Raw genomic sequence first — 101,659 nt, forward strand, 5'->3', positions numbered from 1 at the left:
CAGGTCTATGTCTCTGCAGTCAGGATTAAACTCTAGGGCTCCTGAGACGTAAATCATAAAGTAGTCCCAGAGCTCGGGGAGTTTCTTGGAGGAGAGAATCATGAGGGAAACTTTAAGGGATGTTTGAGAGAGGCTGTTATCCTGAGAGGGGGACAACCAGCAGTGTTATATCACCTCAGCTCAGCTCACCTCACCTCAGCTCAGCTCAGCTCAGCTTGCCTTTAAGCACTCCTGGCTCCCCGAGCCTCAACAGTCTACTCAGCACCTACATGTAGCTGACTGTCTCCTCCCCTCAGGGACACAACACAAGCACAAAATGAACTCGCCCTCTCCAAACTCCTTCAAAAACTGTCATCCTGTTTCCTCCAAAGTGATTAGCTGCTGCTTAGTAGATGCTAAATGCACAACCTAGTTGGCTGTGAACGTTGTGCCAGCCTGTAATCCCAGGTGAGATTTCAATTGTGACAAAAGATGAAGAATTCAGTTAGCATTGCATATATTGCATCATTTTTCCAAAGAAATTTAAGAATATTGCTGAATCAAATGCTTTCATTGTGCTTTTTAAATAAGTACAACAACATAACTGCACATATGATGTAGGCCAGTGTTAATTATATACCTTATGATTTCACACTTAGCAGATATTGTCTTCGTTTTGTTCGGACTATTTCTACTTTCACTTCTAAATATTTACAGCTGTTTATCTTGCAGTGAAAAATCAAACAGAAATTCAAACTTAAGCCAAGACTCCATCAACAAAACTCCAAAAAGAATAAAAGAATAATTTGAAATACGGGAAGTTTTAAAACAAAAAGTAAAGCTCCACATCGTCATCCAACACTTGAGATCATGTGGAATATAAATGGTACAAGTCAGGCATTTCCCCACCTCAGTAAACCTGACTTTGCGCAGTACTAATTCAATGCTTTTGCAGCTCTGGATAATCCTCATAATAAGACCGTGTGTCCAAACCTGTCGGAGGAACCTGCTGATTTGGCCTGAAACAGCTGTTTGGAGCAGGTTTGTGTTGCCTGTCTCTCCCGCGCGCCGGGCTGAATTTGTCCACGTACCAGTAAATGAGGGACAGTCCGTCGAAACGCTCGAGCTCTCTCCCCCGCTGCTTCAGCAGAGACATATTATCCAAACGGTGCAGGTGTTGAGCTCCTCGCTGCTGCCGGTCAAAGTTTCAGAGCGGAAACCGAAGCGGGCCCGTTTCCAAGCGCGCATCACTCCGCCCGCTCTTCCGCTGGCCGCGCGCTGAGAACCGCGCGCTGAGAACCGCGCGCTGGCGCTGACGACGCGGATGTGTCAGCACTCATTCCTTCAAACCAACGACACGGACACTGCTCTCCGGTAACGGCGCGCTCTCTCGACCTGATTCTAATCTCACCGACACGTGGGGCTTTTTTTTTCTCCTGCTGACTGACCTGAACGCATCTGTTTGACAAATTCAAATGTGTCTCCGCACTTGTGACAGACAGACAGCCTCCCCGGTCTGTCCAGCAGGACCCCGGTCTGAGACACGACTCCTGGATCAGGGATGCGGCATTCAATGTCCAATTAAGAAAAACGGAAGAAAAACGGTATCCACGGGCAGTGGACAGTATACTCCACCTGCTTGTGAGAATTCACAGCACTCACCTCTTTTAAAGGTATGACGCCACTGACGGACATTTTGTCTAGTTTACTCGCGGTTCCCTTATTTTCAAATAATTGCAGTGTTTTTACACAACAGGTCAGAAATACCTTTCTTGGAATAACAATTTATAGTTTCATGGCTTTAGTTAAAATATCCTAGAATTACATCCATTTCTCCTTTACTGTATGTCAATTTGTAAATAGCTGCTATTCATTTGAACATTTTCAGGAAATCATGCAGCCAGAACTGTTGGATCAAAGCTGCAGCTGCCATCTGGAATCAGCTGGAGTCAGCTGGAATCATCAGCTGGAGTCAGCTGGACAGGTCGAGGAGGGAACCAACTAGTCAACATGCATTCAAATGTAAACGGAAATCTGGGCACACAATACGTGTTCAGCAGATTACAAGAAATGTTTTTTCTCTTGCTTGTGTCCACGGATGCTTAGACATAAGTAGTGATACTGGGGGAATTGTCCTTTTGAAATTAATAAAGTAAGAAATTACAGGACACAAGCTGTCTTTCACAGGACACCTGGAGGTTATATAACCAATATATATTGGAGCACTGCTGGCGAACAAATTAATGATGGCACAAAACCCATTCAAGTGAAGTGACAATGAGCAAAACACGTTTGACTATACGGGGAGTTTTGAGTGACCCTATGTGGAAATCTATTTTTAGGAGTTAATTTATATATGAATATATTTTGTATGTGTTGCACACTCATAAAAACCCAATAAAACTCCTTACATAGCCACTGGTGGTGCAGCTCCTTGGTCTTGTTTTCTTCCACTGTACCTAGATTGAAGTATCAGCAGGAATGATAATTATCTTATTGGTACCTCATTCAACACACAACAAAACACTCAAATTCACAAAATAAAATCTATAATGCACTTCACTTCCCAGATATCACGTGTTAATCAAGTTTTAAAAAGTGCTTTCATGTTCTTTTGTAGACATGCATGGTCACCCATCCAGCTTTTGCATTTATTCCAAACAACTGAATTGAGTGGCATTTTTCACCCATTCTCTCCAATAGCAGCAGAATTTGTAATATCAGGTGGTTCGAGGTAACTGTTGTCCCGGTAGATCGGGTCATGTAAAAGCAGTGAGCTCAAAAGCATGTCAGCATGAGATTACACAATAGAAAATGGAATCCTAGAACACTACAATTCCCAAGGTTGTTGGAAGTTATAAAAAAAACTGCAAAGAAACCAGAATGTGCAACCTTGTGCTAATAACTGCCTGGGAGATGATTGACATATATTTTCTATGTGTAAAAATGCAAGCTCAATTAATTAAAGACACAAATACTTGCTAAAGTACTACCTATACATTATAACAATAAATTTTATTAATATTAACATAATTTTGTTAATATAGCCATAAAGACCAAATATCATTGTGCCTTTTTGCTTATGTAATATATATAGTTTTTTTTTCCTACAGGGTCTCATAGCCTATGTTTTTTTTATGGTTGTAAAGTTTTGTCTGTTTGTTCCAGAGGAAGAGCAGCTTTATGGTAGTTTTCTACCATGAGAGCTGCTGCCCACAGGGTCCTCTGAGGACAACGTCACGAACACAACTGATCCCTGCTGTCGACCTCTTACAACCCCACTCACATTTAAACTGAGACTCACTACTGTTCATGTTAAAGTGACAGCTTCCGCTGCAGACATAGTTGGGTTTTTTGGTTTGTTTTTTCTGTTCATCTGCTATCTGAATGGAGGCATCTGGTCAGGTGATAGTGTTTTATAACTAGTGTTTCTGGCCCTGTGCCCAGAGGATTATTCAGAATATTTTTTGATATACTTTGGCCCTGACATTTAGCACTACGTTCCACATTAACACTTAACATTTCTTAAAATACGGATTCACAGGTTATCTTTAAAACAAGGTCTTGATTTCCATTCCAATCTTGTCATCAGATATCATACTACAAGGACCATGGTTACAAAACAAACGCAGCTAGACTATACATCTTATTGTTTCTTTGCAGTGTCTGATCTGGAACTTTGTACTCTTTTGTACTCTCCAAATCTTGTCAACATTGCTTTATTTTGTTTTGACAAAATTCCAAAATCTTAATTTTAAAACCCATAAATCACCATGGTGACACAGGTGTCACAAACTCTTTGGCTGTTGTGGTAAGTTTCTTATGCAACCCTTGACTTTAACTCATGAAATCTCTAAGTGACATCTATTTAACATCCTGTGACGTGTTTGTCACAATAAGAAAAATGATAATTAACAACTCAATAATTATGGGTGATTCAATTATATCGAATTTATATATTTGCAGTTTTTCAATTCCCAGCATATTTAAAGAAAATGTAAACATAATTTTTTTTTATAAAATTTGTTTTATTTTATTAAATTACTTTACAATATTGCATCTTAATACTGAAATTGCACCCCATCTTAAGCTAAAATACCCTTCTTGGTAAATAAAACAAACACATTTTTACTATCCTATGTTGGTCCTATTTTAACATCATTATATTTTTTGCAGTATGAATAACAAGAGCTGATATGTTGTTCAGGATGTACGGGAGATCATTAATGGAGAAGACAGTGAATTTGAAAGATGTGAAGGTAGCTTGAGTGACCCTGATTACACTCTCAGCAACAAAGGCACGGAGAGTGATGAGGACAGTAGGTGTGGTGATTTAAGGCTTTTTCCATCGGCTCAGTCTGCGACGCGTTCTGTCTCCCAGAGTGAATCACCATCATTAAAGTCAATGCATTATATAGAATATAGTCAATGCTTTAAATAGGCTATAATCAATGCCTTATATGGGATATAGTCAATGCTTTATATAGGCTTTAGTCAATGCTTTATATAGGCTATAGTCAATGCTTTATATAGGCTATAGTCAATGCTTTATATAGGATATAGTCAATGCTTTATATAGGATATAGTCAATGCTTTATATAGGATATAGTCAATGCTTTATATAGGCTTTAGTCAATGCTTTATATAGGATATAGTCAATGCTTTATATAGGATATAGTCAATGCTTTATATAGGCTATAGTCAATGCTTTATATAGATATAGTCAATGCTTTATATAGGATATAGTCTATGTTTTATATAGGCTTTAGTCAATGCTTTATATAGGCTTTAGTCAATGCTTTATATAGGATATAGTCAATGCTTTATATAGGATATAGTCAATGCTTTATATAGGATATAGTCTATGTTTTATATAGGCTTTAGTCAATGCTTTATATAGATATAGTCAATGCTTTATATAGGCTTTAGTCAATGCTTTATATAGGCTTTAGTCAATGCTTTATATAGGCTTTAGTCAATGCTTTATATAGGATATAGTCAATGCTTCATATCCCTCTGGTTGCGTCACATTGCTCCACATAAGATAAGCAGTGAGTCCAGCAAGCTGAACAGACCAGACGGGCCGGGCAGGAAGTCAGTCAAGAAAATCTAATAAAATCCCTATTAATTTTCAAAATAAAACACTTTGTGGAAACTTCCAGTCGTAAAACACATCACTACATCACCGTCTACCCCAGCGATCTTTCAAATTGGATAAGAAATGCGTTCTCCCCCCTCTACAAACACGGTATGTGAAATAGTTTTGTAACAGATAGGAGCATTAATGTTTTTAATGACTAAAACACAGCAGGCTGTATTAGCTTTGTCTGTAGGCTGCAAAACAAAGGAAAAGAAATTACAACAATAACCACAAAACGTACAATGAAGCAACTGTTTAAGAACCTTTACCCACGATAGAAGCACATAAATTAAGGAAACATGACCAGATCAGAGGGTAAGATAAAACGGGAAACGCTGCGCTTCCAACACGCTTCCAGTTGGATATGAAGCCGCGCAATGGACAGAACAAAGTCACGGTGCAGACGCGATGTGACGGACCCGTGTTCAGTGGAATATGCAGCTCAGACAGTCGGGAATCAAGGGATTTAGATAAAGTAACCAAACAGAAACCTGGTATTTCAGAAGGTTCATAACTGCAGAAATACTTGAGTCACTAAAGGAACAAGCAAATTAATACAGTGTCCAAAAATCTGAATGTCACAGAAATGTTAACACCACCAGAAGTGGAAATGCCAACTGTCCTTTACCTGTGCATGGGTCTTTGCCAAATGCCGGGAAATCGTACATACTGGGAAAACGACAGGATGTCACATGATAACTGACAACATGTCACGCAACTGTTCTCAGACCCTTCTGGTATCTCTACAATTCACTGACAACACCAATTTGTCAAACCAGCAAGTAGAGGATAAGTGTTGGAAGATCCGTCCATCCTGGCTTGATACAGTATGTTTTACAAACGATGCCTATATGAGGAGCACAACTCTACTGATGATTATTGCCAGTAAGACAATATGTGAAAGCCTCCATCCTTTGGGATTGAAAATTTGGGGCCACTGCTCTTTCTCAGAAATCCTTTGGGATGTTTTGGTCTGTGAAGGTGGAACTGTAAAAAAAACTCACTCCACATGAGAGGTCAAGCTGTGTGAAACTCTCCCACCAAACTGAATCACAAAAGTATTTGCAGAATGTTTTCTTTTTTTTCTTCACAAACCAGAGAAAGCATTTGTGGAGGTCCACAGGCCACACATTGTGAAGTAGTAAATCATTCTGCAGTGACTGTAAACTACTTGGTGTCCAAAAGCCAAAAGGCTTGCCCAACTCTTAACTCCACATCTTCACCACCTCCACACAGGCAAGTTAGTGTTGGCGTTCCAGATGATGATGTCTTTGCTTCACTTAAGAAAGATCCATCCATCCATTATCTATACCCACTTTCTCCTGAACAGGGTCACGGGGGGCAGAGCCTATCCCAGCCACACATTGGGCGAAAGCAGGAAACACCCTGGACAGGTCACCGGTCCATCACAGGGCCAACACACGGAGACAGACAGAAACATTCACACGCATTCACATCATGTGACATTCACAACATTCACAACTATGGGTAATTTTAAAATCACCAATCAAACTGAAATGAACACCGGCCTTAAGCATCTGGAGGCCCATTTCAACAGCAAGCATTGGGTCCTATTGTGAGCTTGATATTTTTACATTGAGCTGATCATGAGTGCACAACCAGCAGCAGGTAGATGTCCACAATGAAGCAACGAAGGTGATTACATTTTCAGGATAAATTTTCATCCATTATCTATACCCACTTTATCCTGAACATGGTGATGGGAAGGCTGGAGCATATCCCAGCTGTCTTTGGGCGAAGGCAGGAAACACCCTGGACTGTTGTCCAGTCGCCGGTCCATCACAGGGCAGACATAGAAAGAGACATGCAAGCTCACATTCACACCTACAGGCAATTTAGAATCACCAATTAACCTGACATGATTTTGGATGGTGGGAAGAAGCCAGAGTGCACGAAGAGAACCTCCGCAGGCACGGGGACAACATGCAAACTCCACAAAGAGAGGGCCCCGCCCCGGGTTCAGACTCCGCCCCGGGTTCAGACTCCGCCCCGGGTTCAGACTCCGCCCCGGGTTCGGACCCCTCCCGGGTTCAGACTCTGCCCCGGGTTCGGAACTCAGAAATTAAACATTATTAAAACACAAACAACGTTTTATTCTTCCCACAGGAAGGAAAACAACCAGCTACAATCACAGGCTACAATATAATTTTAATCCAAACGAGCCCTCATCAGAGCTGAACAGATAACACTTAAAGATAACACTGCTTCCACTTTCATATACAGTCTGTGTTAAACGATTCTGCTGCAGAATAACAAAACTATGATTGGTCCCAGTGCATATATTTTTCTTGGACTCCTCCCCTCACATTTCCAAAGCAACCAAGTTAAATAGATGTTTGTGATTGGTAGAAATTATGTTTTTGATAAAACATGCCATGTTGGACACCTAACCAATAATGTTATAACTTTAGGACATGTGGAAATGTAAATAAAAGTGAGTGTTACCACACAACATATATGTAACATTACAGATGTTTGATACCAAGAGGCAGTTTAAAAAAAAAAAAAAAAAAAAAATTGTTGATGTTTGATGTTTTACAGCGTATATCCCCCACAATTTTCTTTTCAGAAAAAATGGGTCTGGGTTATCCTGTATGTGATACTGTACATACTGTATGTAATACTGTATAACGCTGTATGTCTCATGGTCCATTCACAATTTCCATCATGTCAACATGAGGTAAACACTGTTTGAACTCTGCATGGTTACATTTAAATAAACAGTCTGACTGGGTTGAGTTAAAGTCTGTCTCTTGTATGTCTCTCATTGGATTGTTCACAATCCTTCAGTTACCTTAATCCCACAAAGGAGCTCTTATGTATAGCAAACTTCGGGCCAAGCACGTGCCCTGCAGATATAATTGGGGTCAGGGATCTTACATGGAGCCCAAAACCAGCTAATCCGGTCAGGTCCAAGAGGGCACTCCTTCAAACCTCCTTAGCCTTTCACTATAACTATTAACCCAAAAACTATGGCAGACATTGCCTTACGCACACCTCACCTGTATTACAGGTTTTAATGGACACGATCCCTGTATTTCTGAGTGCTTTTCCCTTTGTGTTTTCCCCACCTTCCCTGTTGGTGTGTGTGTGTGTGTGTGTAGGAACATTGCAGCTCATTAGGCTCCACCTGCTGCTCATTATCTCGGGCAACTGACACAGTTGATCTTCGTTCCACCAATCAAGCCTGGCAGTACATCTACCGCTGGTCGAGCCCTCCAGCTTCGACAGATTGTTCTGTCTCTCTCAGAGGTGGTTACTGACCGAAAGCTGCAAGTTAGCTCTCGGTGAACTCTCCGCGCCTGACTAATCCCTTGTACCTGTGTCCAGATCCTGTCACTCAACCACCTGTGGACACTCTTGTCTTCAGTAATCCGGCCTGCAGCGTCCATGAAGTTACTTGCTGTACCAACCTTGTTCTGACCTGTTACCTGCCAACTTACCCAGCACTCCCCCTGCCGTTCCAGTTCACCTGGCCGCTCACACAGCACCAACCCACCGCCTGCCTGGTGAACTGCTCCCTCATCAGCTGCTTCAGTCAGTCTTTCGACCAGGCAGCCGAGTGTCCACAGCGCCAGAAACCAGTCAACTCCTCTACTCACCTGGCTGCCGCGCCTCGCTGCCATCACCTCCACTCGCCTCCAGGTCCAACCACCTGCCTGCCCACCTGACTACTCCCCCGCCTCTCGACTGCAACCAACACCTTCATCACTCCTTTCAACATTGTTCAATAAATCTCAACTTCCCTCCCTTGTCCGTGAGCTGCATTTGGGTTCCTTTGGCCTCTTCTCTTTCCAGTATCCATCATATATTACAGATGAACACTGCCATCTATTACCTGGTCAATGCACTTTTTTATCTAAGCTGATGTCGTTGCTGTTTTTATAACTTTTGAATTACCTTCTTAAAATAATGTGGTTGTGGTGATATTGTGTATGCAGCCTCTCGGTCCGCCTTAAAGCTCTCTGTCTCTCTGTCTTACAGTGAATTCCTCTCTCACCATTGCAACTTTAATGAACTTTTAGGACCGTCCGTCTTTATTGACAGAGGGGAAATGCTCTCTGGTTTTATAAATAAAAGAAAATGACTTCGAGTGTCAGTACACAGGATATTTTTGACCCTATTTTTTACCTGTTTATTTTTTTGTTTATATTTTATTTATATTTTTGACCTGCTGAGGTTAAAAATATCAGGAAAGTCCAGAAGAGGTTGCTGGTGACTCGTACCAGTGCACCTGTGAACCCTGTGTGAAAACCCTATTTCATGTCCCAGTTTTGGTCTCCACCCTGTTTTGTCTTGTATCATCCTATTCACTCACCAGGTGTCCTCAGACTTCCTTTCAGCTCCCAGTCACCTGTCTACCACACCCACCTCACCTGTTCCTCATCAGACCCTGTACCTGCCTTCCACACCCTCTTCCCACCTCTGCTGTCTGCTTAAGGTTTTTCTGCCTGTTTTCCTCGTCACATCTTTTACCGTTTTATGCCTTCATCTGTGCCTTGGTCTCTACTGGCCTGTCAGCTTCTGTTAGTTTTGACCTTTTTTTTTCATACTTAAAACAAAAATGTTGGTATCTGCCTCACTCATAGACTGAATATAGAAGTGTTCGTAGCTTCCGGCTCTGACAAATGAGGCCAATGTGGAAGTGCCTTAAGCTGCAATACCAGCGAGTGCCACTAGAGGTCGGCTCCAAAAAGCCTCCGGCTCCATAGACTCCCATTCAACTTCTCTCATCAAATCCAAAGTGAATAAAATGTGTCCATCAGTTCTCTCGGTGTTGTTAGCTAAAGTCACTCCTTCTTATTAGTTTTCTGGAGGTCCATCTGAAAATAATCCCTCATTCATTAGAAAAGAAGATTCAAGAAGACCTGTTTTTGGGGGCGTGTCTGTTTGATTGACAGGCCTGTGATGCAGTCAGGTTACAGCTATCGGTGGGCGGGACGTCTTATCGTCAAGTTTCTAATCAGATCAGTCAGATCCACTGCTGGCTCCTCCCCCAGCTTGTCCAAATATGGTCACTTCCTGCTCCAAACCACTCCAAACTAGCAAGATGGTGACGGACAGAATCTGAACTGGAGGATTCATAACGTTCACAAACCACTTGGCCTCTTCCTGTCTCTACTTGGGTCCCCTTCTCTGCTGTCTCTTGGTACAAACCATGACACATATTTGTTCAAACTAAACAGTAAATGTGCAACATGTCTGAATTATGGAAACTGAAAATGCTGTAACATCTGTGTATTTTTTATTCTTATTTAGTAACCCCTATCTCATTATCTTTCACCATTACTGACAGCAGTAAAAGCAAGAGTGCATGTGTTTTTCTGTTTCCATAGTAGGCTCACCTTAAAGAGCATCAGGTCTGTAGACGGTGAATCCTGGTGTTGTGGCAAACCAAACTGATCCTACATTTGTTTTATTGTTGTTGTGGCCACAATGGATCCACGGCAGTGTTACACTGTAAGAGGTTATTTAGGAGTGGAGTGAGTGATGTTACTTCTGAGTTGAAGCTACATTTGTGATCGCATATTTACTGCACTATATAGTGACACTTTAAAAGTGCATTTTAAGATTTCAGAGATATTTCAGGACTACAGGTTTGGTTAAGGCATCCTGAGGTTCATGATATTCTTGTGCTACCATTACATTTATTGAATTTCATGATCACTGAATGTCAAAACGTTGGAGATCTTCGATTGAGTTCATCAACATCATGCTCAGCTGCAACATATTCTCAATAGGCTTAAAGTAAAGGGGCGTGTTTCTGAGTTCTGCACAGGCAGTCTGCAGCTGGCAGTATAGTACCCTCTGCTGGACAGTAACAGAACTGAGCAGCAAGTCTTATTGCTCCACTTCTGCTAATGATCCCCAGCAGGCACCTGACCACATGGACTCCACTTCTTCAAATAATAATAAGCACTTCTCAAAGATGTGTTTTAAATCTATGTAGTTTGAATGTACTTATAATGTAATTACCTCAGCCCAAAGACGATGAAATAATCACACAATATATTATATTATTTTTTTACTGCTATTTTATTGCTTTTCTATTATTCTATTATTATCTTATTGCTTCTGTATGCTGCTGTAGCGACAAAATTTCCCCTCGGGGATTAATAAAGTAACTACCTAACCTAACAATATGAAAGCATGCATGTGAGATTGAATGGTCAAGTGTGCAGGAAAATCAAATCCTGCATTAGAAGGATTAGTTGTGAATCACAAAATATTTTTCCTTTGAAAAAAGAAAGTGATGATTCAGAGAAAGTGATCATCATTACTTAAGTTATTTCTCAGTGAAGTGAACAATTTCAGTTGCAGTGAAAAACTTAAATCTGTATAGAAGAATAGAAATAGAAAAGCTAAACACACAAGATACATTTGAACACATTACAATGGTAAGAATATTTGACAGCAGGTGTGCGGTTCTGATGATAGAATAATTAGAATCAAATGTTGGAGCTCCTAACCCTAACCCTAACCCTAACCTTAACCCTAACCCTTTGTGGATACCTGTGCTTAGCTAACCTGAGCTGGGTTAGCCACATTTACTTGAAAAGTCACAGCATTCAGCCGTGTAACTTTATAGCTCCGCCCTGCTGTTGCCGTCCATTCATTGATTGCATTGACAGTGTTGTTCTCTCGGATAAGTAAAAAATATAAATAGATAAAGAAATGCTGAAATTGGTTGCCAAATGTGCTCAGGTGGCTCTCAGGATACCTGGGCAACCCGCCTAGTAAGTCTATGTGTGGGAAACACTTCATATTGTTCGAACCTTCCAGGCGCTACTCCGATCACGGCCTATTGGTAGTTTACGAGCCACAGATTGGGGCCCCTGATCTATTCAAACAACAAGGGACAGAGCACCGCAGCATATAGAAAAGATGAGAGCGCAGTGGAGGCCAGTAACCCGTATTGTCAGCGAGTTGTACATCACGACCACAGACTTGATATGAAAAGGTAACAACCAGCTTTGGAATCTGTCTAATCACAAGTAAGAAGTCTTCTTATCCCGTCAGTAATCTGACGTGTTATTTTCTGTGAAACGATGGTGTTGTGTTAGTTGTGTTTTGTGGAATGTTGTGTTTGATGGTGGCCCGGTTACCCCGGTTACCCCGGTTACCCCGGTTACCCCAGTTACCCTGTTACCCCTTCATACGGATGCACGGGAAATCTAATTAAAACTTAACAAAAAGTCCAGATCTAGAAAGCAGGTTCACACAAGCAGGTATATGCACACACACACACACACACACACACACACACACACACACTGCTCATATGAGATACCCGTCTAAGATATGGCTCTCTCACATTGTCAACTTTCAGGTGTAAAGTGATGAAACAGAGTGCAACTGAAGCAATATTATTTCTATAACTTAATAGAAGACCTGTGAGTGACAGGTGGCTAGTTTGAGTTTAAAGTAAATGCTGCATTTGAGCAAGACACTCATGTACGGGTCCTCAGGTCTACTCAAAGAGTTTGAAGTAACCAAGACTCTATAATACCACGTTTTACAAGGAACATATACACTAATTAAAGAATGATTTAAATTTGTAACAAGACCAGGCCAGAGCAGACCAGACCTGACCAGGCCAGACCAGACCAGACCTGACCTGACCTGACCAGACCAGACCAGACCAGACCAGACCAGACCAGACCCAGACCTGAACCAGACCAGACCAGACCTGACCAGACCTGACCTGACCAGACCAGACCAGACCAGACCTGACCTGACCTGACCTGACCAGACCTGACCTGACCAGACCAGACCAGACCAGACCAGACCAGACCAGACCAGACCTGAACCAGACCAGACCAGACCTGACCTGACCAGACCAGACCAGACCAGACCAGACCAGACCTGAACCAGACCAGACCAGACCTGACCTGACCAGACCTGACCAGGCCAGACCAGACCAGACCAGACCTGACCTGACCTGACCTGACCTGACCTGACCTGACCTGACCTGACCAGACCTGACCTGACCAGACCAGACCAGACCAGACCCAGACCTGAACCAGACCAGACCAGACCAGACCAGACCAGACCAGACCAGACCCAACAAGATGCACCTGAGGTAAAAAGACATCTTTAGTAAAGGATCATGTGCACATCATAACCAGCAGGGTGTAGACTGCAACAGCATGCATGCGTGAAAATAGAAATAAAAGTAATATCTGAAAAACTTGAACTTTGTGTTTGCAAAACCTTCATGGAAGATTTTTCCTCTGCCACAACAAAATGCTGATGTTATTCTGACCCTTTAACTGTGTCTACGTTTAAACTATACTGAAAAATAGCCTACCAGTGTTATAACAGCATCAATTTCTCTGGGACTCCGTCATCTTAATCTGTCAACAGTCACAACATCAAGACTCATCCACAGACACACTCTAAACTAACTTACCCGACCACAGACACACACTCTAAACTACCTTACCCGACCACAGACACACTCTTAACTAACTTACCCGATCACAGACACACTCTGAACTAACTTACCCGACCACAGACACACTCTTAACTAACTTACCCGATCACAGACACACTCTTAACTAACTTACCCGACCACAGACACACACTCTAAACTACCTTACCCGACCACAGACACACTCTTAACTAATTTACCCGACCACAGACACACACTCTTAACTACCTTACCCGACCACAGACACACTCTGAACTAACTTACCCGATCACAGACACACTCTTAACTAACTTACCCGACCACAGACACACACTCTGAACTAACTTACCCGACCACAGACACACTCTGAACTAACTTACCCGACCACAGACACACACTCTAAACTACCTTACCCGACCACAGACACACACTCTAAACTACCTTACCCGACCACAGACACACTCTTAACTAATTTACCCGACCACAGACACACACTCTTAACTACCTTACCCGACCACAGACACACTCTGAACTAACTTACCCGATCACAGACACACTCTTAACTAACTTACCCGACCACAGACACACACTCTGAACTAACTTACCCGACCACAGACACACTCTGAACTAACTTACCCGACCACAGACACACACTCTAAACTACCTTACCCGACCACAGACACACACTCTAAACTAACTTACCCGATCACAGACACACTCTTAACTAACTTACCCGATCACAGACACACTCTTAACTAACTTACCCGACCACAGACACACTCTGAACTAACTTACCCGATCACAGACACACTCTGAACTAACTTACCCGATCACAGACACACTCTTAACTAACTTACCCGATCACAGACACACTCTTAACTAACTTACCCGACCACAGACACACACTCTAAACTACCTTACCCGACCACAGACACACTCTTAACTAACTTACCCGATCACAGACACACTCTTAACTAACTTACCCGACCACAGACACACACTCTGAACTAACTTACCCGATCACAGACACACACTCTGAACTAACTTACCGACCACAGACACACTCTTAACTAACTTACCGACCACAGACACACTCTGAACTAACTTACCGACCACAGACACACTCTTAACTAACTTACCCGACCACAGACACACTCTTAACTAACTTACCCGATCACAGACACACTCTTAACTAACTTACCCGACCACAGACACACACTCTAAACTACCTTACCCGACCACAGACACACTCTTAACTAACTTACCCGATCACAGACACACTCTGAACTAACTTACCCGACCACAGACACACTCTTAACTAACTTACCCGATCACAGACACACTCTTAACTAACTTACCCGACCACAGACACACACTCTAAACTACCTTACCCGACCACAGACACACACTCTGAACTAACTTACCCGACCACAGACACACTCTGAACTAACTTACCCGACCACAGACACACTCTTAACTAACTTACCGACCACAGACACACTCTTAACTAACTTACCGACCACAGACACACTCTGAACTAACTTACCGACCACAGACACACACTCTGAACTAACTTACCGACCACAGACACACTCTTAACTAACTTACCCGACCACAGACACACACTCTAAACTACCTTACCCGACCACAGACACACTCTTAACTAACTTACCCGATCACAGACACACTCTTAACTAACTTACCCGACCACAGACACACACTCTGAACTAACTTACCCGATCACAGACACACACTCTGAACTAACTTACCGACCACAGACACACTCTGAACTAACTTACCGACCACAGACACACTCTTAACTAACTTACCGACCACAGACACACTCTGAACTAACTTACCGACCACAGACACACTCTTTGAAGTGACCTTAAAAACATGGAGAGGAAACTCAAATCTCCAGCTCTTCAGGTGACCTCACCTGCAGAACAGATGATGTCAGAACAAAGGAACATGCATTCATTATGATGTGAACACACTCAGACACACACTCTCTCTCCCTGTCTCTCTCTTTCTCTCCCCTCCTGTCTCCCCCTCTCTCTCTCTCTCTCTCTCTTTCTCTCCTCTCTCTCTCTCTCTCTCTCTTTCTCTCCTCTCTCTCTCTCTCGCTCTCTGTCTTTCTCTCACCCCCCCCCCTCTCTCTCTCTGTCTTTCTCTCACCCCCCCCCTCTCTCTCTCTCTGTCTTTCTCTCACCCCTTTCTCTCCCTCTCTCTGTCTCTGTGTCTTTTACAGGTGGACATGATGGACACTACTTTCTGAGTTAAGTAGCTGATGTGGTTGATGAAGGTATAAACGTTCATGCTCAATAGCACCCACACTGATTTGGTATTGATATATTGATATATGTCACTGACTTAATAAGGTCATGTACCTGCGTCCAGCACACCTGCAGGTTTTTCAGGAGTGAACATGAGCTCTGCAGATGAGCCATGAAACATAATACCACAAAACAAGCATCTCAAACACGCCGCTGATGTGTGGCACCACCCCGGGAAACAATGCGTCCAAAGGTCCCGGCTGTCATACTTGTCATTCCAGCACTGAACCAACCTTCTCTGGGTAATGAGACTCTGGTGACAACCAGACACACCTTAAAGCCACCCAGGTCACACCTCCCCGGGGAATGTGGACAGCAGGCCAAACAAAGGCGGGATGTTTCCTCCTTTCAATACCTGCACACAGTCATCTGCATAGTTTCACTGCAACACAAACACCTGTCCGTTGGTTTAGCTCGTCACTCACCTGCAGTGCTAAGGATGCAAACGCTGCCTCATAAAAACATTCATTCAATTCATTCACTTTTCTTTCAATGTAGTTTCACACACAGGTATTTAAGTGAGATGCCACACTGTCTAAGCTGATATATGTCAATGACTTAATAAGGTAGAGACAGAACAGTCTGTCTTGCTTGTATAAAGCTGATGTCAGCCCTTTTCTTTCTGTTCCTGGATGACAAAGACCGATCATGTTCTGGAGGAAAGAAGCTGACAGCGCTGCCGTTAGTCTGCAGGACTCCTCCCGCGGTACTACTGTTTCTACTGCTTGTACATTTCCTCCACTTCTACCTCCTCAGTACCTTCTACGATGCTTCTTCTTACACACGTTTATACTTCTACAGAGTTTCTTTAGCTACTGCTACATGTAGTTTATAGAGTGCTTCCACTTCCTCTACAAATTCTGCGATACATCCACTGCTTCTTGACCTTCGACTGCTACTATACTGCACACCTACTCTAACTAAGCTCTACATTCCTACATGTTAGTGTCACTTTGACTTGAGTACCATGCATCAAGGTGTGCAACATGTTGTGCTTTAGTTCACTGGTCTGTATCTTCTTCACGGTTCAGGTTTACATACATGAATAAATGTCGAGGAAATGCAATTAGAAACTTTCAGTTGTTCTTTTCCCTCTCGTTTGACTGGGAGGAAAGAGCTGAAGGACAGGGTGGAGAGACTGTCTGGACGGCATCATCATGGGGAATAGCTCCCCCTCCCCACAGAGTAGGGTGTAACCCTACTCTCACTGCTGACATGAGTGTCATCATTCAGGCCACATTACAACCGTCTGGCATGCAGCAGCAGAGTCAATGTACACATGCTGAACTGGGCCTGAGGTTTCGTACTTCTCCGTTTTGTCTCATTAGCCCAGACAGCGTATCAGCCCCTCCTGGATCATGGCTGGGCTCACAGTAGAAATGCTGTGGGACCAGTTCAGCAGGTGAACCAGACATTCCAGCTGTGGTACAGTACCTGGATCGGGCTCTGGACTACACCCTGCTGGAATTCTTTACCTGTCAGCAGAGAGGCGGACCACCTCGACTTCATTACCATTCTCTAAATAGCCATGAGATATTTACCAAAACATGGATAAAACCCATCATACTGCATTTACAGTCCAGTTAAGATATACTGAAGAATTAAAGGGGCACTCCTACAATTTTGAAAATAAATATGGGTTTATTTGTTGTCAGTGTCTGAAATCAGTTGTACTGTTTTATTTTTGTTTTTAGTTTTAGTTTTTTTGGGGGGGTAGGGGAGGTTGTGGCTGAAGTGTAGTTATTTAGTGTATATACTGTATGTATATATATATATAATATTTATAAATGGGCCTTTTAAATGTATATATATATATATATACATCTAAAAGGCCCATTTATAAATACAAACATTTATAAACATCTAAAAGTCACATTTTCTCTTCATCAAAAACACTGATTAACTACAATCCTTATTTAATGTTCCTCTCCACGATTTAATTCAGTCACTGAAAAGTCTACTCTGTTTCTCGTAATTACATATGTAGAAGTTTTTTCCAAGAAATGTGTTATGGAAAGCATCACACCCCAAGTTGATGGGATTGCTTCCTTAGATATGTGACATATGAAACCCTGCATGTATGAATCCATATTTTTATGCCTCCATGCAAGTAACAGCTGTATAGTCGGAGTCCCTGGACTCTATCTTGCTCAAGGGCAGGTGTCCTTGCCAGTTTCAGACTATCTCGGTTGTTAGTTTTCCATCCAGCACCCACATTATTTAAATAGCAAATGTTCTTCCCCCCATCTGAGTGCCCTTGAGTGTGTTGGTCTTAAGATACAAGTTGGATGAACAAAGAATGAGGATAGCATTCACACCAACAGAGTGAATCACAGATGAACCTTGGACACACTGTGAAGGGTCGTGGTTGGCGGAGGCCTTCAGTCAGAGGAACACTACAGTAAGAACCGCACATGGACAAATCAGCAAGGTTCAAAGCTTGATTTTCATTGGAGGGAGTCCTTAAGTTTAATTTGAACATTTTAGATAACTGCCTCAAATAATCCAAAATACAATCATTATTATTCACACTTTTCCACAGCACATCATTGATTTTCAGCCTTGAGCTGAAATGTTTTTTTTAGAACGTTGTTGATGTTGTTTATGCTGACCTGGAAATGAATGAAAAAATAGACTTATAAAAAATAATGATGCTTTCCTGATAGAAATTCTGAGAAAATCTTCAGTGTTTTTTTGGGTTAATACACCTGTCAGAGTCCAAGTTTAAAATAATTTTATCATTAAAGTGAGGATACAGTGTGAGTTCATCTAGGTTGTATCATGTATGAAATTCAGAGCTGGTTCTCCCATGTACATTTCACCTTAGTCAATATGAAAAGATTTATTTTAGTTTAATGAATTAAAGGGTATTCAAAAAATTCTGGTCCCTCATCAAAACATATAAATGAATGACAGGTATGTTTTTTTTTCTTTTGCCCTTCATCTTATTAGGGCCCGAGCACCGAAGGTGTGAAGCCCTGTTGTTTTTCGTAAAAATGTTCTTCTTATTATTCTTACGAAAAATGATTTTCCTTTTTGGAATCTTCATCATATTCAAAAACTCATGAAAGTGGAAACACATTTGTCTCCCAGCGAAAAATTTAGTATTCTAGTGGAGTCGCGAGTGGGCGTGGCCAAACGTCTCGAGAGCGCCCCCTACAGAGATGCCCCGGCGGCCACATTTACCTAAATTCACCAAATCCGGTGGACACGTGTATCACACCTGGACGCACAAAAAAGTTACATTGCACCGTTACGTCAACTCGACAGGAAGTCCACCATTTTGAATTTAGTCACCATTTTGGGCGACTCTGACACGTTGTAGTTTGTCGAACTCCTCCGAGGGATTTTGTCGGACCGACTTGAATTTAGGTTCTCTGGATAGAAAACATGTTTGGGATTAAAAGTTATCAAAATAATTTGTTTTCATCGATGTGTGTGCCCGTGAGAGGCGACCATTTTGAGCGTCTCGCCATGAAACTAGGAGTTGCTTTAAATCTTATGTACATGGACCGACCTTCTCCAAACATCACAGGTATGATAACAGCCCCGCCCTGAAGACCCCTGTGGGGTAATATTCACTCATGGTCATAGCGCCCCCTGGTGGCCACTGGAAATGACACTTTTCATACTTTCACATTCTACGTCGAGCTGGTTGATCCCATGAACCTAAAGTCGGGTCACAATAACCTAAACATGTAGTTGATGATATATTGAGACATTCGTTCGACTTTGTCAATGGGCGTCGCCGTGACGATGCAACAAAGTTGGATGTCTCGCCGTGACACAGGAAGTTGATGTTTAAGGTCAAAGGATGCTTGAAACCTCACGAAACATGTCACATACATCCGGCGTGGTGAGACGATACATCTGATGTGTTTTGTGAGTGGGCGTGGCCAAACGGCTCACCAGCGCCCCCTAAACTGCAGCCCTTGCACTTAGTTTCACCTACATTCACCAAATTTGTTGGACATGTGTATCACACCGAGATGTACTCTCTTGGCACCATGAATTTGTTTTCGTCGATCGGTGTGACCATGTTGTGGTGGCCATTTTGAGCGTCTCGCCATGAACCTACAACTGACTTTTATGTACATATTCCAATCTTCCTCAAACATTGCATCTTTGATAGCAGTCCCGCCCTGAAGACACCTGATAGTCATATTCCGTCATAGTCGTAGTGCCCCCTGCATGTAAACCCATAAATTAAAACTGCAAGCAGTGATATACAGGCCCTTGCATGCTGCGCGTCGCCTCCCCGAAGCCAGCTCCCCAACGTGCAGCGCGCGAGGGACCGCATATCACTGCTTGCAGTTTTAATTTATGGGTTTACATTTATACTGGTGTAAATATTTGAAGAAGTCCTGATGAAGTGGACACGCTAATGAAATAAAGTCACCACTCAGTGTTTCCATCCTCCAACAAATACAGTTTCTGTTGCATTGTGAGCTGCAGGTGTGTTTGGACGGAGGGTTCGGCAAGTTGTTAATGTTTAAGCAGAGAACAAGTCGTACCTTCATTGGTTTGTAAGATCATTGACTCTCACCGTTTTATCAGTAGAGGAATGCAGTGGTGGTGGGGATAGTGGAGGAGATGCACCAATGCACAATATTACTTTTAACTTCTGATGAAACAACATGAGATAACAGCCTGGTGAGACCTTTACACAGGAAACTTCATTGATCCCATCTCTTTCTGTTTGTTTCAAATCGGATATGTTCGCTCTTTGAACTGCCTTCAAGATGTATTTTGGAATGTTTTATTTTTCTAGATAAATGCTCAACTCTCTTATTACAGAATTATAACCACATCCATGAACGAGACAATTCATTTTTACCTGCACTTAGTAGATGTTATTGTGCTTCAGGTGAACAGGAGTCAAATCCGTTGATTCGTTCCTCTGCCTGCTTTTCCAGTCATCTCATCTGTCTTAATCACATTCATACTCAAACCCAGTCATCATGCCATACCATGTGGTAGGACTAGCTGTTGTTTAACAAAAATTGTGCACGGTAATGGCGAGGATCAAAACCAAACAGCGCACCGGTGTTATGTCCTTGTTAATTAGTGTTTCCAGAACATTAACCAGAACCAAACCTTTTCCGAACCCTGACCACCGAGGAGGCCTCATACACAACACACCACTGCAATGGAAGGGACACAAAAGACTTTAACACAAGACCGGCACTCACAGAATAATAAATAACAACTTATTCTGGGCAAAAAAACATAAAAGTTTCATCATCAGTGAAATCAAAACATGAGGAAATGACTGTTTAAATAGATTAGTCAGGAGAAAATTACTGGTCCGTGAGGTGGGCGGTCTATGAGGTGGGCAGTCGGGGAGGTGGGAAGTCTATGAGGTGGGCAGTCTGTGAGGTGGGCAGTCTGTGAGGTGGGCGGTCTATGAGGTGGGCGGTCTGTGAGGTGGGCAGTCAGTGAGGTGGGCAGTCCATAAGGTGGGCAGTCAGTGAGGTGGGCGGTCTGTGAGGTGGGCAGTCAGTGAGGTGGGCGGTCTATGAGGTGGGCGGTCTATGAGGTGGGCAGTCAGTGAGGTGGGCAGTCAGTGAGGTGGGCGGTCCATAAGGTGGGCAGTCGGTGAGGTGGGCGGTCTATGAGGTGGGTAGTCAGTGAGGTGGGCAGTCAGTGAGGTGGGCGGTCCATGAGGTGGGCGGTCCATGAGGTGGGCGGTCTGTGAGGTGGGCGGTCCATGAGGTGGGCAGTCTGTGAGGTGGGCAGTCTGTGAGGTGGGCAGTCTGTGAGGTGGGCAGTCAGTGAGGTGGGCGGTCCATGAGGTGGGCAGTCTGTGAGGTGGGCAGTCTGTGAGGTGGGCAGTCAGTGAGGTGGGCGGTCCATAAGGTGGGCAGTCGGTGAGGTGGGCGGTCTATGAGGTGGGTAGTCAGTGAGGTGGGCAGTCAGTGAGGTGGGCGGTCCATGAGGTGGGCGGTCTGTGAGGTGGGCAGTCAGTGAGGTGGGCGGTCCATGAGGTGGGCGGTCCGTGAGGTGGGCAGTCAGTGAGGTGGGCGGTCCATGAGGTGGGCAGTCTGTGAGGTGGGCGGTCTGTGAGGTGGGCTGTCAGTGAGGTGGGCGGTCTGTGAGGTGGGCAGTCTGTGAGGTGGGCAGTCAGTGAGGTGGGCTGTCAGTGAGGTGGGCGGTCCATGAGGTGGGCAGTCTGTGAGGTGGGCGGTCTGTGAGGTGGGCAGTCTGTGAGGTGGGCAGTCAGTGAGGTGGGCGGTCCATGAGGTGGGCGGTCCGTGAGGTGGGCAGTCAGTGAGGTGGGCGGTCCATGAGGTGGGCAGTCAGTGAGGTGGGCAGTCAGTGAGGTGGGCGGTCCATGAGGTGGGCAGTCTGTGAGGTGGGCGGTCCATGAGGTGGGCAGTCTGTGAGGTGGGCAGTCTGTGAGGTGGGCGGTCTGTGAGGTGGGCAGTCTGTGAGGTGGGCAGTCAGTGAGGTGGGCGGTCCATAAGGTGGGCAGTCGGTGAGGTGGGCGGTCTATGAGGTGGGTAGTCAGTGAGGTGGGCAGTCAGTGAGGTGGGCGGTCCATGAGGTGGGCGGTCCATGAGGTGGGCGGTCTGTGAGGTGGGCAGTCAGTGAGGTGGGCGGTCTGTGAGGTGGGCAGTCTGTGAGGTGGGCGGTCTGTGAGGTGGGCGGTCCATAAGGTGGGCAGTCAGTGAGGTGGGCGGTCTGTGAGGTGGGCAGTCTGTGAGGTGGGCGGTCCTTCCAGCCTAATATCTATATCTAATATCAGATATCTGATAATAGATATTAGGCTGGACCGTAGAGGCACCTGCAATACAACGAGCTGGCAGTGTGGAGATGGAGGATCTGAGAATGTGTAGCGGTCTTGATTATTGTGATGAGGAGCAGCTGGTGGCTCCATCATGGAGTTCAGCACATCTGAACACAATCACACAACCAGAGATAGAGGAGGGGGGGGGGCATGTGGTAAACATGTTATACATATGATCACATGTGTCCTATGTGGAAAACATTGGACACATGTTTTTCTGTAAAGTTGCACACTAAAGCAGAAAAAACAAAACAAAAAATTTCTGTATTTATGTTTAGTTTTTGGCGCAATGTTTTTCACAAAATGAGTTAAGAATTCATTAAAGTATCTGGATTAAAATCATTTAATAAACCAAAGAGATGAGCTGTAATTTAAACACAAATGAGATATTGAAATAGTAAAGCCACACCACACAAGTCCTTACTTTCTAGTTCACCTGGAAATCCTGTGAAGAGAATAGTATCACTGTCACACACAGACACACACACACACACACAGACACACACACACACACACACACACACACACACACACACACACACACACACACACACTTTATGAAACTATACACCACCACAAACAAGACAAATATTAAGGAATTCTAAAGAAAACAATGTGCAGAAATTTTTTTTTTTTTTTTTAAAGAATTGTATGTGAACTCACTGAACATTATTTATTTATGGCACTCAAATGCAAAACAATGTAAAACAGGGTGTGACGACATAGTAAAGATTGTTTGGAAAAAAACTGCTTTTCATTGTGGAGTATCTGTACAGTCAGTGTGCTGCAGTGGAACAGATTACATGGTGAACCAGTTGGAAAGAATACAATATTTAATACAGATCATCTACGTGCTTATCACATGAACACTCCTTTAGTGTTGCGTGTGCGCGTGCGTGGGTGGGTGAGTTGCTTTGTAGCCAGGGGGTGTGGCAACCAGAAGTACACTGGCTGAACCAGTCAGACTCGACTGTGTGTGTGTGTGTGTGTGTGTGTGTGTGTGTGTGAGGGGGGTGTGGCCGCGTCCTCGGCCGGCTGACAGGTACCAGGGTGGGTGTTGCAGGTGATGAGTCTCGTGCTGCTGGTAGGCTGCAGGTCTGTGGGAGGGGAAGGTCTGATGTTGAGAAGGACGTGTGAACGTATGTGACACACGTCACACACCGGGAGCAGCGCAGGAGCACACAGCCGAGGTTCACCTGTCCTGCTGGGACTGTAAAGTTGTCGGAAGCCGCTGACAGGTGACCTGTCACCATGTTCAAGAGAAAGAGCAAGTCCACCGTCATCACGCAGCAGAAAGCAACACCGTAAGTTGGACACTTTGTTTTATCCGAGCTGAGACGGAACCTTTCCAACCAGACTTCATTCTAAAAATGTCCTCTTTAACGTGACCTTGTCTTCCCACTAATTTAAACCCTGTAATCTTTCTTCATGTCGTGTCTAATATTATCAGCGCAGTAGCACTTCATCTTGTTCTCTTATCATTAGTTCTGTGTAAAAGGCTTGAAGGTGGATTCAACACTTTCTGAATTAAACGTCATTCACAAAACACCTCAAGTTTTATGTCAACCATGTTGTTTTTAGTGTGCACATGAAGTAATGTCTCATGTAGTCATAATGTAGTTGTTGTTTTTTAACGCAGTTTGGTGCGTGTTCAGCCCAGAGAACGAGGCGTACCTTATCGTGGACTAATAGGTTGAATTAATGTCTTTTCTCCTGCATGGTTTAATATCGTAGTAATCTAGGTGAAGTATTACTGGGATGTGAATAAATGTAAAAACTTCAGATAAATGACAGAAAGTTGTACATTCAGATTGTATAATGTGTTCTTTAACTCAGTAGAGGGTGTGGCTGATAAGCTGTGGAGTAAAGTTGTAGGAACTGGTTTGATAAGTATTCTGCTGTCCTCCTTAGAGAGACAATGTGCTTGCAGCCTCTCCCACAATATATGTGCACCAAGCCCACACCGGAGTTATTTCCCCGGGTTCAGGCGTACCTCCATCACATTTTCTGCCCTTGAAATGCTAAAATGAGGCGGAAGTGAGTTTATTAGATAATGAATGCTCATTTTCATTTCAACAGTGTCCTGCCTTCACTCGACTCCCTGCTGAGGAGATAATGCTGTCTATCAATCAGCAGGTTTCAGGGGCCTCAAAAGTAACCCCCCCTTCAGCTAAAGATCAACTCAGGTGTTTTTCAGACTGTAATCCTTCAGCGTCAGGAGGACTCCACCCTCTGCCACACCTGCCATAAAGAAACAAGGAATGTTTTACCTTCCTCTGTGGAACTAATAGTCTTTGAGCTGCCCTCTGCAGTGGCGCCACTTTATTAAAATCGCTTTGGTAAAGAATTTAATAACAATGCACTGATTTCTCTGGATTTCTGTAGTTTTTGTTGGTTTCTATGTGGATGCCATAGTACAAATAATTTGCAACAAAGACACACAAAATGACTACAAACAATGCAATGCTCTTATGTAGCATTTTAAATGTCCATTGTTTCACAAACAGTCGGTATGTGGGCTGCAGAGCTGCAGAGGCAGATCGGTGCTCGGGGCTCCGTGACAGCAGCAGCCCTCCACACCCTCTATGACGGACTGCTGGAGCGTTCTGGTTCTAATTTGACCCGTTCCCAGTGGAAACATGTGAGCTGTGTTTCTCAAACGAATGCTCCGGTGCCAGTTCCCTCCCAAACCTTCCCCACCTCGGACCCCACTGGATCAGAGCCAGACAGCCTCCCTGAATCTAGTGACATGTTTGCAGCACGTAACACAAAGTACAGCAGGTAGAATTATTGTGTTTGGTTGCTTCAACTGGGATTTCAAATTCAAAGACAAGTGGTTCATTAGGAAACATGAGGTTCTTCCCTCTGGGACACTCACTGGGACCCCTGATGACCGAAACAGGGTCGCTTTACATCTGCTCTGAATTTTGCAACAAAAACATCTCTGGTTTAAAGAAATCTCATTTTCCTACACAAGTTCTATTCAAGTTTTTATAGTGCTGTTATTCATTCAAAACCATACAGTCCCACTAACTGGGTTTATGTGTGCATTTAACGACCAGTTTTGACCTCAAGCATTGATCCTTGTTGGACGATCCAGATTCTCTCAGATCTGTTGGTTTGGAGGCTTCAGTGAGAAAATAGAAGGGAACAAGGGTTGTCGTCCTCAGCTTGTGTTGTAATGTGACAGAAATGCTCCTCGGGCTGTTTTTCATTCGGATGGGTCTCGACAGACACGGTAGCGGTTGCTTCTTCAGAATTCAACAGAATAAACCAGTTTAAACTTGTTCTCCAATGGTTTCATATGAAAATCAGTCCCTGGATTTAAACTGACAGTCCTTGTCCGGTGTGCATGCGGCAGGCGTTATGTAACCTCTGTGCATACAGTGTGTGTGTGTGTGTGTATGTGTGTGTGTGTGTGTGTGTGTGAGAGAGGAAATGGGTGGTGGATTTGAATTGACAGATTCTCTTTGCTTTGTGCCTTTCACTGACATGCACACACACACACACACACACACACACACACACACACACACACACACACACACACACACACACACACACATATGCACACAACAAAATGGCATTTGGAAGTGCATGGTTGTAATAGCTTGTGTTGTAGGTCAGCTGTCACTCAATGTCCTGATGATTCTTGGTAGACATTTCAACACAAAAAATCTGCAGTGTTAAATGGAAATGATATTAAAAAAAAAATAAAAAAAAAAAAAATTCTACATGAACGAGTTACGTCACTGAGCATTCAAACAGGTACTCTGTTTACATGTATAGGTACTCTGATAATAATACATTCACCAATATGTTTATTTTAATGTTATTTAATGTCATGTTAACTTTAACAATGTTAAGAATTGTGAACCAGTATTAAGAAGGAAATTTACTCAGTAAAAATAAACTTGTCAGCACTCTGGACAAACTGTGTAATAGAGACATTTCCTTTTCTTAATGACCTCAAACAGACTTTATGTTTTGTATTTGTGACTTTGCATTTTCTTGTTTCTGATCAGCTGACATGCAACAGCATGTTTCTGTGATCAACTAAAACCAGCCAGTAAAATCAGCAATGCTAATACTGTCAGTGAGGCTCTCGTGCTAAACTGTTGTCGAGGTTAGCAGCTAAAAGAAAACATGGAAACAATCATTAAAGTGAGTCGTAGCTGGTTATCACAGGGATTGGACTGGTGTGTGTGTGTGTGCTGGATTGCATGAAGCACAAACCTGCTGTGCCAGTTTCTGTTGCTTTACGGACTAATGTCATCTCTGTAATGAATCTATTTGTCCTGATGTACCAGTAAGTTGTACATTTAGCTCACAGAGTACAACATTCACAGTGACAATATTGAAGCTGTCTGCGTCCCAACAAATTCATGTTTAGAGTTATATAATGTTATATTCTAATGAGTTATGCTTATTTTCAGTCTGTCAGACCCATTTCTGGCACTGCTTTGTATTATGATTCAAAGGAAACAAGCTGTGACTCATCTGTACGGTATGAGATTCCCTGAAGAAATAAAATGTGAAATCGATGCAGTGAGATTATGGCCTCATAAAGTCATTAATGGCTATAAAGCTGTCTGTTTATTATGAACAGCTGATGTATTAGAACAGTAAATTGGGCAGCGTGGTTCCAACTCAGTTTGTTGTGAGTCATTTGGAATTAAAACACACCTATTATGCTGTAGCTCAGATAAATCATACAGATCAGTAAAACACACGAGCAGCAACATCTAAGAGTTGCAGAGTATTCTGTGTCTCCCATTTTGAATTGTCTAACTACTTATGTAACTGTTGATATTCATGGTCCTCAGAGGATGAGTCCTGATATCTTTACAGACCACGGGACGTCTAGTGCCGCTAACAGGTTGAACTTTCCACCAAAGAAACTATGAAAACGTACTCAGCAGGTTCCCAATGAGCTGACTGAACACATTCGTGTTCCCCAGAGGAGGAACATCTCCAAATTCCTTCACAAATGTAATTCAGCACCAAAATGTCAAACTGCACGCAAAATACCTCTTAATGTAACTGGCTGACGTTGCAAAGGGAATGAAACCTTTTCATTTGAAGGACTACAATTTGAAAGGACTCCAAGTCTTTAGCACCACCCTGAGGTTGCACTTGGAAGAAAAATGTGTCGCTCCATGAATAACAGTAAGAATGACAAAATTGTCACTATTGTTCAGGAAACGGGAACCTTTTGAGGAACTTAGTTCCCCGTCCTGCGTTTCCAGCTGAGAAACCAGAGTCTGAATAAAGTTCCTGGGAGATACTTTTACCCCCAAAAAGTCCCTATTTGGGTGGAGCAGTACTGTCTGGAGGTACAGAAACCTTTGGGGGTGGGACTTGCAGCGCTGAAGGGTTGATATGGAAGTGTTGCGTTGGTTTTGAATTCAACATCTGCTGCTCAGTCTCCCGGAGCATTTAAAAACATGTTTTATACAAGATAAAAACCAATATAAGCAGTAAGATCACTTGTAGTCTGACGGTTTCATTATGTTCTCAGATTTAATCCATCAACACAAATGTAATAACAAGGATTCAGTCAGGAGTCCATTTTTGACTGGATCGAATATTTTATCTGCCATTTTGATGCACTGATTTAGCCCTTGAGAAAATGCTGTGTCCCACATGACCAAGTGTCTCCCTGTTTGTCCTCCAGTGCTCCCTCCACAGAGCTGAGCGCTCTGATCGAGAAGCTGCAGAAGAATGCTGATAAAGTGGAGAAGAACATCTACGACGTTGAGCAGAATCTCAACAAGGTACATTTTGATCATTTCTTTTAAGAGATGCATTCATACGGACCATTTAATCTACTATCACTAGTTTTTCCAAATGGAAAAAATAAATTGCAAAATTTTGCACTTGAATTCAGAAGAAGTTAAAGGCCAACCATATTCATCTATATTATACAGAATGCTATAAATTCTTCTCTGAAGTAGTTTGTCTGAAGCAGGCTGAACAGACTTTACTGTTGTAAACACTTAAAGGAGTAATTTACGGCTGTTTACTCTCCTCCTTCCATCTCAGTCAGTAAAATCTTGTAAATCTAAGTCTTGGACTACCAGAACATAATTTGATGAAACTAGTGTACTAATGACATTTAATGTCATGTGCATGTGTCAGAATTTGTATTTAGTATATTAAAAAGAGAACAGACACTGCAGTTTCTAATTTTATTTTAAAGGCTCCTGTGATTTATAAGTTGGTCTTTTTCTGAACCTTCAACAAACAGGTTTGAAAAAAGAAAATACATCAATGCAGAACATGAGAAGTCCTTTTGGTCCCCAGTATGGGTCACTATTCAAAACCACTGGATTCTTCACTTCTGTTAGTGTGACCGAGCCGGACCGATCCGCCCTGCTGATCCAGAGTCTGTCAGCTCAGCCTTCCTGTCTGTTTGTAACACAGGCGTTGCTGTTTGTCATCTGGAAGCACACGATGTTGTAAATCTCATGTATTAGCTTAATCCTTTTAGTGCCTGTTTATTTACTTGATAAATAATAGAAAGTACAGCAACTTTCTCTGTTTTTGTGTGCAGACTTATTGACACAGATTTGACCTCTCAGGCTTCTTTAACCCTCCAGCTGTTTTCAGTTTCCGTTGTCTGTAATGAATGTATGAATGTGAGGAGTGTTTTCTGCATTAGTATTTGTACTGCGTACAGAATACAGTCCACAATTATTGGACAAGAAATCCACATACTGTATATACATGTGTTAATGTATGCCACGAGAAGCTCCTCGCTTCCTTTGTGCGTTTCAATGTGGGACAATATTTCTATATTAGTATCGTCTAGTATTCACACTGACTCTAGTTATCCTGTGAGGATTTTTGTAATGATCATATTCTCCTAAAAAGATCCAGCTGACCATTAATCAACAGTTTAACTGTTAACTCTGTAATCAAAGCCATGACAATTTAAAGCTAATTTAACATACTGTAGAAAAGAAAAGAAGGAAAACGGCCACGTCAGACTTCATCTGGTTTGTTTGTTGTGCTGCTTTTTGTGTACTTGGACTTGAAATAAAAGCCAGCAGAGTTTGTCTGACTGACTTTGTTGCGTCCACCATGTTTCTGCTGCAGGATGTGAGTAAGATCAATGAGGGGAAGCAGCCGCTGTATCAGGATGACACCAACAAGAGAATCCTCAACTCTCTGGAGCTGCTCATTGGCCTGGACGATGACGCCGTCAACGCCAAGCGCCTCCAGCATCCACAGGCTGAGATGATCGAGCAGGAGTGAGTCCTTCTCAGCTCCAAGGCTTTGTCTCACTCTAACAAGGCCGTGTGATGAAAAGAAACCAACTGAACTACACTATCCATAAGCAATAAGGACCGAGAGAACCAGGCCTTTATTTATAACAGGCTTGTATTAAAAGACAAAGCTTCATTTATGATTTCTTTGTTAATGTCAGTTAATGTCAATTCATAATTGTCCTCCATTTTCCCTTTTGTCTTAAATTCCATTTAGTATATAATTTCCATTTCCAGCACTCACTCCACCATTGCAACCACTGTATCATGTCAGGATCTCCTGACACATCTCCTCTCTTCTCAGTTTATCTTCTCTAACTGAATACTACTTTTCAAAATTCCTTTTACATTGCAGTTTATAGTAGTTCATACTCTTAATGAAACTCTTCACTTCCTGTGCAGATTTTTCACATTAAAAGTTGGTAACTCAGCAGTTGTAGGTAAATGTAGAATGTAAAAAGTCGGCTCAAGAATGCCAGCATCACTGGAAAATAAAATGTGGAATTCAAATAATGAGTTAAATAATGTCTGGGTTTGCTAATAAATTCCTGGTTAAATAAAAAACAAAACACTTGAATTACTTAAACACATAATACTCTTGATCAGTGTTAACAAAGCACCTTTTGCACTTAACACTTATTGGGATACAGGTTTTATTTGAGAATGTTAAAAAACAAATTCATTCTATTAAATTACACAGAATCTGCATTACCTCGTCAAGTTGAATTTAATTTACATTACTCGTTATTGTTACTAACCCCTTTCTGTGTTTTCTTGTGTACTCAGCATGAGGCAGCTGCGTGAACGAGTGATGAAGCTGAGAGAAGACCATGACCGGATCTACCACCTGATCCGCACTGAGGGGAAGCCCAGCATCAACTGGGGCATCATGATGGATGAGAAACTGGTAAGAAACATACCTGCACACTCCCACAGGGGGCAGCAGACCTCACATTAATAATATAATTAGTCAGCGCATTTCCCTCATTAGTTGCTGATACTGCTTGATGTGTAATTTGGTATTACATAATGCAGAGAAGGATTGAGGCAAATTTGAAATATCCCTTGACTCCTTTTAAATTAGTCATTTGTACCCTTTCCTTGTGTTCCTTATATGTTTTATAGATACATTTTTTTTTTTTTTTGCAAACTTGATGCACATGATCCTACACCCACAGTCTCAACGAGCAGTTAAAAGTAGTGTTGCTCAAAGTCATTTACAAAAGCCAGATCCATCTCAGGTCCAAAGTCAGTAGCAAAGAATCACAAAGTAAGTGAGAAAGAAACAATATGATCACTGTCAGTATTGATAAAGGATTCCACAACCAACCTAAATGCTCCTGTAGCATACATTTTGTTACTGCTTAATGCATTGAGAAAATGAATAGGATAATATCTGTAGCACTGGGGTCCATCACACGTTAAACCTTCCTGTTCCACATGTGGTCATATTGTTCACAGTCCACACCACCGACTTTAGTCTGATCACGAGCACGACTTCTCTCAGCAGCCGTCGGTCAGTCTTACGACCGAGGAGAGGAAAACGACAAATAATGAGGAAGTCTGGATTCTGTTTATGTCTGTTCAGAACGCACAATTTGTTCGTGACTAAATGATGAATTTGTATTCAGGTACCTCTCGAATAGCTGTGAAACATTTAGCAGCTAAAGAGACCGTCCTTTTTCTCAGGGTCTTCTAGAGACCAAAACAAAGCTAAAAGGACAGTGAACCTTTATTGGAATGTTATTGGAATCTTTAACTGCAGCCTTAATGAATTAATAAAGTTAAGCTACAGAAGATAAACAACTAAATACGTTTTAAGAGGCAGGGAACGATCAGAAAAGTTGGTGTGAAAGTCGAAACGGAGCACTGTGTTCATATCTATTGACATAATGATGATGAAAAATTATGTGAAAAGTCTGAGGCAGCTTCCAACAATTCACTGCAAAGGGATGACTTATGTAGACTATTGCATAATGTAGACAGCCCTCAGATGATGTCATACATGATGTATGACATGTTACATTCCAACATATACCGCTTGGCCATTTCAACGACATCATAGACAAAGTTCCTTTCAGTAGTAGCAGGACAGAGTCCAGATTGTCGACATTTGTTGGAGTGGACTCGTTTGGTCTTCTTTCCCAGGACAACCTGAACAACAAGGGCTTCGGCCAGGACCTGCCGTCGGTGGAGAACGAGGTGGAGGAACACAACATCTTCCACAGCGAGGTGGAGGCTCTGGCTCCACACATCTCCACCAGCGGGGACAAGGTAGGAACAGAAACTGAATGATGTCAGGATTTAACCATTTTAAAAATTAATAGTAGCCAGAAATGAATCATTAGTAATCAAGAAATTGTGGCAGTTTACTGTAAATTGCTTAAATAAATGAGTTGAAATGTAATTACACAGTTTAATTATCTATTAGTTGCAAAAATCTTAACGTGACCCTAGATTGTGCAGCTGCATGTAAAAATCCTGTTTTTGTCAAATGTTTGTCAGGTTCTCCCTCAATGTTTTCTTTGTTTCTGTAGGAATACGTCACTAGTCTTCAGATGAAATACAACAAACTGCTGGTAATAAAGCTCAGCCCATCTTGTGTATTTTATATGTTAAACCTTGTATATCTGTGTGTCAGTGTATGTCGCTCTAATCAGCATCAGTGGTGATTGTAGGCGGAGAACTCCTCAGGAGGAGCTGAAAAATGATATGATAACAATTCTATGTTGGAGCTTTAATGTGACACTATTCAAGTTAAATTCATTTTATTCTGCTGCTTTACACAGTAAACGTTATCAGATTAACATGAACTATTAAGTGTTAAGTATTTACATAAAAACCTACTCTTCTCAGATTAAGGTTGTCATCTTAGTATTAAATTAGTCTGATATTAATAAATCATAAATCTATTGGTCGTAGCTCTTAAGTTTGTCCTTCCCTGGACCAGGCCAGCTCCAGCGCTCGTCAGCGCCACCTGCTGAGCCTGCGGGACTACATGCAGCGCTGCACCAATGAGCTGTACTGGATGGACCAGCAGGCGGAGGAGAGGATCAACTACGACTGGAGCGACACCAACCTGGACTACCCAGCTCGCCAGAGGCAGTATGAGGTAGCGTATAGACACACAGGGAATATGAGCATCGGTACATACAAGGGTCCATGATGAAACTGTGAATCAATACAACTCGTCTCCCCCCAACAGAACTTCATCAGTAAATGTCTGGAGTCCAAGGAGGCCACCATCACCAAGTTGAACGATGATGGAGAAAACCTGATTGCCGCCGAGCATCCTGGGAAGAATGTCATTGAGGTACAGGCTCATCCGTCCAGTCCGCTAAGATCAATGTTAAATGTCATTTCTGCAAGTTTACCTGGGCTTCCATATTTGGCCCTTTGGGGTTCCACAAGGATCCGTCCTGGAGCCGCCCCATGAACTCCTCGTGGACTCATCATTCATTGTTCCTTTCATACTTCAAAGTAGCATCTTAAGGATCAGGCGGTGGATGGCTGGTGGGCCACCTCAAGCTCAATAAATCACATGTTTGAGGTTTTCATTGTTGACTACCAAGATTTTGTGATCTCAGAAAAACAGTTTGTTGGTTAGACCCACTTTCCTCCAGCAGCAGACAGCTGATCCGGAGGAAGGCCATCTACAAAGTTGTCGTCACCTCTTGTTGTCATTTCTCAGTGTTTGTCAGTCTTCCTCGAAAGGTTTTTAAAACTTACTGTTTGTTTGACGGCACTCAAAAGGCCTCTCAGACTCTCTTCACCTCTGACCTCAAGCTTATCAGTTTATTATCTCTGTGCTCCAAGGTGTGAAAGCTGTGGGTCTTTCTCAAGGTCATGGAAGGTGTGTCAGGTGGAGAGATGTCAGGGAAAACCCTGTAAGGAAAAGGGGAAAGTGTTTGACAGAAAACAACCGAATGCTGGTTACTGTAAATTAATTTAGCTGATTTAACCCACTTATCAACACAGTCAGCTGTTGGAGCAGCGGACGTGACACAGTTTATTGAGCCAACTGATTCTTAGAGTTAAATTTGAACACCACAGACATCATTAACATATTTTGAGATTTAGTGTAACATTTTCTAAGAACATAATTATCTCCCATGTTGCAAGTAAATGTCCATAAATCTGCCTAGAAACTCCAGAACTTGTCTGACAATATTTAAAGCATTGTCCGCTGTCGTGGGTAAAGCCTCTACCAGAATCTGCTTTATCAGCCAAACATGTGACTGCAGACAAGAGGTCTGACTGTGTTTTTGGTTTCTCTCAAAGAATTTAAACACTAATACAGCCAACAAATACAACAAAGCTTAAAAAAAAGTCACGCCAAATCCGCTTTCTTAATAATCCTGAAAACCCTTTATTGAATTCCTTTAAAGTCTTCACTAAATACAGTTGTATATTATATGAGTGCAAACAGACATGGATGTAAACTGACACTTGAATTGTTGGTGGAGGGAAATGTGTTGTTTTAAATCTGCTTTGGGTAGAAAATTATTTAATTCGCTTTGAGGAAATCAAACGTCCACACATATTGTTGTCAGGCTCATACGGAGGCAGTTCACGCCGACTGGAAGGAATACCTGAACCTGCTGATCTGTGAGGAGAACCACCTGAAACACATGGACGAGTACAATAAGGTGAGCTGCAGTCACAGGTGATCTTCAAACACCCAGAGACACGGTTAAACAGCTGGAATGAGAGTTGGTTGTTGGTAGATTGCAAACCTGCAAATGACGCGGTGTTATTTGATACTCGTTAACCTTTAATATGCATCTGACATTTCAGATCTAAGGCTCACGTCTGATTACTGCCTAGTTTTGGTTGATTTTTTTCTCATGTCCAACCTGCCAGATAGCACGCGTGTACATTAGTTGGTAATGATTGATTGCATGATCACTGCTCTGTGACCTCAACAAGACAATTGTAGGCCAATAGAGATTCACAGTGTGTGTATGTGTATGTGTGTGTGTGTGTGTGTGTGTGTGTGTGTGTGTGTGTGTGTGTGTGTGTGTGTGTGTGTAGTACCAGAAGGAGGCGCGGGACACTCAGGACCTGCTGAAGCGTCTGGACACAGAGGTCAACCAGAAGTACAACCCAGAGTTCAAAGATGTGTATCAGATGGAGGGTCTCATCCAGGAGATGGATGTGAGCATTTTTTTTTTTTAATGAGCCCAATGACAAGTGACAGTACTAAAGACTATTTCCACAGTAGTGAAAATCTGCTTGTGTGTGTAGGACCAAACGAAGGCCATGGACAACTTCGATGAAAGAGTGAAGGCTCTTCAGAAACGCAGCCTCCAGGTTCTGCCTCTGAAGTACCGGAGGGAAACGCCCCAGAAGCTGCTGCCCGTTGAAGCTCTGTGTGAATTTGACTCAGATGAGGTTTGTTCAGTTTCTTTGAAAGTTAATATCAATATCTTTGGATGGTAGCCGCCATTTCTTTGTTTTTGTTACCTATTTTCAAATGTGATGGAATTCCAAGTATTGAAAGAAGCCTATAAAAAACAGCCTACGACAGAATATTGACATTATGAAACACTAACAGTCTGTTGCACCAACGAAGATTGACTTGAACTAATTTAGTTAACCAAATACACAACGAGTCATCGTACCCTTGTAAACCTGGTTTTATTGACTTTAACCAGAATCACAGCTCCATGTTCAGATGATTAGATCTACCGAGTATATCGCAGGTTAATCATTCATTTTTTAATTGATCTAATATTGAACAGTTTGGGGGTCCATATACTGTACGATAACCAGTTAAATGTGATTAATTAGAATGAAATTGCATTGTGATTAGGCATTGTAAACCTCACATTACAAATTACAAAAATTAATTTACCAATTAATCGGTTAATAATTCAGTCTCCTTATCGTACCCTAAATGCTAAATGAATACCTCAATTCTCAAATGAAGTTACAACAGTTATGTTGAAAAAAGATTTACTTACACATGCAGCCCCGATTAATCTCACAAACCATGTTTTTAATGCAAGAAAATGAAGGCAGATCCAAATTCTGCCGAGAGCTGTGTGGCCACATAATGGCTGGACAATCGGTCTTTTTAAATAAACTCTGAGACTGTGATTATTTTCGATTTAACTGTATTTGTGATGTAGTAACAGAAGATATATTGTAATGTGTGGATGTGTGCAGGGTCAGATTTTGCGTGGGGAGCGGTACACTCTGCTCCGGAACAATGGCAGCAAATGGGACGTGAAGGACGCCGCTGGCCGTAAACTCACCGCCCCGGCCGTCTGCTTCATGATCCCCCCCACCGACCCGGAGGCTGTGGCCATCTCTGACAAGTAATGTGTTTAAAAAGGACTTTTTAAAAAGAAGTCTGGCGTTTTATTCCAGTGCAGCCGGTAAAAGTCATCTGTATCGTGTGCTTGCAGCCTGGCCAGCCAGCAAAAATCCATCAAACAGAAGATGGCAGGCAGCAAAGGAGCTCTGCTGAAGCGCTTCGATGAGCTGAAGAAGGAGAGCGGGACTGGCACAGCTACAGGTACATGACACATCTCATCATGCATCCATTCATGAGCAACTTCATTTAGCTGATAACCTGAGGATATTTTACAAAAAGAGCAGAGTTCCTGGCCCCGCCCACCAGGCCACAGGGCTCTGTGGAGACCTTGTACCTTTGACGTTTTCATTAGCTGCATATTTTCTGAGGAAATGATGAGGACCTCAAGGTACGTCTGTATTACAGAGGCCTGGATATTTAATAGATATGTAATAAATCTGTATTTAAATTTGAATGAATTTATGTTTAATCACATTACTAAAAATGAATCTACCTAAACTAATAATCATGTTCCTAATACACTATCATTCAGTTATGACAGATTTGCATGAAAATAATGTGCCATGAAGCAGAACTGAGTGTCGCACAAAGACTTCAGATGAAGCCTTGTGTCTAGTAGGACATGTTAAAACCTGTAAACTGTCACTCTGAGCCCCTGAAGCCAGATGATGAAGGTCATCATGCCGTGTGTGATTGTGTGTGACCTCAGACAAGCAGGAGCAGCAGTGCCGCCAGCTGATGGCTGGTCTGGACAAGGTTGTGAGTGACCTGGACAAACAGGAGAAATCCATTAATGCTCGAGTGCGCCCACCGCTGGAGCAGAACAGGCCACTGCAGGACAGCGCCGACCGCTTGCAGGACACGAGGGTAACAATCCTCACTTCATTCTGGTGTTTCATTTAAATGCTACTTCTCACGTCCTCATATCACTCGTTTAGCTCAGAGAGAGTATTTATCCCGTGTACAACTCACCAACCCCGACATTCCTCCGCAGGACATCGCTGCAGCTGTCAGTAGGATTGAACCAGAGAAGTCCTCCAAAGCGCAGGAAGCAAAGAGCTTCTTGCTCTCCAAACCAAACTGTGCCAGCGCACCTCAGCTTCACAGCAAGATGGACGAGGCCAACAAGAAGTACACCAAGGTTGAGCAGCTTCTCCAGTGCTCTCAGGAGAAGTATGGGACCTCATATTTCATCAGTGTTTCTTTCTCAGTATCATCTGTGTCCCTCAAGTTCTTCTGTTTCTAAACTGTTTTACATCCTGTTTGAACGTGTTTAAATCAAACCTGTCATTGAATGTGTTGAATGATATGCATTTGTTCTCATCTTATAACTGCTCTGTTTTAGACTGAAGAATTCCAACCAGTTGGAGACGTCTCTTCAAAACGGGAAGACTTTACTGTCCTCCTACGAGAACAAGCTGGCCAGAGAGGAGGTTGCTCCAGCCGACATCTCCTCACTGGAGAAAACACAGCGGGAGCTTGCTGTAAGATGCCTCTTATGTTCTTTGGCTCATGTTAGATGTTTAACCCTCTCTGACAAAAAAAAAAAAAAAGACACACTGGAAAATGGAACAACAACGACACACTATGAAGTTTTTCATCACTATTAGTGCTGTGGAGCAACGTTTTGATCAGCAGGTGTCCAGTCTGGGATCGACCCACCGTCCTGCTGATGGCTTTGTGCTATTACACTGATTAGCATTTAGTGGTGGTTGTGATGGCAATGTGTCAAGTTAGAAAATGAAGAACGTTGTCTTGAAACATGGCTTGAAAAAAAGCTGCTTTTTAAATGTTATAAGTGGAAAACGAGAAGTATGTAAGAAAATTCATTATCCATTTTTTTGAGACAATGAATATAAACTTTTTTAACAACTTGACTAAACTACTTCTTATTGAAACAGAAATAATGACTTCACGGTTTACAAACATCAATACATATATCTCACTGGTAAGCAGCTACACCAACTTGTAGTGTATTATTAAACCTTTCTATTGCTTAATTAACCTGCAGCCAAAGCAGCCAACTGCCCTGGGGATCCTGCTGATGGTCTAGTTAGCCTTTTACTGTGATATAATTTAGTCTTAACAACTTTATCATTGAGCATCCTGATAGTCAGATAGACGGCACTACCGATTTACTAAAGAGGCAAATGTTCTTTAAAACAATCATGAAAAAAAACTTTTTTTTGTTGTTGGTAATTGTTGAGCTCTCGTGGTTAAAATTTTTACATAAATTTGTGCTTATTCATTTACCACACATTCACCATCACAGAAATGGATCAGTTTGCCCCATGGCCACCTAAAGAGTACATCCATCCATGTTCCTTACTTACACAAATAAAAACATACTGATTTCATCACCAAACACACAATATAACATCAATGGAATAATTGTATGAAACGATGACAGACAGACAAAAAGAAAGAGCGACTTCACACACTGTCAAATAGTTTTCTTTGACTTGTCTGTAATATTCTTTCCTGTAGCCCATATTACTGTGTACTCAGTTTGTCTCCTTTGGTACTGCGGCAGGATATTGGATCAGATCTGAGGTCCCAGAGGTCAGTGATTGCTGACACACAGCAGAACCTGCGCTTGGCCAAGAACAGTTGTGAAAACATGGCCACCCAATTCCAGGAGCACTGTCCTGACATTGAGAGGCAGGAAGCTGACGTCCAGAAACTCAACAAGCGCTTCAACAACCTCAACAGGCAGATTGACAGCAGGTGAGATGGTCAGGACGGGAAGGGAAGTTACTGGGCAGATAGTGGAAGAGAAATGTAACTTTACACCACAAAAGCACATACCATATAAACTAGCAAATAAGATCTCCATGATGATTTTTTATTTATTTATTATTGCTGTGTGTGTGTGTGTTGCAGGGCTCAAAGCTTGCAGAGAGGAAAGATGGCATATAACAATTACCGCAATGATTATGACAATCTGAACAGCTGGTTGTCTCGTGTCCCAAACTACGAGCCCCGAGAAACCGATGACACGAGACAAGTGGACGCCAAGCTGAAGAGTCAGAGGGTAAGAGAGATGAGCACGAGGATGATTCATACTGGGCATACTTCCCAATGGACAAGCATTTTCTGTCCGTGGATTTGAGCAACTCTATCCATTTTTTTTTTTAAATACATGCCACAAAGTTACAGTCCTAGTATTTAGAAAAATCAAAGCAAAGGTCGTGCTTCGATCACACTTCAGCACAGAATGACCATGCGGTGGTAAAGATAGAGGAAATACGACAGATCGGAGAATACTGTCTAAAACTAAAACTGTTTTTACAGAGCCTGCTCTCTGATATTGCAAGAAAAGAGTCTGACTTGAACAACGTCTCCAAAAATGCCCAGCTTTACCAACAAGCTGTTAAAGTAAGATATTTTACAATTTTCAATTTACAAAAGTTCAATCAGATAAAGATTCAGTCATGGATAACTGCCTCTTCTTTGTAGGACTATGAGAGTGAAACTGAGAAGTTCAGATCCATCCTTGACCTTGAGGATGGGCTTGTGCCTCAGACATACAAGAGGAGCCGCCTGGAATCACCTGCACTGACAGTCAAGGCAGAGGTGAGGCACAAACATCACTAAGTACAACAAAGACACAAAACCTGTTCCTGTCTGCTTCATTCATGTCTTCCATAAAACCTCCAAACGTTCAAGTATGTTACTCCCTAACTAACGTGTTCCGAACACATAACTGGGATTGCTCTTTCTCAGCATAGATTAGAGACTGCAGTCACCAACGAACATTTAAAGGGCCACTCCAGTTATTTACTATTACACTTCCCTATAATGCTGGGGGCTTGTGAGAGGCACATGCAAAAAATAATAACCAAAATGAAAGCAGTATATGCTGATTAGTGGATGAATCATGCCCAAAAAAACAGATCCTACATTTCCTATAATGCAACTTGATAACATCTTTTATGAGACACACGTTTTTGAAACTGCATACCAAGTTATACATTTTAGTAGTAATTTTGGGGGTTGTAAAGGATTGTGGGATAAATGAGATTTCACAAGAAGCAACAAGATTGGAAACAAAATGAATCTTTTTTTTTTTTACCCTACTTTTGTCTAATCTGTGCTTGTTTTTATGATATACCAGTTCCTTCCCTTATCTTAATGCATCGAAAAACCATTGAAGTGAAACAATTCAAGAAGGGAACATTACTTTTTGGTTTAGCAACATATACAGTGCACAAGACAAGACAGCTTTGCCAAAAAGGTTGGGCCCCATTGCACTAACTTAAGGATTTACTATATGCATTACACATTACATGTTATTTCGATATTTTCAGGAAGCTGCTATTGAGGCGAAGTTTACTGAGGTGAATGCTGTAAACAAGCAAAGGCTGCAGAATCTCGAGTTTGCCCAAAGTCTTCTCAACCAGGTGAAACATTTTCACATAATAATGATAACAATTACATTAACATTAAAACAACAGTAATGATAATGATGATTTCTTTTTACCCCCGTAGCAACCAGAGATCCCTATGACTCAGGCTACAAATGTCAAGTCAGTCCATGCTGCTGCCCCGGGAGAAGAGCCATGGAGAATCAGGAAGCAGCTGGAAGATGAGATCCAGAGGAGGGAGCAGCTGCAAAAAGAAATTGAGACCATTCAGACTGACATTTATGTCCTTGAAGGACAGAAGCCTCAGGACACCATTGTCAAGAAGGAGCTGATTAAAAAGGTCCCAGACCCCCAGCTGGATGAGGAAGTCCACAAGGTCCAGCAGAAACTGTCAGAGGAGCGCCGCTCTACCCACGTTCTGGAGAATGACCTTGAGGGACTCAGGTTTAAGCTGCGTGGCCTTGATACAGAGGTGAAAGAAGGGGCTCAGCAGTACACAGTGAAGGAGGTCCTGCGTATAGAGAGAGACCGTGGTCAGGAGGAGGAGGTGCGCAAGCTTCGAGAGGAATTGGAAGAGCTACGAAGGCAGAAGTTGATGAAAGACAGCGAGCTGATTCAGATACAAAAGCAGGTGACCCTCCTGGCTGAGGAGAAGAACAAGGAACAGGAGGTGATCACAGAAGAGGAGATCATCAAAGTCCAGAATGACCCCCAACTTGAATCGGAGTACCGGTTGCTCTTTGACAGGAAACAGAAGGAAATAGATGGCAGGACGCAACTGGAGGATGAACTGCATTTTCTTCAGGAGAAGCTCCGAAGGCTGGAGAAGGAGAAATCAATGGCAGAGGAGAAGATTTCCATCAAGGAGGTGCTTAAAGTAGAGAAAGATGCTGTCTTTGAAAGAGAGGTAGAAAACCTCAGGAGGCAGTATGACGACGAGAAAAACAAACGGAGATCATCACAGCGGGAAAGAGCCGACCTCCAGAGGAAAATCACAAGCCTGGAAGAGGAGAAGTCCAGGGTTGTTATTCAGGAGAAAGTGCGGGAGATTGTCCGCCCAGACCCCAAGGCTGAGAATGAGGTGGCCAATCTTCGCCTTGAACTTGTAGAGCAACAGAGGCGCTATAAAGATGCAGATTTCCAGCTTAGATCTCTGCAGGATGAGCTGACCATGCTGAGGAACAGAGGGCCTCAAGTGGAGATCAAAGAAATCATCAAAGAAGTCATCAAATACAAGACGGATCCACAGACGGAAAGAGAGCTGGAGAGACTTCGCAATGAAATTGTAGATAAAACCCACCAGACCGAGAAATCTGAGATGGAAATCCGTCAGCTTCGTGATGAAATTAACAGATGGAAGGACACCAAACCCCAAGTGCAGACTAAAGAGGTGGTCAATGAAGTGATGCAGTATAGAGAAGATCCAAAGACTAAGGAAGAGATCGAGACTCTGAAAAGGAAGCTGTCGGACGAACAGAAGAAACGCCTTGACCTCGAGAGAGAACGGTCAGCTCAAGAGGAGAAGATCAGAATAAGGAAGATGGATCTGTCTCAGGTCCGTGAGAAGATTGTTCAGAAAGAAGTGGTCAAGATGGAAGAAGATCCTCTCCTCAGGTCTGAGTGTGACACCTTCTCACAGAACATCAATAATGAGCAAAAACAAAAGGAGAGCCTGAAAACTGAGCTCTACCAACTGCAGAGACAGAAGGCTGACCTGGATCTGCAACTGGAAGAACTGGAGCACGAACGCAGGGCGAGGCGTGATGCAGAATTGGAGATCCAAAGACTTCGGGTCAGACTTAATGAGCTGGAGATCCGTGACAAAGAGAACCGTGAGAAGGTGACCGTCAAACAGAAGGTAGTCCTGCAGCAGGATCCCCAACAGGAGAAGGAACATTCCATCCTCAGACTGCAGCTCGATGAAGAGAGGCACAAGCGCACCCTGCTGGAGAAAGAGTTGAATGCCCTCATCCAGCAGCAGCTCACTCTGGAGAAGATTGACGTGAAGGAAAGAGTGGTCCGCACTGAGAAAGTCCAAGTTGAGAGGGACCCAGAGGCTGAGATTGAGATTGAGAAACTCAGGAGAACTCTGGAAGAGGAGAAAAGAAGAAGGCGAGAACTTGACCAAGAGCTGTCCACCCTCACGTCCAGGTTCTCTGATATGGAGTTCTCCAACACCAAGTCATCTAAAGAACTGGACTATATCCGTGATGAAAGCAGCCGTCTGCAGCTAGAAAACCAAAGGCTGCAGAATGAGATCCGCAAGTTTCGATCTGAGATTGAGATCACCAGCAAAGAGACTCGATTTATCACTGAGTCTGCGCCAAGGGAGGATGGAAAGAACCTGGAGTTGAGGCTGGATTCACTCCAGAGGGAACTGGCAGAGCTCAGGGGCATAACAATACACAAGGATGATGAGATTGAGAAGCTCCAAAAGAACCTGGCGGCAGTGAGAATGAAGAGGGAACAGAGGGAGAGCCATCTCCGCAGGTCCATCGTGGTCATTGACCCAGATACAGGCAAAGAGATGCGCCCAGAGGAGGCTTACAAGCTGGGGCTGATCGACTGGAAGATGTTCGTCAACCTGCAGAGTCAGGAGTGCGACTGGGAGGAGATCACGGTCAAAGGCCCCACGGGAGAATCCTCTGTTCTTCATGACAGAAAATCAGGGAAAAAGTTCTCCATCGATGATGCACTGCGTCTTGGGCACATCACAAATCACCATCTTCAGCAGTACTTAAATAAAGAAATCTCCATCCAGGAGTTTGGTGTCATGGTGTCGGGCAAAAACAAGTGAACAATCTAACTTTCTGACAAAGCCCACTTGGTGCTGATGGTGTGATTCTAAAAGATTTCAACTCTGTCTTAAAGTCTCCAAACTTTTCATTGTTCTTCTTTTCTCACTTTCACACTATGGTGACTGGGTATTATTTTATATACTTTTTCCATAATTGCTAAATGCACTATGTATTTATTTGCTTCTGCACATACAGTTTTGTACTATTGGCATGAATATTTGGATGGATATCACTATTTTGATAGCCAACTGCATAACACGTGATGCCGTAGAAAAAGTTTGCTCAGTTGAGATTTAATCACGAACACTAGGTACAAGGGTTGAGAAGATACTTTTTTTTTTTTTTTTTAGATATTGTTGTTGAAATTCACAAGTGTACTTGTTTCATTTATTCATGGTCTGTTCCCCGGGTTATCTGATGTGTGCTCTGCAAGCTTCAATAAACGTCAAATCAAACTGAGAAAATTGTATTTTGTTTTTGTGAGTAATTATATTATGGTAAAACATTTGTATCAATTTGTATATTATCTTTGAGGAAAATTTATTAAACATTTAATTTTGTTTACTATATTTTAATGATGGACCCCAAATATACAGCATTGAATGTGTAAATGCAACACCGATAAAATAAAAAAAAAAAAACAGCTGCGAGATGAGCGATGCTTCGCACCTACTGAGCTGCTATTTCACTATTTACAGGAAATGTGATGTAAAATATGAACATGAGCCACAACAAGTGCTGTGGTGCTCAAATAGGTATTTATTGTACTTACAATGTTTCCTGGTCCTAACAGATCACTGATCATCATACGAGGCCTAAAAAGCATTATGACCAATAAATTCCACTCCTACTACAACTTGTGTCTGATTTAAAACAGTCATCTGATCCAGCTGATGATTACATAATATTTATAACTGATCAAGACAATGATTTTATGTAATCGGATGGAGAAGGTTTTCACATCCTTGACTGTAATCATGCAGAAGGGCTCCATTCAGAGTGCTAAATTAATATAGTACTTTATTATTTCTGATACATCAAAGCTTAGCAATTATCTTACTCTTGTGAAGTCATTGTGAATCTGTGTTTAAGTCCTTCTACACTGTTGACTGCATAATCTCTAACAATGCGCAGTACATAATAACACTTATTATGCTGAGGAGGTTTTTTTCCGTAACATATGACTGCAAAGTTACTATGTTCTATAGTTGTCATTAAAGTAGGGGAGTAAAATGAAGCAGATTTTCCTCTGACATCTAGTATGGTACGTTGTAGAAATACAAGACAATAATGGAAGGAAATACTCAAGTGAATGACAAGTACAACCAAAATAGCCTATATCTCATTATCTCATATATATCTAATATCTAAAGGCAAATTCCAGTTGACAACAAATAATTTTCACTTTTTTGTTTCAGAAACTAGACATTCAACATCCACGAAGTTATTCCGCTCAACGTTGTCAGTTATTCTGGCTATAAATGTATGAGATTATATGTATGATAGATGCTGATTATACAGATTTTTGATGTTGATAAATTCCTTAACATCCAAAGATCCGTTCTCAATAAGTCTGTGGATATGACCTCTAAAACCCTGAGAGATTGAGGGACCCATGGGTTGTGAATATACACACATACACGTATATATATATATATATATATATATACGCACACATAAACGTTCGTGCATCTACTGCATGTACTTCTGTACTTGTACTGCAGGACTCCCGCCAATAGGTGGCAGTAAGTCCTCCTGAAGAAGCACTGGCTTTGCGTGACTGTTGATTTGGATTAATAAAAGGATTTAAACATTGATGCCTCTTGTTTTTATTGTTTTATTGTTTTATTAAATCTCGTTAAATATTAAGTGTGAACACAATATGAACCATGTATTATATAAAGGTGGTAGTTTGTGATATGACTGAACAGCTGTTAATACAGACAGGTCGTGCTGTGAAGCAGCAGCAGCCCGGAGGCGGATGTGACGTCAGGACACTAATGACGTCATTAGTGGGTGTGTTCCTCCTCCTCGGTCCGTGCGACGGTTTATTAAAGTTGTAAGATGGCGACGGTGCATCTGCGGATCGGAGACCTGGTGTGGTGAGTTAACGTGTCCTCAGCTTCTGGTGCTGCTCGCTCCGGGAGAGTGGTGTTGTGTTCACGGTCCAGCTGTACTAGTTCTGCTCGGTGTCACGTGTCTGGAGGAAGCTGTCCGTCCTCGGTGGACCCAAACAGACCGAACCGGGCCGTTAGCCGCCAGCTAGCCGACGAGCTAACCCTCAACCGAACTTCTCTTTTAGAGTTGACGTCCTGCGCAGGCGCGTTTTTTTGTTTATTTTTATTTCTATTTTTTAAACAAGGCTTCTTCAAATACTTGATGTGTTCCTGTGGTGGTCATGTTGTGGTCTGTGAGCGGATCTGTCCCCGGGCGGAAGCTCCTGTCAGGCGGCTCGGCTCGGTTCGGCTCGGCTCGGTTCCTCATGGAGGTTCAGAGAAGACAGAAACGTGACCGAGGACCGCAGCTCGTTGTTTTGTATGTTGGTGACACGTTTTAAACCTGTCCTCTGTTCGTTGTCTGCCCGGAGGACAGCACGGTTCATCTTTATTCACACGGTACCAACAGGTCCACTTCACAGGCTGCTCATCGTGTTCAGGTGGTTTCGTTTCAGAAGTTCTCCAAACTCAAACATGTTGGTACCTCAAGCAGCTGCACTACTTCTGATGTCTGTGCTCGATAATAAAATATTCAGAGATATGGACACCGAATACCAGAATATTATGTGGTCCATTACAGTACAATCAAGTGTGACGTGTGTCTTTGTGTTAGAAGACAAGTCCCAGGACTAAATGAATCCCTCTCGTTTCAGGGGGAAGCTCGGTCGTTACCCACCATGGCCAGGAAAGGTAAGGAGTCACGACCCGCCACCAGCTGGGTGAAAATGAATTCTAGTAGGTCAATATAATGCAGATGTTGCAACTAACCCACATGTTTGTTTCAGGTGGTGAGCCCTCCCAAGGACCTGAAGAAGCCCCGGGGCAAGAAATGCCACTTTGTGAAGTTCTTTGGAACTGAAGACCAGTGAGGACGATCATAAAACAGCTGTTCACACTGTTGCAGCACCTTCTCCACCAAATGTGTAAGACTTGTGTTTTTGTGTATCCGTCCAGTGCCTGGATCAAAGTGGAGCAGCTGAAGCCGTACCACCCCCACAAAGAGGAGATGATCAAGATCAACAAAGGAAAGCGCTTCCAGCAGGCAGTTGATGCGGTGGAAGACTTCCTGAAGAAAGCGAAGGGGAAAGAACAGGTGATGGTTGTCCTTCAGGAGGGGCGGTTGGAGGAATATTTATTGCCGACTGGCTGAGTCCAATGGCCCTTATGTTAAAAGTGTCTCGGTGTGTCTCCTCGGTTATTCATGAACCTGTAAAGTGTGATTCCTGGCGTATGTGTAGGAGAGGAAACGGTAGAGTTGAGCCGTTTCAAAGACCATAGATCTCAGAGAATTATGTCAAGGCACATTTATTCTAACAGAAAAAAATGTTTGGTTCTTAAAAATCTCGCAACAATAGCACAAAATAATGTTTTAAGAAATTAGTAGCAGACCAAGTTGCTTGGTGTACAGGCAGGTTTCTTTTTAGTGCCAATGCTTGATTTGAAAAAGTTGTTAGAAAGCTGAGAACTCTTGTCCATTTAGAAAAGCAGCACAAAATGATGATATGTGATTTAAAAAAAAATGTTTAGAACTCGGATGGGAAAGGAGACTCAAAAGGAAAGAAGACTCCCACCAAGCCTCTGAAAATACTGGAGGAGGATGATGAAGATCTCAGTGCCCTGAAGGACCCCTCTGAGAAGGTCAGTAGCACACTGAGTAGTAAGAAACATTTTCCAATCAAGACAATTGGGTTTTAATGAAATAGTCCACCGTTTAAAACAGAAAATAAGATGGCAAAACAGGAACTGAAAACAAGAAGCACAGAAATGGGGACACGGATTTACATCAGATCTCAACCTCCTCCTCCTTTAGTGCATGGAGCGATCCAGATCCTTTCACTGGCTGGTCTGCTGGGATTGGCAGCTTTATTCTTGAGAAGGTTATTGATTTCTCACAGTTCATCTTTCAACATAGATTAGGGATTAGACACACAACTTCAGTCCTTTTTTCTTTAGGGACAATCAGCAAAGTGTAATGTTTATCTATAGCCTGCGTGTGAGTCATTTGAAGGACACGTTATTTACTGTAGCGACAGCGTTAAACTCTCCCCTCTAAACTAAATCACAACTACAGATTTGAAGCTTTATGTGTTTGGTAATTTCCTTTTTTGTTCAAATGAATTTTATAAGATTGGTTTTGAAGAAATGGTTGTTCAGGAACCGGTATGGAAGTAACGATATCTGTAGTGGTACTGAAGATCCGTGAAGGGTACCCAACCCCGGACATTCCCCAAAAAGCAAGTTGATGAAATTGTCTCAATTAAACCTGCAAAGTCTGTTAAATGTGAAGTGTTCTCAGCCCGGTTCAATTCAGCTTTGCAGCTTCATGACAGCAAATACATGTAGAACGTTTCCCTCAGTGTTAGTTGCACCTAATCCAGGTACCGGGAACTTAATGAGTTTCCTCCTGAGAAAGTGTGGTGGTTAAAAACAGTCCTTTTCCTCTTGCAGTAACGTTCCTCGTACTAAACTTGCTCAGGTGGAAACATGCCCAATCCATTTCTAGGACCTGTTGTGTTCCCGAGTCGGGCCAACAGCTCCAGGCTCTTTCTCACTGTGCATTGTCACCGCCGGTAGTAACTGAAGATAAATGTGCTGCTCAACATGGTTTCCTCCGTCGGTACCAGAGGAACGTCTCCCACTCGTGGACTCTACAGTCACCCCTTCATTTAAAGGTGAAATGTGTCTTTCTCCTCCTTAAGGACTTAACTGACTCTGACCCCGAGCCGTCCACTATTGAGAGGCTGGGGGCTGGACCTGGCTCAGGATTCAAGTGGGAAAGCAGTGTAGGTGAACCCCCACCCCCACCCCCTTCCCACCAAGCCTGCCTTGCCTTGCTGTTCTTATACCTGACCTTAACCTTTGGCTTTAATTCACCAACAACTGCAGACCTTTTCCCTTCTGACCTGTTTGGTGCTTCGTTTGACTGCTGAAACTCTTTGCTTGCTGTGTGATGGTCAGAAACTCTGAATGCAAAAGCTCAAACCAGGCTGAGCTTTGATTGGTTTACCTACAGAAATACAATCACTGGTCAGCTTCCTGCTTTTTAGGAGTATGTGGAGGTAAAGAGAGCCCCCCCCCCCATCCCTCCTGCCCCCACCCTTCCCGGTCTTGACCTGTGTGTGTGTGTCCACTACTTTGCTGTTGCAGTTCTAGTGCAACATCTTCAGAATATCAAACTTCCAGAAGGTCTTCCTCTCCATCATCAGAGAGGAGGTAGTTCATCATCTCTGTCACTGAATGTAGTTCTGCCTTCATTATAGCTTGTGAAGGGAAAACAGAATCAGCCCTCTTCCTGGTTTCAGTTGTCAATCAATGCAACACAAACCATTTCCTCTTTGTAGACTAATGTAACATGCGAGTCAAAAATCAGCGCTTGTTTTATGGTCATATTTTGCTGCTTTAGAAATCTAAATCTGATTAATTACATTTTATTTTGATTGGCTGGAATGGAACCATGTAGCTGCGAGTTTGTAAAAACTTGCTCAGTTTCCACTTCCATGAGACAGATTGTGACATCTCTCTAAAAGTTGGATTCTGTCCTCGATCTGGCCTGCTAAGACACAGTCAACTTTCATACAATTCCTTTTTACTCCAGTCTTAATTCATTTTGCAGTATTGGCTGGAAGAGTTGCGTAACATTCAGTATAGAACTTATTATTTCTATATTAGTAGATTATTAGTTCTAAAAGTTGACGTCTAACGTATAGACGCTAACCTGTGACTGTCAGCCCGTCATCACGAACACTTAACTGTACCAAGCATGTTTTATTTGTAAAAGTTTGCTATTGATTGATTCACTGATTAAAACCCTTACATAAATTGTCATCAATATAACCTAAAGACAAGCAGGCAACTCGGGGCCATCTCCCCAATGTTGTCATAGCAACATTTGCACGGCAGTGGGTGCAAATATTAGCAGGTAGTGTTGGAAGGGTCCTGCTAACATTCGCTAACATGGGCTGTGATCAAACGTAGCACTCTTTGGACGTGTTATACACTGAACAATCCATCAATTATTAAATGCAATAATTGTCAGATGTATTGATAACGCCGTTGCAGCGGCTGATTGTAAGTTAATCTCAGCCAAGTTGGAACATATTTCCTGACTCATAATTTACACAAACAAACTAAATTAAAAAGGGGTTTTCACGTCAGTTATTTCCATACTCAATTTCAACATCTGGGCAGCTGATAACCAGCCCAACAATATTACATCACAATGTTAAAAATGCTCCATATGTCCAATATTGTGATGGATATCTTGCTGTAATGTGATACTGCAGTTGACGTCCTTGTTTACGTGGTCAAGATGCTTTCAGTTTGGACGCTGCTACAGATGTTATTTACTCTTTTACATTATTATTTCTACACATTACTGAAGACCTGACTTGTTAAAGCACCTCTTATGTTTGCACCGGGCATCCAAACAAAGCCATTCGTTAACTAGCTAGTTATAGCTAAGAACGATAGTGATGATGGCCGACGACCCTGCCTGCATCGGTGTGAGTACTCCAACCGCCCTTCAGACGGACTCGGGGATCCGGTCACCTGCGTCGGGTCTCGTTTGGTGGGTTGGACACCCGTTGAAGGCTCAGCTGTGGGCAGCTGGTCCTCGTCTGTAGGCAAGCTAACGACAGCTGTGTCCCAATGGCCCGAACGAGAGCTGAAACTGAAACCGAACTTCTCCTACATTGCAGACTGGTTATGTAAATTTGTCAGTATTGTAATTTGGAGAGAGAACTGTAACATGTATCTGTGAAATGAGGATCATTCATGATTTGTAAGTAGCCTTTCATCATCAGTGCTTCAGGGCAGAATCAGATTTTTGGGGCCACAGATGGAACCAGTCCCAAATTGGTTTTCCAGGAATTCTAGACCATCATGGAAGTTTCTAACATGTTGAGGACGCTGTGATTTTACAGTGTAGATTCGAGGGTTTCTGGACACTCTATCTCTATATCCATATGAGCATGTTCCCACTGAACTCCTCTTGTGTTGCAGCCTGTGAAGGACGACCCACACTTTCATCACTTCCTACTCAGTCAGTCTGAGAAGGTAAGAAGAAGCACGCTGCTCAGCATTATGACATCTGCACACTGACTTCTTTTTCTTTTCTGTTTCTGTTGTCTGTTAGCACTTCACATTTCATCTTATTTGATATCAATGTGAGACTTAAGTCTCGTATTGGTCTCCAATAAATCAATAGACAACATGTTAGCCCAGGACCTTGAGTTGCCTTCATCATGCTCATCTCCACGTTAAAGCGGAGTTACCCAGAGGCACCGATCTCAACCACCTATGTGGACATGTAACACTGGCAATTCTCATGAATCCTCTTTCTTTGTCAACCTGATGGTGAAGTGATGAGTGTTACTTATATTTTCATTTCTTTTTTCTGTGTGTAAGTTTATTTCACCAGTGAATGTGGTTGAGATGAGGATATTCAGGGTTACTGTTGGTGAAAGGCAGACATGGCAGAATCTGGAAAAACATATGGTGCTGGTATTTCAGCCGTGCTGTTGTGCCCTGCAGCTGCCCGGGATGGAGGCCCATGAGGCCGGACCTTCTCCCAGCTCTGAGGGCGTGAGAACGTGGTGATGTGCCAGGCGCTCAGGACTTTAATACAAGTCTAATAGTGAACCACAGATGTAAATGACTAAGATCTGAGTTGACCATAATCTTTTAAAATATAGCGTTATGGAAGAATTAGTGTGTCTATTGCACTGCTGGACTGAATATCGATCACGTGTTTGTGTGGATGTATGATTATTGATATTTGTGAAATTAAACCCAAGAGGCTCAAAAATTGAGCTTCAACTCACCAGTTAATACATATTTTATAAAAGTTCTCACTATCTAATTCTGTCACGACATAGTTGTAAATAAGATACAGTGAACTTGGCTTGATGTTTATGTTGTGTTGGTCTGTTTCTCTGTCACAGCCGGCTTCATCTATGGAACCCATTAGCAAGCGCCTGAAGATCATTGAAGAGGTAAAGTTACATGTGACTTTTATAAAACTAACCAGTCAAAATGTTCAGTTTAATATTGGAGTTTTTGTTTTTTTTACATTGTACGTATACAGTACTATGTTAAATGACAACATTTTCAGTAACATGTTGCACATAAAATGCAGTGAAGGAAGTTGAGGATTCTTATGATTTGAGTGTGATGTTGATGGAGTTGCTTTTGATTGTGCAGGACGCCGGGTCAACATCTATCCAAGCAGCAGACAGCACAGCCATCAATGGCAGCATCACACCAACAGATAAAAGGTATTAACACATCCTCAGTGCAGCCCCACTGAACACCATTATCAAAATGACCTCCTACACTTAGCTAGAAACAGATTACTTAGGATAACAATCACTCTTTTTTTATTATTATTATTATTAATATTATTATTATTATTATTATTTTTGTAGTTATTTAGGAACCTTTTTGTTATTTGTTTGTGTTTTCATTTGTTTGTTCGTCTTGGATTTTGCCCTCCAGGATAGGCTTCCTGGGTCTGGGGCTGATGGGCAGCGGCATCGTTTCCAACCTGTTGAAAATGGGTCATGTTGTCACAGTGTGGAACCGCACAGCAGAAAAGGTATTACAACATCCAGTCAGCGTGACACAGCGGCTGCAGTCTGAAGCAACTACAGTGATACTTAGGCAATATTACATTATTCATATAACCACGTAAAAGCACACCCCCTCCTGTAATATTGTGATTATACAACAAGTTACCAACTAAGTAAAATATGTAATCTAAATGTGTTCATATTATGGAGCAATTTGTTCTCAAAATATAAAACTATTTGTTAGTGGGAGCTCCGTTTCCATGGCAACATATGGGATATGACTAACAACTGGAAAACATTCAGTTGCCTCAGTACAAGCGAATGTAATGTCTTCAATGTTTGCCACTCCAGTAAGTAGTCCGACCCTTAGCAACCACCTAGCAACATGGATTTCAGTCTGTTTCATTGCTTGGTAGAGATGGATTCTCAAACTGAATAAATACAGCACATAGAAACACTAAACTGCTCAGCCAGTAAGATATCTGCTGAAAAAAAGATATCGATGGAGTCATGTATTTTTACGTTTTTAGCACCGTGTCGTGTTAAACATGTCCGGTCCAGCTAGCCGCCGCTAGGAGTGCGTGACTATCTGTGGTGTTACGGTACGGGTACTAATGACGGGCACGGTGTGCTTTATGGTGATTTGAGCATGTTCCAAATGTTCAGTTGACCAATCAGATCGCTGTGTTGGAACTCCTTGTTGTATAATAAACTATGTTTAAAGTGTCTTAAATCAGTATTACTGAACTAATCACAGGCTTATTTTATTTGTAGTAAATCTGTATGTGAACCATGTAAAGCAGATTTGCTGATGTTTTATGAAGAAGGAAATTGACCAACCAGGTTTGTTAGACCTCAAGGACACACAGTGCCTTTTGATGAGTAACGTAAATATAACCTTTCAATAAAGTGAGAATATGTTGTCAGACATAGAAGGATCAGGTAGGTGGTGCTGATGACTGCTGCTGGTGTGTTTCAGTGTGACCTGTTCATCCAGGAGGGGGCCAGGTTAGGCCGGACTCCTGCAGAGGTGGCTTCCATGTGTGACATCACTTTCTCCTGCGTCTCCGACCCAAAGGCTGCCAGGGATGTGAGTACCAGCTCAACTTCCTGGTAAAGTGTTGAATCCTGGTTCATGAGCAACCAACCAACCGAACGTGTGCCGCTTGTCATCCATCTGGCAGCAGTTTAACATGCTGTCTCGTGTCTATTGTCATCTTGCTCACTTACTAGGTCAGATTGTGACTTGTCATTTGCCCACTGATCACAAAGGACCAGTTTCAGAAGCTGCAAGGGGGTCTGTTATGGACAGTTTTGGTTAACGGTACAAGCAAGCATATTTTTGCAAAGATGGATGAGGCTTGGGTGGATGTGAAGATCCAGAGAGCTGCTCTCCTCACCTGCCCAGCAGGCAGCTGAATGGGACTGAAAGGGTCCTCGCTCAAGTCAAGAATATTCTCTCTGGCACATCCTAACTTTGGCTGAGATTCTGTATGAAGTGGATGTAGGACTGTGAACTTGGAGGGATCTGGACCTGAGAATCCTTCGTAAAACAAAGCCAGCTGAAGACGACTCTGTCTATTAAACCCGTATTTGTCCCTCTGTAACAGAGAAGGGACTTCAGTGAGCGCTGATGTCGGTCACAAATATCTTTGTTTTAAACATGAAAGCGAGTGGCAGCAACTGGATCTGAAGACTTCAGAGTTGATGCTTAATGTATCACACAGTGTAACTGTTTATCTGCCGACTTGTCGGACTGGAACAGACGCCATCCTGCTTGTTGCAGTCAGTGAAGCCCCTAAATCATATTCATAATGCCCAATATTGCAATATCACGTACCACAGCTCTTTCTCCGAATGTAAAAGTCAGTAAACGTATGAACGCCACTTTAACAGCTCAAAGACGTTCCACGTGTGACAGCGAGTCCTGTCTGTTGCTCTGTAGTTGGTGCTGGGACCCAGTGGAGTGCTTCAGGGAATCAGGCCGGGCAAATGCTACGTGGAGATGTCGACCGTCGATCCAGAGACCATCACAGAACTCTCTCAGGTACACGCCAACAAAGCCGGAAATCCTGCGCCCTTAAAATAAGGACGATTTTAAAACACGTTTCCAACCCTCAAAACAATTGTGGCTTTTTTTCCCTCCATCTGAAATATTCAAGAGCAGCTGCACCATTGTCCAGTATTCATATGATCCCATGTTTGAATGTTAGGTGATCACGTCGCGGGGCGGCCGCTTCCTGGAGGCTCCGGTGGCAGGAAGCCAGCAGCTCTCCAACGAAGGGATGCTGGTCATCCTGGCAGCTGGTGACAGAACGGTGTACGAGGACTGCAGCAGCTGCTTCCAGGCCATGGGCAAGACCTCCTTCTTCCTGGGTATGCATGTGGTGACGTGTGCAGTCATACAGGACATTCAGCAGCAGTTCGGACAATGTTTGAATGAACTGGATCAAACCAGGTGTTGAGAACCATCTTTGGGATTCTGCTGAATAATGAGACTGAGACCAACTGGTTGACACCTTCATGAGCAGATGTCACTTAAAACAGACAGGAAACTTCTCTTGAGTTAGAACCATCCTTTTGTTGATGGAGTTGCCGACCAAGTTTCGGCAGGTTCCTTTACAATATATCAGGAAAGCGTTTTGTTTGTTTTCAGGTACTTTTTGACAGCAATGAAATGAGAGTTGGTTGTTGGTAGATTGCAAACCTGCAAATGACGCGGTGTTATTTGATACTCGTTAACCTTTAATATGCATCTGACATTTCAGATCTAAGGCTCACGTCTGATTACTGCCTAGTTTTGGTTGATTTTTTTCTCATGTCCAACCTGCCAGATAACACGCGTGTACATTAGTTGGTAATGATTGTGGGTGGGGGTGTGTGTAGGTGAAGCAGGGAATGCAGCGAGGATGATGCTGATCCTCAACATGGTTCAGGGCAGCTTCATGGCCACCATTGCAGAGGGGCTAACTCTGGCACAGGCCACTGGCCAATCACAGCAGACCTTCCTGGACATCCTGTGCCAGGGCCAGATGGCCAGCACCTTTGTGGACCAGAAATGCCAAAGTAAGTCAACCCAGCACAGGAGGTTTGATTTCACTTGTTTACCGGCTTACATGTACCTTTTATTTTATTTTTTTTACTGTTTGTGTTAATTTTCTCCTTTTTGAGTTTTGAGCAAACAAACTGCCATCTTTTAAAGTTGGCTTTATAATCACCTCTTTTCCTGCCTCTTCCAGATATTTTACAAGGCAACTTTAAACCAGACTACTATTTGAAACACATTCAGAAGGACTTGAGGCTAGCCATCTCCATGGGCGACATGGCCAACCATCCAACCCCGATGGCTGCAGCTGCCAATGAGGTACAACTGTGTGCTCTGATTCTTTCATTTTGTTTTATTTATTTGTTTGTGTACTCTGTTGGGCTCTGTAATGAAAAGTTAACAATTAAGACGAATTAACACAAATACAGATAATTTTCTTGATGGATTTTTGCCACCTCTGTTTAAATTTTTTTTATTTTTTAATAGCACTTGAGAAGGCATTTTTAAAAAGAATCTGTTTTAGTGAGCTGAAAGGTGTGCATGGATGAGAGGCCAAAACGCAGAGGAACATGTCCTTTTTGCAAAATATCTATTAGTGGGACGAATCTTAGATTGCATCTTTTTTTCTGTTTTACTATAAAATGAACGTTCCACATGCTGCTAAAGAATCTCAGTGGATTCATTGAAGATGCATTAAGAGTGCCACATACGTCCAGTAACTACTATTTATTAAGTTCATGTGCATCTGTTGCTTGTGCATTTTTCTGTCAATGAAAGTTGCACTTATTTGTCCGTTTCTCTGCTCTGCTGCGTGTCTGGTGTGTGTGTGTGTGGGGGGGGGGGGGGGGGGGGGGGGGGGTGTACCTTTCAAAACGCATCCTACCTGAATGTAGTAAGGATGCTAATGTTAGCAGCTCTGCTAGCAGTCCAACCCACAGCTGCACCCCCCAACGAGTATCTCATCTCCACTCTGTGAATACATGCTATAAGAATAAGGGTGAAGCCTTTGCATTGCAAGTAAAACCTTGTTGTTTCTCTGTTCATGTGCAGGTTTACAAGAGGGCCAAGGCCCTGGACCAGTCGGACAACGATATCTCTGCCGTGTACAGAGCCTACATCCACTAGAGAGGTGTGACCTATCCTCTGGACCACACACTCTTTACTCCCTTCTTATTTCCCCTCATCATTAATCAGTGGGTTGTTTTTTTATTTTGAGTTCTAGTTTGTTTTATTTAATTTTGCCCTGCGCAGCCACGTTACCGGCCCACAAGTCCTGGGATTTCATTTTTTTAGTGGCAAACTTGAGCATTGCAATGACTGTACAGGGGGAAATATACACTGAGAGAATGCTCTGAACGAGGTTGTACTACTGCACCGCTGCAGCAGGGGGAGGCATGGGGGGGGGGGGGGGGGGGGGGGCAACAGTCTGCTTGTTTCCTGTCTATTTAAAAAAACAAAACACGGTAGAAGGAAAACAGGTTGTCTGGGAAGGATGTGTGGAAGGTTTTGTGGATGCAGAAACCCTAAAGAAGTGTTTTGTTTGACTTCATGTGCAAATGATGAGTTTATTTAATTGAATGTGATCTTTGCTTTTCTTTTAAATGTCCAGAAACCCATGAGAGAAAACACCAAGAACATGCTACTGCATTGCCTTAATATTGTAACCCCCTGGAGTCTATCAAAAACAGATGTATTTATTTATGTTTCCTTCTTAGGTCTTCTCGTGCAGTTCGGTCATAGCTTCTTTCTGTGGTTTGACGAGATGATTTCTGCTTTTACATTGGTGTTAATGATCTCTCTTGAACAGGTTAAGGACAGAGGAACAGATGTGTTGAGGCCTTAAAATGCAGTAAGAATTGATATTTTCTCATCAAGACTTGAGATGTCCACATTTGAAACCCTTAACTCTGTTGTTTGGAAGAGTTCTCATTTCTTCTGTGTTGTTTTTTCTTTTTTAATATATTAACTCTGAAACTAGATGAATCCTCTTTTTGAGTTGTATTTTAACTGAAGTTCATACTTTAGCCCCCAGCGTCAGTCATGGTTATTTTTCTTTTCTGGTAGTTTATAGGTCAATTTTAAACCATCATTGGACTCGAGTATTAAAAACCAAACTAATGAAAGTTTTATGTGGGTTTTATAGACTGACACTCGAAGCTGTAGAATAAATACAAGTCCTCATCTCCACAGTCAACAGTGACTTTAGTTGGAGCAGTGGATCAGTCTAATACACAAACTGTTTGTTACATTTCCAAACTAAATCTCCACATGGAGTCTGTTTTTCTCTTTCTTGCATTGGCCCAGATTTCAGGTAAGACGAATGGATGCTCACGTGACTACATAGTAGAGGTCCTCACATCTTTGTGCACTTGACTGAAGCCCGGAACCGGACTGATCAGTATTTTCAGCTCATATTAACTTGAGACAGATTGATTAGATATGTTTCTTGATAATTAAGAACAAATGTCAGAGAAATACCAAAGAAATGTTGGACATCATTCAGAAACCGTCTCCATTACAAATTTTATCCACCAGAGAACTGACACGTTAATTTTGTACCATGAAATGTCCGACTCGCTCCACATCTTGGCGGCAATGCTTCAGTGAACAAAGTATCACAAATATGCATGTTGTTTAAAAGAAAGAAGAAAAAAAAGCACATTTATTTTGTATTATATGTTCATAGCTCAAACACTTATGCCAGCTAATGAATACTTGAGACAGAAACCATCTGGCTGCCCTCAAGTCCAAATTATTACCAGTGTCCACGGGGAAGCTACCGTTCTGTTCTCACTGCAGGTCTCAGGTCCGTGTCCATGTCTTCAACTCCAGGCAAATTTATCACTTCTGATATGTCGTCGTCATCACACAAGAAAACTTTGAGAATTTCTGTCAGATGGGAAGTGCAGGAAAAAGTAGCATCACATTCTGCATCGGGTCTAATTGTCCTAGAGTTTGTACCAGTGGGGGATTATTTTTCTTTTAAAATGAACTCTGCACATCAGGACTGGGCAGTTTTTCTATGAACCCATTTTGGATCGGGTCCGATGTTTTGAACCTCTACTATGTAGCCTGAAGCATACCCGACATCAGGGGGCTCCAACCTGCAGATTGCAAACTAGCCGGTAGATTGTGGAGCTCGGAGTGAAAAACGAAATGTTGGAGACCTCCATAGATACGCAGGTAAAAACCACCTCACCTCGCCCAACAAATCCAAAAGAAACGTGGCACAGTTGGGCTTCCTCATGCAGAAGTCCCTGGGAAGGTGAAACCAAGTGGTTTCAAAGCTTCTTAAACCGTTATCGTCTTCAATGAGACTAGAAAACCGTAACGATTCCTTACGGAGCAGGTTTGGGTCATTTTAGGGAGCTTCACGTGTGTGAGGTGACTTCCTGCAGAACCAGGTCTGTTAAACGTGTCTTTGTTCTCTGAAGCCCTGTCACCATCCTGGATGTGAAACTGAAGGACTTTAACATGGACATTGTTCTCCAGTAGACCTCCTGCAGTAGGACAGAGGCACCATCACAACACCAACCATTTAAATTGCTTCTTTGCAAAAAAAAAAAAAACCCTCATGGTGGCTTGTTTTTTTTATGGATTCATCAGTTGAAACTATAAATGAAAGAGTTTCTCATTAAGACCGAGTCATTTAGTTGCATGTTTTGTTTTGTTTGCCAAGTTTAAGGTTTTTTTAATTTAGGTTTTCCAAACACACACTCTTATGGAAAGTTTAGCCCTGTTTGTGGAAGATGGATGTAAATAGCACGTTAGACTGAGTAGGGTGACTTTTGTATTTACAATAACTGGGATTAAAAGAAAACGACTGCTTTTGGTTTTGAGTCTACAGACCGACTGTCTAACATCTGTGTCTTAATACTGTAGATTGTTCAGCTCAAGTGTAAATGGTTTATAAATATGTGGCTTATATAATCGGGCTTATTATTGCATTGAAATGACAATGACTTGGTTCCCATTAATGGAAAGAGGGTGGAACTTTAGTTTTGGGGATATTTATGATTATGTGTACATGTGGAAATACCAAGACTTGTGTGCTGTTTAATAAATCCTCTCCTGATTACTGACATCTATGCATGTTTAATGAATGAGTTTCCTCTTGGTATAGTAATTGTTAATTTGATTAGATTTCAAATCGAATTGATCCGATCGAGATCTAATGTTTATCATTTACTGTCACTCAAAATCAACACTGTTTCTCAATAAACGCTGCTCAGCCACACTGAACCCACGGCCTCGTTGACTTGTTGAGGCTGAACTCCACGAGACCGCTGAAGATGTCCGGTGCTATCAGACTTGTTGGAGGCCGAGTCGACGCTTTGAACTCGCGTTCCTCAAACCATTCCCGAACCATACTTCTCATTTAGCCGAGCGTATTGTGCTGCTGAGAAGAATCTCTTCACCTGTAAGAGTGTGCAACACTATTTAGGCAGGTGGTACTCGTCAAAGTCCAGGAGTGGTAGGATTCGAGCTTTCCCAGCAGAGCATTGCCCACAGCCTCACTTTCCCAGAATGCATCTTGCTGCCATTTCTTCACACACAAACGTGGCCATCCACACGAAGAAAGAAAACACGATTGTTGAGACCAGGCCTCCTTCCATCGCTCCGTGGTCCCGCTCACACTCCCCTCCACTTGTAGAAGCTTCCAGCGGTGGACGGAGGTCAGCAGCTGTAGTCCTGAACGCCCGACGCTCCGTCTCCTGACATCTGTCTGTCACAGCCCGTATGAAGTTTTCCATCAGTTTGTGCAGCAGTAGCTCTTCTGGCCAGCCTTCGCTCCCAACGCATTAATGAGTCTTGGCCAGGTACAAACCAGTGCATGCAGGGAACTCCCCCAGAGGACCTGCCCTTCTGGAGCTGCTCGGATCCCGTCGTCACAGACAAGACGGGGTTCTTAAAAAAACACCTCGGAGATACTTTAACTTCAATTTAACTCAAAATTATTTTCTAATAATTTTCTAAAACACCTGCTCACAAGAACCAATGCTGCATTTGGTGTGGACTCTTGTAAGCAGGAGATTAATCCACACTTAGTGCTGTACTCGCCCCACCTCCACCCTCCTGGTGGTGAAGTGACCAGTGATGGTGAAAGCCCCGTGGATCTATCGGCAGTGACGCCCTCCTCGCATATCTTCACTGTCGCCACAAAATACATTGGATGAAACAAAATAGACACCGATCATCCACGGTGATGAATTCGTTGTGAAGTGTCTCAGGAGGGCGTGTGACTCCTCCACCCACTGGGTGGTGAGCAGTTTCAACTTGTCTGGGATTTGTTCACTAGAATAAATATAATACCAGCTTTATCCATTGAAAAGCAAACAAGTGTGATTTGTTTTGTCTACTGTTAATGCAACAGGCCTTGTAAACTCATTATGATGCACCTGGTCTATAATCGACAAGTAATACTGGAACAAAGTGTAAAGGGCCCCAAAGTAGTAGAACTGGGAACTAGAACTTTTACTGCAGAGACAAACTACTGTGATTCTGGCTGAATACAAATCTGACTGTTTATTTTGTTTGTTTTTATCTCAAACAATATGAACCCCCATGTTTCATCTTACTGGGGTTTCACATGACTTAAAGTCATTTCATCATTTTCAGCAGCTTCCACTGAAAGGAGAAACACTAAGTGTAGTTTGTACAATATAATACAATAATAATAATAATAATTAAAATACCTATAGAATAAGAACAATATGATTCCTATGAACTTGAACCACGGAGCCCCTCAAATGAAGACCGGACCGGTGTGAACATGTCCCATGTCTCCTGAACGCTGCACGGTACCAACGTTTGGGCGACGCTGAGCGGAAGTTGTATTACCAAATAAGGATTAGTGGGTCGGTCCACCTTAACGGTGAACGTGTGACCAGCCTAATGCTGCATTCAGGTGGTTCACGTAAATATCGCAACCCAGTTTCCTCGTAGTTGTTCAGTTGGAATAACAAACAAATAAAACGGTTAACAACAACATTTTATTTTTGGAGGTGTTGGTTTGATGAACGACAGAGAGCACGCGGCTGCTGGATGCCCAGAATAACGACGATACATGTTAAATATGCACAAACAGCATCATCTGAGCGTGGCATTAAAGAATAAAACATGAGCAACCAGACATGAGCAGCTGTTTGTTCTGTGAGGGCCGTGATTTAACCTCCGCAGGTCAGCAGCGTCTTCATCCTCGTTTCATTCATATTTGCAGCTAATTTTGGTTTTTCATTTGGGCAGCTTCGTTATTTCCGACAGCAGCGAAGGCAACGGATCCTCCGCTAAGCTAGTTGGTAATGAGACACCTTCTTCCGAGGACCGAGGACAGGACCGAGGACAGGACCGTGTCTTCAAGGTGTCCACCGCGGGGTTCGTTCTCACTGGTCAACATGCTGAACCCTCAGAGGTCTCTGTCGGAGCTGCCAAAGATGTCCGCTGCCAGTCAGGTGGAGAGAGCGGTGCTGGTGAGATGTTCAGCCGCCGTGTCGGAGCCGCCGGCGGGCCGTCGGGGCTCGCGGCCCCCGGACCGGTCGCGGCTCGCTGTCCCCGGACCGGTCGCGGCTCGCGGCCCCCGGACCGGTCGCGGCTCGCTGTCCCCGGACCGGTCGCGGCTCGCTGTCCCCGGACCCGTCGGGGCTCGCGGCCCCCGGACCGGTCGCGGCTCGCTGTCCCCGGACCCGTCGGGGCTCGCGGCCCCCGGACCGGTCGCGGCTCGCTGTCCCCGGACCGTCTCTTCTGTCCCGGTTTGAGATTAGAAGAATGCACCTGGACGAAGCTAACATGGTAGCTGTTGCTAGCTGGGAGGGACGGGAGCATCCGCGCGCTCGGGGACAGGTGCTGACGTCAGGGCTCGCGCTGTCACCGTCCCTCTGCAGTGATGTGGACGGTCGGTGGGCCCGTGGCCGGTACTCACGGTCCTCCCGGTCCTCACGGTAGTCACGGTACTCCCGGTCCTCCCGGTACTCACGGTCCTCCCGGTCCTCACGGTAGTCACGGTACTCCCGGTTCTCCCGGTACTCACGGTACTCACGGTTCTCCCGGTACTCACGGTCCTCCCGGTCCTCACGGTAGTCACGGTACTCACGGTTCTCCCGGTACTCACGGTTCTCCTGGTCCTCCCGGTTCTCCCGGTTTCCCGGTCCTCCCGGTACTCCCGGTTCTCCCGGTCCTCCCGGTACTCCCGGTTCTCCCGGTACTCCCGGTTCTCCCGGTCCTCCCGGTTCTCCCGGTTTCCCGGTACTCCCGGTTCTCCCGGTTTCCCGGTTCTCCCGGTACTCTCGGTACTCCCGGTTCTCCCGGTACTCCCGGTTTCCCGGTCCTCCCGGTACTCCCGGTACTCCCGGTTCTCCTGGTCCTCCCGGTTCTCCCGGTACTCCCGGTTCTCCTGGTCCTCCCGGTCCTCCCAGTACTCCCGGTACTCCCGGTACTCCCGGTCCTTCCGGTCCTCCCGGTTCTCCCAGTACTCCCGGTTCTCCCGGTCCTCCCGGTTCTCCCGGTCCTCTGATCTGAAACACGCAGCGTGTTCACTGCTTTCTGTTTTCTTTGGAGAACAAACAGAACGAACGAGTGTTAACGGCATTTTATTAATTTACGGTTTGTCATCAATTGAAAGATTAAACTTGATGAAGACATCAAACATCACAGCAGAAGAAGTAAACACAGTTTCATTCTTCATCTTTTATTTTGTGTTTCTTTTGCTCTTTTCTCAGCTGGTTTGTCGTTCGGTCAGTAACAGGTCAGAAACTGGAGGTTCCCAAAGACCAAATGTTCTGTTCCATTAAACCGTCCAAAACAAAGACGTGACTTTTACTGTCAGCTGGTTTCAGAAGGAGAAATACATATTTCAATCTGAGAAGGTGAAACCACAGATTTTGCAAATTTTCTTTGAAAATGCACTAAAACACCAAATATGAATGTGGGCTCTACTTGATGTTCATCCTGAGTGTTCAGGATAGATATTTAATCTAGATATTTAATCCATTGTTAGATAAATAGATAAATACAGATGATGTTTTGCACCATGAATACATCTTTTAAAACGTTTTGTTTATCCAGTGGTGTGATTGGCTGTCACTCATTCAGCCAGTCAGCCTGTTTGTTTAGACTGACGTATGATGACTTTCATAAACATACGAGCTGCAGTATTGTGGTGTTGACGTGATGACATCGTGTCCTTCCTCAGCCCAGCGGTCTGATGTGTGGCACAAACACGGTTTCATTGTTGAGGAGTTCGTTCCAAAAAGGCGACTTCAGTAGTTTGGAAGTGATTCGATTACAAAACCACAGTAATATTAGTTTCCACGTTCAGGTTTACGTGCAGAGTTTTATGCTCTTGAAATTGATCATACAATATTTATCAATATTTAGTCATATCATCATGAATATTGTTATTGCAGAAATATTCACAAGTATTGTGAATATATTTTAAGGCCGTGTCGCTGCCTCTCAGCTACACCTGACTGGTGCAAAGTACGATCGGTGGTGCAGCACATGACTGAAAGTTGAGGTTACTTATAAATAAGTTATAAAAAGACAGTAGAGACATTCCTCTCCTAGAAAACGCTGACCTGACGGAGCGGTCGTGACTTCCAGAAGCTGATGGAGGTCCTGAAAGTCTTCAGTTTGTTCACATTCAGATTCTTCAACTGAAATGTTGCTGAGATGCTGCAGCGATGTGATCTGTGGATTCAGTTACAGCCGGCCGTGATCAAGATGACAGTGTTAACAACTATTTCTCTGACATCTCTAAATCATTTAAAACTTTTCTTAAGCAAGAAACACATATTTTGTGTGTATCTTATAGATATTACTGCACTCCAACAATGTTAAAACCATATGATTTTAATATGTGGCTTCTTCTGCCTCCTGTCAGAGCAGGAAGTATATTCAAGGTTCAGCATCATGGATGAGAGGAAGCTCACTCTGTATTGGAGTCATCATGTTGTCCATGGTGCTCTGGAGCTATTTCCTCCAATAGGACATCCTAAATGTTGATGTTGGTTTGTATTTTAATCATCATTCAGGAGTTCAATCTTTATTTATTATTTGGTAGGAGGAGGAGTTCAACTGGCTGCTGAAGGAAGAAGTGCATGCTGTCCTGAAGCAGCTGCAGGACGTCCTGAAGGTGAAGCTGTCCTGTAGCTGTGGTTGGGGCTCAGTATGATGTGCTTACAATCACTACCACAATGTTAAAGGGCCATTACATCAATTGTGCATGTGAAGATCTGATTACTTGTCATGGGGAGTCCTACACAGCCAGTTCAAACATTTTATACAATATGATAAACAATTCCAGATGAGCTTTCTGCAGTCTGATGATGTCATAATAATCTCATCTCACCTTTAGAGCAGAAAGAACTCAGTAAGAGCTAGTTTCAGACAGTTTGAGCTGATTCGTTGTTTTTTTACAGGCAGGGCGGGTCAAATAGAGACACCCTATCAAGATGCATCATGGGACATATACGATCCCAGTCAGGATATCTCTGCAAACATCTGCTTTAATTTGAACCCCAACATAATAGCATTAATAACTGGCTTGAATAACCCTTAAGAAGTTGTATTTTTCCAGGTATATGACAAGTATGCACAATTATATGAAATAAAAAAAGCAATACAGTCTCACTGTTATACATTTTAATAAGGCAAAGCTCCTGACACATGTACAACATATATAATAGTAATTGTATTTAGCTTGCTCAGAATCCAGAATGAAACAGAAATGTGTAAATTGATGAGAGAATATGAATATGTATCATCACATGATACCAGTGAACGTCAGTAAATGGTTGCATTGAATTATTACTCCTGTGATGCAGAGTTCAACATATATTCAGGGTTGATTGCAGACCTGAAGAACAGTTATACAGTCGTGCAGTATTTTACTGTAGAACACAAACATTCAGCTGAAGGTCTGTAGAATTTCTTGAACTTCATTTTACAAAGGTTTTAAACCTCCGTAACCTTTTTTCGTGTCGTTGTCAACAGGAGGCGTCGAGACGTTTCTCCATGCCGACGCCGGGCCTGGAGAGTCAGCTCAAACAGGAAAACTTCATCCTCGGCAGCTCAACGTAATACTTCATATCCATTCATTTTCTCTTTATGGTCATACAGTGGGTACGGAAAGTATTCAGACCCCTTTACATTTTTCACTCTTTGTTTCATTGCAGCCATTTGCTAAATTCAAAAAAGTTCATTTTATTTCTCATTAATGTACACTCAGCACCCCATGTTGACAGAAAAAAACAGAAATGTAGAAATTTGTGCAAATTTATTAAAAAAGAAAACCTGAAATATCACATGGTCATAAGTATTCAGACCCTTTGCTCAGTATTGAGTAGAAGCACCCTTTTGAGCTCGTACAGCCATGAGTCTTCTTGGGAATGATGCAACAAGCTTTTCACACCTGGATTTGGGGATCCTCTGCCATTCTTCCTTGCAGATCCTCTCCAGTTCCCTCAGGTTGGATGGTGAACGTTGGTGGACAGCCATTTTCAGGTCTCTCCAGAGATGCTCAATTGGGTTTAGGTCAGGGCTCTGGCTGGGCCAGTCAAGAATGGTCACAGAGTTGTTCCGAAGCCACTCCTTTGTTATTTTAGCTGTGTGCTTCGGGTCATTGTCTTGTTGGAAGGTGAACCTTCGGCCCAGTCTGAGGTCCAGAGCACTCTGGAAGAGGTTTTCTTCCAGGATATCTCTGTACTTGGCCGCATTCATCTTTCCTTCAATTGCAACCGGTCGTCCTGTCCCTGCAGCTGAAAAACACCCCCATAGCATGATGCTGCCACCACCATGTTTCACTGTTGGGATTGTATTGGGCAGGTGATGAGCAGTGCCTGGTTTTCTCCACACATACCGCTTAGAATTAACGCGAACAAGTTCAATCTTGGTCTCATCAGACCAGAGAATCTTATTTCTCATAGTCTGGGAGTCCTTCATGTGTTTTTTGTCAAACTCTATGCGGGCTTTCATATGTCTTGCACTGAGGAGAGGCTTCCGTCGGGCCACTCTGCCATAAAGCCCCGACTGGTGGAGGGCTGCAGTGATAGTTGACTTTGTGGAACTTTCTCCCATCTCCCTACTGCATCTCTGGAGCTCAGCCACAGTGATCTTTGGGTTCTTCTTTACCTCTCTCACCAAGGCTCTTCTCCCATGTTTGCTCAGTTTGTCTGGACGGCCAGGTCTAGGAAGAGTTCTGGTCGTCCCAAACTTCTTCCATTTAAGGATTATGGAGGCCACTGTGCTCTTAGGAACCTTGAGTGCTGCAGAAATTATTTTGTAACCTCGGCCAGATCTGTGCCTTGCCACAATTCTGTCTCTGAGCTCCTTGGACAGTTCCTTCGACCTCATGATTCTCATTTGCTCTGACATGCACTGTGAGCTGTAAGGTCTTATATAGACAGGTGTGTGCCTTTCCTAATCAAGTCCAATCAGTTTAATTAAACACAGCTGGACTCCAATGAAGGAGTAGAACCATCTCAAGGAGGATCAGAAGAAATGGACAGCATGTGAGTTAAATATGAGTCACAGCAAAGGGTCTGAATACTTATGACCATGTGATATTTCAGTTTTTCTTTTTTAATAAATTTGCACAAATTTCTACATTTCTGTTTTTTCTGTCAACATGGGGTGCTGAGTGTACATTAATGAGAAATAAAATGAACTTTTTTGATTTTAGCAAATGGCTGCAATGAAACAAAGAGTGAAACATTTAAAGGGGTCTGAATACTTTCCGTACCCACTGTATAGTTGCTGTACAGTTACAAAGTCAAGGTCATCCCACGTGTAAAAAGTGGGCGGTGTGTTACGTAATGTCTTCCTGTGGGGAAGCGGCTGCCCGGTGCTCATTGATAGCTGCTCTGAACGGGTTTGTTATCTCCTTCATGTTATCATCTTTTAGATTCAGATCAGGTGACCTCCTGCACTGTAAACTGTCTTCGCTGTTGTTCCTGTAGTGATGCTGAAATCCAGATGTGGTGTGTTTTGCAGAATGGATCAGGTGAAGGGTGTGCTGACTCTGCAGGGGGAGGCTCTGACTCAGGCTGTGAGTTTGCAGTGTTCTCATTATGTGAACACAAAACATTGATTTAATAGGAATGTTTGTTAATGTTTTACTTTTCTCAACAGGATGTAAACCTGAAGGTTGCAAAGAGCAGCCAAGTGCTGCACTTTCAGTTCAGAGAAGACAAGCAGTGGAAACTGCAGCAGGTAATGAATGTCAGCGAGCAGCAGCGTTCGTCAGGAACCTTTTAAACTCCTTCAGGCCTGAATCATCTTTTGTTTTTACACTTCCCTACTCTTCTTTCATACAGACCTTTGATCTTTGACCTTTTTTCAACTTCTGCAAGGGAGCCAGCACACAAGTTGCAGACAGAATAATCAAAAACTAATGAATAAAACATGTGAGGGGAGGCTAACAGTAAGACAAGAATTGTTTTGAATTCATTATTGATGACTGACAAAAAAAGAGAATTTGTGTCTTCAGAATATTTTCCACGACAGTCGTATAATCAACTGAGACATGTTACAGTGTTCTTAACATGATCCTTCATAATACTTCAAGTTCGGAAAGGCACATTTTTCCTGTCTATCAATACTTATGCAGTTAAATGACCAGAGTCCAACCAAATATGTCATTTTAAACTAACAGAGCATTTAAAGTCCAGAATCAGAATCAGCTTTATTGGCCAGGTATGTTTACACATAGAAGGAATTTATGTCTGGTTTCAAACATAAAGGGACATATATACATAAACAGCTAAGTTCTGTCTTGTGAAAGCTGGGCTGCCTGTTTGAGCCACTTGTCCTTTAGCAGAATGAGACGATCTAAAGTGTCTGAAACCTTTTTAAACAGCACTGCATTAAATTCATCTGAAAAAGGTGACGTTTCTTAGACCATTTCCTGTTTTTTCCTCCCTTGCTGGTCACCTGAGGGTTTTGAATAACCTGATTTGTTTTGGGTGGGTGGAGCCTCCCCAGTGACTTCATCCATGTTATGTAAATGCTGAAATCCTTCTGTCCACATCCGTCTGCTGTTGCTTTAGATCCAGGATGCCAGGAACCACGTGAACCAGGCTCTGCAGCTGCTCGGCAGCCACGATGAAAGCTACCACTTCAAGACAGGCGCTGAGGTTAACAAGGTGTGTGGCCCTCCTCCGGCCGCTACGGAGCTGAGTTCAGGTCCTTTCCTGGTCAGTGACACTAACATCACATCTCTGTTGCTGCTGTAGCTCATGGATGCAGTGATGCTCCAGCTGACACGAGCACGAAACCGCCTCACCACCCCCGCCTCCATGACGCTGCCTGAGCTGGCAACCAGCGGGGTGATGGTAGACAATACACACACACACACACACACACACACACACACACACACACACACACACACACACACACACACACACACACAGAGTAACACCAGGAGCATTTTTTAAGGCTGTTCTGATCAAATCTGACAATTAGGATGAATGTATCAACCAATATTATCTTCTTTCTTTTTTTATAAACTTTCTGCCAAAACAAATATATTTGATAAGAATTCCAAGTTACTGATGAATTCTGATGACGATGTTACAGTAATGAATGAAAGTATGTGGAAACCTCCACCCTCGCTCTGTTTCATCCTTCTGGTTTGGACTGTTGCTGATTTAATCTGGAACCTTCAGTTCAGAGGACAAAATCTTCATGTTTTATTTAGACCCCATGTTGACTTGACTATGTATGACACATACTTTTGGACATATGCATATACAGCTGATATACACAGAGAGAGAGAGAATGTTAGCTTGTTTAGCACAAAGCCTGGTGCTGCTGATTCATTCCTTTCTGTCTGTGTCTCCAGAAAATGTTCACCCCTCCCATGCCCGGAGACGTAATGGTGAACTTTTACATCAACTTAAGCAAACTGTGTCTGACTGTCTACCAGCTTCATGTGCTGCCTCCCAACACCACCAAGGTGACAACATGTGACACCCTGTAAAAAGCAAGCTACATGCAGCGTCATGTGACCAACGGTTTCATGTCTTCGTCTCTTATCTCCACAGAATTTCAAGCCAGCTGGAAGCTCAGTGTTGCACAACCCTGGTACGATGTTGTAAGTCTGGTTTCTCTCTTTATTTCTTTCCCTCTCTGGGTCTTTCTGACATTCTTCCTTTTTGCAAAATGCTCGCTATATAAACAGATTACAGCAAAAACAACAACATTAATTTGATATATATTATGTATAATAAATGGATAGTTACTGACAGCCCTTTTTATTGTATGTTTATTATTGGGATTGTAGGACTCTATTCAGAAGTGTGTGACATTCAATAAGCGCATCTCGTCCTTAAACCTGTCTTGACTTTGCGTCCACAGCGAGCTCAACAGCAACCGCTTCGAGGTGAGCCACGTCCACAAGGTGGAGTGTGTGGTGCCGTGGCTCAACGACACGCTGGTGTTCTTCACCATCTCGCTGCAGCTCTGCCAGCAGCTCAAGGACAAGGTGGGTGTCTCCAAATATAGGACTTAAATGATGAATCATCATTCTCCTGCTGTAACAGTTAGCATCCATCCACACTACACAGGAGATAGACGTGTGTGTGTGTGTGTGTGTGTGTGTGTGTGTGTGTGTGTGTGTGTGTGTGTGTGTGTGTGTGTGAGAGAGACCAGCTGGTCGTCTGCAGCTCTTTGACTTTGTGTTTCTCCTCAGCTTTATTTTTGAAGCCTTTCTTGCTTTATAATCAGTCACCTCTAAAGTATTTGATTTAAGTCCCACTTGTAACTAAATCCTGCCTTCACATCCCCTCTGATCCCTCTGAGTCCCTCTTACTCCCTCTGATCCATCTGATCCATCTGATTTCCTCTGATCACTCTGATTCCCACTGATTTCCTCTGATCACTCTGATTTCCTCTGATCCATCTGATTTCCTCTGATCACTCTGATTCCCACTGATTTCCTCTGATCACTCTGATTTCCTCTGATCACTCTGATTCCCACTGATTTCCTCTGATCACTCTGATTTCCTCTGATCACTCTGATTCCCACTGATTTCCTCTGATCACTCTGATTTCCTCTGATCACTCTGATTTCCTCCGAATTCCTCTGATTGCCTCTGATCATTGATTCCCTCTGATTTCCTCTGATTCCTCTGATCACTCTGATTTCCTCTGAATTCCTCTGCTTTCCTCTGATCACTGATTCCCTCTGATCACTCTAATTTCCTCTGATTCCCTCTAATCCATCTGCTTCCTCTGAATCGCTCTGATCCCTCTGATTCCCCTGATTTCCTCTGATTCACTCTGATTTCCTCTGATCACTGATTTCCTCTGATCACTGATTTCCTCTGATCACTGATTTCCTCTGATCACTGATTCCTCTGATTTCCTCTGATTCCTCTGATCACTCTGATTTCCTGATTCCTCTGATTTTCTCTGATCACTCTGATTTCCTTTGAATTCCTCTGATTGCCTCTGATCACTGAATTCCTCTGCTTTCCTCTGATCACTCTGAATTCCTCTGATTTCCTCTGAGATCACAATGCATTAGTTCAGATAAAGACGCAATTGCTTCAGTTTTACTGTGAATTTAACATTTTTATAATGCAAACTAAAAATAGTGTTTTTGGACACAAATTGATGACCACATCTATCACTTGTTTTCATGATATATATCTAAAGTTTTACAACGTACGCTCGGTCCTCCACTTTAATTCAGTGGGAAAGCAATGCAGGACTGATCACGCTCGTCCTGCAGTTCTCATTCGCTTCAAGTAATGAGAAGCTCAAGAGTGCGCTGGAGTTTGAGGTTGGCACTGAGGCTGATGCTGAGGTTGAGGTTGGGGTTGAGGCTGAGATTGGGGTTGAGGTTGAGGCTGACGTTGAGGCTGAGGGTGAGGCTGAGGTTGCGGCTAAGGTTGAGGCTGAGATTGGGGTTGAGGCTGAGGCTGAGATTGAGGTTGAGGCTGAGATTGGGGTTGAGGTTGAGATTGAGGCTGAGGTTGGGGCTGAGGCTGATGCTGAGGTTGGGGCTGAGGTTGAGGCTGAGGTTGGGGATGAGGCTGAGGTTGAGATTGAGGTTGAGGCTGAGGTTGAGATTGGGGCTGAGGTTGGGGCTGAGGTTGAGATTGGGGCTGAGATTGGGGCTGAGGCTGAGATTGGGGCTGAGGTTGAGGCTGAGATTGATGTTGAGATTGAGGCTGAGGTTGGGGATGAGGTTGAGGCTGAGATTGAGGCTGAGGTTGGGGCTGAGATTGGGGCTGAGGTTGAGGCTGAGATTGAGGCTGAGGTTGAGATTGGGGCTGAGGTTGAGGCTGAGATTGAGGCTGAGGTTGGGGCTGAGATTGGGGCTGAGGTTGAGATTGGGGCTGAGGTTGAGGCTGAGGCTGGGGTTGAGGCTGAGGTTGAGGCTGAGATTGAGGCTGAGGTTGAGATTGGGGATGAGGTTGAGGCTGAGATTGAGGTTGAGGTTGGGGCTGAGGTTGAGGCTGAGATTGAGGCTGAGGTTGGGGCTGAGATTGAGGCTGAGGTTGAGATTGGGGCTGAGGTTGAGGCTGAGATTGAGGCTGAGGTTGGGGCTGAGATTGAGGCTGAGGTTGAGATTGGGGCTGAGGTTGAGATTGGGGCTGAGGTTGGGGCTGAGATTGAGGTTGAGGCTGAGATTGAGGCTGAGGTTGGGGCTGAGATTGAGGTTGAGGTTGGGGCTGAGGTTGAGGCTGAGATTGAGGCTGAGGTTGGGGCTGAGATTGAGGCTGAGATTGAGATTGGGGCTGAGGTTGAGGCTGAGGCTGGGGCTGAGGCTGAGGTTGAGGCTGAGATTGAGGCTGAGGCTGAGGCTGGGGCTGAGGTTGAGGCTGAGATTGAGGTTGTGGTTGAGATTGGGGCTGAGGTTGAGGCTGAGGCTGAGGCTGAGGTTGAGGTTGAGGCTGAGGCTGAGGCTGGGGCTGAGGCTGAGGTTGAGGCTGAGGCTGGGGCTGAGGCTGAGGTTGAGGCTGAGATTGAGGCTGTGGTTGAGATTGGGGCTGAGCTGGATGCTGAGGTCGAGGCCGAGGTTGAGGTTGATGTTGAGATTAGGTCCTGTGCACTGGGAGCACATATCGGTGTGGACAACCTTTTCATAATTTGGTGAACACCAACAGAGAGCATCGTGGTGCAGCGTGGTTCAGAGGTACAGGAGGAGGACGACATCATTCAAACATGTCAAAGTCATCTGCAGTCACGAACAAACCAACTGGCTGCGTTCACCCCTTAAAAACTGCTGTGCTGCAGCAGCTTGTCAGTTTTGTGATGGCTGAAGACGAAGCAGACAAGAGTTAGCTTCATTTTATACACGATGATGGGTTGTGATGAGTTTACTGTGACTTGTTGGTCATTTTGTATAAATCTCCAGTAACAACTCTTCTCTGCTGTCGCTGTCTTTTAGATATCCGTCTTCTCCAGTTTCTGGAACTACAGACCTTTCTAATGCAGTCCATCCTCCACAGACGGGTCAGCAGCAAGCGTACCGCTCCAGTGTAAGGGACATCCTGGGAAGCTTTTATTTTTCTATGTATAATATCATATCATGCAGTCGTTTAGTCTAAAAGTGTTGCATGATTAGCTGAAAGAACCCGAGATATCAACATTTTGCCATTTCCAGCTGACTGACATTCCCTCGATGTGTGTTGAATCTCACAGTACTGACTTGAACTTCTCACGAATGAATGTGATTGTTGTTCTTTTATTTTTAGGATTATTTCTTGTCATGTTAAAGCAGTTTAGTCCTGACCGAGTATTTATCCCAAAGTGATCAGCTGTTGTGAGGAACACTACTTTTTGACTCCGGTTAGGAGGACTGAGCAGCTCTAAGTCATCTCAGTGGTGGTGGTGGGGGGGGGGGGGGGGGGGGGGGTCCTTCCTTTTAAGCTTCAAGAGGGCTCTCAGCCAATTCTACATGTTGACGTGTTTTACGTGTCAATTTTCACAATTCTACTTTCTAAGATGAAGAGACAAACTACAGGCCTGTAACTACAGTAATGCTTTTTGTCATGAAGGTCAACATATTTATTCTAAAATATTCCAATCAATGTAAAAAAAAAGTGCCAAGATGAAAAGTTGGCTCAAAGTTCATTCATTCCATAACACTGCCTTTCATTAATATCTAATGTTGGAAAGAGAAGGAGAAACAACAGATATTTCCTCTCAGCCAATCTGTCATTGGACGGTTCATCTGATGATCTGAGGCAGCCCGACTTCAAGCACATTGAACTGTTGGTCCTCATGGGGCCAGTTTCCCTGCAGTGACGAGCAGATCTCATTCAGAGTATAAATAAATGTGAGCGGTGTCTAGCAGAGTCGCCCACTGGATGTCTGTGCAGAGGAAGTCCGGCTGCTGTTCCAACCATCAGACTTTGATGTGGAGCTCAAACAGCTGTGATCAGCCGTGTGTTGGGGGTCCTTCTCGTTACAGAAAGCTTTAATATATTATATTATATACTTAGCAGCATTCCTGCCAATGCTCAAAGGATCTATAATGGCTACACTTTAAATTGAACAGGGCGTTACTGTATTGAGATCAAATTTGTTATCTAAAAACCAAAGCCAAATGCAGTCATTGACGTGTGATAACGGCACGTCCACAGAAACGGTGCTTTTACTGTACGATGACATCATGAAGTTAACGACCCTCTGACAAACACACGTCAATCAGAGAACACATTTTATCTTCCAAAGTAACTCCATGAAACACGGAGTACATCAGTCTCAGCACAGCTCTACAGGCTGCTGATGGGATGGGTTCTACAGATAAGTACCATTTCTGTTTTCAGATCTGCCCGAACTGATTGAACGAAATGGGAAAATGAACTAAAAACAGATTAAATGTTACAGACTATAGAGCAGCCTTAGTTTGGGTTTGGAGCCCATAAATGTAACAAGAAGTCTGATTAAAACTAGAAATATCACTGAAATAATGATACTTTAGCTTTTGGAAGATATCTCAAACTCTGCTGCTCAGATTTTGATGGCTTGTAGTTATGATGTTGTATATTATTAAGTCCCTCTAGCTTCAACCACGTTCACTACAAAACGACTGGAGGGATTGTTTCATGTCCACAGTTCCAGTAAATCCAGCTGTAGAAAACAGAAAACCTATCCTGAGAATTTGTTTCACGACTTCTATATTTCTGTGAAAAGCACTGGGTGAGAAATGCTAAACACTCCAATGTGCTCTTTCAGAGGATGTTGGACAGATCGGACAGGACTGTTTGTAGCTCAGGTTAGCCCAAAACTGGCCGTTATTTAAGCTTTATATACGTCAGCAGCTTTGCAGCGTTTGTTCAATGAAGTAAGCTTAGAAGGAAATATGAAGACTATGCAGAGAAACTCCAGCAGCTTTTACAGCCCCGGCTGAATCATACAACACTGATCCAAATATGGGATCAGGTAAACCGGGGTGGTTCAAGTCCACTGTGTTCCTGTAGTGTCATGAAGGTACAGATGAGTGGGAGGACTGAGATGATCTATAACGACAACATACCACCCTGTAAATCCATTTAAAGGAGACCGCTGATACGAGGCTTTCATGTTATGTTGTGTATTTATTGAGCTGAGCCAGTGTGTTTTTTTATTCCTCATTGTCTTGTTTGGTTAAAATGACAACTCACATTTCCCTTTTTGTTACTTCCTGTATATGTCTGAATGATAAGCTGTTGATGCAGTTCAAGTATTTCGTATTTATTTTGTATATTTTTGTGACTATGTGTTCATGAATGAAACACTAATCCAATCATGAACAAATGACTTCATTCCAGTAAGTGTTAATCTATTTGGAAAAGCTAGCTATCGTATTTATCTGTGCAATAAAACTATTGTAAACACTAGTGGAGTTTCTCTTCTCTGTTCATATCTGCCAGCTGTGTTTTAGTGTTGAGTGCCAAACAGCAATGAGTCATTTTACAGTTCCAATATTTTAGGTAAAAATATGCCAAAAATAAAGAAAGAAAGAAACAGACACTTCCACACATTCCCACTCCTCCTGTATTTCAATTCAATTCAATTTTATTTATAGAGCGCCAAATCACAACACAGGTTATTTCATGGTACTTAACACATCAAAGTCATTACAGCAAAACTTTACAATATTATACAGAGAAACCAACAATTCAACAATTCCCACATAAGCTAGGAGGGAAAAAAAACTCCTCTTTAAGGGAGAAAAACCTCCAACAGAGGGAAGAAAAACTCCCTTTAACAGGAAGAAACCTCCAACAGAACCAGGATCAAAGGTGGGCGGAGCATCTGTTAACAGAACCGGGATCAGAGGTGGGCGGAGCATCTGTTAACAGAACCGGGCTCAGAGGTGGGCGGAGCATCTGTTAACAGAACCGGGCTCAGAGGTGGGCGGAGCATCTGTTAACAGAACCGGGCTCAGAGGTGGGCGGAGCATCTGTTAACAGAACCGGGATCAGAGGTGGGCGGAGCATCTGTTAACAGAACCGGGATCAGAGGTGGGCAGAGCATCTGTTAACAGAACCAGGATCAGAGGTGGGCGGAGCATCTGCCTCGACCGGTTAGGGTGGGAGGAGAGCAGAGAGAGAAAAGGACAGCATAGAGATACATGCATGAATGAGTTTTTCTGCATCATGCTGAGGAAGGATTTTCCTGATTTTATTAATATTACGTAGATGAAAGAAGGCAGTTCTGGAGATTTGCTTCATATGGTGTCTAAAGGACAAATCCTCATCAAAGATGACTCCAAGGTTCCTCACAGTTTTGCTGGAGGCCAAGACAACGTCATCTAGAGTAACTAAGTGATTACAGAAAGAGTTTCTGAGGTGTTTAGGACCAAGTACAAGAACTTCTGTTTTGTCTAAATTTAGAAGCAGGACGTTTTTGGTCATCCAGGCCTTTATGTCTTTTAGACAGGCTTCAAGTTTTACTAACTGATTAGTTTCATCTGGTTTTATAGAAAGATATAGCTGAGTGTCATCTGCATAACAATAGAAGTTGATGCAGTGCTTCCTGATGACATCTCCTAATGGAAGCATCTACAAAGTAAAAAGTATTGGGCCTAACACTGAGCCTTGTGGAACTCCATAACTAACTCTTGTTTGTCTGGAAGACTCATTGTTGACATGGACAAACTGGAATCTATCTGATAAGTAGGATTTGAACCAGTCTAATGCAGTTCCTTTAATCCTCGTAACGTCTTCTAATCTCTGTAATAACATCGTATGATCAATCGTATCAAAAGCAGCACTGAGGTCCAGAAGAACAAGTACAGAGATGAGTCCATTATCTGAGGCTAATAAAAGGTTGTTAGTAACTTTCACCAGAGCTGTTTCTGTGCTATGATGAACTCTAAAGACTGAACATCTTCAAACAGATCATTCCTTTGTAAATGATCACAAAGTTGATTTGAAACAACTTTTTCAAGGATTTTAGAAATAAATGTCAGGTTGTAAATTGGTCTGTAGTTTCCTAAAACAGCTGATCAAGAGTCATCTTTTTAAGTAAAGGTTTAATTACAGCCACTTTAAAAGCCTGCGGTACATAGCCGGTTACAATAGATAGGTTGATCTGATCTAATATGGAAGTATTAATTAAAGGGAAGACTTCCTTAAAAAGTTTAGTTGGGATGAGATCTAACAGTGACTTTCAAGATTATGTTTGACTTCATTCGTCCGTGGACTCTGCTGTTAGGAGAAACCTCCACAGCTCACTGACCACCTGCTCCACTGGACACATGGTACGACCCAGGGGATGTTCAGCAACATGCTCGGGTTTTACCAAAAACTTCTACTTTCATCAGGACAGAGAATCTTCTTCCTCGGACAAATCCAAACTTCTTTTATTTCACTGTCACTGAGGTCACCGGTTTTGGGAACACTCAAACCTTTTGACATAGTTTTCTACATTTTCACTAAGTTTTATCACCAATAATTCTTTGTGTGGTTTTGTCCTGACATGCAGCGTGAAGAACTGACGGACCTGCAGGTCTGTCTTTCCAAACCACTTCCAATCAGTTCAATTAGCTACGGATGGACTCACATCTCAAAGACAATTACAGAAAACAAGATGCAGATTGAGTTGGAGCATCCCAATAAAGAGTTGGAATGCTTTTGTAAATGAGATTTAAGTTTTTGATACATTTAAAAAAATTCCTAAAAGCATGTTTTCACTTGGTCACCTTTCTGAGTTTATATAGATGGCAAAAGTGTCAGTTTAATCTATATACAAAAGAACAAAAGGGTTTCAATATATATTGTTTGGTAAATCCTCCATAAATGAAACTTCATGTGAAAGAATACACTAATACATGGACGGCGTGTCAATCATCTTTTATATTTTTATTTCTCAGTAAAAACTTCAAATAAATGTTAACATTCTCTCAGCAAAGTAAGTAAGTAAAAAAAAAAAAGTTGTATTCAAATCTACAAAGTCATAAAAACTCTAAGAGTTGCGATTCTAGCAGTGAGATGTAGCGGAGACAATCAGCGAGATCAAAATCATCGTTTACAGAAAGGTGACAGTAGAATCAAATCCTCTGTTTTGGCACCGGAGTCGGACCACGAGGTTCTGGAGTCAGACCACGAGGTTCTGGTTCCGGCTTCAGTCCAGCTATCAGGGCTCCAGAGCCATGTTCTCTACGCCAACCTTCCCTCTCTGATGCTGTCAGGAAAACAAAGCAATTGTTGTGTTTCATTTGTGCTGCTATCGCTATCATCACCATCACCGTCATCATCACCACCATCATCATCACCATCACCGTCATCATCACCACCATCATCATCATCATCGCCATCATCATCGCCATTATCACCACCACCATCATCATCACCATATTCATCGTCATCATCATCACCGTCAACATCACCATCATCATCATCACCACCATCATCATCATCATCCCAATCATCACCATCACCACCATCATCATCATCATCATCATCACCATCATCATCATCACCATCATCATCATCATCACCATCATCATCATCATCATCACCATCATCATCATCATCATCATCACCATCATCATCATCACCATCACCACCATCATCATCATCATCATCATCACCATCATCACCATGATCATCCCCGTCATCATCCCAATCATCACCATCATCATCACCATCATCACCACCATCATCATCACCATCATCACCATCACCACCATCATCATCATCATCATCATCATCACCATCATCACCATCATCATCCCCGTCATCATCCCAATCATCACCATCATCATCCCCGTCATCATCCCAATCATCATCATCATCACCATCATCATCCCCGTCATCATCCCAATCATCACCATCATCATCCCCGTCATCATCCCAATCATCACCATCATCATCCCCGTCATCATCCCAATCATCATCATCATCACCATCATCATCCCCGTCATCATCCCAATCATCATCATCATCACCATCATCATCCCCGTCATCATCCCAATCATCATCATCATCACCATCATCATCACCATCATCACCATCGCCAGAGTACAGACAGGAATACTTCAGGACCTGAGCTCAGTTTCAGTTCATCCATCATTAATAAATACCCTCTGTTTCCTCTAGGGGGGGGGTGAAACCTGGAGTTTGATTATTTATGACCAGGATGTATCTTTCACGTCTCCATGACTGCTTTCTGTCATCTTCCTAATATTATTCAAATCAGCTACGATCCGTCTTGGTGACTTTAACTGTTGCATTTGTTACTTCCAGGCTGGACTACTGTGATTCTTTGTTGTTACTAAAACACTCGCTCACTTCATCATTTTGTGTCCTCATGAAAGCTGTGGAGTCGCCGAACTCAAATTTAGGGTTATATATCTGATATTATAAGAATGTTATTGTAAGAATTCGTTCACTCTGGGTTAAAAGAAACTGTTTTTTTAGTCAAGTAAGACTTGACAGGTGAGACTAGACTATAAACTAGACATGGTTAACACAACAAGGAAGTTCAGTGCAAACAAACAACAAGTGTATCAGTAACAAGTGAAAGAGCAGATGTTCCTGTGATGTTGTGTGTTAACGAGGGTGCAGACAACAAAGATTAATGCACCAGAAGATGAACGTAAAACGGTCGAGATCATGTCTGGCTGCAAACCAGCAGACGTGTGTGTGTCTGTGTGTGTGTCTGTCTGTGTGTGTGTGTGTGTGTGTGTGTGTGTGTGTGTGTGTGTATGTTTACCTTCACCTCATCACAGCAGCAGCAGCAGCAGCAGCGGATGAGGATGAGGATGACCAGCAGAAGAATCACACCTGACAGCACAACAGTGAGGGAGCAGACAGAGTTCAGACATCACGGTCCTGTGACGGTTCCCGGTCACATGTTCCCTGTCACATGTTCCCGGTCGGGTTGTAGTCCTGTCAGGTTGGACACACTCCAACATCTGCAGTCGCATCATGACATTAAACCCAGAAACCAAAATCATCCCAAATAGAGTGAAGCTTAAATATTTGTACAATACTTTGTAGATGCAACTTTTTGAGTTTACAGCTGTAATCTCTTGGGATATGTCTCTATAACTTGAATACGTGTTGGAAAGTGAAGTGAAAAAGTCTTCATGAATGTGGACTCTGATGTTTAATCACGAGAGCATCCATAAACCTTCACTCACCAATGAAGATGAAGAAGACAGCGAAGGAAGCGATGTCCCAGTCAGACTGAAAGAACTGTTTGGACTGCAGTCGGGAGACCACATCGTTGAACTGATTCTCAAAGTCCTGCTGGATGTTCCTCGGATCCATCGTCAGCCTGCTCTCAGAAACACAGCAGTTCATTACAGGTTCATTCACACACCAGAACACACCAGAACAGAACACACCAGATATATATGTGTATACACACACACACACACACACACACACACACACACACACACACACACACTGGTGTGAAAAAGTGTTTGCCCCCTTCCTGATTTCTTATTTTTTTGCATGTTTGTCACACTTAAATGTTTCAGATCATCAAACAGATTTAAATATTAGTCAAAGTTAACACAAGTAAACACAAAATGCAGTTTTTAAATGAAGGTTTTTATTATTAAGGGAGAAAAACAATCCAAACCCACATGGCCCTGTGTGAAAAAGTGTTTCCCCCTAAACCTAATAACTGGTTGGACCACCCTCAGCAGCAACAACTGCAATCAAGCGTTTGTGATAACTTGCAATGAGTCTTTTCCAGCTGTGGAGGAATGTTGGCCGACTCATCTTTACAGAGTTGTTGTAATTCAGCCACATTGGAGGGTTTTCCAGCACCAACCTCCTTTTTAAGGTCATGCCACAGCATCTCAAGAGGATTCAGGTCAGGACTTTGACGAGGCCACTCCAAAGTCTTCATTTTGTTTTTCTTCATCCATTCAGAGGTGGACTTGCTGGTGTGTTTTGGATCATCGTCCTGCTGCAGAACCCAAGTTGGCTTCAGCTTGAGGTCACGAACAGACGGCCGGACGTTCTCCTTCAGGATCTTTTGGTAGACGGTAGAATTCATGGTTCCATTTATCACAGCAAGTCTTCCAGGTCCTGAAGCAGTAAAACAGCCCCAGACCATCACACTACCACCACCATATTTTACTGTTGGTATGAGGTTCTTCTTCTGAAATGCGGTGTTACTTTTACGCCAGATGTAACGGGACACACACCTTCCAAAAAGTTCAACTTTGGTCTCGTCAGTCCACAGAGTATTTTCCCAAAAGTCTCGGGGATCATCAAGATGTTTTCTGGCAAAAATGAGACGAGTCTTAATGTTGTTTTTGCTCAGCGGTGGTTTTGGTCTTGGAACTCTGCCATGCAGCCATTTCTGCCGAGTCTCTTTCTTCTGGTGGAGTCATGAACACTGACCTGAACTGAGGCAAGTGAGGCCTGCAGTTCTTTGGATGTTGTCATGGGGTCTTTTGTGACCTCGGATGAGTCGTCGCTGCTCTCTCGGGGTAATTTTGGTCGGCCGGCCACTCCTGGGAAGGTTCACCACTGTTCCATGTTTTCTCCATTTGTGGATAATGGTTCTCACTGTGGTTCTCTGGAGTCCCAAAGCTTTAGAAATGGCTTTAGAACCTTTTCCAGACTGATAGATCTCAATTACTTTCTTTCTCATTTGTTCCTGAATTTCTTTGGATCTCGGCATGATGTCTATCTTCTGAGGATCTTCTGGTCTACTTCACTTTGTCAGGCAGGTCCTATTGAAGTGATTTCTTGATTGAGAACAGGTGTGTCAGTAATCAGGTCTGGGTGTGGCTCGAGAAATTGAACTCAGGTGTGATAAACCACAGCTAAGTTATGTTTTAACATGAGGGGGCAAACACTTTTTCACACAGGGCCATGTGGGTTTGGATTGTTTTTCTCCCTTAATAATAAAAACCTTCATTTAAAAACTGCATTTTGTGTTTACTTGTGTTGTCTTTGACTCATATTTAAATTTGTTTGATGATCCGAAACATTTAAGTGTGACAGACATGCAAAAAAATAAGAAATCAGGAAGGGGCAAACACTTTTTCACACCACTGTATATATCCGGGAACATGTGACCTGGAACATGTGACTGGCATCAATAATAATATTATATATATATTTTTAAAATGGGACCCTGACTTTTTATGTCAGAAGCCCAAAAGGTTGAAAACTACTGGATTAATCTTTAACAATGTGTTGTGTTTGAAAGGCTTGTTATATTATTCACGATGTAAAATCTTCATCTTAAAAGTAATTAAACGTGTTGATTAAATGTAGAAGAGTACAAAGTAATATTAGTGGAGTGGATCTATAGAGTTGCGTATCGCCTGCAGAGCACATAAAGGACAATAGTGGAAACACAACTAACCAGATCAGACCTTTAAACCCTTTTTACAACAAGCAGCCTTCATATTCTCTGTCGAGATATTTCCCAAGTACACCTGCGAACTTCCTTTTGTGTTTTCTTGGAACCAGGCGCCTTCATCAGCCTTCATAATACCAGCTTTCATTCACGGACACGTTTTTAAGGGTTAAATATAAACAAAACCAAAAACATTTGAACATTTCTATGTAGGCGACGTTAAAAAACAAATCTGTTATAAAGTATTTCACATGTTATATTGACGTTCAGCAGGTGAAGAGCAGCTGCTTACCTGTAAATGGAGCCGTTTGTTTTAGTGGTTTTTCTTCCGGGTATGAAGGTACACCTGTCGCACCTGTTTGGACACCTGCTGCTGCTTCCTCATTCAAGGGCTTGTTCTGTGTCTGGGGAATTTCCTCTCTCTCGCCCTCTCTCTTTTCACTTAGAGAGAGAGAGAGAGAGAGGGTATGATGGCCGCGGAACCTATATAATATTATTATTAGAGAGAGAGAAAAATATGTATCAATATACAATATTATTATTAGAGATAGGGAAATATATATAAATATATAATATTATTAGAGAGAGAGAAACATATATTAATATGTATATATTACTATTAGAGAGAGAGAGATAAATATATATAAATATTATTATTAGAGAGCGAGATAAATATGTATAAATATTATTATTATTAGAGAGAGAGCGAGAGAGATTAATATATATAAATATTATTATTAGAGAGAAAGATAAATATATATAAATATTATTATTAGAGAGAGAGCGAGAGAGATTAATATATATATATATATATATATATATAAATATTATTATTAGAGAGAGAGAGATAAATATATATAAATATTATTATTAGAGAGAGAGAGAGATAAATATATATAAATATTATTATTAGAGAGCAAGAGAGAGAGATAAATGTATATAAATATTATTATTAGAGAGAGATAAATATATATAAATATTATTATTAGAGAGAGATAAATATATATAAATATTATTATTAGAGAGAGAGAGATAAATATATATACATATTATTATTAGAGAGCAAGAGAGAGAGATAAATATATATAAATATTATTATTAGAGAGAGCGAGATAAATATATATAAATATTATTATTAGAGAGCGAGAGAGATAAATATATATAAATATTATTATTAGAGAGCAAGAGAGAGAGATAAATGTATATAAATATTATTATTAGAGAGAGATAAATATATATAAATATTATTATTAGAGAGAGAGAGATAAATATATATACATATTATTATTAGAGAGCAAGAGAGAGAGATAAATATATATAAATATTATTATTAGAGAGAGTGAGATAAATATATATAAATATTATTATTAGAGAGCGAGAGAGATAAATATATATAAATATTATTATTAGAGAGAGAGAGAGAGAGATAAATATATATAAATATTATTATTAGAGAGAGAGATAAATATATTTAATTTTATTATTCGAGAGAGAGAGAGATAAATGTATATAGATATTATTATTATTAGAGAGAGAGAGATAAATACATATAAATATTATTATTATTCGAGAGGGAGATAAATATATATAAATATTATTATTAGAGAGAGAGAGATAAATACATATAAATATTATTATTATTCAAGAGAGAGATAAATATATATAAATATTATTATTAGAGAGAGAGATAAATATATTTAATTTTATTATTTGAGAGAGAGAGATAAATATATATAGATATTATTATTAGAGAGAGAGAGAGAGATAAATATGTATAAATATTATTATTAGAGAGCGAGAGAGAGAGATAAATATATATAGATATTATTATTAGAGAGAGATAGATAAATATATATAAATATTATTATCAGAGAGAGATAGATAAATATACATAAATATTATTATTAGAGAGAGAGAGATAAATACATATAAATATTATTATTAGAGAGAGAGATAAATATATATAAATATTATTATTAGAGAGAGAGAGATAAATACATATAAATATTATTATTAGAGAGAGATACATATATAAAAATATTATTATTAGAGAGAGATAGATAAATATACATAAATATTATTATTAGAGAGAGAGATAAATATATATAAATATTATTATTAGAGAGAGCGATAAATATATAAAAATATTATTATTAGAGAGAGATAGATAAATATATATAAATATTATTATTAGAGAGAGATAGATAAATATATATAAATATTATTCTTAGAGAGAGAGAAAGATAAATATATATAAATATTATTATTAGAGAGAGAGAGATAAATATATATAAATATTATTATTATTAGAGAGAGAGATAAATACATATAAATATTATTATTAGAGAGAGATAGATAAATATACATAAATATTATTATTAGAGAGAGAGAGAGAGATAAATACATATAAATATTATTATTAGAGAGAGAGCTAAATATATATAAATATTATTATTAGAGAGAGATAAATATATATAAATATTATTATTAGAGAGAGATAGATAAATATGTATAAATATTATTATTAGAGAGAGAGATAGATAAATATATATAAATATTATTCTTAGAGAGAGAGAGATAAATATATAAGTATTATTCTTAGAGAGAGAGAGATAAATATATATAAATATTATTCTTAGAGAGAGAGAGAGATAAATATATATAAATATTATTATTAGAGAGAGATAGATACATATATAAATATTATTCTTAGAGAGAGAGAGAGAGAGAGATAAATATATATAAATATTATTATTATTAGAGAGAGATAGATACATATATATAAATATTATTCTTAGAGAGAGAGAGAGATAAATATATATAAATATTATTATTAGAGAGAGAGAGAGAGAGAGATAAATACATATAAATATTATTATTAGAGAGAGAGATAAATATATATAAATATTATTATTAGAGAGAGAGATAAATATATATAAATATTATTATTAGAGAGAGAGATAGATAAATATATATAAATATTATTCTTAGAGAGAGAGAGATAAATATATAAGTATTATTCTTAGAGAGAGAGAGATAAATATATATAAATATTATTCTTAGAGAGAGAGAGAGATAAATATATATAAATATTATTATTAGAGAGAGATAGATACATATATATAAATATTATTCTTAGAGAGAGAGAGAGATAAATATATATAAATATTATTATTAGAGAGAGAGAGAGAGAGATACATATATAAATATTATTATTAGAGAGAGAGAGAGATAAATATATATAAATATTATTATTAGAGAGAGATAGATAAATATATATAAATATTATTCTTAGAGAGAGAGAGATAAATATATATAAATATTATTATTAGAGAGAGAGCTAAATATATGTAAATATCATTATTAGAGAGAGAGATAAATATATATAAATATTATTATTAGAGAGAGAGAGAGAGAGAGAGAGAGAGATAAATATATATAAATATTATTATTAGAGAGAGAGAGAGAGAGAGATAAATATATATAAATATTATTCTTAGAGAGAGAGAAAGATAAATATATATAAATATTATTATTAGAGAGAGAGAGAGAGATAAATATATATAAATATTATTATTAGAGAGAGATAGATAAATATATATAAATATTATTCTTAGAGAGAGAGAGATAAATATATATAAATATTATTATTAGAGAGAGAGCTAAATATATGTAAATATCATTATTAGAGAGAGAGATAAATATATATAAATATTATTATTAGAGAGAGAGAGAGAGAGAGAGAGAGATAAATATATATAAATATTATTATTAGAGAGAGAGAGAGAGAGAGATAAATATATATAAATATTATTCTTAGAGAGAGAGAAAGATAAATATATATAAATATTATTCTTAGAGAGAGAGATACTTTCTATTTATTTGATTGGTTCAGGAGAACGAGGGTAGGCGGCACACAACCTGCACGGAAATGTCGTTTGACAGACAGCCCTGGCGACCAATGAACACGTCATACTTCGTGTCGTCACATTTTTGATTACGTGGAAGCAGGAAGTGTACTTGCCCTGGTCTTCCGGGTCGGAGCTCCTTCACGGACTGAAGTTGTTTTGGACGTACGATGGCCGCGGAACCTGCGCTGTCTCTCCGGGTCTCGGAGATCAAGGACCCGGCGGTTCTCTTCGAGCGCTACAACACCGAGGAGATCCGCCTGATCGAGCGCAAGGTCCGCGGGGAGATCGAGCACAAGAAGGAGGAGCTGCGGCAGATGGTCGGTGAGCGGTACCGGGACCTGATCGACGCCGCCGACACCATCGGAGAGATGAGGCAGTGCTCGGAGAGCGTCGTCCGGTCCGTCCGGGACATGCAGCAGTACTGCCACCGGCTGAAACACGGGAAAGCCTCCGCGAGCAGCGTCAGACAGGTGAGCTGCGTGACGTCAGCAGCACAAAGCCTCCTTTAAAAACGGGCCCACTCACCGACACACGAGCTGCACGTGGAAATGAATCCCAGGTGTGACATGTCTTCACACCAGGTGTGACATGTCTTCACACCAGGTGTGACATGTCTTCACACCAGGTGTGACATGTCTTCACACCAGGTGTGACATGTCTTCACACCAGGTGTGACATGTCTTCACACCAGGTGTGACATGTCTTCACACCTGGTGTGACATGTCTTCACACCTGGTGTGACATGTCTTCACACCAGGTGTGACATGTCTTCACACCAGGTGTGACATGTCTTCACACCAGGTGTGACATGTCTTCACACCTGGTGTGACATGTCTTCACACCTGGTGTGACATGTCTTCACACCAGGTGTGACATGTCTTCACACCAGGTGTGACATGTCTTCACACCAGGTGTGACATGTCTTCACACCTGGTGTGACATGTCTTCACACCAGGTGTGACATGTCTTCACACCTGGTGTGACCGCAGCAGGATGTTGATCCATTCGGCTTCACAGACTTGCAGCACAGAGCATCTCTGTCTGTACAACCTCAGCTCTCCATCATGAGAGCGAGCATCAGCCTTTATATTCCTGCTGGTGGATAACTTGGAGTCCGAATTTACCTGCAGACCCTGAACACCTCCAAACTGCCGAACACCTGCTGTGCACCTGCGAGTGTCTTTATTAGATCACAGTATGTTTTTAAATGGGAGCAGTCTTTCCTCTGTATGTGAAGGTGCTCAGACCTGTTTGATTCCCCTTCTTATAATCCACGGTCATCTTCCACTGCTTCATCTGAAGGTGTCCTGTGTCTGTGTGTCCTGCTGCAGAACCAGAGGCAGCTGCAGGAGAAGTTCTGCACCATGGCCTCCCAGATCAAGCTCCTCTTGGAGATCCCGGAGCGCATCTGGAGCGCCATGGAGGCGTCCCAGTACCTGCAGTCCACTCAGCTCTACCTGCTGTGCTGCCACCTGCACAGCCTGCTGCAGCTGGAGGCGGCCACGGGGGCCCACTACAGCCCCGTCCTCGCCCGCTTCCCCATCCTGGTCCGGCAGGTCGCCACCACGGGACACTTCAGGTACTGGATGTGTTCTTGTGTTTTAAGAGGAGCAGAAGTCATGCTCAGAGGATAGTGATTATAAATCCAGCTCTCACAACTGAAACAAATACAGATGAAACCACTTCCAGTAGAACCAACGAGATCCAGTTGGTGAAAGTTTTTTAAACAGCCTGTTTCCTGCAGGTCGGCCATCCTGCTGGACAGCAGGTCTCTGCTGCGCGGCCGGGCGGTGTCGGACCAGGCCATCGCCGAGGCCCTGGTGTCCACCATGCTGCTGGAAGACAGCTCACCCCGCCAGGCCCTGGCTGACTTCCTGTTGGCCCGGAAGTCCTCCATCCATCAGCTGCTGAACCAACCTCAGCACGGTACTCTACCACCTCTAACATATAATATAACCATGTTCTACTCAGAAGAAATAAAGCAGCAGGATGGTTCCTGTGGAGCAGAGCAGCCTCATTAATACGACTCACCGGGAACGTGAACCAGTTCCTAAACGTGGGTTTTTCCTGCAGGTGCAGGGATCAAGGCTCAGGTGTGCAGCCTGGTGGAGCTGCTGGTCACCACTCTGTTCCAGGCCTACGCCGTCTTCTACCTGCCCCCCGACGGAGGCCCGCGGGTCGGGGAGACAGCTCTCAGCTGTGGCATGCTCTTCTCCATCCTGGAGAACGTCACCTCCACCTCTCCTGCAGGTGACCAGCCGGGACATCTCTCACCATACCTATCAGGGATTTCCTGACCGAGAGCAATTTATCATGAATTAGTCTTTTCTATTTTACTATTTCATCTTAAATGTTTCATCTCAGGCGCCAACCTTCACTAACAACCTTCACTAACAACCTTCACTAACAACCTTCACTAACAACCTTCACTAACAACCTTCACTAACAACCTTCACAAACAACCTTCACTAACAACCTTCACTAACAACCTTCACTAACAACCTTCACAAACAACCTTCACTAACAACCTTCACTAACAACCTTCACTAACAACCTTCACTAACAACCTTCACTAACAACCTTCACTAACAACCTTCACTAACAACCTTCACTAACAACCTTCACTAACAACCTTCACAGACAACCTTCACTAACAACCTTCACAAACAACCTTCACTAACAACCTTCACTAACAACCTTCACTAACAACCTTCACTAACAACCTTCACTAACAACCTTCACAAACAACCTTCACAAACAACCTTCACAAACAACCTTCACTAACAACCTTCACTAACAACCTTCACTAACAACCTTCACTAACAACCTTCACTAACAACCTTCACTAACAACCTTCACTAACAACCTTCACAAACAACCTTCACTAACAACCTTCACTAACAACCTTCACTAACAACCTTCACTAACAACCTTCACTAACAACCTTCACTAACAACCTTCACAAACAACCTTCACTAACAACCTTCACTAACAACCTTCACTAACAACCTTCACTAACAACCTTCACTAACAACCTTCACTAACAACCTTCACTAACAACCTTCACTAACAACCTTCACTAACAACCTTCACTGACAACCTTCACTAACAACCTTCACTAACAACCTTCAGAAACAACCTTCAGAAACAACCTTCACCGACCACCTTCACCGACCACCTTCACCGACCACCTTCACCGACAACCTTCACCGACCACCTTCACCGACCACCTTCACCGACAACCTTCAGAAACAACCTTCAGAAACAACCTTCACCGACAACCTTCACCAACAACCTTCACAGACAACCTTCACAGACAACCTTCACTAACAACCTTCAGAAACAACCTTCACTAACAACCTTCACCGACAACCTTCACCGACCACCTTCACCGACCACCTTCACCGACAACCTTCACCGACCACCTTCACCGACAACCTTCACCGACAACCTTCAGAAACAACCTTCAGAAACAACCTTCACCGACAACCTTCACCGACAACCTTCACCGACAACCTTCACCGACAACCTTCACCGACCACCTTCACCGACCACCTTCACCGACAACCTTCACCGACAACCTTCAGAAACAACCATCACCGACAACCTTCAGAAACAACCTTCAGAAACAACCATCACCGACCACCTTCACCGACCACCTTCACCGACAACCTTCACCGACAACCTTCAGAAACAACCATCACCGACAACCTTCACCGACAACCTTCACCGACCACCTTCACCGACAACCTTCACCGACAACCTTCAGAAACAACCATCACCGACAACCTTCAGAAACAACCTTCAGAAACAACCATCACCGACCACCTTCACCGACCACCTTCACCGACAACCTTCACCGACAACCTTCAGAAACAACCATCACCGACAACCTTCACCGACAACCTTCAGAAACAACCATCACCGACAACCTTCACCGACAACCTTCACCGACAACCTTCACCGACAACCTTCACCGACAACCTTCACCGACCACCTTCACCGACCACCTTCACCGACCACCTTCACCGACAACCTTCAAGCTGTAGGACGTCTGTAGGAAGGTCATATTGTTAGGCTGCTCAGAAAGGACATTATTTGGCATGTTTGCAGTCCTATTCAGGTTTTTATCAGACAACAGGTTTTTGCATTTGAGAATAGTTTCGCTCTTTTGCATGTATGTTCATTCTTTTTTTTTCTTTTTTTTAACTCGTTCAGCAAATACAGTGACAGTGTTGGTGTTGGCATTAAATACCTCCTCAACTCCTAGAAAAAACAACTACTTGCATTAAATATGCAAACAGTTCATTTTCATGCGTTGTTTCACTCCTGATGTTTATAATAGCTTCTGTTTTTGAACTTGTATGGTAAATGGAGGATTGTCCTTGTTGCTCATGTTGTTCTCTGGATTCACTGAGTTCAGTATGTTGCTGAAGTCCCTGAGACATGAGCAGAGGAGCTCCAACGGTCTGTCCAAGCCTGCCGACGTCCTTTTGGCTCCTCTCACATGTGAATAAGATTGTTTGCTGAAGCAGCTGTTATTGACTTCCCGAAGAGTGCATTTGATTTAGAAAATCTAAAATTGCCATTTTATAGCCAAAAGTCCTGTTAGAGAAAATGTCTTCCTGGACTAAAACAAGCCTGGTTTTCACACTGCACTTAAATAAAGTGTCCTCCATCCATCCCGTCTCTCCTCAGCTAAAGGGAGGAAGGTGCTGCAGGACGAGAGGAGTACCGGCAGCTGGTTCAGGTACCTGCCTCCATCCATCACGGAGTTCCAGCCGGCCTTACGAACCCTGGCTCAGCCCATCCAGAGAGAGCAGCTCCGCGACACGCTGCAGCACTGGATCGACACGTAAGGACGCCGCTCCTCTTCATCTTCTTTAGTCATCGACGTTTTTATAAGAGTTCAACATAAAAACACAGAACTATGGAAGAATTCTTGTTTTAACAGCTAAACATGGAACAGACGTGTCAGGAAGTGATAGTTTATCTAATGTGGAGCAGACTCGGGTCAGACTCCTGTTCTTCCAGACTGGACATGGATCAACAATCAGGTGGTGAACAGGATCTCCTTTCTGGTTTGTTTCCCTGTTAACTTAATGCAGTCAGCAGGGCTACAACTAATGATTATTTTAATTATTGATTCATCTCCACATTCATTTTTAAAAAAGACAGAAAGTAGTAAAATGTGTTATTTTTTAATAATTTTCCACACACTTAAGAGACAATTGTGTTTTGTTTGACCAACAGTCCAAAAATCCTTAAATATTCAGTTTGATTGTCATATTTGACAAAAAAAAGATTCAAGTCTTCATATTTGAGTAAAATATGAGCTTTTTGCTTAAATGAATGACTGTATCAAAGTATTTCAGAGGGCCTTTTTCATTGTGACCAGTTCAAGAGAACCTGTGTAACAATCCAGCTGTTTAATCAGCATCTTGATGTGACACCTGTCAGCTGGATGGATTATTTTGGCAGAAGGTGAAGAACTCACTAACACTGATTTTAACACATTTGTGAACAACATTTCCGAGAAATAAACATTTTCTTTGTACTGAAGTCTTGACTCATGAGAAATGGGAGCGAAACCCAAAATGTTGTGTTTGTATTTGTGTTGAGTGAAAGTCAGTCAGCTGACTGAGGGATCGTTGCAGCTCTGACATTCAGTCTTGTTTCTACTCCTGCTGTTAGTAGAACAACAGATCTGTGTTAAGCACTCATCATCACCATCATCCATTCACTCCTGGTTGGTTGTTTCAGTCATTGTTCAGCTGCTGTTTCGAAAACTCAATACTTCCAAAGTAAAGATTGTTTTTCTGTCATCACCAGAATTTCTGCCATTTTCAGATGGTACGTTGTTGAACTCTGCCTTCATTAGCAGGATTACATCAATGTTTTGTGTTTATCAGGGACAGTACTAGATGCCACTCACAGTAACAGTGGAGTATGTTTTCCTCCTCGTCTGCCGGTCTTATAATAAATATGGATCAGATATATTTAAATGGACTTTGTTATCAGCCTCACTGTAAAATCAGCTGTTATAATATTTTGCCGAGGAACACAAAGGTTTTCTAACACCATCTCCACAATCATCGGTTACGTATTTTTCCTGTAGTGGAAAATTGAGTCTGATAAAAAAAAATCCTCTCTGCCATTGATTACTTTGTAAAAACCTAATTGTGACGTGTCGTCTGTGTGTCAGCTGTAAGGAGGACATCTGCAGCGGTGTTGGCAGTCTGCTGGTGTACGTGAAGAGCCTGAAGGGGCTGGCCGCCATCAGAGACGCCGTGTGGGACCTCCTGTCCTCCGACTCCATCAGCCAGCACTGGAGCGGCGTGTGCCGGCGGCTGCTGGACCACCCGCTGCTGGTCTGGGACGACTTCCTGCAGCAGCTCTTCCTCCAGCGCCTCCAGGTGGGTTCTCCTCCAGTCTCCAGGTGGGTTCTCCTCCAGCCTCCAGGTGGGTTCTCCTCCAGCTTCCAGGTGGGTTCTCCTCCAGCTTCCAGGTGGGTTCTCCTCCAGCTTCCAGGTGGGTTCTCCTCCAGCCTCCAGGTGGGTTCTCCTCCAGCCTCCGGGCTACTAAGGAGGGAATGGGTGGCAGCAGCTAACCGGATCTATGTGTTGACTTTGTGTTTGAGTTGAGTGGAGACTCCCCGTGCTGACGGACCTGCTTCTGTACATAATGTAGCTCTGCAGTGACTCCCTGCTGTCGTCCTCTAGGCCATCACCAAAGAAGAAACCGAAGCCATCTCGATGAGCTCCGTCCAGCTCCTCACCTCCGCTGTGAGGGATCTGGAGAGCCAGACCACGCCTTCCTCTTCAGGTACCAGCCCCGTTTCTGGTCGGGGGGCCCAGTATGAGGTGGATGTGGCCTCCTTCTTGTGGTCGGAGTCTCCTGGAGACCTGCTGAGCGATGCTGGTTGGGTCAGTGTGAGCCAGAGGGGGGCAGCAGCAGAGGAGCGGCCTGGCCATGAAGACCCAGGCTCTTACACCGTGTGTCCAGAACTTCTGCTCCTCCATGGACGCCAAGCTGAAGACCCGGTTGGATGACCTCCAGCACTACCTTCCCTCCCAGGACACCGGTGGGGACGGTTTTGTTGAGACAGAAAGTGCTAGTAGTCTTCATCCAGTCTCCAATTTAGCTGTTACTAAACATGCTGTCGGGAACGTATTGAGCTTCTATTGGGCGTAAAAAAAGCAGACCTACCTTATTTCAGAAGTCTCCGTCCCCCAACATTCAAACATTTATGCTACAAGGGTACGTGAGGACGCACCGAACTCAAGGTTTTAACTTTGGAGACGTGTCTTCACTAAATTACGTTTTTGTTTATTTCTACTCAAACGGAAAGTACGGTTGAAGGATGATTTGAGGAAGAGTAAAACTGACAGTAGTCGTCCGGGGAGCTTTCAACTATCGAGTATAATTTGGTAAATATATTGAATTTAAGACCAGTAATATTCACAGTAATCTGATATCTTGTTACAAAGTTAACTCGTGAATCTGTAGAGGGTTTGGAAAAAAAAAGTTTTGGGGTTCATCCTTTGAAGATTTTACAGTTGGAAAAAAACAGGATGAAGACGTTTCATAGTTTTCACTTGTCCAGTGAACTACTGATTTCTTACTTATCGTTATATATTATAATGATGTGGACTGAAGTGATGAAGACTTTAAGGAATTATTTACAATCCTGCTAGCAGTTTGAATGTTTTGTTGGTAAATTATTGGATTGATCATCATTAAAACTGTTAAAATTAATACATGTATGTTTTGCGTAGTGAACACAGTATAATGTTCCTCTCCCATGCTGCGGTCTGCAGGATCTGACTCCATCTCGGTCCGAGTCTCCTCCTCCGGACCTGCCGGCTCCACAGCGTCCTCGTCCAACCGCTTCACGGACTCCCCGGCGGTGGAGGAGGCGTTACGTGACGGCTGTCTGGGCTGCGTTCGCCACATTCTCACCTCCATCCGCTCTGAGCTGGCCGCTGCCTCCAAAGACTGCAGCTCCATCCGCCTCAACTCGGTCCTGTTCATGGCCAGGTTGTGCCAGTCTATGGGTGAACTCTGCCCCAACCTGAAGCACTGCATCCTGGGAAAACAGAGCGGGTCGGAGGCTACGATTAAAGGCGCCCCGCGGCAGAGCAAGAAGCTGGGCAAAGCCAGGGCGGCGGCGGAGCTCAGCCCTGCTCAGGCCAAGTGGGTGGGGCTAAAGGAGGAGCTGCTCACCTGCAGCATGGAGGCCTACCGCATCTGGAGCTCCGCCCTCTCCAAAGTCAGACACTCACAAATATGGATGTATATCTGTTAAATATGATCTTCTGCATGCAATAGAACATCTGTTTAGTGTTGAGGAGAGTAGCGATCGAATAGGAGAGACAGAAACGTGGAGGATCTGCGCACGCAGGGGAATCATTTTGGCGCAGTATCTCCAACAATGATGTTATATCTATAACCCAGTATCTATAACATTGTTATATCTATAACCCAGTATCTATAACATTGTTATATCTATAACCCAGTATCTATAACATTGTTATATCTATAACCCAGTATCTATAACATTGTTATATCTATAACCCAGTATCTCTAACAATGATGTTATATCTATAACCCAGTATCTCCAACAATGATGTTATATCTATAACCCAGTATCTATAACATTGTTATATCTATAACCCAGTATCTATAACAATGATGTTATATCTATAACCCAGTATCTATAACATTGTTATATCTATAACCCAGTATCTATAACAATGATGTTATATCTATAACCCAGTATCTATAACAATGATGTTATATCTATAACCCAGTATCTATAACAATGATGTTATATCTATAACCCAGTATCTATAACAATGATGTTATATCTATAACCCAGTATCTATAACATTGTTATATCTATAACCCAGTATCTATAACAATGATGTTATATCTATAACCCAGTATCTATAACAATGATGTTATATCTATAACCCAGTATCTATAACAATGATGTTATATCTATAACCCAGTATCTATAACATTGTTATATCTATAACCCAGTATCTCCAACAATGATGTTATATCTATAACCCAGTATCTATAACATTGTTATATCTATAACCCAGTATCTATAACAATGATGTTATATCTATAACCCAGTATCTATAACATTGTTATATCTATAACCCAGTATCTATAACAATGATGTTATATCTATAACCCAGTATCTATAACAATGATGTTATATCTATAACCCAGTATCTCTAACAATGATGTTATATCTATAACCCAGTATCTATAACAATGATGTTATATCTATAACCCAGTATCTATAACATTGTTATATCTATAACCCAGTATCTATAACAATGATGTTATATCTATAACCCAGTATCTATAACAATGATGTTATATCTATAACCCAGTATCTCTAACAATGATGTTATATCTATAACCCAGTATCTATAACATTGTTATATCTATAACCCAGTATCTCTAACAATGATGTTATATCTATAACCCAGTATCTATAACATTGTTATATCTATAACCCAGTATCTATAACATTGTTATATCTATAACCCAGTATCTATAACATTGTTATATCTATAACAATAGATATAACATATAACAATAGATATAACATATCTATAATAATGTTATAGATATAACATATCTACTCCATGATTTCATTAACTTACTGGCATTTTCAGCACTTAGCTTATCTTATTGACAAAGATCATGGAGGCCTTTCACGTTCACTACAGACCATCTTCTATCAGGGGTTATAAACACCGTCCATAGGCAGCCTTTTGATATCACATGACCGAGTTCAACACTCCCAGTAGGTGACGTGATATCTCCCATGGTGCATCAGTGTGCTGCTGAGCACTGAAACGCAGCTGAAATCCCTGAAAAGCTTCTTACCCCTTTTTTTGTTTGTATTTAACGAATCATCCGGCTTTGTGAGCTTTCAGCTACATTTCCTGGTCTGATGTCAGTAAATGGAGATAACCTCAGGGCTTCAGAAGGGAAGTTAGAAGTTGATTAAAAATGCAATACTGCTGTAATCACTGTTTTTATATTTACAGTGGATCCATATATTCAGAATAGAGCTCGAAGGAGAGTGAATGGTGGCTTCATTCATTAGTTAGAAACAGATATGACTCTTTAATGAATAATAATGTTCCACTGTGTCAGATGGATGAGAACTTTAAAACCATAGTTCATACTAGTTATATAACTTGTTTACAGCGTGTCTCACTGCTCTGAAGGCTCCTGAACATGCAGCTCTAAGTCATATGAAGAGTTTGAAGACCTGCTCAGTTACACTGTGTTGCGACAGGTGCTGCTGGAGAAGTTCAGCACAGCGCTGCATGCCGAGTCTGCCGGCGCCATCCTGACAACAGCCACAAACTGGGAGGATCTGGAGATCCAAGAGGAGGCGGAGTCAGGGAGCAGCGTCACGTCCAAAATCCGTCTTCCGGTCCAGGTAGGTTCAGTTGGAGCTCTGACACACGGAAACTTCTGATTCTGTTCTGAAACGTTTCTCGGTCTTCTGCAGCCTTCCTGGTTCGTGCAGTCGCTGCTGTTTCAGCTGTGTGTGGAGGTGAACAGGGTGGGAGGCCACGCCCTCCCCCCCCCCCACCCTGCAGGAGCTGCTGCAGGGCTGCCTGGCTCAGGTCCTGCACTGCTACCAGAACCTCACACAGCAGGTCCGCAGCAGGGTAACACACACACACACACACACACACACACACACACACACACACACACACACACACACACACACACACACACACAGAGACACAGAAACACAATCTCACAGAGAAGTGAATGAAGAGATGAGATGAAGGAAGTTATTAAAGTCACCATAAGCTTGATGCTTTGTGTTTGTGCCTCCTTCCTCCTTCCTCCTGCAGGAGGAGGTGTTCCCCGTCACTCAGAATAGAGCCCTTCAGCTGCTGTTTGACATCCGCTACCTGAACACCACTCTGGGCAGCAGACTGGAGGAGAAGAGCTCCCGCTCCCACCAAGACCCCCGGTACCACTTTAAAGCTACGATGGGAGACGCTGCAGGCGCCTGGCACGACTCATTATATATTATTTTATATTATATTATATTATATTATATTATATTATATTACATATTATATATTATGGTTAGGTATTTACTTTATTAATCCCCGAGGGAATTTTTTTTCGCTACAGCAGCATACAGAAGCAATAAGATAATAATAGAATAATAGAAAAGCAATAAAATGGCAGTAAAATAGCAGTAAAAAATATAAAATATAAAATGCACAGTATATACAGTACAGTATATATCTATATTATATACAATTATATATTATATTATTATATTACGTATTATATATTTTATATTATATTACATATTATATTGTATTATATATTATATTATATTACATATCATTATAGGTGTTCCTTTTTAAGTGCTGCCACCACGGTGCACAACGTACGGTCATTATGTCATCGTGTCTGAAAAGTTTCTGAAAGAAATGATTTGAAGCGTTTCAACATCAAACTCAAAAAGCATTGAGGTTTGACAGATTCCTGCAGCTTCAACAAGTACAGAGACGACAAGACAGACAGACAACAAGCGCACACATGCTGCAACCTGAGGTGTATTCAGGTACAAGCTAGAAGTCCTGGAAAACACAGCATCTGAGTTCTGAACAGATTTTGTGAAGCTGCTTTCAGTAACATGATAGTCGTGTTGTCAGGAAACCAAACATGAGCAAACACAAAGAAAATCTGGCGTTTTCATGTAAAACGGTTGTTCTGAAGTAGTTGTTCAGAAAAGTATTCTTCATATGTACTTGTGTGAATTTATTACTACATTTTTTTGTGGCAGTTTTTGACCTGTATTTCTTTCTGATTATTTTTTGTCACTGAATGAGGAAGCTCTCTGAAAGCTGTAATCTTTATGCTGTGTGCTCTCCAGACTCCAGGACGTCTGTGATTGGCTGGAGAGCTTCATCGACCCTTTTGACCTGGACGTGTTCACTCCTCCGCTGAACGCCAACCTCCACCGGCTGTCCCAGAGGACCTCGGTGCGTCCGCATGTCAGCACACAGGAAGCCTTCTATCAGCAGCTCGGTGTTAATGAGCGGAGGTTGGTGTGTTTCAGGTGCTGCTGGGGCTGCTGACCGGCGCTGAGAAGCAGTTCACCTCCCGCAGCAGTCTGAACTCCCAGGAGCCCTTCAACATCCTGCCGCTGGCCAGCAGCCAAATCAGGTCAGAGGTCAACACAACCCTTCCTACAGTCTTCTGTGGAACATCCAAAGATTTCAGATTGTAAAGTATTTAAACCATGAAAACCAACAAGATTCGTTCACGACGATTAAACTAAAACAAAGTAGAAAGAAACATTTGAAAATGAGAAGGATATTGATGTCTTTGACATTTTCATCAGTAAGTAAACAATAATGTGAAAGACGGACAAATAAACATATTACTGTTTTAATACAAAGGCTTATTACGTGGAATCAAACTCTGCAGCTACTTATTAATGAAACCGTTTCCTCCACTGCCCAAAATAACTTTAGTTGTCAGACATTGAGCTGCCTGACCTGTTGCTCTGCTGCTCCTGAGACCCTGGATGAGTAACTGGGTCCTCTGAGGGTGGAGATGAAACCAGCTTTAATGTGTAGTGCTCCACCTGCTGTCGGTCCTCTGCACTGCTCCGTCTCACTGAGACAAAAGGAAGTGATCTGAATGATTGACATGAACCAGGAACCAATCAGTTGGTGCCGTTTTATGCCTGCAGTGACACAACACAGAGGAGAGAATATGTACCAACAGGTCTGTAAAATACTCACTTCAGTTAAAACTTCTGGAGCCTTTGAACAAAAACCTCAGAATACAGAACAAGAACTGCAGATTTTGTCCTCCTTCACTTCTATTAAAAGCATTTTAAAACCATCCTGGTTGCCCTGAGAAGTCCTCCATGTGATTGTACTGAGGCAGGATGCTGTTGGAACTTTATATCCACAAGTCCTCATGGTTCCTTCTGGTTCCTTGTAACCCATCTGACCCGGGATCAGTCAGTAGAACTGAGCTTCATCCACATTTGATCAAATTTGCGTTTATTAAAATGAAAAAAATCCTTTTGAAGCTGATATGACGCATTCAGCAAAATGGAATCTGTCACATTATGTCTGCGTTAATGTTCATTAGTCTCAGCTGATACCGAGCAGCCGTGAAGGCCTCCGATACTGAAACAATACTGTTACTAAGATTAATGTCTGTTTATTCAAATGGTTATCTGGAATTAGTGTGTCCATCAGTGATTTACATTAAGTTGACTTGTTATGATGTGTGGAGCGTGTGGAAACTGTTCCCAGATGATGTTCGCAGGTGTAGTGGTGAGTATGGACATGATGTCATCAGTGAGAAGCAGCAACACATTCACACACGACTCATTTTACACTAAATCCCTCCTGATGGACTCGTGTAGAAACATCATTTCACCACTGCAGTTGCTCAACTTGGAGCTTGTTTGAACTATTTTATCATATTATTGGTCATCAAATTATATCAGCTCATATCTCTGTATTTAAGACCTTCATCAGAGCTGTAATTGTAATTCAGTAAAATCTTCAGTATTTCCCACTTAACAGTAAATTTCACCAAAGTGTAAATAAAAAGAGGAAACAGAAAGCGGTACTTGGACCCACCTCCAGCGTTCTGTCCTCGGCAGGTTCGGCTTGTTGCCTCTCAGCATGTCCAACGTGAGGAAGTCCAAGTCATCGTCGAGGACCTGCGACGCCGCCCACCAGCCGGTGAGTCCGAGCTGCAGTCAGCTGATCTGAGTCCGAGCTGCAGTCAGCTGATCTGAGTCCGAGCTGCAGTCAGCTGATCTGAGTGTCGGACACTTTTAGTTTTGTTGTTTGATGATGTTTGTGTTGATTTCTCTGTGCTGTGGTAAATGTTGTGTTCCACCTTCTGCCTTCCCAGCGTCTCTGAGTGAGAGAAACCAGGCAAGTTCCTCAGAGTGGGTTTGTGTGTGTTGGTTGTCCCTTGACTTACTTTTGGTGTGCGAGTGTTTTATATCTGATGTTTGATGATGATGGTTATCAGTTTTACTCGCTAACCTCCCACGCTGTGCTTCTAGAGGACGTGAAGGGTTTCAGTGAGCGGTGACCCCGTAGTGACGTGTCTGAATAGAGAAGTCCTGCCTTGAGTTACGTGTTGTGTTGCATCCAAAACTAGCTCGTTACATATTAGTTTCATCCTTAAAAAACACGCTCGACACTTTGGGAAACTGTTTTTTTCTTACCTGCGATCATTGATATCATCCATATCAGTTTGAACAAGGCTAGCAGCTTACCTCTGCCACAAGTCTTTATGCTAAGCTAAGCTAAACATGTCCCATCTTTGAGATAAAATCCATCTCTAATTTTTAACATGACTCTGAGAAAAGTACCAAGCACCTTTTTAATAAGTTAGGAAACAGCAGAAAACAACCGTTTGAAATAAACGACACAAAAAGTTCAAACAAATGCTAAACTTGTAAAACCAAAGATGGTGCAGAGTTTCTTCTCTGCTCGGCGAGGCTGCTCATTGGCTGGAACAATAAGCAGTGTGCTGTGAACACCATGAAGAGATGCTTCTCTCGCTTCGCCCTCGTCTGATGTTGACGCCTGTATTTCCATCAATGACTTTATTGAACCGTTGAGCGGCGGAGATGTTCAGACTGGACCGGGTTAGATGGACCGGGCTCAGTGGACGCTGGTGTTGCATGTTTCCATCACTTTAAATTGAAGTGGCCGACGACCGAGATGTTTTCTGCTCCTCCTCTAGTCTCCTCCGTCGTCCACAGCAGGCAGCGCCAACAGCTTCGGGCCGGGAAGCCTCTTCAGACAGCTGGCTGATCAGGACGAAGACGCAGCAGCTCCTTCTCTGTTCAAACTCAGCTGGCTGTCTGGCATGGCCAAATAACAATCTCTGTAAAAAACACTGTGTACAGTAAATATCATTTTGTTATTTGAGAAATGCCTCTTGTGTGATTTACTTGGTTTTACTGGATTCATTCACGTATCAACGGTTCAAAAGTTTCTCCACGTTTATGTTTTTTTGAAATAGCAAAGCTGGTTTGACAGACAGGACAGAAGAAGAAGTCCTCTCCACACATGGAAGTAGGAAGTTGTGCACTTTTTACTTGGTCCCACTCTCCTTGTTATATTTTGCTAAATATTGATTTGAATTAGTGAGCTAAGATGTGTTGAAAGTTTGCTTCTGCAGCTTTCCGTTGTTCTGTCTGGTTCTCCAGCAGCAGCCGGATCGCTCTTCATGTCAGTCAAGTTCCAGATGTCATCAAAAGGAGATGAAAGTGTCACAAATCTCATTTCATATTTTAGTTTCTGATCGATCTTTGTCTTCTATCAGAATCAAACTTTATTTTTTACCAAATCAAAGTCCTCACTGCAAATATCTTGAGTCTGGACAGACATGGACGGAAATGGACACGTGGGCGTCGGCATTATGTTTTCAGGTTGTCCATTTGTTCCTGCAGACGTACGTCTGTCGGTGTCTTCATGCTCATTGATGTAATCTCGGGGACATCGAGGGAATCTTTGGTAGTTTAGTAAAAATGTCCACTTAAACTGTTTTGATTTTAGAGGTCAAAGAACAAAGTTCAAGGTCACCTGACCTCTTTATCTCCCAAATACTTGTTCTGAAGGATAATGT

General features: G+C 42.4%; 8 protein-coding genes across 13 annotated transcripts in view; 5 read left to right on the forward strand and 3 right to left on the reverse strand.

Annotated features, from left to right (window-relative positions):
- LOC138214240 (syntaxin-binding protein 4) overlaps positions 1–1,268 on the reverse strand; it is a 106,743-nt gene extending 105,475 nt beyond the window's left edge. Inside the window, exon 1 of one of the 3 annotated variants that reach the window (XM_069175639.1) lies at positions 1,071–1,268. In XM_069175639.1, the coding sequence (XP_069031740.1) occupies positions 1,071–1,135 (65 nt within the window). In that variant the 5' untranslated portion in view covers positions 1,136–1,268. The remainder of the gene's footprint in view (positions 1–1,070) is intronic. The other 2 variants (XM_069175638.1, XM_069175640.1) reach the window with 2 other exon arrangements.
- Positions 1,269–23,808: 22,540 nt separating this feature from the next.
- Positions 23,809–43,892, forward strand: ppl (periplakin). The gene is made up of 22 exons (XM_069175636.1): positions 23,809–23,983; positions 28,357–28,456; positions 29,781–29,935; positions 30,737–30,857; positions 32,099–32,224; positions 32,488–32,529; positions 32,901–33,062; positions 33,156–33,263; positions 34,504–34,599; positions 34,985–35,107; positions 35,198–35,344; positions 36,122–36,273; positions 36,364–36,473; positions 36,982–37,139; positions 37,267–37,445; positions 37,618–37,756; positions 38,806–38,999; positions 39,156–39,306; positions 39,567–39,650; positions 39,732–39,848; positions 40,583–40,675; positions 40,764–43,892. Exons 1-22 carry the CDS (start codon positions 23,931–23,933, stop codon positions 43,434–43,436), a joined length of 5,283 nt encoding a protein of 1,760 aa, XP_069031737.1. The 5' UTR covers positions 23,809–23,930; the 3' UTR covers positions 43,437–43,892.
- A 1,560-nt stretch (positions 43,893–45,452) lies between these two features.
- glyr1 (glyoxylate reductase 1 homolog (Arabidopsis)) lies at positions 45,453–59,350 on the forward strand. Of its 2 annotated transcripts, XM_069175609.1 has the most exons (16): positions 45,453–45,539; positions 46,307–46,343; positions 46,439–46,518; positions 46,608–46,746; positions 47,181–47,291; positions 48,353–48,436; positions 50,655–50,708; positions 51,596–51,646; positions 51,855–51,928; positions 52,149–52,248; positions 53,202–53,312; positions 54,168–54,269; positions 54,436–54,598; positions 55,109–55,288; positions 55,462–55,586; positions 56,319–59,350. In XM_069175609.1, exons 1-16 carry the CDS (start codon positions 45,502–45,504, stop codon positions 56,391–56,393), a joined length of 1,524 nt encoding a protein of 507 aa, XP_069031710.1. In that variant the 5' UTR covers positions 45,453–45,501; the 3' UTR covers positions 56,394–59,350. The 2 variants fall into 2 exon arrangements, with proteins under 2 accessions (XP_069031710.1, XP_069031711.1); XM_069175610.1 differs by lacking the exon at positions 48,353–48,436.
- A 1,994-nt stretch (positions 59,351–61,344) lies between these two features.
- On the forward strand, positions 61,345–73,115 carry rogdi (rogdi atypical leucine zipper). Of its 3 annotated transcripts, XM_069175611.1 has the most exons (11): positions 61,373–61,738; positions 64,327–64,398; positions 65,259–65,341; positions 67,257–67,311; positions 67,395–67,475; positions 68,312–68,407; positions 68,498–68,596; positions 69,109–69,222; positions 69,311–69,360; positions 69,624–69,750; positions 72,667–73,115. In XM_069175611.1, exons 1-11 carry the CDS (start codon positions 61,571–61,573, stop codon positions 72,706–72,708), a joined length of 987 nt encoding a protein of 328 aa, XP_069031712.1. In that variant the 5' UTR covers positions 61,373–61,570; the 3' UTR covers positions 72,709–73,115. The 3 variants fall into 3 exon arrangements, with proteins under 3 accessions (XP_069031714.1, XP_069031713.1, XP_069031712.1); XM_069175613.1 differs by lacking the exon at positions 69,109–69,222 and having other exon boundaries at positions 61,345–61,738; XM_069175612.1 differs by lacking the exon at positions 64,327–64,398 and having other exon boundaries at positions 61,371–61,738.
- Positions 61,748–62,975, forward strand: LOC138214218 (collagen alpha-3(IV) chain-like). Its single transcript, XM_069175614.1, is given in 2 exon segments — positions 61,748–62,581; positions 62,584–62,975. Coding segments are annotated over 2 exon segments (630 nt in total). The 5' UTR covers positions 61,748–62,151; the 3' UTR covers positions 62,784–62,975.
- A 4,433-nt stretch (positions 73,116–77,548) lies between the features above and the next one.
- Positions 77,549–86,246, reverse strand: smim22 (small integral membrane protein 22). Its single transcript, XM_069175616.1, has 5 exons — positions 86,074–86,246; positions 82,342–82,532; positions 79,858–79,994; positions 79,428–79,498; positions 77,549–77,894 (listed from the first exon to the last, which is right to left on the reverse strand). The coding sequence occupies exons 3-5, from the start codon at positions 79,985–79,987 to the stop codon at positions 77,847–77,849; spliced, it is 249 nt and encodes an 82-aa protein (XP_069031717.1). The 5' UTR covers positions 79,988–79,994; positions 82,342–82,532; positions 86,074–86,246; the 3' UTR covers positions 77,549–77,846.
- LOC138214213 (uncharacterized) lies at positions 77,900–78,888 on the reverse strand (the record flags this gene model as incomplete). Its single annotated transcript, XM_069175604.1, has 2 exons — positions 78,865–78,888; positions 77,900–78,757 (listed from the first exon to the last, which is right to left on the reverse strand). Coding segments are annotated over exons 1-2 (882 nt in total), but the record flags the coding sequence as incomplete, so codon positions are not given.
- Positions 86,070–100,963, forward strand: cog1 (component of oligomeric golgi complex 1). The gene is given in 17 exon segments (XM_069175615.1): positions 86,070–86,430; positions 87,292–87,539; positions 87,705–87,886; positions 88,034–88,210; positions 90,659–90,815; positions 92,166–92,376; positions 92,683–92,904; positions 92,906–93,044; positions 93,781–94,232; positions 96,291–96,437; positions 96,510–96,581; positions 96,583–96,672; positions 96,868–96,989; positions 97,911–98,019; positions 98,097–98,203; positions 99,669–99,750; positions 100,772–100,963. Coding segments are annotated over 17 exon segments (2,958 nt in total). The 5' UTR covers positions 86,070–86,127; the 3' UTR covers positions 100,910–100,963.
- Positions 100,964–101,659: the final 696 nt, after the last annotated feature.

The sequence above is a fragment of the Embiotoca jacksoni genome, unplaced genomic scaffold, assembly GCF_022577435.1.
Source record: "Embiotoca jacksoni isolate LCO1_2020_lvr unplaced genomic scaffold, fEmbJac1.0.p SCAF_69, whole genome shotgun sequence".
In the NCBI taxonomy this organism is placed as follows: domain Eukaryota; kingdom Metazoa; phylum Chordata; class Actinopteri; family Embiotocidae; genus Embiotoca; species Embiotoca jacksoni.

Bases quoted from the DNA above. Each gene is read 5' to 3' on its own strand.
- ppl (XM_069175636.1), top strand. From the start codon at position 23,931: ATGTTCAAGAGAAAGAGCAAGTCCACCGTCATCACGCAGCAGAAAGCA. The intron at 36,274-36,363 runs GTAATGTGTTTA...GTGTGCTTGCAG, and splicing joins GCTGTGGCCATCTCTGACAA to CCTGGCCAGCCAGCAAAAAT. The intron at 37,446-37,617 runs GTATGGGACCTC...GCTCTGTTTTAG, and splicing joins CTCCAGTGCTCTCAGGAGAA to ACTGAAGAATTCCAACCAGT.
- glyr1 (XM_069175609.1), top strand. From the start codon at position 45,502: ATGGCGACGGTGCATCTGCGGATCGGAGACCTGGTGTG. The intron at 46,747-47,180 runs GTGATGGTTGTC...AAAAATGTTTAG, and splicing joins AAGCGAAGGGGAAAGAACAG to AACTCGGATGGGAAAGGAGA. The intron at 51,929-52,148 runs GTATTAACACAT...TTTGCCCTCCAG, and splicing joins ATCACACCAACAGATAAAAG to GATAGGCTTCCTGGGTCTGG.
- rogdi (XM_069175611.1), top strand. From the start codon at position 61,571: ATGAGACACCTTCTTCCGAGGACCGAGGACAGGACCGAGGACAGGACC. The intron at 61,739-64,326 runs GTGAGATGTTCA...ATTATTTGGTAG, and splicing joins AGGTGGAGAGAGCGGTGCTG to GAGGAGGAGTTCAACTGGCT. The intron at 69,223-69,310 runs GTGACAACATGT...TTATCTCCACAG, and splicing joins TGCCTCCCAACACCACCAAG to AATTTCAAGCCAGCTGGAAG.
- smim22 (XM_069175616.1), bottom strand. From the start codon at position 79,987: ATGGATCCGAGGAACATCCAGCAGGACTTTGAGAATCAGTTCAACGAT. The intron at 79,499-79,857 runs GTGAGTGAAGGT...TTGTGCTGTCAG, and splicing joins TGTCTTCTTCATCTTCATTG to GTGTGATTCTTCTGCTGGTC. The intron at 77,895-79,427 runs GTAAACATACAC...TTTTCCTGACAG, and splicing joins GCTGCTGTGATGAGGTGAAG to CATCAGAGAGGGAAGGTTGG.